The following is a 124,760-nucleotide window of genomic DNA, read 5'->3' as shown; positions in this document are numbered from 1 at the left end:
CTGCCAGGTAATCCTCAGCCAATTTTTCTGCCCTTTGGCCTGTTATAGCATAATGTTCCTGCACCCAAAATCTCACTTTGGTAGGCAGTACATGTAAAAGCTGTTCTAAAATTACTTCTACCACTTTTTATTTGTTTCTTTCATATGGCCTCAACCATTTCCTACCTGGTCTTCCAGTCTTGCCCACATTTCATGAACCACTTCATGTTTGTCATATGTGTACCTCCTAAACTGCTACCTACAAGTATAAGCAGTTATATCATACCTGTTTTGGATCATCTCTTTAACATAATAATCCATTATTTCCCTAGCTGGAAGACTGCTCTAAGCCCTTAGAACTTTTCCAGTCAGACTAGGGGGCACCTGGGCCACCCATTCACTCTCGGGCCATTTACAAGAGGTAGCAAACCTTTCAAACATAGTAAAATAGGCTTCTATATCTTCTTCCTCACTTAATTTAGGGATTTTGATATCTTTGGGATTGCTTCCCCTCTTTATATGTTCAGGAAACCCTAGAGGTGAATATATCCCTCCTGGAGACTGGACCCCTTAAGTAAGTCTATCAGCCCTTTAAACTGTTCCCTCCTTGCCTCTCTTTCACTCTTTCACTGGTACACAATTCCTTTCCTATACAAAGGAATAAATTTGTCAAAAGATTGGAAAAAACAGAAGAAAAAGAGAATGTCTGCAGTAGTGCAAACACCTCTGGGGAGCAAAATAATGGTTCCAGCAACAGTTAATAGGGTGACTGTCAGAGACCTGGTAGATACTGGAAGTAGAAGGATATTAGTACATCTTCACTTTTTTTTAAAAAAAAAAAAGTCAGTATATATGGCAAAAGAGCCTCTCACAAGTATGTTTGTGTCAAGACTGAGATGGTCCCATTGGTTATAGCCAGAATACAGGTAAAAGGAAATAAACAGATAATGGTGGTAGGGGTAATCCCTAAATTACCATGTAACCTAGTGATTGGAACAGATTTTCCAGTTGTGGAGGAATTCAAACAAAGGGCTTCAGGGAGGAGGCTAAGGTAACAGGAGTAACCACAAGAGCCCAGTCTAAGGCAGAAGCAAAGGAGCAGCAGAAGCAGGAAGGGAAGAAACCTGGGATCATTCCTAACCATACTGATTTAATAGGAGAAGTGGGATATCCTAGAAAGGAGAAAGCCTTATGAAAGGTTGCTAAAGCCAGAGGTGAACCCATAGGGATAGAGATTCCTAAATGGGAAATTGATTTAGGGCCTTTGCAAAAGAAGGATCCCACCTTAAAATACTGTTGGTTAGCAGCAGAACAGGAGGGAAACAGGGAAACAACACTCAGATTCCAAGAAAAATCAGGGTTTCTGTTTTGACTTAGGCTCCATCCCTATACAAAGGAACAAATAGTAGTTCCCCAGGGATATTGCAAGGCTATATTGGAATGAAAATCCATGGTCTGGACATATGGGTAGAGATCGTACAACATTTAGAATATTAGACAGACTTTATTGGCCAGTGATTAGTAAAGATGTGGCTTATTACTGTAGATCCTGCCCTGTTTGTCAATTAGCGAAACAAAGAAGGGAACAAGATAAAGTTCCATTGGACAGAGTGCCTTTAATTCCCATTCCCTTTTCTAAAATACCTATGGATACTGTAGGCCCTCTACCCCAACCCAGTAAAGGCAATGAATATAGTTGAATGTGACTATGGAACTTGCCATCCAGAAGCAGTTCCATTTAGGAAGGTGACAGCAAAAAAAAAAAAAAAAAAAGCAGAGGAACTGATCAAAATCTTTAGTAGGGTAGGCATACCAAAGGAGATCCTCACAGTTCGAGAATCTAATTTTCAATCAGCTCTGCTTAAATATCTTTACACTGATTTAGGGATAAAAGGGGCATGTACCAGCCCTTATCCACAGGCAGATGGTCTGACTGAAAGAATGAATCATACCCTGACAGCTATGCTTCTGAAATATGCAGCTCAAGACCCAAAACACTGGGTACACCTGGCTGCCATTTCTATTGTTCACATATAGGGAAATCCCACAGGCAACCATGGGATTTAGCCCCTTTGAGTTACTCTGTGGTAGGCAACCTTGAGTGGTTTTGGACATTATTAAGGAAGGCTGGTGTGAAAACTTAGAAGGTCCTAAGAATTTAACAGAATATATATTAATCCAAAGAAACAAGTTGAAGGACACATTGCCCAGAAACATTTAGAAACAGCCAGGGAAGAACAGAAGAGGCAATGTGATAAGGGTTTAAAATCAAAGCAATTTAATATAGGACACCAAGCATTATAGTCACTTTATGTGAGATGGGCGGCTATATAAATATGACAAATAATAAATAAATAAAATTTATTGATATTGCCTAGTAGAGAAAGAAAACTATGGGCTAAGTGGCAGGGTCCCTACATAGTAAGGAGAAAAACTGGGCCAGTGAATTATGAATTGGAAGAAGGAAAAAAGGAAATCTATCATGCTAACCTCTTTAAAAAATGGCATGGTAGAACTGAACTTGGGATAGCTTTACTTGTGCTAAAAGAAAGAAAACCAGAATTGTTGGACCAAGCTTGGGATGTGATACTGCAACTATCACATGGAAAAGTGCATATTAATTTTGACATCTGAAAGACATAAGAAAGACTTGGAAAAGACATTACAGGACTTTAAAGAGATGTTCACCATGCAACCAAGATTAACAGATCTAGTGGAACATAGGATAGAAAGAGGAGTAACTCGGCCCATTCAACAGCACCACTACAGGATTCTAGAACATCTAAAAGGAGTGTTACAAAGTTAAATAAACAAGATGCTCCAAATGGACATTATAGAATTGTCTGTAAGTGACTGGTGTTCCCCAATTGTATTAGTGCCAAAACCAAATGGAGGAATATGATTTTGTGTAGACTTCTGACAAATAAACCAAGTGGCAAAATTTGATGGCTATCCAATGCCCCAAGTTGATGACCTCTTGGATGACTTAGGTGGAGCCAAGTATTTATTGTCCTCGGACCTAACCAAAGGATATTGGCAAATTCCACTGGAACCCTATTCAAACAGCATTTACTATCCCACAGGGTCTCTTCCAGTCCAAGAATGCCTTTTGGACTACATGGGACACAGCTACCTTCTAGCATCTTATGAATAAGATCTTAGCTGGTCAAAGGCAATGGTGTACTATGTATCTAGACAATACCCTCATCTATAGCTAAATCTGGGAAGAATACCTCCAACACTTGAAGTTAGCAACAACAGCCTCAGAACAGCTGGTCTATCAATCCTGAGAAGTGCCATCTGGGAGATAAAGAAACCCAATACTTAGGGTTCCTGGTTGGAAAGGGGGAGTTAAAAACTGAACAAGGGAAGGTTGAAACCCTTAGACAAGTAGACACCCCCAAAACAAAGAATCTTTCTTAGGACTAGCACCAAAGATTTATTCCTCATTTTTCTACTTTGGGTCAACTCCTCACAGACTTAACAAGGAAAGCAGAACCCACAAAAGTGAAGTGGATTAAAAAATGCCAAAAAGCATTTGATAAAATCAAAAATACACTTTGTGGCAAACCTGTATTAAAAAGATCAAATTTTACCCAACCCTTGTCCTACAAATAGATTCCTGTAATGTAGACTTAGGAGTAGTGCTCATCCAAAACCATGAAGGGATGGACCACCCTGTGACCTATCTCTCAAAAAAATTCCTCCCAAGAGAACAGAGATACAGTACAATTGAAAAAGAGGCCTGCATGCTAAAATGGGCAACTGATGTTCTGCAGATATATCTATGGAGTCGGTAATTCTCTGGGATAACCGACCATCAACCACTCACTTGGCTGCAATAAATGAAGGATACCAATTCATGTCTGACCAGATAGTATCTGACACTACAACCATACTGTTTTAATATTGTATATAGAGCTGGGCAACAAAACTCCATTGCTGACTTCTTATCACAATATGGTAAAGACAATGAGATTGCACTAACATCATGAAAAAAAAGATTTTTTTTTTCCTAAAAAGGGTTGAGGTATGTGGAAGAGCAGGCTGCTTAACAACATTGCAGGCACCTGCGCTGCTTTCTTTCCTTCCCATTGGAGCCTTCTCCCCAGCATCAGCAGGCAGAGTTGCCAATAAAGCTGCAACCTTGACACAGGTGTGGGGGGAGATGGGAGGAGAAGTATGCATTTTGGAGCTAGGCAGCCACCAGCAGAGTACAGCTGCTGAACAAAAGGTGTTTTTCTTCAGAAGGAGTGGATGGTCCAAAAGGGAGAAAAAGGAGGATAGCAGCACAGCAAGACAAAGCACAACATAAAAAAGGTGCAAGAACTCTATGTGCTGGCCATTAACAGAAAAAGAAGAAGAAGAAATCTTAGAGAAGGGAACTTAAGTCAGAACAGGTTTAAGAAAGTTGATGCATAATAGTAATAGCATAACAGTAATAGCATAGAGCATAATATATAGGTAGTTGTAATAGATTAATAAGCAATAGAGCAACAGGTAACAGTATAAACATTTCATAGTATTAGTAATTGAAGAGTAATGGTATATCATAATAGTAATGATCATAGTAATAGAATAGAGATAGGAATAGAATAGAATAAGCACTCACATATCACTTTTATATGTTTGTTTTTACAAAACGGAACATCTCCCCAATCCTTATAGGGAGGTATAAAGAAATCACCTGTCTCTCTTGAGTCTGAGTCAATCCAATTGGGCATGGCTTAAAAAAAGAACCTGTGACACTAGCACACTCAGGATTGTGGAAAGGTGTGCTTTGTCACAGCCATTACCTGAAAATTGAGGGATGGAGGAATATTCCCAGTGAGTGAACTACTCTTCTAGCAGAAGTGCAGCCCTGTCCAAAATAGGATAGACTTCAATTCCAAAGTTCAGTTTTCTATATACCAATGCCCCATCTTGTCTGGGTTTAATTTTAATTTGTTCTCCTACATGTAATCTATTATAAAACTTAGGCAAGATTCAGTGCTAAGCACAATAAAGGTGGGTCTTATTAGCATACAGAAGGTATCCCTAGATATCTTTCAGACTACATTATTTGAAAATTCTAAGAAATCATTGCCCTTTTTCGTAATTATTAATGTCAGAGAAATTATGAAAGGTAAAATTATTATATGTTTGTGTACATGACCTTGTACCACTTTCTCTTCCATATTTTTTTCCCCACAATAAATACACCGTGAGGTAATTTAAGCTGAGATAATGGCCCAAAGTTATTCAACGAGCTTCCTCGCCTGAGCTGAACTTGAATTTTGATTCTGATCTTCCTCCCGCATCCTAGCAGCTGTATCAGTACCTGCTCAGCATCCGACCATTCCAGGTTCATACGCATAACTTCAGACCATACATTCAGTATTACTTTTCTCAGGAGTCGTTGGACTCTACTCTACATCTACCATCCTGGTACAAACCACAGTGTGATTCAAGCGGAAAGTAGAAATGCAAAACAAATAGACAATGGGCAAGGGTACCAAACTCCTATGTCATAGTTCCTCCATATGGATCTATTATTAAAAGGTTCATACATAGTTCTGAAGAAAAAGGATGGAATTCTTTCCTTTTTTTTTTCCTGTTGGAGTCTTCCTATGTTAGTTCCATGACTGAACAGGATACAGAGCAATTATGGCCTGTACCCTGTTCAGTCATGGAATTAATATAGGAAGACTCCAGCAGGAAGTAAATTGGAAGCTAAGGCTGATGTCTTAGCTGAATTACTGTACCTCATGGTCAAGGCCAGTATTATGTAATGACAAATTGTGCTTGCTTATGACTTACTGTTCATAAGTCCATAGTGTTCCTTCATCTTTCCTTAGTCCAAATCTTGATGGAGTGCTTAGGATGACTGTGACAACCATGGATCAAAGCCTTGCCCTTTTTCTACATGGGTCATGATGTAGAAATAGTGTATGTGATGCACATAAAAATAAGAGGTGGGGTTTTGCCCCACATTCAAAATCACCATCTTGATTTTTTTATCACCCCTCATTTCAATCTTGTGACATTTCATATCATGGTGATGAAACAACATACAAGTCAATAAATAAGGAATATCTTAAGACCTCGGTGGGGAGAGGGTACCATTGAATTCAAATTAATATTAAACTGTAATCCAGATACATTGTGTGATTAATATATCAAAATATTGCAGAAAGAGTTCATTCTTCCTAATTTTTGGTGTTCTTTGGTAAATCAAGGAAATTATAGCTCTCACAAACTGCAACAGTTGTCTTGGGATTATGATGGACAACTTGTAGTGTCACTTCAAGCTAAGAAGATAAAGGAGAGATTGGATAGATTAGTTTTCCTTCTCTTACACAAAGATGAGCTGCTGCTGCTGCTGCTGCTGGTGATGATGATGATGATGATGATGATGATGATGCTTCTCCATCCAAGCTTAAGCTCCTTTAGGCAAGATGATGGTGTCATAATGGATATTCTTTTGAGAAGAGTCAGCCACTGTTTGCAAAAAAGCCCCAATGATATCTTACTTTTTTTTCCCCGCTTACTAAACTCCTAAGAAAGTTTGAGTAAGAATCAGTCCTTTTCCGCTACCCACAAAGCTGTCTCACCACCTCACTCGCATGGATCATAACAAGGGCAATGTCGAAACCGGCGGGACGGAAAGAGGGGGATGAAGGAAAGGAAAGTGTCCAGTCAGCCTGACTGCTTAACGAGTAGCAGCCTTTTCCCGAAAAGGGTGCAGCTTGAAGCGATTCAGAAGGAAAGTTGGGAATTCTCCCGTTTCTTATTCAAATGACGTCTTCCAGGTTTTCCCTGCCCTCCTCTCTTCTTGCTTTCTTACCTCCGTGACCCACGGCCCCTCTCTTCTCCCCCACCCCCACCCCCACCCTCACCCCACCCCCTTCCGAAGGAAGTGTGGGAGGGGATGTTTCGAAGCTCTCCCTTTAAGAGGCAGCCTGCAATGACGAATTATTGAAATTGCCATTGCAGGATGGCATTCCGCTATAAATGCATTGTTCCACCTCCTCTCATCTTCACAGCGCTCGCCGGGTTCTTCTGGCTCGCATCGGCAGACTGGGGCTGACTGCCACCGTCACCCGTAACTCAGAGAAGAGGCTTGCCGCTTAACCTGGGACATCTCTCCACCCCCACCCCCCCACCGCCCCGCTCCATTACCGGCAAGCGAAGGCTTGTTTTCTGCCCGCCCGCTCCTGCGCTCGCTCGCTCGCTCGCTCCCCTTCCTTCCGCCAAACGACAGAAGGATAATAGCAAATATAAAAGAGGAGAAAGGAATCAAGGGGTTCCTCCTGTCGGACTGGCTGGAATTGCCGCTGGCTTTCTCAGTCGGATGACTCGTTGGCTGCGAGAGCGAAGTGTGAAGTCTTTCAAGTTCTCTCGTGCCTGCTGGCGGCGGGAAACGCGGCGTCTCTCTCCCCAAAGCCCGTGAGAAGAACCGAAGCAATTGCCGCCGCCGCCGCCGCCGCCGCCGCCGCCGCCGCCGCCTTTGCAAACGTTCGGTCCTCGCATCCGCTCCCCCGTCCCCTGCCCGACCGTCGAATCACCGGCCACGGAGCTCACCACCATGCAACTGAAGATTGTTTGCTCGCTGCTGCTGCCGCTGGCTGCAAGCTTACAAGCTGCCACCACCGCCAGAGTTTCCCCAGCAACTTCAGCACCTGCCTATGATAAAGCTTTGCAGCAATCCGAAGCGGCAGCGGCGGCAGCCGCGCCAGCCGCGCCAGCAGCGCCAGCACCAGGGACGACTGGGATTGTCCAACCCTTTCTCCGGGAGCAGCGACCCAGCGGGGTAGTGGAGAGCATAGATCAGACCTACTCTGGAGGAGGCAAGGTGGGCTACATCCTCTACCTGGAGGGGAAGCGCTTCCTTTTAGATCTGGAGAAGGACGCGCTGCTTGGAACCACGGAGCAGCTTCTCCAGGGCAAGGGACACTGCTACTATCGGGGCACAGTGGATGGGAGTGCCCAGTCTCTGGCAGTTTTCAATCTCTGTGGTGGCTTAGATGGCTATTTTGCGGTCAAGCATGCCCGCTACACAGTGAAGCCTTTGCTCCGGGGGAAAGCTGTGACCGAAGAGGAAGAGGCCTCCAGGGAGCAGATCTATGGGGATGTGTCTGCCCAGATACTCCATATCTTCTTCAGGGATCATTTCAGCTTTGAAACGTTGCCTTCCCGCCCCACCTGTGAGACTCACAGTTACTCCATGGCCCCACTTTTGGATCGAAAGAGACTGACTCAAGGGCAGGAGGGGAACCTGGAGATAGATCTGACCACCAGGATGGCACATTCCCCTGTCGCCCTTGTCCCTCCTGTGGACTACAGGAAGAGAAGGAAACGCTCTATCTCTAGAGCCAGGCAGGTGGAACTTCTCCTGGTGGCTGATGACTCCATGACCAAAAAGTATGGCAAAGGCCTCCATCACTACTTGCTGACCTTGGCTACCATTGCTTCCCGGCTCTATGGACATGCCAGCATTGAGAATCACATCCGCCTGGTGGTTGTGAAGGTGGTGGTGCTGGGGGACAAGGAGAAGGGCTTAGAGATCACCAAGAATGCAGCTACCACACTCAAAAACTTCTGCAAGTGGCAGCACCAGCACAATCAGTTGGATGATGATCATGAGGAGCACTATGATGCTGCTGTTCTTTTCACCCGTGAGGTAGGTTAGGGAAGAGGCCATAGGTGAGGGAGTCCATGAATGCTGACTTCCATTTTCAGTACCATTTCCCTATTTCATAGCAGGTGTGCCAGATGATTTTCCATGCGGCTCTCTCTTTAGCTTCATGAAGTCAGTGCTGGGTTGCTGCTGTATTTGAGATTTTTGTTTAACTTCTGTTTCTGTTCATGCTAGCACTTTACATATACTGCTCTAGTGGAATAATAATGAAAACCAAAATGAAATTTAAATGTCATTTAATCGCTGCTGGAAGATCCAGCAGTTATTCTTCCTATATGCTGGCAATTTGAAGGAGAGGGAAGGTGCTATCAACAGGTACCTTGTTTATGAGCTTCCTTGCCATCTGAGTGCAGAAGCATCAACAGGGGACTAGGAGGTTGGGCAAATGACCACAGCATCAGAACTGGTGCTGCAAGCCACATTTCTTTTGCATGTGTGTTGTGACAAAAGCTGTGCATTTGTGATGTGATGCTGCAGATGCCACTGTAGGAATCAGGAGACTGAACAGTGGCTTATGGATGCAGTCTCCAACTACATGTTTTCTGAGCAGGTATCCTTAACTTGCCTTTTTATAATCATCAGATAAATTAGTGTCCTGTTAGGTTTATTCAGAATCCACTAAGTAAGCTGGAAATTGATCTTTGACTCTGGCATAGAACAGCCATGCCTCATACCTGGAAATAATTACACAAAACCCTGTTCTCTATGTGCTGCACCTATCTTTCAGTGGGTTCACCTAGCATTTGTGTTTTTATTCCACCTGGAACCTGATAAGATATTCTACAGAACTATTCTCTGTTAGTGGAATCTTATTGTAAGTGGTTCTGCTGATTCAAGTTCTGGAAAAGTTCTGTAAGCCATAGAATGTTTTCCATTTTAAAGTTGGCACTCAAGAAAGATACACTAAGTTTCTCTTAAGGATCTAACTTAACCAGGTATATTGCCAGAAACCATTGCAGAAGGTTGTTGAAGTATTTTAAAAATGAGCCCAACGAAATAATAAGATATGAATAGAAAAATCAGTAATCCATCAAATTGCATTACTATTCTTTTTCCCCCCCTTAAGTGCTTTAAAGTTTATTGTATAAATGGGATATAAGCAAGCAAAAGGATTCTGAACTCTTTGGATCAGATCCAGATTTGTATCTGTTGATTAAGTGGGAACAAATTGTGCAGTATAGTCTTAGGAAGCTCACAACTTCCTTACTTAGCTGCTGGTGATTTAACATGGCATTTTCAGCATGGAGAAAAAGTAGCAATAAAATTGGTGAGGCACAACATGTGTGGCTCAGGAGAGGAGAACATAAATTCAAACCACATGTAAACACAGCCGCAGAGAAGTAGTGCATCAGGTTAGGTGAAGGGTGGGGTTGAAGTGCCTCATTATCCACAAGATAGAAACCGGTCTCCCAGCCTGCCAAGTCTTATCCCTGCCACTTTTGGGATGAGTTCTGAATGTTATTTTGGAAGGATTGGCTGAACCAGTTCAAGGGCAGGGCTCTGGTGGAGCATGTGGCACTGTCTGTGTAATAGAACCTCCTTATTTTTTTTAAAAAAAAGAGTCTGAGTTTTTGCTCCAAATATCTTGTTTGGAGTGTTCTTCCACTTTTCCTTTTTTGATTCAGAAAAACACATAACTTTCCATTAGTTCTCTTCCTCTGCTACATCACTGGAGAGTGCCAGAAAAATAAGGGCTTGGGATAGTTTGTGGAATGAGTTACTCTGGTTGAGGGAGTAAGGAAAAAATACCCAGGCTGTGTATTTTTTCTGTTACTCTAAATACTTGAAATATTATGATGTTCCAGTCGTGCTGCACTTGTGCTATATGTTCTCAAAGTAAATATTAAAAAAACCTTTTGAACAGAAAGTTTCAGGACAGGAAATTGCTCCCATGTTTTGCATGTTTAACTCCAGTTTAAAAACACAATTTCACGCACAGTTAAATTCCGTTGACAAAAATAATCTCTAAAATTAGGTAACAATTTTACCTACTTTGCTCTCTCGATTACCTGTTTCACATCTTGCACTAATCCATAATATGGTGGTTTGGTGTTTTTGTTTTGTTGCATTATGCGGCCTCAGCTAATTTTTCTACAAATCCTGGTTAAGTAAACATTATTTAGTAAGATGTATGGATTCAGCCATTTTCATGAACCAAGAAGGTGACAACTATCCATATGGCTACAACGAAAAGCAGCATAACTACTCTAAGGATGATCTTTTAAAAAGAAAAACAAAAATTGATGTGTACTTTGTGTTGAATGAAAGTAAATGTGGCAAACTGGTCCAGTAAAGAGTACATTTTCCTCCCGTACATCATATTGCACAATTGCACAATTACACGGGAGTGCAAGCGTATATTAGTTACCTCATACAACTTGTTTTACATTTCTTTAAGTCATTGAAGAAAGGGGGAAAAGAGGCTGCTCAGATGTGGAGAAGGAGGAGTACGTTTTTTATACATGTTACACTGATTTGCATTGTGGGTGGCCATGTTAGTCTTTTGCAGTAAAAACAATGAAGAGTCTTGTGGGACCTTAAAAAACTAATCCATTTATTAAAAAGGATGTGAAAATAAATTGGACACCATTATATTCTTCATTGTGCAACAAGTTATATGATTCATTCTATATGCATCCATCATGATACTTAGCTTCACTGAGTGTTAAGACCGAAGTTTGCCAAAGCATGCCTGTTCATACATATGAATGTTTGATCACTGCACCATGTAATTATAATAGAATTCATACCATGTACATTCTCTCTTCATGGTTATCTCCTTGTTCCATAGTTAATTAATATTAACAAGGGTCATAGGTTTGACAACAAGCGGGTGGTATAACATAGGTTAGGTTCATAGGTCAGATTTGTTTTAACCATAATTAGTTGAACAAATCCCAGTAGCTTGATTTACACATAAAACTGAGAAATCAATTATGATTTACAAATCATACTGTATGAATTACACCTCATGCTTAACCAACACTGCATAATGGCACAGCACAATGAAATGAGACTTCTGTAACATATGTTCATTTCAACTGAGATTCCTCAATTTGTTTAAGCTGAAAATTGTGCATTTTAAAGTCACTGGAGATTTGCCAGAATTTATTTGCTTCAATTGAAAAAATATGTTTGTTCTACTTAGAGAAAAATAAATAAATATGCCTGGAAATGAAGAAATATGTTTAGGTCCTCATCTAATGGCATTTGAAGGAGAATGAATCACTGCTCATGGTGCAGAATGTAAACACGACTAAGAGTTTAAAGGTAAAAATGTCAAAAGAAACAGCTCAAAGGGCACAGGTTTTTGTTTTTATTTCTGAAGCCTGCTTTAAAAAAAAAAATCAGATGTTTTTTCAGTGAGACAAGAAGCATCAGGATGAATGTTCAACTTTTACAACTCTCTTTTGAATGTATGAAGTAGGTTCCTTAGCAACTAGACGCTTAAGCACAGCTCCGTTTTTTTTTTTTAATGGGTCCAAATGCAGGCCTGTTGAGTTTCTGTTCACTGACATGCTTTCTTCTAAACAGTTTTTTAGTCGTGGATAAAATGTATGAAGTACATTTTCCATTCCTGTTCATTACAAAGTTAATATTTGCATATATTCAACGTAACACATTAAGGCTGAGGCATGCATCTTTGAGACAACAAAAGATACATATAAAATTTGAATTCTTCTTAAGATATACTGTAGTTCCCAGAACAGGACAGAGAATTGAAGGTGAGGTCTGACAAAGCAGAATAGAGTATAATAATTATGTCCTGTCATTTAGAAATTATGTCTGTTGATGCAGTCTAAAATTCCCCCCTCCTAATTAATTACACTGTATTCATCATGGAATATCCTTATGCTTAAACTGAGAGAATACATCTACAGCATAGTTGTAGCCTGTTTGGGAAGTTCACCTGATTTAAAAAGGAAGGAAGGAAGGAAAGAGAAAGAGAAAGAGAAAGATAGACAGACAGACAGACAGACAGACAGACAGATAGATAGATAGATAGATAGATAGATAGGACTGGTAAGACTTGCTTTTCATAAATTTGTGCTGACTTAAGGTACTTAGAGGTGATTTTGTGATCTGCTCTCAAGTTTTTCCAATTATCAGTATCAAATTGATTGGCCTGCAATTTGTCAAATCACTCTTTTCTATCTTTTTGTAGAGACTGTTTATCTACTCCAGACATCTTATTTTTCACCTGTTTCCTAGGATTTCTCAAAGATAATTAATAAACATTGTGCTAAACCATCAGCCACTTTCTTCGGAGCATTAGCATACAATTCATCAGGTCTGGAAGATTTGAATTCTTTCCAAGTCAGTAGGCATTCTCTATTTCTTTCAAGCTCAGACTAAAATATTACTTCTTTAACTTTCTCTTCTCAAATGCTCATGTTACATATCCTTATCTTAGAGGACAACCAAAATAGGAGTTAAGCATCTCTACTTTTTGTTTTATATGTTACCCTTCAGCCATCTTTACCAAGTGGCTGGTATATTATTTCATTTTCTGTTATATTGAATATATCTAAAATATTATTGTTCTTTTTAGCATCCTTCACTAACCTCAACTCATCCTGACCTCCTCCTTTTGACTTCATTCTTTAAATTGTTGTCAGAATTATTTGTGATTGTACTTTCAATATCTGTTTTTTTAGAAAATCATACCTTTCTTGAGCCACTTCCCCCACTATCTTCTCCTGAGGTGGAGTCTTATTATCAATGTTTTTAGTTTATTATAAGCTGTTTTTTGAAGTTCAAGGTGTTTCAGTAATCTCTCTCTCTCTCTCTCTCTCTCTCTCTCTCTCTCTCTCTCCCCCTCCCTCCCTTCCTCCCTCCCTCCCTCCCTCCCTCTCTCTCTCTCTCTGCCTTTGAGTCAGTGTTGACTCCTGGCAACTGCTCTCAAGCAATCATTTACTTTCCCTTAAAATCAGGAGCTCTGTCATTACGTGGACGCTTTCTCCCAAATTTCTGATTGTTTCACTTTGTTTTCACTCCTACCTTGAAGTGAACAAGAGCCAGGTTTTGGGCTTTTTTGCATGTTTTGGGAGGTGTTAAGGGGAAAAGCCTTGCGGATGCTTCTGATAGTCATTTCACCCCTCAACACCTTCCCAAATAAGTCTGATTTTTCTTGTTTTATGAAAAATCCTAAGGCTCCAATCTTCCATAACTGCCCCCAAAGGTATGAAAATACTGGATTTATCCATTCTTGTACCATCTTAATATTAATGGACATATTACCTGTCACCCTCTGAGATAATCTGTCATAAATAAAGTGTGGCCCCTGGCCAAAAGAAAGTCTCCACATTTGTTTTACCTAATAAGAACAGAGGCATCAACCTGTTCAGCAGTATTGATTAAGATGAGTGAAGAATTTATTATTTATTTGTATCTTCCTCCGTTCTCTGAAGCAGAAAGTTGCTATAAAGACAGGTCAGAGATCTTCTGGAAGGACAACACTTAGCAAAATTTGTCACCCAATTATGTTGGGTAATTACATTCTCAGAAAAGTACTAGTGTATACCTTTTGGGGAAAAAAATGACTGTGGAAAGCACCACCTACATCTTCTATTTGTTGGGTGGTTGGTAGGAGATGGCATTTTCCATTTAGTTTAATCATTTCTTTTTCTGTTCCTTTCATAAAAGTTTTATGGTGCAAATCACAATTTTCTCCATTTTACAGATAAAAAGCTCTCATGCTCTTTTTCTTGTCAAGACCTAACAGGAAGCTAGGATATTTTATGATAAATATGTATCATATGGTTAGGTTTATTCTAATTCATATTTATCACATGGTATATAGCTGAAATATGGAATTTCCTATCACAACTTGAAGACTGCCAACTCATACAATTTTAAAAGAAAATTATACAAATATTGGAGTATTAGACTATTAATAAGTTTTAATATCTCCAGTATCATAAGCAGTATAACTCTTAATATCAGTTGCTGAGTTGAAGCTGAAGAGTTTCTTTCATGCTTGTGAACCTCTCCTAGTCACTAGACTGGTTCACTAGACATTTAAGTTTTATCTGTTTCTTATGTGTAAAAAATAAAAATTTGGGGGGGGACCCTTTACTCATATCAGTATGATTTAAAGTCTTTATAATTGTATCTAAGCTACAGATTGATTTGTTATTTGATCTATTTACAGTATTTTTTCAGTAGTACTATTAGGATGATGCATTAAAAAAATGAAAAAAAATGTCACTCATGCCTTAGTCGTTAATTAGACTATTGTAATGTGCTCTACATTGGGTTGCCTCTTAAGAGCATTCAGAAGCTATAACTGGTCCAGAATGTAGTGGCTCAAGTAATTATGGGAGTACTTGAAGGAATCCATATAATAGTTCTACTTTGAGAATGGCACTGGTTGTCAGTGGTCATCTGGCTGCAATTCAAGGTGCTGCTTAACACCTGTAAAGAATTTGATGGCTCAGGGCCTGGATGTCTGTGGGATTGCCTTCCCCTGATAATATCTGCCTATCTTGCAAGACCTAATAGATTAGGCTCTTTATGTGTTCCCTCAGGCACAGATTACTATCTACAGGGTCCATAAAAACATGTGTTCTCAGTCCCCCTCCTCTGGAGTATGTATTTGGATGTCTCCCTCAATCCTGATTTTCAGAAAGTCTGTGGAGACATGGCTAATTCATTAAGCCTCAGTGGCAGGGCTGCTGTGACTGGTGAATAATTGCTTTTATTGTGTTTTTTTGTAAATTTTGATTCATGGTGTACATTACTGTTTTATAACATATTCTCTTGGGTTAATCTTTTATTATTATGTATTTATTTTAACCCATATTATGGACTCAGGGAGTAATATCTTGCTCAGAATCAATTGATTGGAGCAATCTATCAGCTCTGTAAAATAAATAAATGGATGGATGGATGGATGGATGGATGGATGGATGGATGGATGGATAGATAACAGATCAAAACCAAATATCAATGTATACAGAATGTACCTACTTATCACTGGAAAACTTTTATTTTTCAATGTTTATATATTATTACGGTATGATTCAGGGAGCAGTTAAAAGTTAGTTTCTTATGAATATTTTAAATATATACAATACATGTTACAGCCTTTGGGGACAATTTCATTTCTAAAATATGTGTATCTATATATTATTATAGTAGCCCAGGCATACTACCAAAGTTTCTACTTAGTGTGCAAGCAAATAAAAACTAAAGCCAGTATAACAGTATTAAAAAGAAAATGGTCTCAGTGCAAAAGAATGGTCTTAGGTACTTTCTGAAACATGACAAGGGTAAGGGGGATGTGTACCTGAAATACTGAATGTTTGCCCATAGAAGAGTATGCCTGGTATCCTTCAACTGAGGGGAAAAGCAATTGGGGGTATCAGACACACCTATTCCCAATAACCTTTCGCAGCCTTCAGAGCAATCTGATTCAGTATGGATAAATGATATATCATTTAGTTTGAACCTGCATATTAAAATGACACCCTTCCTGCTATCAAGAAGATACCCATTGAAAACAGGCAGGATGACATTTTGATTTTCAGCTTCAACCTAAGTGATATATCTATCATCCATCCAGTCTGCCCCCACTGCAGTACACATCTTTATTCCTCCATCTTTATTCTGCCTCCATTTATGTGATGGAATGTATCTACAAGGAGGAGAGTGATGAGGGAGACCAAGGCTATCAGGAAGGAAGGGCTGCATTCCGGGAGTGGGGAGGAGGCAAGAGGCAGCATAGTCCACAGGGGGAGTGTGAGAAGAGTAAGAGATTCAGGATAGCCACTCCCTAGAACCTTACAGGGTATATCCACTGGTTGCTGTAGTATAGATTTAGTTTGGCAAGATTCTGTCTATAAGGTGTAAGCAAATAAAGGAACTGTACTAGATTGGACTGTTTCATCGTTGTTCTTGGTCCTGACTATTTATTTATTTACAGCCATTACGTGTGATGTGTTGGTTGTAAATAAATCGATGTAAGAAACACTCCCAATTACACTTCTTTGAGAGTTAAGAGTAAAAGACTTAGAACACTTCTGCATAAGACATTGGCTGCAATCTGAAGAGCTTAAATCTGTGATATTCCACTGTTGGCTACATTTGAGAGATGAGCCCATTTATTTCAGGCCAACCTGTTTTCCCCTTTGGTAAGGTCTCTGCCCCACCATGCTTCCTGATTTCTAAGTTTGAGGTCTTCAGACTTCAAGGGAAAGACACCCTGATGGTTTTTCAACTCCTCACTGAAACTTCTGGGATTTTTCTGCATATGACCAGACAAATGTAAACAGCGTGAAGTAAGGACTTGGTTGGCAGCAGGAAGAGCAAACTATTTATTTATCGTTGGATGGAGTGGGCATGAGAGGTTGTTTGTTTGTTTGCTGTTGTAGTATCTGTGGAAGGTCAGCAATGCTTGCTCTTTAATTCTGGAGGTTGACAGAAGTGAAGATGATTGTGGATTATCTTCAAATTGCTTTTGAGGAATTCGGGAGAAGAACCAGCAGCAGTGTGAAAATGCCCATAATGAATTACAATAAATTCTCTGCTCTTGTCCCTAACCTATATTATTAGCTAATCTGGGTTCCAATCCCCATAGCAAGCTTTTGATTGTTACCATGATTTGATTCTATTCAGAATACTGTTCACAAGAAAAAAAATAATGAAATAAGCCTATTATAACAGTCCTCTCAAAGAAGCATTCACACTGGATACTACCATAGGCAACCATGTAAAGGTTAAAGAGACCATTGTTCTAGCAGAATCATGCTTGATTTATAAAGCAGACTTGGACACAACAAAGAGGGCACAACTTTTTTTTAATTTTAATTAAAATGGATTGTCCGATTTTCCTAATGAGGTCCAGATACTGACTGCTTCCTGAAGTCAGCAATATTCCAAATCTAGCAACTTTCTTGAAAAAAGTTCAACAATCAGCAGCTATAGAATAACAGTAGTTACAGAATGACATCCGAAAGGCTCTGTATAAATTTTGCAAAAACGTTTTGAGTAAGAGGTTACATATAGGTGGCTAAGCATTACTACAGGATATTAATAATATAGTTTGTTTGTGTATATAATTTTCATGGAAGTGGTAAATTAGTAAAAGGAATCTTTGAATGAAACAGGATAATCTAGGATTTGAAGAAATAAGGCATCCTGCTGATAGATTTCTTGGCTGGTTTCTTATAAAAACAACATTATTGAAAAGGCACTTACTTAATCACATATTCTATGAAGAATGGAATTGGCATGATTGGAATGATTCCTAGAGAGCATCTGAACTGTTTTCACAGGTGTTGCTTTTAATCAGAGTTTTGCCACATTTGGCCTCATAAGCCATTCTTGAACACACTGCATGTTGACTCTCAGACTTCCACAGTGAATAACCATGCATTCACCCATTCACTTTGGTGGCAAGAAATGCCTTGTACAGGCATATGACATACTTTTTTAGAAACACGAAGAATAAGTTCTGCTCACAAAAAAGCTCTGTGCTTGAAGTCCATAGTTCTAGACCGTACAGTATACACACACATACTGTACATATATACAGTGCATAAACATGCATGTGTACATGCATACCTACATACAGTGTGTATAGAATATACACTTACTGTAATCAATAGGACCACAGAATGGTAGGAGCACTGTCGAATTCAACATATGAGGAATGGTGAGCAGACTTTCAGCCATATGCTCCTCCGTTGTTGCCTTTGTAGGACTCTAGGATGACTCTCATCCACCCCATCCTGAAGATGTTTCCAGGCAGAGAGTACAACTTATATTTGTTGCACCCCCTAATCTGATAAGAACCCAAGTATATCCTCCCAGGCTACCAGTTTTGTGCCTCTGTGTGTGCTATTTGCCTTGTAGTTGAAGATTTTGATTCATTTACTTACTTGTATTTTGTATTATTGATTCTATTATAATTGTACTTTTATCCCAATACTTTTATGTTCTATATTTCATACTTATTCCTTGTCATATATCTTATATTTATACATACTACTTGGTAATTGATATATACAGTATGTATATTTATAGTCGCTTACTTTTTAGGTTTTATATTGCTGTTTTCTGGCTTTCTGGCTGAAATAAATTTGATTTGAGCAGCCCCTTCTTCTTCAAGTCACACTGGTGACATCACTGAAAGCTGTTCTTCAGGAGTACACCACAGATTTTTACCAGATCCTTATTTTGAGTAAGTCAGAAGAAGATAGCACTATGATATTGTTTGATAAGACTATTAGACAAATGCAGAATGGAAAAGTTTAAGGAATGCACAATTTTATTATTGCTTATCTTTAAAATGCAGTTAATTTTGCAGCTACTCAAAATACTTTTCTTTTAAAGTTTTCCTTTGCTCATTATTTTGCATAAGCACATTTTTGCATTGACATTTGGAATGTGTGGAGGCAGGAGAAAATTTCATATTGTCTAAATAATTGTATAGTACCAATTGTGCCAAAAAGGTCAGATCATTGTTCATCCCTGTTCTTAGTACCTAAGCTTTACCCATCTGCCATCTTTCCAGAGTGTTTTCCTTGGCCAAGAATATCAGATCAACAGGAACCATTTTTTTTTCCTGCCAGTCAAGAAAAGATACCCACAAGCCAACAAGTATGTTTCATTAGAAGATGCTCACTTTGAAGCAGCACAAATAAAATAAAAATAAACAGTTTTGCTAACACAGGTGCCCACGAAATGTAACTGCTTTAAAATATGTTTGGTAAAATAAATTCTCTCCCAGCCCTAACCAGACTTTTCATATCCCCAAGGGTACTAGGCAGCAAGAGGTACAGTATATCCCTATAGATTAGGATATTTTAACTACATTTCATATAAATTTATATGTTCAGTACAGTTAAACAATCCTGCATTATGATTTAACCATTCCCAAATAACTAGTCCTTACTTTTGTGGAACCCCCAAATAACACAATCAGGTATTGCATAAGGGCTCCTAACACTATTATAGTAACATTACATGTCCAGAATTGCCATTTGCTGTCCATTCATTGTATTTGTACTTATAATTGCTAAATTTCCTTATGGGAGTAAAAGACATGATGTAATATACAGTTAAAAGTACTGGCATATGATAGGATTACTATACTATCTATTACTATGCTTAAGTTTCTCTGTGAATATATACATCATTTATGCCTTGTCCACCAGAGAGAATTGTATTCTCCTTTTCCTCCTATTTTATTATCATATGGAAATTGAAAAGAGTCAGAATACTTGGATATGAGAGCCAGTTTTGTAGAGTGGTTAAGGTACCAAGCTAGAAACCAGGAGACTGTGAGTTTTAGTCCTGCTTTAGGCACAAAGCCAGCTGGGTGATTTGAGCCAGTAATTTTTCTCTCCAGCCTAGGAAGAAAACAACTGCAGGGACTCATCCAGGCAGTTACCAGGATTGAAGACTGACTCAAAAGCACATCCACGCTCTCTGACATACTTAAGTGATTTAGTTTAACTCATTAATTCCTTATCATGTAAGTTGACACTCAAGTGAGTTCAGTGATAGTATTCCAGTCATGTTCCTAAATCATACTGAACTTTGGCCTTCCAGCTGTAATAATCATTAAATAGAATGATGTCATTCATCTTCCCAGACCTAAAGTTAGCCAGTTAGAAGTTAGAAGAAAAGAAGGAGAATATCCCAACAGGAAGTTTTCCTTTACATTCTTCCATAACTTGGTGCTGTCTATAAATGCAGGACGCAAGGTTGGAGGCTATCTATAGGAAAGACTCAGAAAGGTTTAAAGCGTATAAGGTTGTTAATACTGACCTTCATCAATAATCATCAGTGCATCATAAATACATAGACCATTTTCTGATCTAGCATAATATACACAGAAATTAGTCTACATTTCAGTTTCAAGCGATACCCCAATGCCAGTGCTACAGTTTACTAGGAACACTGATTCCTTAAAATAATAATCTTACTGTATAAATGAAGGCAACTAATTCAAGAGCTGGCATAATTCTTTGCAATAAATGGACAGTTTCCATTTGATTTAGCAATCAACAATTAGGACTTTGTGGTCTTTGAAGGAAAAGCCCAAAGGTGGGTCTTCCAACCTAGTGCTGTCTAGACTACTGAAAGAGCAATTTCCTTGATTCCTAGCTAGGAATCTTAGGAATTGCAGTCGCAACACATTTGCAGGATGCCATCTTTTGAAAGGTTGCTCCAAAACGTAGCTATTGATGTCTATGTCCTTATCTTGGCTATAATCCTTATTTGGCCTTACTGTTGGCAATAAGGCTGCAACTCAAAGCTGTCAGGCCCTATGGGTACAAACTATGCTTCAAATGCTTTCTTTCCCTTCCCTTCCTTGTAGGATTTATGTGGGCATCATTCATGTGATACTCTGGGAATGGCTGACGTTGGAACCATATGCTCTCCTGAGCGCAGCTGTGCAGTGATTGAAGATGACGGCCTCCATGCGGCTTTTACAGTGGCTCACGAAATTGGTATGCAGCGCCTTTTTTTTTGTTCCCTTGCCAAATACAACACTTGTAACAGCTGCATTAGTAACCAAAATACCTTACAAGTAATTCCAGATTTTCCCCTGATTCAGATATTCAGTTGGGGATTAAAGCTGTGTACATATGCATGCACTTTGGGGTTAATTAATAGGGAACTGAAGTCAAGTAAAGTTACACAGAAGGATACCTTTCTGACAGTATCCCTTCTAAGAACTGGCTGCGGTGGCAATTGGAGAGCTCCTATATGTACAAGAACTTTTTAAAGAAGTGCCTGTCCTATCTATAAAAAACTTAAGCATACTTATCAGTAAACTGCTTACTAAGTAGATACTTGTATTCCTGCAGAACTTGGTTTACTTATGTTATACTATCTTATTTTTCTGTAGGCATTAAGAGTTAATCAGAAATCTTGATGAAAGGGAACACTTTTTATATAGGCATTTATTATTACAATAATATAATGTTTAGGACAAGCTGGGTAAAGGATATAATATAATTGAAATATTCGGGTTCATCTGGAATTCTAAATAATTACAAAATAGAAGGCCCAATCACTAGGAATGTTGAAAATATTATTTGACATAAAAAGAGCTTGGTTGATGTTAACTTTCTAAAGCTGAAGATTGACAAGCATTCACCATACCCTAGAGATAATTATACTTCCAAGAATCTACTTATGACATTTCTTGACTTGTAATTTCAGTCCTATCATTTATTTTTTTAAGGAAAAAGAAAAAATGATACAGTGCAATGATGGGTTGTTTGCACACATCCTTGGCTTAATTTGGAAGTGGCTCAAAAATAGTGGTTCTGACATGATATATTCATTTTTAAAAATTCCAAGAAATCAAAATTGTCCTATAATTTTTTTAACATACATAGTAGAATGTACACAGAGAACAAGTGTTTTGCTCTTTTGCATTTGTACGTGAAAATTGCTGCTTATGGCTAAAGACACAGCACAAAATCTAGCCTTGTACAAATTCATATCCTTGTTTTCTGTCATGGAGTACTGCATATGAAAATGCATTTTGTCACAGTATGCCTCTCCCAGTTGAAAGCAGAGGTTTGATATAAGGAAAATAAAGGCATTAGTCTCCCTGAAAATTCTGCGAAATGCCCTAACAAGACAAAATATAGGGTTGTAGAGCCTGTTGTATTCCCTTCTCACATCCTGTGGCAATTTCAAGTCACTTCAGGCAATCAGAGCTTAGTTTATTGTTTCCCACTACTACCACACACATATGCATACACACATGACAGAAGGATGGCATTGATACCACACTTAGCTGATGGTTCTTGGCTTCCTTCAGTGGCCAAACATTATTCAGGTAGGCCTATAAACAATCTATATAAGTTCAAGAATAGATAGACAGATGGAACAAATGAGCACAATGTTAGCTGTGTTGAATAAAATCTTCCATGTGGTACAGTAAAGGTGAATAAAATATCACAAAGAAACTGTTCAGAACTTCAACAGATATAGTTACATTTTATGTGATTCTTCACACAGAATTGCTTCCGGTCCCATTGGGATACCATGTTCTTGGATTGAGTTGTTAGTGAAATTTTAAACTGAGTAGCTGTTGTTTATCAAGAAAGATGTTCACGTGCCACCCCAAAATTGACTGATGACATAAACTGTTATGTGGCACATTTGCAGACTTCTCCTTTATGATGACAATTCAGGAGTCAAGATATTACTGTTTTTTAAATAGCCATTCAGTAGATTAGAATAAAGCAACAGCTATTCAGTATTAACAGCACCCAAATTCCAGGGACAGGCAACCTGATGTCCTCCAAATCTTTTAGATCAATCCCATGATGAATGGCAAGGGAATATGGGAATTGTACATAAAAACATCTGGAAGGCTCTGGATGGTGAACACTTTGTAGCCTATAAGACCTTCCTACTAGATCCAGACCCGCCCCCAAGAAAAACAGACTTTCACTAAGCTAGCACTCTGCCAAAAATATTTTAAAATATGTTGTGATTAATTTGAATGACATGATTTCCCAAAACCAGTGGCATCAGTACTGTTTGGAAAATGGAAACCCAATAAAACCAACGTGTAAACCCTAGAATAGGCTTAGTAAGTATGATGAAAAATAATATCCTTACATAGACCTCATCCCCAGTAATGGAAAAAATTAAAACCCCATAAATGTAAAATGATCTGACCACAATACAGGATTTTCCCCTAATTTCTGTTTTCACCCCCACCCCCCAATAATTATATAGCCTCTCAGTATTAAAGTGTTGTCTACAACTGATCTAGACCTCCCAGCAACATTGGTTGCATTACACTAACGTGAAATGGTGAATATACATGCCCAAGCTATAAGCTATTAAACAATTATAAAGAAAGAATATTGTGGTTTGACTGCTGAAAGTCTTTTGAAAGAAAAAAAGAACCATAGCTCAGTAGTAGAGTGAATGCATTACCTGCAGATAGTCCTTAGCTCAGCTTTGCATATTTACAGGTAAAATTTGGGAAAACTCGATTGTGCAGACAGTACCAAGTTAGATGGACCAAGAATTGTACATAAACAACTTTCCATGTTCCTAAAATGCAGGTTAATATCAATAGTGATCACATCAAACACAGCAGTTCCTTTTTTGAGTTCCCAAACAATTCACAACTATTCATGTACTGCAGTGTTTATTCACTATGAACAGCTGGGTATAAATTTAAATAACAGTCCCAATGCTACCCTAAGATGTTCAGCATTGAAAGAGGCAGGGCAAGAATGTTCTAAAATTAGCTTCCTTTAAACTGGGTGCTTCATATCAGCTTGACATTCTGTAGGGAAGACCCTGGGGAATTAATTGTCTGAAAGTACAGTTATCATTAGGCTTGGGGTCCCAGTTTGCCAAAAACAAAAACAAAAATGAGTAGTGTATTTTTCCAACTTAATTTATCTTGTGTGGTCACTAAATGTATTTTCCATGAAGATTCTTAGTTATGCAGGGTGAACACTAAATTAAAAAATGGAAAACTGTTTGTTTTTTCTTCTACATTCTTGGAAATAAAGAACAAAGATAAGAGAAATTTCAGCCAGCGCCAGTTACAGATTTTGCCTTGTTTCTCATGCCAAACCAAAGCAAAGTTTGCTTTGGGTGTACTGTTGTGCCAGTTCAATTTTCAGACTATGAGCAGGTAAGATGCTGAAGTTTTTTTAATCGTATCCTTCAAACTCTCCAAACCTGAAACTAGAGGTTTTATAAATAGCAATCATATAGCTGTTGCCATCAGACACACCTGAAAGAGAAAATGAGGCATCCTAGACTGGAAAACTTTGGACACATAATAAAATCAGTGTATCAGTGTATTATTAAGCATCAACCTTGTGGAAAGGTGTGTGTTGAGAATTTGCTTTGTATGTTGGTAGTCTGGTTTAATCTCTGACATCTTCAGTTAAAAAATAATTGGAAACATGTGATGGTAAAGACAATGCCTGAGATTCTAAGAGCCTTTGCTTATCAGAATAGATAGTACTTGGCTTGATAAAGATATAATTTGGCCAGGTCTGAACCAATTTCCTATAATTGTTTTCTCACAAAGTAATATCATTGCAGTTTTGACCAATAATTGTCTGAAATTAGAGTCACTGGGCACTCTGTCCTATGATTTCTATTTTAGAAGTTCAAGCAAGGAATATGCAGTGTGCATGTGGTCAGTGGAACTGTCTTCTAATTTGTTCACATTTATTTTCCAGAGCTGAGTTCAGACTTTGCAAATGATTCTAAAGAGCTCTGGCAGTAGCACAGCGTATAATGCTTACAATGCTCTCTTTATTATCTGAGGACAGTTTTGCAGCACAGCTGAAGGTAGACCTGCAAGAGAAGAATCAAAAAAGTATCATTCGTTTTTATAAATTATTAAGCATTATGATTAGTTAATCAGGATTGTGATCTAATCCTGGGTTCTTATGGTTATATCACAGAACTTGCACAGCAAGCTAGCCTTTCAGCAAAAATGTAAAACATGAAAATATGTCATTTATAAGTGGAACACAATTTAATGGGAACATCAGTTGGATTTAGGGCTTATTCTCACATGCTACCTCTTGTGGCCTAAAGGTATTTTATTAACCATTTTTAAGGACATATCTTAGTGATCTTCATCTTCATCTCATACCCAGCCCACTGCTGAGGCAACCTACAGCTATCTTCAGTTGTTCCAGTTTGAAAGTGGTGTTTTCCATCTTCTCCCAAGACAAAACTTCCCAAGCTGACAATCAAAGACACCTCAGGGATGAACTTGAGATGACACAGTCAGGGACAGTGATCTGCTTAGCCCCAGTTAGCCCTGAAATCTGCTGTGGAAATGCTCCCACCCAGGCTGGTTGCCAGATACTGGATGCTTCACCTGAGAGAGACCATATTCCATCTTTATGCTGGAATATCAAACTCCCAGAACAATAGATCTGTTACTTGCTATTTGTGTGTGTGCATGCGCATATGATATGTATGTATTGCTTGTGCTGGGGAGATCATAAAGTATGGAAAACACTTCACATACAAACACACACACACACACACACACACACACTTGGAATGTGCATGGGAAGGAAAAAAAGCTCTATCTCTGACCAAAATGTATTCACGTGGAAAATTGGATGGGAAAAAAAGGGGGAAAAAAGTTTCAGAGGCTCTGTCTCAGGTTTGAGTGCTTTATATTTCAAATTGCTCTTCTGATCACCCAGACATTTTTGAGTGGGGTTGTTTGACATGAGTGTATTTCTCTTTGATTTCTCTGAAAAAAATGTACTGATTCAAACATAGAGTAATCATTTCATAAATCAAGAGAACTCCTGAGAGATCAGCAGTCCTATCAGAAGAAGCACACAGTAAATAATAAAATTATTTATTATTTAAAATTATTGCCATCAAGTTGGTGTTGACTGTTAGCTACCACACAGACAGATTTTCTCCATGATAACCTGTCCCTGATCTGGTCCTTCAGGTCTTCCAATGGTGCACTCATCACCACTGTAACTGAGTCTATCCACCTTTCTGCTGTTCCTCCTCTTCTTCTCTTTCCTTCCACCTTTCCCAGCATTAAAGCCTTTTCCAGAGAGCTGGGTCTTCACATAAGGTGTCTGAAGTATGATAATTTGAGCCTGGTCATTTGTGCCTCAAGATGATGATGACGATGATGATGATGATGATGATGATATTTAAATATTATTTAATATTTAATATTATTTAAATATCATTGAATAATATTATTTAAAATTTATTTAAAAGTTAAGGATTGAACCCCCAGTCCTGCCCTATCACAGATTCAGGACAGCTTGGTTGTTGGTTTTCCTACCGGGTGAGAGAGGAAAGGACAGCAGGAATTCTCTGCTTGCTGAATTTACTCTGCCTTTAAACTGTGAAGGCAGCCCTGTTGAGGTGTGGTAAAGATAAGCTGTGGGGGCCCTGCAGTTTAGGTTGATATATTTTCCTCCCAATACAAGGATGGAGGAAAGAACATTAATAGGGCCATGAAAAAAGCCCTTCATTTCTTCTCTTGTTAGTCTTCTTCGTGTATTAAAAGAAATGTACAGAGGTCTAGGGGAAATATCTGCTATGGCTCCATTCCTACCCCCTCCAATTTTTTTGAATTTGTGGAAAAGATTTATAAGAAAAATGTACATGATTATAACTCTCCCCATGACCATAAATACTGATTGTGCAGGGTCTCTTCTCCTGTGAAGGTGCTATTGCATTTAATCATAGAAGATTGAACCCAACAGATTTTGGTCCCTTTTAAAAATCCCATCTGTTTTGTATGCTATCGTTTTTTAGAACCACTTTATACATTGCTCATAGAATTTGCTAGTTTTGATACATGAACCTGAAAACATATGACCAAGTGTTTGCAGAATTATTACTGTGTAAGCTCTTTTAAAAAATAATTTGAGTCTCAGAAACTTTTTTTTTTTTAATTGATTGATTTTATCACCCTGGCATTTTCCTTTGTTTCTTTTTTTGTTGTTTTTGGTATGTTTTGGTATGAAAAGAGCAAGTAGGGATGTAAATTAGTCAACCATCTGGTCAGCTTCACTGATTTTTAACAGTATACAACCGAACCCTTAAAATATTAGGACAGCTGAATATTTGTTTGGGGTTTTTTAACCGAAAGTGTGTCTTCTTCTGAGAAGCTATATAACAAATCAAAAGGTTATTTCATGCAGGACACAGAATTTGACTACTTGCTCCAGCAATTCATCTCTTCTTTCATGACCTACCATCAGTTGCTCAGTCAGAGAACAATTACAACAAATGATATATAATGCAAAAACATGCAAATTCAGTTATTTATTTCAAAAATATTTTATGATTCTAGAAACATCAATCTAGCAATTTTCAGTCATGAGCAAGGTGAACAACTTTCATTATCAGGCAATAGAATTTTAATTATGCTTGAAATAGAAAAGATAATATAATTTTTAATGTATAAATGGAATATTATTCTCAATGTAAGGGAATAATAACTTACTATATAGATCAATCAACTCAAACTTTTCTTCCTGAATGAAGCAAATGATTTATTACACTGTTTTATATACCATCCATTTCCATAGGAATCAAGGCAGTTTATAAAATAGAAAAGATGCAAACAATAAAAACATGAGCAAATAACAACTTTCTATCTAATTGAGGCTATACTCCATTAAATCTTGAACCCTGAATGAAACAGCTTGGTCTACAGCAATTTGTAAAAAGTGAGGAAGTTTGGGACGTTTTATTTTTTGGTATGCAAGATATCCCAGAGTATAGGAGCAGCTACAGAGAAGACATATTGTTAAACTTCATTTGGGCCAGTGATCATTAGTAACACCCCAGGAGCCAAGCCATGTAGGACCTTAAAGGTGACGGTCAGCACAATGAGTTGGTCTTGGAAGTTAATTGGCAGCCAGTAGAATAGGCATTACATAATGAAATCTGCTACCACTAGTTAGTATGTAATTGACTGCACTTTGGACTAACTGAAGTTTCAGACTTATCTTCAAAGGCAGTCCCATGTAATGTGTTGCAGTAATCTAACTTTGAGGTGACAAGAGTGTGAGTCATTGTAGATAAGGCTTCACAATCCAAAATAAGCATGCAATTGATACAGCAGCAGATCTGGGTGACCTCCATGCCACAGTTACTACCTACTGCTTCAGTATGAGCTCCAAGTCCACGTAGACCTGTAAATTGTGGACTTGTTCCTTGGGAGGAGAGGAGAAGAGTGTTATATTACATTGTCCTAATCTGTAAGGTTTGAGAAGAGCCATTGTACTTTGTTAAATTACATGATGCATTTAATATGTAGCATGCAGTGTTCCTTTTCATTTCTGTACTGTTACTGCAAAATTAATCCTTACAAGGCAGCCAATTGCATGTTCTGCATCTGCTTTTTATGTGGTTAGTTTTTCTGCATATGTGTTATGTAGAAGCAGTGGAGAAAAACCATATTGAAAAAGCAAATAGGAAGGCTTACATAGCTAAAGGAAAGCTTGGGCTTCAACAGTGACCAGATGGCAACATATGTTTTTTAAGACCAACCAACACCTGAAGCCCAATGCAGTTTTAAGTACAACCATACCTTAGGCTACAGGAAACATTGAGATGTGAGATGAGAATTACTGATGAAAATTAGCAACCCCTGAACTTCTGTAGGTAGTTTAAGGAAAGGTAATCTCAAAACCTTGCATGAGAAGAAAAGGTAAGACCAGGACAGACTGATGATGAATGAAATATGCTAAGGCGGGGACACTTATCTGAAAGCAAGTAGCAGAGGATATGAATTTTATCTTTGCGTAGACTTTGTGATTCACAGATCTAAAAAGTAAAGGGCACTGTCTGTGGCAGGACAGACATGTTTGGCTATGCTTGTTTTCATTCAGTATTAAGACTCCTCCTATAATCTCTTCAGAGCACAGATAATTTATTGTAAGTAGAAGTAGCATTCTTGCAGCATTTTCTTATGATAGTACAAGAAGAAAAGAAAACCTCCTTGGTTATTACTGCCTTTTAATTGGACCTTTTCTACTATTCACAAAATTATTAACCAGGGCTTTTGATGTTTAATCCTTTTTATTGCTATATCTGCAGAAATGCTTCACTGGCTTTTCCATTGCTGAGTGAAAAACTATACCGGCATGAGATGTACACTCCTTACTTATAATTCTTGTTCTGCCTCTGCTGCCTCTTTTTCAAGTCATCATAGTGACCAGACCTCCCTCCAAAACAACTGGGTGGCAAAACTGAAAATACTTTACATATCTTGAAGCTGTCCTTGAATGCTGCCAGAATAAGAAAAATGGTACTTAAGATCTACTTTAAATTTTCTTGTTACAATTAGTTTATCTTGAACTTCACTGCTAAGAAATGGCTACAAGAATTGTCCATGCATCTCTTGATTGTAGTTAAAATTCTGCCTTTTAAAAACCAGTTTTGATTGTATGTGTGTGTGTGTGAATGTGTGTGAAATGCTGTACTACTGGACAGTGTGATATGCCTAGAGTAATCTTAGGTATCTGTAGCAAACAGCCAAAGATTCCCAGGTTCAGAACTGTGGTCACTGAATTAATATTTCTGAAAACTTTAATCATGTAGGATGATTTACATCAAGGGAAATTTCATGGGAAAAAAACATTTATAGCCTCAGCCTCAAGTTACTTTTTTCTTCTAGCTTCAGAGAGCGCCTGTTCACTACAGACAAAAGAAGGAAATAACTGATGACATTTTTTCTGGTTTTTTAGCATTTTCTATTTTCCTTGATACAGTAACATTCACATAGCAAGGCCCAAAGAAAAGTGGCTCTGCTTACCAAAATGATTTGTGGTGTTTTATTTTTAGAATGCAGCTTAAAATGAATAACTCTGTAAGAAAAGCGCTGTAGTGTTTACCTTTTCACCCCTTGCATGTCATTCCAGCCATGCTTCTTTCCACTGCGAGAGAGAGGAGAAAGAGTAGCTGGTACTTAGAAATAACCCATGTGACAAGGCCAATCCTGACATTGGACAGAGCACTCATTGCTCAGGCTGTGGTCTGAAAAGGACACAACCTAGTCAGCTGCTTCATGCCTCTGTTGATTAGAAAGGGTATCAATACTTTCAGCTTCATCAGAGTTTCACAGCAGCATCTTTTAAACTCTTTTCCAGAATCAGAAAATGAGTGAAGTAAAAACCCTAAGCCATTTAGAGGATCATGGCTATAGAATATTAGGAATTATTGTTCATGAGTGAAATAGAGTACAAATAAAAGGATATGATTTCATGTATATGGTGTTAAGATATTGCACTTTTCTAGGCTCAGGAAAGTGAATGACAATGGATTTTACTGTAGAGTAGAAGCAGCAGAAACACTCAGGGCAGTTTCCACATTTAAGACAAATATATAATTTAAATTGGCTAGTATGTCATTTAGTGTTTCAGATGGCTCTCTTCTTCTTGCTGTCTTCTGCATTAACAGCTGCCATGTATACTGAGAATGATGTCGTAAGAGAGCTTTGCTGAAATAGCTACCAAATTATCGTCATTCCGATTCAAGGAAAAACCTATTAAAACAGACTCTAATACCTTATCAAACCAAACACACGTTCTACATTTTTTCAGTTGTCCAGCTGGTGTCCTAGAATATAGCCTGTAACTGTAAATTCTCATGGTCTGCAAATTTGTGAGAGTATCATCTTGGCAATTTCTAAAAATCTTTCTATTCATTACAATGAATGGGCAAGAAGGAAGTGTAAATACAGCATCCAATGTCATTGTGGATTCAATGTAGAAAGTTAGGAACAGTACAACAGAGTGTTTTATACAATTGCTGATTGTGAATATTAGTCCATGGGCAGATAAATTCATCCAGCTAAGTTTTAATGTATTGCCTAGGAATGTAATACAGCATGGAGGATGAGGTAAATGCCAATGGAAAATATAAATATAAATAAAGAAACAGCTCAGATTGTAAAGACTAAAAGTAGAAGCCATTTAAAATGTATTCTAAAATGTATTGCATAGGAATACAAATATAAAATGTATTGTATATGAATAGGAATCTCAGTTCTCTATGGGCTTGCCCTTTTTAGTGAAAAAGGGAATTGTGTGGGCTTAGGGAACCCAGAAGTTTGAAGCGTTAAAAAAAAAAGGGTGGTGGTCGTGGGGAATCCCTAATGTTACAAAGAATTGAAACAGCCCAATAAGCATTGAATATGGTCAAGGCCTATAAACTGCAAACTGGTGGCTGGGCAGAAAAGATAAAATGAAGCAGTAAAGGCAACGGAGGACTCTCCTGAACAGACGCGTTTTATATTCCAACAATTCATTGCAGGTCCTACTTCTTTATTATTCCATTGCTATAGTTTATTAGCTTCCTTCATAAAAAAAATAGTCTGTTTGGTAACAGGATTATTGAAATTTGCCCTGGATGTGTTGTGATTCATTTTTTTAATATAGAATGATAAGCTTAATACCAGTGTGCACTACTTAAAGTGTACCCAACTTTCTATATGCAATTTGATATTTGAGATGTGCAGGAGATCAGCATTATATATGGGGTGTTTTTTTGGGGTTTTTTTTTTTTTTGCTTGTTCTAAAATTCACAGTTGTGGCTGAACAGGGTGTCTTTTGAGTTGAAAGTTTGTCAAGTTATTGTAGATAAGAGCAAGCCCTAGGCCAGACAGGAGCATATCTTTTGAAGTCTCATGGGAAGAAGAAACTATTGTGAAGGATGTCTAGCTTTCATCTTAGCTTTCCCTGGGAGAGATAAAGTTTGGGCAAATATCCAGGTGTCTGAATGGGGCTCTGTGGCTTTTTTTAAAACATATACATACACAAACACAAAAAACTTGGAGACTATAATTAAACCACAGCTGTTCTGCTGACATTTGTGGGAAGAAACTATTTAATGCATTTGCATTGTTACTTCTTCGTGAAGTCCCCAACTTAACCTCTGATGTGAGCAAGGCATTTGTACTAAGCCCTCATAAACATGCCTGCTCTGGTAAAGGGAAAAGATGAAAGCTCAGCATTTCACTTGAGTGAGAGGTGAACAACAGGACAGGGACTTCAACCTTGACTTTAAACCATGGGCACTTATACAAAAAACAGCTAACTAATGCCAGTTCAGATTTTGACTACAAACCCTTTGTTTGCAATGTCAATCATTGTCCCACCTGCTGAATCTTTGATGGTTTAAAATTGTCTTTTTCAACAAGTTTTCATCAATCTACACTGGGACTATAACTCCTGGGGATTCTAGCAGCTGTAATCCCAAGCAACGTGGAGGTATTAGGTTGGGTAAGGCTGATCTTAAATATCCACCGTTTAACATGAAAGGTAGCCTATCCTATAACTGAAGAAATATACCCATTTCTTTCCTTTCCATACTGTTCAGCTGTTGGGGACTTTTAAGTGCTTCTGAAAAGCATCTGAAATGGAGACTGTGAAGTAGACCATGTAAAAATCAAGGAAACAATTTTGTTAAAGACCAGAGGAATGCCTCAAATCCAACAGTATCTCCACTTGAGTTTGGCTGTGGTTAGAGGTTTTATGCAGTTGTCCTGATCTCTCTGAATGTAGCTTCATGAACAATTATATCAAGAGAGACTACATTTTCAAGAGCTACATAGCAAAGTTGGAAAGTTTATGAGCCAATATGCAGAGTAGTATTGACTTCACTTTTGGCAACGTTGTTTTAAAAATCAAATCACATGGTGAACAGGTCTATCTGAAGTGTGCTCCACAAATTTAGCATCAGTTTCATCAGCCAATGCTATAGGAACGTGGGGGGCTAAAACATTTGCTTAGCGCTTTTCTAGATAGTCTTTTCTACCAGTAACAAGTAAGGGCAAAGCAGCATGATGCTGGGTAGCAATGAAATATCAGCATTCACATTTTGACATTTGTTTCTGAAATATATGTTCTCTTGTGGCAACATTCACCAGCAGTGGGAAAGAAGCATGTTAATCTGACAGGCATTATTATAACTGACTTGGGAAAGGAACTATTTAGGATCCTGCTGTGACTCTTTGTGTGGGTTTACATAAAGACATATTTTATCACTGATTTCCAGTTTGAGGGACCTCTCAGAAAAGTGCCCTCTTTCAGCCCCATTCTTACTCAGTAGGTCATGGAAGGCTCCCTGTGACTGATGGCTAGAAATAGCAGGACCCCGAACAGATATGGGGCCTGGATAGACTGTTTTCATTTCCCATCCACCCCAAGAAAAAGACAGCATTGGGTGAATGCTGTGAAATACAACAGCAGTTAGATCCTACTGGCAGTTGCTCCTTGAGTCCCAGACAATTAAAAAAAGTAACCAAAGAGGGGATCCAATAATACCAGTAACCAAAGAGGGGATCCAATAATACCAGTGACAAACCATGCCAGGCTTCTGCAAACCTGAAAGTTGTCCCAAAAATGCCAGATACCAATGTCAGCTCTGATTATCCTCAAGGTTATTATACTACTAGGTTGATGTGTGTTTGTGGTGGTAATCGAGCTTGCCCAGCTGGGGTTTCCTTATGTGCTAAAACTACAGCTTCCAGAATTCCTAGCCAACATACTGGTTGAAATTCTAAGAGTTATAGTCCCAGGACATCTGAAAAATGGACAGTTGATCCCATGATATATCTTGTAAAGAAGATGATTTTTTGGTGTGCGAGTTGGAAGGAGCAGTCCAAATGTATTTATCTTCAATTAAATCATAGCTGCATTCATAGCATTTGCATTTATTTATACATTTATTGTGCAGTTACTGCACAGATTGTAGCATTAGAAGGATTATATAACAAGTTTCTGACTCTTCTTATAGCCTCTATATTTACTGGAAAATTAGGCAAAAGAACTGGCTACACTAAAACGAAAAGAAACAAGCAAGTGCTTTATGAAAGTTGTGAGTTCCTGGGTAAAGATACTACTTGACATGCAGCATTCCTAGCATACAGTGCCACTCAGCAAGCTGTGCTCTAGTTTACATATTATGGATGATAGTTACAGTGGGGTAAAATCTAGAACATCTAGCTAATATTATTTTTCAAAGATTCTCATGTGATCCTAAGAAACTGTGTTGGTGTTTTAAGAAGTTGGAGATTGCAGCCCCTCATGCTCCAAAGCACCTTTCTGTTTTTGAATCCAAAGCATACACAGCCCTATGATAATATTTCTTGGATATTGCTATGCATTTTTATCACTGTACAAGTCTCATAAAGACATTAGATTACCCTACCTAGATCCACAGAAATTCAGCAGTTAAAGGCATTGAATTATGAATGGAGAGACCCAAGTTCTAGTCTTCACTTAGGCATGGAAGTGAGTTGGGCAACTTGGGTCAGTAATTCCTCTTAGATTTAAACTGGGAGTTGAAGATTATCCTAGAAGAAGGTACTGGAAAACCACTTCTAAAATGTTAGGAAGATAACTGCATGGACCAAGAGTCAAGTTGACTCAAAGGACCATAACAACAAGCTAGATGCAAGTAGGGTATGACAGAATATTGTGTTCCTCCATAGTCAAGTTGTATTAGATTCTGTGAATCCCATTATTTGGTACCTGAAGCAGAAAAATCTCAAAAGATAATCTTGGGACAGCCAGATCAGGATTATCATATAGGGAGTTCAGCCTTAGAATGCCTGGCTTTCTTGGATTCAGAATTTAAGGAGGGCTGGGCCTGGCTTCTATATGGATTGAAAACTACTGGGTTATATCAGGGCTAAAGGATACACTGGGAATTTGAACAGCATCCTGGAGGAAGGAAGTGATGACTTTTGTCAGGAAAACTGCAGGGATATATGCATGAAGTGGAGGGGTCAAACTCCACTCAAGGGAAATTTTATTTTTATAGGGAAGACAGGGTTTTTAAAATCATGTTCTGCTTAATCTTTGGACTCTGGGTAATTGGTAACAAGCAGAACATCACTATAACTTCTCTGTTGTGTTTTCCAAGTTCAGCTCAGCCAAGCATTATGTGTATCTTGAGTTCATACTCTTTTACTTTTCTCTTCACACACTGTATATGCTTCACTTTTATTAAAATGCAATTGAAACCTATGGGGAAAAAAATCTATAACAACATAGGATATTTGATACTACTACAGCAAAAGAGTATTTTATTATAATTTATTTCTCAGATTTATATACTGCCTTTCCTTCAAGAGCTGATGTTAACCCTTCAAGATAGTCCAGACAGGAAGCCAAAACCATGAGTACTAACACTAGCTTTACTGTAAGGCTACAGTAACAGAATCTTGCAAGTCTGAAAGCACTTTGTCCCTCCCTTGCCTGTACTTTCCAGAAAATTAAGGAGGGTCCCTTATGAAATGCTTTGTCCACCCCCATTCCTTGTGTGGGCTAAGATATCTCTTGTCTGATCATTGCCCTGGCTGTGGGTCTTCCTCCTGTCTCCCAAAGTTATTCTCACAGCCCATTACATCCCACATGGGAATCTCCATTTTATTTTCACAATTTAAGTTGTATTTGATTTGATATGCAGTATGGTCAAATTCATTGCCACATTTTAACTTATGCTGAACTGAACTGTTTGGCTTGATTCCTTTTCTCAAAAAATCAGCCAACAAGCTAGAAAAAAATTGATATGGGAAGGTACAATAATTTTTAAAAATATTTTTGGGCCCTGGAGGAATGGGGTCCATCATTTTTTATGGAATGCATCATGGTTTTACTCATAATGCCTTTGAAATGATCAGGGACATGCTTATAAAAAGATATGTTGATTGGGAGTTCCATCAGTGCACACTACTGATAGCCTGAATTGTTTCAGACAGAATACACACAACTTCTATCTTTTGGCAAATAAGATCTCATGCAAGGATAAATGTCATGTCTTTGTTACAGAGACCTTTCTTGCAAACTGGAAATAAGTCCACATATTTCCATATTCACTTGAAAACCAACACTACCAAATGTGTCTGGTGTCAAAACTCTGTAATGTTGCATGGGTTTAACACACTGGAAGTTCCAGTTCTAGTTCCTGAATATACAGTCACAGGGAGAATGATTCTCTATCCCATGAGTACATATACATGCTGTGCATGAATGCATGCAACAGTTTAAACTTTTAGGCAATATTAATTGTGACTGAATCTATCTATATGGTCACTAAGAATCGACACCAACTTGATGGCACATAATCCATCAGTCAATGACTGAATTAATTTTGCTGAAATGTAACTATTTTGGTAGATAGGGTAACAACAAAACGAATACAAGGTTAAACTCTATTCTTCTACTATTCACACTCTTCTTTTCCTTTTACTGGCAAAAATATAATTCCATCCATGTAGTTGTTTGCTGTTTAAATTTGTTTTGCCAGTGTATCATTGTGACTCACTCTGTAGAAGTGATGACAGAGATCCAATCCATCATCTGAGCATAACTCTATGATTATATCATTTTGCTTTTCTCTGTTGTTTAGTTCCATGTCAGCAACAGTGGCTCAAGAACTAATGCTGGAGATGGTTAATTATGGTGTGGTCAGCCATAGTGACCACATCCTTATGGCACTGGAGTCTCTCAAGCTTGTATCTGTACCAGAGAGAAACAGTTCTCAGGACAGTGAAAAGTGTTTGGATTGCAGTACATAATTTGCCAATTATCCAACTTGCAAATCATGGGTGTACTTCTTCAGCTCTCATCTGAGAGATCTAGTACATTTTTTTCAATACTTGTTACCTACTGAGTATGCATTTGGGGTGCTTCTCTGGGCTGTTCCTTTGCCTGACAATTATCATTGAACGAATAATGTATAGTACGTACAGCTACTATAGCTTGCTCTTTTCCATGTAACCACATGTTTTTTTAAGAAATAATATCCACATGTTTGTGTTTGCACTGTAGTGTTAAATGAAGAGAAGGAAGATACTGTATGTAGAGATCCTATTCTGAAATAATTTCTGTAAGATATCATCAGATTTGTCAGAGAAAACCCATTCACAGAGTCAGAGAATAATCTGTGATCATCAGAGCATATGATTTGGTGACATAGTAAGGAAAGCTGCAATCCAGCACACAAATGCATATGTTTTAGTCATTTGGATTTCAGAAGTCCCAAGTGTACCCAGGCCCTTCCAGAATGCATAGAAGGTATGCAGTGGTAAGACTGGTTACTTGTAATTTCAGGGAAATTTCAGGAATGAAGATGAAATGGGGTGATTTAACAGGAAAGTTTTTTTGCCAAGTTGTGTTTCAAAAATGCAAGACTCCCTTGAAATCAGGGATATAGTATAAAAGGCAGTAGATTAGGAACTGGGAATAAAGTGGTAAGGTGGTGATGACACATATTTGGGAATTCGCCATTTTATGCTTACCCTTGCTCTTCTCAAAGACAGTCTCTCATAAATCTGGCAGAGTTGCTTTTGAAGCTTAAGTGATGTACTATTTGTAAGCCAAAAGTTTAAAAGTTTAATAATAAACTTATTTGGGACAATATAATTCCTTAGGATGAGTTGTGGTAGAAAAATTAAGAATCCATTATTCAAGTTATGTTTCTAAAACTTTCTAAAGAAGCAGTACACAATTACTATTTTTTTGGCTGAGGGCCATACTGTATTTCTTCTTTGAGTTCTACCTGAGAAGAGGTGGGTCAGGAGAAATATAAATCTGATCAATTTAAATTTAATTATAGTTGATCTGATTATTTCCTATGAACTTCAAAGTTTTTCATTGCTGTGTGTTCATTTCTACTGATCATAATTTGCAACTCCTGCATACACTTTCACAATACAAAGTATGTACCTGACTTAAAGTAATAGGATACAATCCCATTTTGAAAGCTGTAAAATGTATATTCCAACAGTTACAATAAAAATATAAAGGGTCACAAAGCATTCACCATTTTTCATCATACAGTGCCAACCTACAGTATAAGAATCTTAAGTAAATGGCTAAATATTTTCATTTGCCAATTTCAGAATGAAAACACTGTCTTTGAATTTATATTTTCAGCAGTAAAACATTATAGTTGTTTATTTCCTTCCCCAAGGGCACCTCCTTGGACTTTCCCATGATGACTCCAAATTCTGTGAAGAGAACTTTGGTTCCATGGAAGATAAGAGGCTTATGTCTTCCATCTTAACAAGCATTGATGCTTCCAAACCATGGTCCAAATGTACTTCGGCAACAATAACAGAATTTCTGGATGATGGGCATGGTATGTATTGAAATTGGCCCTGGATAACATGCTGAATTCTGAAAACCTCCTGAGCTTTAAAAATTAAGTTTACAGTTTAGTTTTAAAGGATAATCTGATAATAAATAAATATTGTTAGATTCCTTCAGTGTAGTGTCTATGCTACTACAGAAATGACTGGTATCTGACTCCACTGAGTAGGCACAATTCTGTAGCACACTTAATACTCTTTTGTTGCTCTCTGAATTAACAGTAATAACAACAGTAAATCATAATCATAATTATAATAATGCCAGTGTAGTGATTAAGGCACCAGGCTAGAAATCGGGAAACTGTGAGTATTAGTTCCGCCTTAGGCACAAAGCCAGCTGGATGACCTTGGACAGTCACTCTTTCTCAGCCCTAAAAAGGAGGCAATGGCAAACTTCTGAAAAAATCTTGCCAAGAAAACTGCAGGGACTTGTCCAGGCAATTGCCAGGCATTCGCCAACACTGACTTCAAGGCACAACACACAAATAATAAAGGGCTACTAGATCTGAGATGCAAAATCCTGATGACAATGAGATGGCACAAAGAGATACAGAAAACTCTCTTTCCTAGAAGTTGTGTGGATTTATGCAACTCAGATCTAATAGCCCTAGATAATATATACATTAAAGGTATTAAACAAACGCAAAGAAATGGAAACAGCAACTAATTGTAAATATTGATAACAATAGATTAGAAATAAGGAATAGGAGGATAACTGAAGCAAAAAAAGTTACTCTACATATCTAGTTAAGCAGACATTAGAACCTAGCTTTCCTAGACTTTTAGATACATGCTTCATACCGCTTCAAGGAGCTCACAGCTTATTATTAGCATACAATATTATTCATCAACTTTTTAACAAAATGCTCTTGAAATTCTTCAGTGCACTCATAAAGCAGCTACAGTTCTTAACCATTTTAAATTCCAGAATGCTTAGATAAAAATGACCTAACTGAGAAATGGACCCAGTTGTTATGGCAACTAAAATACTTATAGATGAAAAACAGAGTTTACATGCAAAACTCTCGAAAGCAGCATTGTGTGGGAATATTTGCAGTACTGTATGCAATCAGATGTTTTATCCCATTATCATGTATTAATTTTTGTTTCTCACTGAGCAATGATTAAGCATCAACTCATCTCAGTCCACTTTCTATCTATGAATGAACACTTAAGTGCTATTTTTTCTAATTACACCTATGGGCAAGGATAGGATTGCTATGAAATCTCATACTATTCAATGGAGAAAATGTCCTTCTATATCATTTCCCTCCCCCCCCCCCATCAATTTAGTTTCATTTCTGAACTCCCCAGAAGACATAGAGGTACTTAATTTAACCTCCTAGTAGTTAAAAGCAAATACTTGCTAAGCTTTTCTTCAGGTGACTTTGAGTCAGTCAATGTCCCTCAGTTTCCATCACAGAAGGATTATGAGGGTTAGAAGAAAAATTGTGTTTCCTATCTTGAATTGATTAAAAACTGATAACAGGGACTCCAGCTACCTATTGGCCTATCTTTCCAAGGAATAAAACTCAAAACCTAAACTTGGTTTTCCTTTATAATTGCTTTCTTCAGAGATATTTAGACCTTACCTTCTGTGACCTTGGTATCAAAATGTACATAGTTCTAATAACTTCCATCTTCCTTTTGAATTATCTTTTTGCCTCCCACAGACTTCAACACACATGTGCTATATGTACTCAGAAGCATTATCTATACTAATATATTGATAGGAGGATTTCCCCCCTGAAGAGTTAGAATGAGTTCTACAAATTAACAAAAGATAGGATTCTGCTATTATTGTTTCTCTGGATGGCAAGTCAGAAAACAAAAACTGATAGGGTTGTAGTCAAAAGCCAGCCACTGAGAAATAATAGGTAAATATCAATATACTTAGAAAAATCCTGACTTCTCAGTATCAAAGCTAGATTTTTCACTTCTGGTCATGAAATGGTCTCAATAAAAGCAAATATGTGTAGCTCAGGGCTGAACCGTGGCATCCTTGGGGTTCTCTGAGCTTAGTTGTTTTCTTCCAAGCGTTTCATTACCCAGCTACGTAACCTAGAAGTTACCTGGCTGGATAATGAAACATTTACAAGAAAACAACCAAGCTCAGAGAACCCCAAGGACTCCACATGAAATGGTCTGAAAGGCAGGCCTTCTTGCCAACTGATAAGAGAACTTGTGTTTCTTTGTAACAGTGCCAAGGCAAGATAGAGGCTCATGATGGACTTAGAATTTTGGTGGCCTAATATATTTAAGAGGGTTGGTGGATGAATATTAGGACTGTGGAAAGTTTGGACTATTCTCTGTGCCACTGGAATTACTTTACAAACCTTATCTGTGGTAAGGATGGAGGCTGGAATGGTGGGAAAGTACCTACTGTCATCTGGGAGACTCTTGCAGCTTTCAGAGGTGCTGCTCCACAGATAGCCTGATGTCAGACTCCGTTTCTGAACTTAGGGAATAGATGAGATTGCTGCTACTGTACTGCCTTCCCTGCTGTGTAGCAGCTTTCCAGCCTGAACTGCTTGATGTTGTGGCTGGATTGGCATTGGATTTTTCCAGACTCATGGTTTTCGGAGAGTTTAATCTGCCTTCCCTGAGCTCAGAGTCTGAAGTGACTTGGATGTTCATAGCCACCATGGTGACTATGGACTTGACTCATGCTATCAAAGGCCCGATGCACAGTAAGGACCAAACTTTGTATCTATTTTTGTTTGTTTGTTTTTTGTTTGTTGGTAGTGGCAATGTGTTCTGGACTTAGGAGTGTCACTGTTTGTACCTTGTCAGGGACAGATGACTATTTGTTGGCCCTGAAGTTTTCTATACCCACTGCCCACAGTAGAAAGATAGGAGCCTTTTCCCTGGAACACTCCAGATGTCTGATAGCCTATTCAGTTTCAGAGGGTGCTTGTGGAACTGTAATGGTACGTGGGAATGATCTTCAAAGACAGGAGGAAGAGAAGGGATCCTCCCTAGTTTTCTGGAGAGTAAAAGGAAAGGAGGGGAGAAATACTTTCAGTCTTTATATGTATTTATTTATATATCAAATTTGTTACTGCCCATCTCATTGAAACGACTCTTGCAAGACTGATGTTAGCCCTTCAAGGTAGTCCAGACAAGCACAACAGTGAATATTATCTTTATTGTAAAGTTACATTAACAGAATCTTATAGACCAAGGCTGCTGCTGCTGCTGCTGCTGCTGTTGTTATTGTTATTGTTATTTAATAATAAGTAATGGCCACCCACTCCAAAAGACTCTAAGTGGCTTACAATATCCAGTAATATATTGAGTAACAATATTATCCCAGGTATGCTAAAGCAATTAAAAAAAAACATAACCATAACTTTCTCCAATAAGCTTGTCTTATCCTCATTTGCAAATATCCTTTTATATTCAGGCCTCATTACACCATTAGCTGCTTTTTTAAAATTACCATAATAATTCTGCAAATGTCAAGGTTTACCTTTGTATACTGATACTTACCACTTATTTTTCAGTGGCTGTGTTCTGATTACAATTCTATCAGCCTTCACTGTCTAACCTGCTAACAAAATAAAAACAAATTTTAACAAAAATAGCAATAACTGCAAAATTCTGCCTTTAATTGGTTATCTTCTTATTCAGGAAGAGGTTAGACCACTAAGCTCTGATTCATTTTCAAGTGATTTATGAGATCTAACGAAAACATAGATTGTAAATTTTATAAATAATGAAATAAATTAAAATAACAGAAGAACATGCATGTTATTTTAATGAACTGGCATTTGCAACTGTTCAAGTTTTTTTTTTTTCTGTGTGGTTACAAAGGGAGGGAGTAGAAGAAAGAATGATGTTTTTCTTCTTTTTGGGGGTAATGTGGCAACCCAAACATTCTAGCTAGACAGAAAGCAGAAGTGACTGCTTCTGCCCACCAAGAGAAAGGTTTCCTCCTTCTCCCCGGTTGGTAGATTGTAGAAGTAATGGATACCCTTCTATGTGGTATCTGTAATAAAGGAAAATGTTTTGGTGTACAATGTAACTAAACATAAATGCTTACTTAGATAGTAATAGGAATCTTTCACTACCTGCTCATGTAGTAGCACCATGTACTATAAGCTCAACATTCTATTTACAGTCACTGGAGTATTTCTCAAACACAGCCTGCAGGATTCCTTGTGGCCACCAGCTGTCTTCTGGGCAGTGACACTTGTCATTGGCCACTGTGGCATTTCTCTCTCCACATGCAGAACAAATGCCAACTTGCAAAGCAGCAGGCTTATTTTTCTGTTTATTGTTAGAATAAACAATGTGGTAAGTCAATATTGAGAGTCACATGCTAAGCTACCAAAAATACTGTTTTTAAACCATTAATTGGGTCTTAAAAACAATAAAGATGCTTATTTGTAGTTTCTAAATGTGTTTCTCCAAAAAAGAGAAGGAACAAGTTGTTTTTGGAAAAAAACGAACTCTGGTCCCAGTCTTAATCCTGTCTTGATAGGTACCCATTGTTAAGTTTTGGATCATGATGCCTCCTTTATCTTTTGTCCAGAGGTTGTATAATCACTTGCTAGAAAAGACAAAAAAGAGATAACATTTTCAAGAATTGGATCAAATTTTGAATATATGTCTCAGATCTTCTTTTTAAATACTCAAGTTCTAACAGGGATTTTGTGGGATAAAAACTTGAGTTTAGCAACCACAGCTGTTTTCTTTCCCTTTACCATCTCCCTCAAAGTAGCTCTGAATACTCAGAGGGCCTCAGAGGGCCTCATATAGACTTACAGGCCTTCTAAGCCAAAACAAGTTCCTTTTTCGGTGAAAACAAGTCTCTGAAAGCAAATCTGAAGGTGCTGTCAAAACATTTGGTTGTTGTGATGAACAAGGTCTGACAAAAGGGAAGGGGAACATCACCCTTTTGATATTCTATGATCTCACAGCAGCTTTTAATATAATTGAGTATAGTGTCTCATTGGATCAGTTCTTGAGGTTGGATCACACAGCAATACAGCAGTTTTGCGCATACATACACAGCTGATTTCAGAAGGTATGTGCAGGGTTAAACTCAAAGAAGACATCCCATAATAGGCTCGTCTCTTGTAAAAAAGATGGCCAAAGAATTTGGAGTGCTGATGACAGCCAGTACTATTTCTTTTTTTCACCTATATCCAGGTGCTAAAAGTGATATCTGGAGTTTATAAAGAGCTAGATAAAGGCTAGCAAGATTTGGAAAGTGGTTCTCATAGCTGACTAGTGAATATTTCATTTTTTATAGATACAGTTTCATCCTTATGGAAACAGCAGAAAAAGAGTTCTTTCACTTCATAAGTAGAAGACTTCTTTGTCTAGAATGCCTTTTACAAGTTTTGATTGGATCATTAGTTTTCACAATTCTTGGATAGGATTACTGGGGTAGAGTGGTTGATGCTGTAGTGCTGTATAACTCTGGGTGCCCAAATTCTTGCTTCTTTTCTCCTTTTCTATAAAACATCTTTATTAACTTTGATATATATGATGGAAAGGGAAGGGTAATGTGGTGGACAGCAACAGAAAACAAGGCTGTCAGGAAGGAGGGGGTGAATGCCAGGAAGGGGAAGGAGACAGAAGACAACACAGTCCACAGGGGGAGTGTGGGAAGCATAAGAGCTTCAGGACAGCTACTCCCTAGAATCTCCCAGGGTATATCCACTAGTTGCAGTAGTATACATTTAGTCTGGCAAGATTCTGTCTATATGGTGTAAACAAATAAAGGAACTTAACTCAACTGGACTGTTTCACCATTGTTCTTGGGCTGGGCCTGACAATATCCAAAGCTAGGTTTCACAAAAGTCCTAGGGACAGCAAAATAAATAAATAAATGGAATTAATTGATTAAATCTTCATTGGGTTAGGCTTTCAGTTTGGTCTAGTGATATTCTTTCCTACTAAGCTAGCAGCCATAAGTTATTCCTTATATGTACCACAGAGCAATCGACTCAGCTGTCTTATCTAAATGGAATTGTATGCCTCCCTTCCTTTGTGGTCTTTTTTGTATGTAAAAAAGTTTGTCTGAAGAATGATATTAACTGTGGATTTGTTCCACTGCCCCAAGGAAATTGCTTGAGTATATAGTTGCAGATGTCACTGGTTGTGAATTTTGTGTGGATATTCAGTAGAGTGCCATCACCATGGTGATATAGCTCTCACTGCAACATGATGGGTTCGTTCTTCAAGGAAATGTACAGTGATAAATTTATTGAAAAAGAAAGTTTTAAAGATAAGTTCTTACCTCTATCCTCATTATGTTTCTAAAGCATTTAACTGAGATTTATTATTTATATGCTTTCATCCATGATCAAATGGAAGGAAGAGAGTTTGTAATAAACTGTTTCAGCTGAAGAGAAATAAAGATTCACTAAATACCAGGCACCCTCATAAGAGTCTTGTAAGATATTTTCTCTTATAAGGACTATAAACAAATCAGAAAGTCATTCAGATTAGTCATACACCTCTGTAATGATATAAATACAAGTTATGGGGGGGACAGGCAGAAAGAATTCTTCTATTCATGATTGTTAGGCTGTAAATGCTGTTGCTTATTTGGTCCAAGTAGTATCATGCATAAGAAGAAAAACAAAAAAAACTATGCTTGGGGAACCATGAAGCACAAAACAACAACAATCAAAATTAGTTACAAAAACTAAAAAGTCTATCCCTCTCCAATAATCAAGTAAAAACAGCCCACTACTGACTAGCCATACTCCGTAGCTTCACAAAAAGAATGGGAAGATTGGAAAGACAATATTTGAACCCCAAATAACAGTATTATATTCTGCTCTATTCCATTCTGTTTATTACCTAGAACAGAATTCCCAAGACAAGTCTACAAGCTATTTTCAAGAAAGTGGCTGCAAAGTCAACGTCTGTCATCATAGATAACAACTTTTCCCATTTATTAAAGATGTGGATGTTTGCTGTTGGGTTTTGTGGTTCATTTGCTTTTTAGTATGCTTAATGAATTCCTGCCATCAATATTCCTTTTCCTCTGCCAATTTTGTTTGGGTTTTGAATAGAAGATTCCCACCCACTTCTTCTATTCTTAAATGATTTTGTTGGCTACAGTTCTATGTCATGCTTATTCTGGCTTTCCTTTAAAAGCTTTACCTTTTCAGAAGTGGTGTTGTCTCAACATTCTTAAATGGCAGTTTTTGTTATTTTTTAAATGTTTATAAATTCCACTGATTAATATGGAAGACCCCACTCCAAAAGTCACTTTCGGTAAATGGAAGCAAACACACATGAATAAGAAGATTCCATGTCCCATTCTGTAGTTCATACTATCAGTTATAAATTGAAATGCAACTCAAAGCAATGGTGTGTGTGTATGTGTGATCTATAGCATAAGTTTTTTTGTGGGACTATGCTAAAATAAATTAATCATGAATGGCAGCCTGTGAGATTAGCTACATTATAAAGGCAGAGATTATACAATATACAGACACAAATAGGATATAATTACAAGTTGCCAGAGTGGTAAATAGGCTTGGAAGAAAATCTTGATAATTTTATCAAGTTGGAAAGCTCAGAAGTATGGCAAGTATCTTAGAAAGGAAACAATTTATAAATGAGGTTGTTGTTTCAGGTAACTGTTTACTGGATCAACCACGAAAACATATCTTAGGTCCTGAGGAACTTCCAGGACAAACATATGACGCCATTCGTCAGTGCAAGCTGGCATTTGGGCCTGAATACACAGTGTGTCCTGGAATGGATGTGTGCTCTCGTCTGTGGTGTGCCGTTGTGCGCCAAGGTCAAATGGTGTGTTTGACCAAGAAGCTTCCTGCTGTGGAGGGGACACCATGTGGAAAAGGAAGGATCTGCCTTCAAGGGAAATGTGTTGATAAAACAAAGAAAAAATATTATTCGGTATGTTGCTACTTTAATTATTAAACTGCGAATTATTAAAATGCGAAGTTGAGCAATGTTTAATCACATTAATCACATTTAATCTAAGCACATTTAATTGAGGTTTCAAAAGGAATAACCCCTTAGCAGAATAAAATGTTAATCAAGGATTCCCACTTTCCTTTATTGGGGTGCGATTGATAGTCGAGCTTTCTTTTGCTCACTTTATTGAAACTTTCATCTTATCAAGACACAACATGTCTTCTGCTGGCCATATGGTGTACCATTCTAAATACTAGATCAGGGATTCCATCTTTAGTGCAACCAAATTTACTGAAAAGTTGAACAATTTCTGAGTGGACTAACATGATTTAATGTTAAATGACTGACTGAATGTTGTCCATGCATTAGTTTATTCTAGTCTCTCCCAATTTCTGCCTATCTGGAAAGTACCATGCTAGGCAAGTTTTATGACAAAATGGGAGAGCCTAGAACATTTGTTAAAGTCAGTGACTGACCCAGGATCAAGAACATTTCTTTTAAAGACTACATTGTTCTTGCCCTGAAGAACCTGTTTTTGGAATCTAAAGTAACTTGTACTTCTAATTTCATTTCCCTATTCATTAGAATGGCAACAATGTATTATGGACAGTGAAGAAATGGACAGAGTAGCAAATCCCCTATCTAGGCATCCTTTCCTTTCTTCCATTTTGAGGTGGATATTTTGTAAACTGTAAATTATAGCAGATCTCTGTAATGATTTTAATGAAGTAAGGTCAGCTGCATATGACATAAGATGTTTTGTCCTTCCATTATATATTATTGCTCATCTGACAATTTTCCCTTATGTTCCAGCTGGTAAAAAGGGTAGATGTCAAATACTTAAGGTGGCTAAGTGATCCAAGGAAATGAGCAGTAAACAGTATAGGAGACAAAGCAATTATATGAATATGAAAAACTTGAACAACATTTCTCAATAATTTTATTGAGTTTACATTCCTTGGTAATTGGTTCATTTTGTGTGAAAGCATATGAGAAAATGTTTTTAAAGGCAGCGTCATATGCAGAACATTTTAGTATGGCCTGGATGTCCATAGGATATGGATTAATGTCTGTTTCTTCTTGAATGAGAAACACCTTTCAAATTGGACACAAATTTCAAATCATCTAAAAGTATTCTCCTACTAATTAGTGACACCATTTCATTGATGATGCTGAGTACAAGAAATCTTTTAAACTATATGTCTGGTCCTAAAAGAAGAGCACAACTCCACCCAACACTAGTCTCATATCTCAGATCAGTTTTCCCCAACTGAGGATATCCCAGAGCTCTTTCCATGTACCTGTTAAAGGTTTCCACAGCTTTATAGCTGTATATTTAACATCATGGATATAGCATCCTATATGGCCTAATTTCTCAGATATTCATAAGTAATAGCAGAATGTTTATTTTTCTTCTATTCATCCCCTTTTTATCATGCTATAGACAAGTCAGATGAATTAAGAAGCTCAGTCCACTAGTGTGTATAGGACAAAAATTAAAGAATACGAGAAGCTTCTCTTTTAATTATAATATTTTTTGAGTAATTTTGCAATAGTGCACACTTCACAAGTTCTGTTGCAGCAAGAACATCCATATTCCAGTTTCACACATTCACATACTCATACACAGAGTATGAACTAGTTGTATTCTATTCTTATTTGTATCTGTATCCTTATCTGGGAGGGAGTGACAATTCTTGGTGTACTGCAAAGAGAAATAATATATTCTGCTTTAGATTGTGGAAGGCAGGCAGGCAGGCAGGCAGGCAGGCAGGCAGGCAGGCAGGCAGTCCAGGAATTAACCAACTGATTGTCAAGAGAGGGACTCAGAATTCTTTTCATAAATATTTAAAAGACAATAATAATCAAATCTATAACAATAGACTAAACAAACTTCTAAATACAGTATAAAGGAATTAAACCAGCTAAAATAATAGAGGTCATGCTACATTTGAGCATGACAATAAGCCAGAAACAATACTGGAATGATTAGGTATGCATATAAATAGCTTATCAAGTCAACTAATAATTCCAGAAAAGGGATGGATAGAATTATAAAATAGGAACACAAGTATAGGTGGCTGATATATGATTTTTTTTTCCAGCGATTATCAATGACATTTTATAATATACTGAAATTTATGTTTTAGGCTTCAAACCATGGCAATTGGGGATCCTGGGGACCATGGGGACATTGCTCCCGTACATGCGGTGGAGGTGTTCAGTTTGCCTATCGGCACTGCAATAATCCAGCTCCTAGAAACAATGGTCGATACTGTACAGGAAAACGGGCTATCTATCGGTCCTGTAACATCGTGCCCTGTTCTGCCAATGGTATGATTTCTATAAACCAAAAATAATAGCACATGCAATACAAATGCCAGGTTAGGTTACAGCAAAAGACTTGGGTAAAAGGCAGACTTTTTGCATATCTGTTGATCCATTTTTGCATATCTGAATTCCAAATGTTTAACAATAACAACAACAAAATTAATCTTTCCTCTTCCAATCTTAAACTATATGGCTAAAAAGAAAGAGAAAAAAGATAACAGAATTAATATATCAGATATTGGGTTTCTGGGGGAAAAGGGCTGTGAGCTAAGTTCATATGGACATTTAGAGAAAATCCTGGGCTTAGATGTAGATCTAAATTATTTGCACCAAAATCTACTTGGTGAATCTTCAGGCTTTAAGGGGAAAAAAAGTCCCACTCTACTTCTGTGTATGTAAATCCAGTCTATCCAGTTATCACACAGGATTTGTCAGGGTATAAGAAGCATAGTTGTGATGGTTAAAAAGAGACATAAAGATTGTCATTGCCAACACATTGGTAACCTCATCACAACTCAGATCTGTTAGCTACAGGCTGGAAAAGTAATTATCCTGTGCCATCCCTGTATCACAATTACACTTCCTATAGCCTGTGAAAGAGGACTGAAGTTGGTAGTAGAGGGAAGAAATTTTAGTGGCAGCAGTTTGGGCATCTGTACACCCTCTATAGAAGGTCTCTGAGGTCAAATGTGGCTTATTTGCTGCAGGTGGCTCACATTTACTATAATGTATGGCACACAAATCATCATAAAATTATCCTTTGGAACATCATTAGTGATTGACATGGTAGACAAATGGTTTTTGGTTAGATAACAGCCTTTGGCTTTTACTTGTTTTGCCTTGAAATAGATCCTGAGTCTTACAGAATTGAGGTGCTAGAACTAACACACACTTGATGTGTACACTAGCTTTGAGACACTATCTTCATAGGTATGAATAATAATGAATGAGTTGTTCTTCTCCAGCTAAAGCTTTTCGTCAGGAACAATGTGAAGCACGAAATGGTTACCAATCAGATGCAAAAGGTGTCAAAACCTTTGTAGAATGGGTCCCAAAATATGCAGGAGTGCTCCCAGGAGATGTTTGCAAGCTTACCTGCCGAGCTAAAGGAACTGGCTACTATGTAGTTTTTTCTCAAAAGGTAAAATAGCTGCCCTGCATGCTTACAAAATATTTACATTTCTGAAGTTTTGTGTATAGAATGTTCACTAATAATATCAATGTAAGTATACGGCTGTTCTTTCAGAGCTCAGCATGTAGTAGCCCTGGCTGGCTTTCTTTAAACAGTTGGACAGCCCAATATTGAGGAAAGCTGGTCTAATGTAAACTTAGATATTTTTTATTATTATATTATTATTAGATGTAAAATATTATTAGATGTATTGCCAGTGTTCTATATTTATCAGTCATGTTCATGTGTGTGTGTCTGTGTGTGTGACTAAAAATGAAAAAAAAATCTTACAACTTCAATTTTAAACATAGTTATGTTATTGAACAGGTGACTGATGGAACAGAATGTAGGCCATATAGTAATTCAGTGTGTGTCCGTGGAAAATGTGTACGAACTGGATGTGATGGCATTATTGGTTCAAAGCTCCAGTATGATAAGTGTGGAATTTGTGGTGGAGACAATTCCAGTTGCACAAAAATTATGGGAAACTTTAATAAAAAGAGGTAAGCAAGAAATAAACAATACAATCAGTCATATTCACTTGAATTTCTTATTGTTGTAAGAAATAGCATTCATGCAGAATTCAGGAACAAATGTGTATTATATACATAGCAAACATATGGTCAAGAATATTGTATCCTATATTATAATGGCCCCATACTTGCCTATGAAAGTTTAAAAAATATGTATGTAGGGTGCACTTAGATATGCAGTGGAACTCAACAAGGGAAAGATCTGTTGTCCAAGTAAGAACTTCAGAATTTAAGAAGATCTGTGCTGTATCAGGACAAAGACCCATTCTGTGACCTACAGTGGTCAACCAGGTAAATCTGAGAAGCTCACAATAGGATAGGAGAGTTAAAACTCTTGTCCATGTCTGCAGCTGCTATTTAAGGTATTCTGCCTATGATTCAAGAAACAGAAATCGAGACTTGTAGTCACATACGTATGTCCTTATGCTAAAAAAGGTAAATTGGCAGCTGTCCCATCTAATAAACTGCATGGACTATGGTATTAAGAAGTACATTACTTTAACAATCCTGAATCATTCCATATTTGGTTTTAGTGAATTTTAGTGATGATTTCTATGCTAGGCATACTTCTATCATGTCTCTTCTAAAAAGCCCAGATATGGTAGCCTTTCCTAGTAGAGAACTGATCTACCCCTTAATCATCTTGTTTGTCTTCCTTCTGGATCTCTTTAGCTCTACTTTTTTTTTTTTTTGAGATATGGTGACCAAACTACTGCAACTGCAGTCTCACTGTAAATTTATGGAAGGCAATGACTATATTGACAGATTGATAGTTTTATTTTTTTAAATCATTTTCTAATGATTCTTAGCATGAAATTCACCCATGTGTACCCACTGATGTATATGTAAGGGTATTATTATTATTATTATTATTATTATTATTATTATTCCACTTTCATTTATTGACACTGAACTATATGTATTTATCCTTTTGCAAGACTTTGTTTTTGAATTTACCATTCAGGTCAACAAATCTGGCCATCTTCCTATCGCATGTACCTCAAAGTCATTTATAAAAAAATTAAAAGGCAGAGCCTTTGGTAATGTCAGAACCAAACCCAAGATACTTCATTCTGCATGTTTCTCCAATGTAAAAATAATCAATTTATTTCTACTTTCTGTTCTATAACCAATTACCACTCCCAGGGACATTTGTCCTCTTATCTCATGGCTACCTGATCTGCATAGGTGTCTTAAGTGAGGAGTTTTATGGAAGGCTGTTTGAAAGTCCAAGAATACTATACCTGTTAAAGCAGCATACAGCCTTCTGATAGTGAAGGCCATATTTAAACATTTGGAAGGAGTCTGAGAATGAAGGCCTTTTGCATTTTGGAGAGCAAATGCCAGGTTTTTGTTTTTTAAAAGCTATGTTAAGCCTATTTTAGGGCTTATACTACAATTTTCATGTTTCCAGCTTCAAAATGGTAGAAAATCAAACCACCAACTCTTAGTATTCGTAATTAAAGAAGATTCTGGGGACCATAAAGGAAAAAGGGCCAGTTGCATGTGACCCTAAGGCTGCAACTTACATATCCCTAATCTGATAAGTCCTCCATATCTATGTTCATGAAAAAAGGGTTAGGGGACAAACTCTGAAGTCTGCATTCATGCTGCAGGATAAAACTATTAATTCTCTTGTTTTGCAGCATCCTGAGAGCAGCCTCAAAGCTATCCAATTATTTCAAATTCCTTTCGAACCCTGTAGCTGCTCCTGTGTCCAGACATAAGCTGATATCTCTGCCTTACTATTTAAGTTTGACCAGGAGTTCACTTAAAATCCAGGAAAATTATCTGTGACTTTCCCCCTTATATGCCTAGTTTTTGATGCCTAGCTTGCAGTTTACTACTCCTTGGCCTTTCAGTGTGCAGATTCATATTTCAAATATTAAATCACACTTACTGTTCTGAAACTGACACAACCAAATTTTTATTGACATATAGAAAATATTCTGATACTTTCTTCAGGTGTATGAAATACTAATTTTAAAAATAGTTGGGATACGTTGTAATAGTTTTGTCTAATCAAATAAAAGAGTTACATTTCCAGACTCCTCTTGAATTAGTATAGGTATTATCTGAGTTCTTTCTTTGAAAATCGTCTTGGATTATTGGAAATTTCTCACTTTCTTCCCTTCAAGCAATTTTATAAAATGGCTAGTGCTTTTAATTTGTATGATAATTGGTTGATACATTCTACTGTCAGTACAGTTTTAATATATGGATTTAATAGTTGGAATAATTACATTTAAGTGGAAGCTCATTTTTTTACCACCAGTTTAGATGGCAATCTACAACAGAGAATAATTATGGGGATTGTAAACTCATGTTTCATTTGAGGTATCACTATCAAAATGCTTTTCCAAACTTGTATTTTAAATTGTCATTTTCATGGGATTCTGAGATTACTTCTACTAAGTGCAAATAAACTGAAAAGTACTATATTTCCCATGCATTCTATTGGTTTAAATTAATTTCTTTTTAGTGGAGACAGATAGAAGATCGAAATTTGTTCAAATTATTGAAAGGATGTTAATTTATGCTTGACTAACTTATTCTTCCTTTGTTTCAGTAAGGGTTATACAGATATTGTTAAAATACCAGAAGGAGCAACACACATCAAAATACGACAGTTCAAAGCTAAAGACCAAAGTAGGTTCACTGCTTACTTGGCTTTGAAAAAGAAAAACGGTGAGTATCTTGTCAATGGAAAATACATGATCTCAACTTCAGAAACCATCATCGACCTCAATGGAACAGTTATGAACTACAGCGGCTGGAGTCACAAAGATGATTTCTTGCATGCCATGGGACATACAGGCACCAAGGAGATCCTGATAGTACAGATTCTTGCCACAGATCCAACTAAACCAGTGGATGTCCGCTATAGTTTCTATGTGCCAAAGAAGCAAACCCAAATGACAAATTCTGTCACTAGCAACAACAGTAGTAACAAAATTAGCCCATCACTTGCTCAACCCCAGTGGGTAACTGGACCATGGCTTTCTTGTTCTCGAACATGTGATACAGGTTGGCATACAAGAACTGTCCAGTGTAAAGATGGGAATGGGAAATTAGCTAAAGGTTGTCTTCTGTCTCAAAGACCTTCAGCATTCAAACAGTGTTTATTCAAAAAATGTTAACCTGTGGTTGCAGACTTCTTCAAAAGGAGTCTTCTTGAATCTTATTTGACATATTGACATAAGATCTACCCAGGAACAAAAGGAAGACAATGTTTCAATATTCTCTCATATTCTTGGCAGTTGTTCTTGGCAGAACATGCCTATTTGGACCAAAAGGAGATATGAGCTCGTCCTGTGAGGTGATCTTAATATGTCAAAAGCACTAAGTGTTAGCTGTTACGAGCCCTTTATATCTGCAAATAAGAGGATAAACCAGTGAAGAGGTGATCATGGGATATCCAGTTACAGAATCATCTCCCTTTTCTCACCTACCTCTAACACAGTATGTCTTTAGACAACTTGTCAAAATTACCCATGATTCTACAATAGCTTCTTTTATACTATTTGTAAATATCTTTGCTTTGGTATGTCACTTTATATCACTTGATTTTCTTACAAAGAACAGCAGCCTTTATGTTTAACACAAGTGATTGACCAAAGTACAGTAGGTCTGCAGCCACTGTGGACTCATATGCCGTTTTTTAAAAAGTGGCTGTGGGTATTTTACTGGAAAATGAAGAGCTTGCTGCTTTAAAGGAAAAAAAAAAGTAATATCTTTCTGACAACAGGAAATGCATTTCTATTCTAAAAATTTCCTGACAATAGAATTTATTCCATATTAATGCCTTTCTAAGGAGGAATTTTGTATAGGCACACTCTGCAGCAGTAGAAAAGAAAAAGAGCTGCCAATATGCTGCTTTAAAATTTGAAAAATAAATGTACTTTATTTTATCCGTTTAGAATACTGCACCTCAGAAATTATAAAAATGATGAAAGATGTGCCACAAATAGAGATAGAGGGAATTCATTGCCTGGGAACAGCACACATAACACAATGAAGAAACTTTATTTTCCTCTCAACCGCCACATGTCTGTACAGGTGACAGCCAGTGCAGGAGAGCACTAAATCCAGGGCGGGATGAAGCTAGAGTCCAAAGTTCTTGGGGCATTAGCTTTTTGCCATCTGCCTTTCTGCTACTCCCTTTTCATCTCTATTTGTACTACCTCTTTCCCTTTCTGCCACTCCTTTCCCTCTTCAGCTCCCTCTCCTTTTCCATCTAGCAGTTGCTGTGGGAGAGGCAGATGACTCTTGTTAGAGATCTGTACTAACTGTTGACAGAGAGGTTTGGAAAACAGTCTGAGATTACATGTGGCTTACTCATCCCCAATGTATGGGAAGGGGAAATTTTGGTGAGACACTGGGTCATGTCATAAGTGTCTTCCAGCACAGATTTATGAAATGTATTCACCTCTGTTTTCCCTGTTAGTTTTGAAGTGGTTTCTACTGGAAATCTAACAGCATGCCATGAATTTGGCCTGTAGGGAAGAATTTCACAGTGGTTAAAACAAAAACAAAAACATTGGTTTTCTTCATGTAGCAATGTTTTGTCCAGTTCTTCTAATATTTGGCTGCATGTTACTAAGCACCCCAATCCAGAGATTTGCATATGCTCAGATTGGGTATGTATCTTATGTGCACAAAGTGCCCCATAATTTCAAGAAGGATACATAACCTTTGGCACATGTATATCAGTTCCTTCAATGAAATGAATGGGGTGTTCATTCAGGAGCACTTCAAAACTCACCTATAATGCATGAATGGGGGGAATCCATGAAATACTTTTGTTTTCAAATCAAAGATGTATTTATTTTTTAAGTCATTACATTTTTTTTAGATTAAGGCTTTAGTTTCTACCTACTTTGGGGAGTAGAAAGTAGGTAGAAGTAAGCCTTATTGAATTCAGAAGGAATTACTTATAGACAAAAGTTTTAATTGTAAAGCTGAAATCCTAAATGTACTTACTGTATTAGGGAGTAATAAACAAAACAAGACTTTTCAGACTGAATATCTATAGGATTGTCTGGAAAGATCATAAGAAAATCAAGCCATATTTAGTTGTGGGAGCTGTAGCTTACTCTCATAGGATTATTTTCAGAGAGAAAACTCTATTTTTTACCAAACTGTAGGGAAATGAATTTTCCAGTTTAGAAAAGTAATATAAATACCTCATCTAAATCAAGAGAAATTAATTGACATTTAATATATAGCATTTGGCTGAAATATTAAAATATAGAAAACTGAGACTGTATCTTTGTTACCAGTGCCTTCCATAATATTTTAAGTACAGACAAATCAAGCTGCTTTAATTTCCAATGGAATTTCATTACAAATTTCACTGGAGCCACAACTATATCCTAAATATCCAATTTTTAAATTAACATTGCAATCTAAAACCTTTGCACTTATATACTTGCTTCTATTAGCAGCTTTTAATATTGCTGTGGATGGAATGCATCATTTAAGCATTTGTTTTCTGAGGCAATGATTTTTAGGGGGAAGAACTTTATTTGTTTAGCCTATCTAGTTATATAAGCCCTATTTACATGAGTGAATCCTACAGCTTTGAGATTTCCTGATTCAGCACAGACAGTTTAGATCAGTAATAGAATTGTCCCAGTTTATAAATAAATAAACTGACTGAATTAGAGGCAATTATCCATGATGTAAAGCAGTTGCATTTGACATCTTCAGGCCATCAAATGATACGAAATCGTGAATGTAGATGCACTTTCTTGGTGCACCATAGGGATAACCTAAAAGCAGTTGTTTTTATGTCAGGTTTCTAGAACAAATCTTTAATTCTTTAATCAAATTGTAAAGGTGCAATTCTATATGATTAGTTAGGAGACTGTCACCAGGAATGCACATTTCCAGGTATTTCAGAATAGAAATCCCATCAAAAGCAGTGCAATATAGATGAACAATATCTACATCATGTACATTTAGACGAGCAACTGCACATATGGTTTTTGAATCAGAGATCCACAAAGGCATAACATTTTATAGAGTAATCTTCTCTGGATTGTGCTATAAAACAATAATTTTTATCTATTGTTGGCTTGAAAGAAATATTATACATACTGTAAGACACATAATGCAGGTTTTCAAACTGAAAATGCACTTTTATATTGAGAAAATATGCAGCCTTTTCTTTAGAAAACAAAAACAAAGCTCTCAATCCAATTTTAAAAATTAACAGTTAAGAATAAATTTTATTTTGTACTATGTTCAGATTCTATTCTTATTTCAGCATTTCCTGAAATTACTTGTTCCTAGATCTTGGCATACTACATATAAATGGAATTGTAACAGTGAAGTGATTTTCTTCTGTGCTTGAGGTTTCCACATAAAAACAATCATCACATTGTCAGGCAGGAAAGAGAAATTAATGAAAGAATCTTTGAAATCAGTAGGATGCACTCAAATAGTCTAAGTTACATAGCATGTGTAAGATAGCTAGTTTCAAATAAAAGCATGAGAAAAAATTGGATTTTAATTCTTTCCTATATCATGGTTAGAATTATAACATGTGAGAGTCATTGTAAATTTTGGCAAGCAAAAAGAAAGTTGCAAAATTAAAGAGATCTGTATATTTCAGCTTTTTCCTACGGGCCTGCACTTTCCTATACTTCTGTTTTTGTTGCATCTTCACCTCCTTCATACTGCTTTGTTTGTTTGTAAATGTGAAGCTGGTGCAAATTATATTGCCTTATAGTTTCAGACTGATTTGGAAGCAGGCCAATTCCAAGGACTCGGATGTAGTTACTACTCAATTATTCACATTTTCTCTAAAAATCTTACTGGCTAAATTGGATCAAATAGAACGTTAAAGTCTCAGCTACTTACCAGATTTTGATCATTGGTAAGACCCTTCTCTGTGTTCCTGAACAATCATCTAAAGCCATACATTAAAATATGTATTTATGGTATCTAAAGGTAAATGCTAACATCCAAATCATGTGTTAGAATTTCATGGAACACATGGGAAATAGCGGCATGAATACTGCCAGCAAAACCTACTCAAATTGGTTGAATATGCAGTAATTTTCCCTTTAAGTAGTTGTGATAGGAAGGAATTGATGCAAGAATGTTGGCAACTGATGACAGATACAAATAAAAACACACAAAAAGAAAAAAAGCAACATAGCACTGAAAAAAAATAATTTATTGTGCTTTTTTACAAATTGGTATGTGAATGGATGTAATGAATTTATTTATATTATTTAACATGAAATGCCAATTGTAAAAATTCTTCTATATTTAAATTGTTTTCCAATCATTACTTTGTCTATTTTTCCTTTCTTTTTTTTATTTATGTCTTATATTTGAATGGAAAGCACGATGTGAATTTACCACACATAGCACTGGTTGCTTTTATATTGTATATAAAATATACAAGATATATTTTAAATAGAATGTGTGTAAGTGAATGTGGTGCATGCATGTGTGGGTATGTTAAATAGTATGAATAAAGATATTTAGGTGTATGAAAGTGTGGCTGTATCACATATATAAAGACACTGACTGCATAAATATATCAGACTGTCACATTTTTCAATGGGTTTTACTTCCTTAAGCTTCGACTTTGAAGCACACTGTTTTCAAAGCTTCACCCTGTACAATTGGGTAGAATCGGGAAAAAAAGATTTAAATCTTTTAAAAGCCTACTTATGTCACCTATGCATCCTGGACAATTGTTTATGTGAAGGAGTTCCCAGGTGGTTCATTCAAACAAATACCAATCCCTTCTTCCCCCAAAGAATGTTGAAAATGAAAGGCTTCAGCTTTACTCAGAATTGCTTTGTAATCAGAGAATTCCTTAATACAGATGACTTCCCATGTAAACATCCAGAGAGTCTCACTGGCATTTATATTAATAACATAATGCATAAAAATGGTTTCCCACACATAAGTAAGCAAGGAGCAAACTTTTGGCCAGGTATTATGGGAGCCGGGTTGTGTCACAGTTGGATACAGCAGGAAGTCTCAAAATCAGGAAGGCGAAGTAGGTTTCCTAACAAACAAAAAGACACTATTTGCACTAGATATATATGTACATCACTAGGGCAGTACCACTCTTTGGTCACCTACAAACAAGCAAGATGTCTGGCTCTCACAGACCTGTAACTACTTCTTTAAGAGGCTCCTCTGTCCTCCACTCGTTACCTGTAGTAATGGCACCTGTTTGACCTTGTTATCAGTATAAAAAACACCTGTCCACAACCTCAAACAGTCACACTCCAAATTCCACTATGGCCAAGACCAAAGAGCTGTTGAAGGACACCAGAAACAAAATTGTAGACCTGCACCAGGTTGGGAAGACTGAATCTGCAATAGGCAAGCAGCTTGGTGTGAAGAAATCAACTGTGGGAGCAATAATTAGAAAATGGAAGACATACAAGATCACTGATAATCTCCCTTGATCTGGGGCTCCATGCAAGATCTCACCCTGTGGGGTCAAAATGATCACAAGAATGGTGAGCAAAAATCCCAGAACCACACGGGGGGACCTAGTGAATGACCTGCAGAGAGCTGGGACCAAAGTAACAAAGGCTACCATCAGTAACACACTACGCCGCCAGGGACTCAAATCCTGCAGTGCCAGATGTGTCCCCCTGCTTAAGCCAGTACATGTCTGGGCCCGTCTGAAGTTTGCTAGAGAGCATTTGGATGATCCAGAAGAGGACTGGGAGAATGTCATATGGTCAGATGAAACCAAAGTAGAACATTTTGGTCTAAACTCAACTCGTCGTGTTTGGAGGAGAGAGAATGCTAAGTTGCATCCAAAGAACACCATACCTACTGTGAAGCATGGGGGTGGAAACATCATGCTTTGGGGCTGTTTTTCTGCAAAGGGACCAGGACGACTGATCCATGTAAAGGAAAGAATGAATGGGGCCATGTATCGTGAGATTTTGAGTGAACACCTCCTTCCATCAGCAAGGGCATTGAAGATGAAACGTGGCTGGGTCTTTCAGCATGACAATGATCCCAAACACACCGCCTGGGCAACAAAGGAGTGGCTTCGTAAGAAGCATTTCAAGGTCCTGGAGTCTCCAGATCTCAACCCCATGGAAAACCTTTGGAGGGAGTTGAAAGTCCGTGTTGCCCAGCGACAGCCCCAAAACATCACTGCTCTAGAGGAGATCTGCAAGGAGGAATGGGCCAAAATACCAGCAACAGTGTGTGAAAACCTTGTGAAGACTTACAGAAAACGTTTGACCTCTGTCATTGCCTACAAAGGGTATATAACAAAGTATTGAGATGAATTTTTGGTATTGACCAAATACTTATTTTCCACCATGATTTGCAAATAAATTCTTTAAAAATCAGACAATGTGATTTTCTGGATTTTTTCCCCCATTTTGTCTCTCATAGTTGAGGTATACCTATGATGAAAATTACAGGCCTCTCTCATCTTTTTAAGTGGGAGAACTTACACAATTGGTGGCTGACTAAATACTTTTTTGCCCCACTGTACATGAATCCAAGCATTGCACCTGTTTGCAACTCCTGCTGTTCATTTTTATATTTGTCCAATAATCTCTTCCTTTAATTCCAAGGTAATATTACCATCAGTAGGGCCAAAGGAAATTGTTTATCATTCAGTGATTTCAGTAGAGTTTAAATGGGCCTATAATCCAGTTCACAGTTATCCATAGAAAAATATACAGTTCATTTTGAGCTGAGGATGTGCCACCAAACAATAAACTGTTCATGATCCAGGGTAATCTGTAAGGTATAATAGCTGCTTCCTGGTACAAATAGTGAAATTAAAAATAAATAAATAAACGGGCAAAATGTCATGAGATCTCGCTTGTTTGGTAGCATTAATCTAGAGCTCAAAGAAAATGTGAAAATACTACTATCCCTATGCCAACTGAGTTGTACTCCTACATACCTTATAAGGATGTCCATTAAAGTCAGCAAGACAACATTACTAATGCACATCAAAAATAAAGTGATTAGTGACTTCAAATTCGTGATTTGAAATATTTTTGATTCAGACTTGACACTGCCATTCCTTCCACATCCATTCTTGGGTTATCTACAAAGAGATCATGGTCCTATACACATGCTTTCTACATAATACTGATGGATATGGATACTATCTCTCCTTGAGACATAGAAATGCCACTGTTGCTGTATTAATAACTGATGCATATTCTGTGAAATAGCTGAAACAACTGAATCATTAGAAGCAAACTCTACATTGCAAAACAAAATTTTCAATTCATGTCATATAAGCAATGCCAACTTTTTCTAAAAGCAAATGCCCTATATTTGTGAAGATCAAAAATCTCAGAATTTCAGAATAAGTTTGAATGTAGTGGAAATGGACAAGACTTGAGCCCTACTATGCAAATTTGCACAAATGACCAGGCAGGTAGGACAGCTAAACAATGTATATACTATATATGTATAATATCTATACATATCAATATATGTAAATATAAATATTGTGGCATATGAAAATACTTTAAATTGGTAAGCAAAATAATCTATGCAATGCTTGTGGGTACACTGTGTACATTTTTTTTAACTTCATCACTCTATAGATAGAATTACTTCACTTTACAAGAGTTGTCATCCGTGTAATTGTTTATAAAATTATAGCCATTATGCATCTATAACACATCTATTTTACACTTTAAATAAAACATGACTATGGTGCCTGGGTAAATGGAATCCATCACTTCAAGAATTTGAAACCAGACCACGTTCAGCTAGATTCCTGAGGGAAGGAGGATACAGAGGAGACTTCAGAGGTCCTAATGGTCACCAGCTGTAAACTAGAGTTTTGGGGGGGGAGGCTATGTCAGAGCAAAGCTCTGAGCCTTTGCCTAAGCCTATATTCCAACAGTCAGTGTGACTGTTCAAATAAAAATAAATTAAACTAAAGAAGGCTAAAAATTGTAACACAAGAATAATTTGTGGTGGTTAACTACTAAAAATCAAATAGCTAGTTTGACTAGCAGAATAACATCCCCAAATTAACTGAACTTGCAAACCTAAGCAAATTTCATTTTAACAAATATAAAGCCAAGCCTTAGAATATTCTGTAAGAGTAGTTGTTACAGATATTCTAAAGCAAACTAAGGGCCAGAAAGTAGTGGGATTCTTTTTTCCTGAGCAGCACATACCAGTTTTTATCGGAAAAAATACTATTAGTGGAAAATACTGTGGTGTCACCAATTAAGTGCCATTTGTTTTGCAATATTAAACACTAATGGCTAATGCTTAGTCCTCTAAAATATGACTAATATATACATGGCCTATTTCAGTCTTAACTGATTTTGTGCTGTATTCAATTCCAATCATAATCTGTGTCATAGCTTTATACAGTTCTCATAGTTTGTCTATTTTTCTTCATCTGGCGATCACAATGTGTGATGGGAGTCAGGGCTCAGAAACAAATTGGGACAAAATGTAGAGTGGAGGGAGAGGCTGCCTAAGAAAGAGTTCCAAAGGCTAGGGATGAATGCAGGGAAAAATCCCAGAAAAATTCCCCAGATGCATTTCCATGGAAGAGGCAATTGGGCAGTTGTTGACTGCTCCATTCTAAACTACCACCCTAGTTATGTGACCAAAGCAAACCATATGCAGCCCCTTAATGCTTCTCAGCAAATAAATATATATACACAGACAAAACATGTAAGGAAAACAAATACGTGCATATAAAGAAGTTAGTTCATTACTCAGAAGGCAATTGTCAACTGCTCCACTAGGTAAACCAGACCAGGAAATCAACTCCATACGAAGGCTAAAACTACTTTTATTGAGATTGGCTATAATAATAAAACCTTTCAAATCTGATTGTGCTGTACCTCCTCCCCCTTCTTATACTCCAGTGAATTAGGGAGCCATTTGCCTGATCAACTTCCAAATGTTATTTCATTACTCTGGACTTCAATGTTTCTGTCCCTTTTGCCTACATTACAATTCTTGCATATTTCCGTCAAAGTCATCTTCCTTACTCTCCACAGCAATTTAGATGCTCCTTGTAATCACTTCTTGTAAAGGGGTCTGAAAGAATTGCAGAAAACATGCTTTACATGCTTTTCCTATCCTGTACTGAGTATAAAAGGATTACACATACAGAGGCACTATTCTGGAAAGTTTTGCTTTCAGTACTTTTAGTCAAGGAGAAACCATAGGCAAAGGAAGGTTGAAGCCCTCTTTCTGGAAATAGGAAAATGTTTTACAGAAAATAATTCCAAAATCTAGGATTTTAGCTTTTTAGCACTTGTGACTGTGCACTGACATGTCTATAGTACAAAAAATGAAAGATTGGAATAAAAACAGAAAATCATGGTAATATATGCCATTTTATACTCTCCCTCCAATAATAACAAAGCAGCAAGGATGTATGTATGTATGTATGTATGTATGTATGTATGTATGTATGTATGTATGTAATGGATTAAGGACACTCAGGCATGCTGGCTAGCTGAAGTGTCTTAAGGACTCTATAAACACTGTGTCTGTTTCTGCAATGAGCAGCCAGCAGAAGAATATGGGGAAAAGAAATTTAGGAGTTTCTTTGTTCTTGGTCATTCTTGGCTTGAGGCCTTCAGGAAGCAAGGTCTTGGACAGAATTCAGGCCCAAACCTGAAAAGTCCCTGAAGAACTGGAACAAATAAGGTAAATTTGGCAAGGAAGGTTTAATCTGTTGCATGAGGCCCGTTTATTTAAGTGCTTGCCAAATTGTAGATAATTTTTAATCTGCTCCAATTCTCCATTTTTGTATCCTCAAATGTTCAGATTACTGAGTAAAAACTTTAGAATACAAACATCAGCATCATGTAGCTTGTTGCAGGTTAAACTATTTTCTTAAATCCTTACTTTATTGCTTTTTTAAAAAAATCCTTGATTACTCTGGTGTTGGGTTGTAATATAGGGCCATACATTCCAAAACCACTTCGACTAGTACATTATGGGAAAAAGGAAAAATTGTGCTCCATCCAAATAAGGAGAACATGTTTGTATTCAATAACAAGTTGTAGCAACATGCTTGAATGGAACTCTTCCACTTTGGGGAATAGATACAGCCTTGAATACAGAATTCAAGTAGAGGAAGTGAACAGTAGTGTTATTAGGGAAGGGTCTCACAAGCAAGTGTGGGTGTTCATGATAGATAACTCGCATTTCTCCTTCCTGCTACACTATTATTACTTGGCTACATTCAACTCCAGTCCATGACTTGCATAATTAGCAAATAATTTGCTTGAAATGAAAAATGGGATGCCAATATTTAAGGAATTTGACCCCCAGATATGAACTAGATTTGGGATCTGAGCAAGTCAACTTTAACCAACATGAATTAAAGGAAAGGCATTTTAGTTTAACTAAAATTATCATACTGGATCATATTAGTAACTGTTTGCATGTACTATTGGTTCCTTGCATCCTCAATTCCGTTTTTTGTCATACAAATCCAAATTTGGATATCTGGGTTCTGCTGCCACCTGAATTTTTGTTTGTTTGATTGTTTCATTAGTCTTAAAGTAACAGTAGAAATACTTTATGATATATAACACCTGACATTTCTTGTTCTGTACTTGAGCAACTCTTATTTGTAAAATGTCTACAGTATGGTTGAATAACTAATTGACAATGTAATTTCAAACATTAATTGGCTTGAATCTTTTCATGAATCTTAGGAAATTTCCTTTAAATCTGTATTAATAAATCCTAATACTAAATACTAAACAGTTAAAAATCTTTTGGTTGCTATTTACAAATAGTTGCCTTATCCGCTGGGGTGAATACATCCTTACTATTCAACCTACCTATAGAAGCACTGGCCATAGTACTTAGATCCAGTAATCAGATTAATGGGATAAATATGGGAGATAGGACTTATCTTTTAAATCTATTTGCAGATGATATGATATTGACTCTTTCAAATGCTTCTTATTCAGCTAGTTATATTAAAGAGGAGTAGAAGGATTTGCAGAGGTGTCAGGATTATCAGTTAATTTTCATAAATCATTTTGATGCTTTTTTCATACATCCTCAAAAACTCAAAATGAAATTTCCACAGTTCTGCAGATTCCAATATGTATATAAATCTTTAAAATATGTAGGCATAACTATTATTGAAATTATTAATAAAAAAATTACAAATAATTATGTACCAACATGGAGGAAATTGAACAAAGAAATAAAAAACTGGGCTTCAAAACATTTCAATTTTTTTAGGGTGAATTGCAGTGGTAAAAATGAAAATTCTTGCATGGCTTAACTTTTTATTTCAGTGCCTCCCAGTGGTACTTCCAGAAAAGGCTTTAAGACATTGGCAAAACAAAAATAGAAAGCTTCTGCTTTCATGCACAAAAGCTGCATAATAAAAGGATTTTATATAGACCTCAGAAACAAGGAGGCTGGGGTATGCCCAATTTGTTAATATATTATCAAGCAGCACAGTTAGGACATATGATTCTGTTTATTATGGAAGACTCTTCTAAACAATAGATTCAAATTGAAACAATGTTATAGCCAGATAAGTTTATAAATCAATGTTTTTTTCACTCAAAATATTTTTCCAGAATAAAACTGATTGAAAATGTTTTTACTTAAACAATGCTTCAAATTTGGAAGAATAAATATACAGCTTTGACAAAGGATACTTCCCCTTTAACTCCTCTGATAACATATATTGATCAGGATAAGTATTATAGTTTGGCTAAAATGAACTCGTTGAAAGAATATAATCTTTACAGACTAAAAGATTTTTATAGTAATAAGGAACTTTTCAGTGAAGATCAGATTGAGCAACAAATAGGCGATAAGCTACCATGGCTCTTTTGGTATCAACTCAAATTTCTTTTGGGTAATGGAAATATTAGAGCTTCAGCAACACGGCCATATACCAACTTCAAGAATTTAATACTTCATTATTTAGAACAACCAAAAGGAACAATTTCAAAAAAAAATTATAGGTTATTATTGCAATCAGAAATAGGAGATACACCATAGGGCTTAAAGAAAGCTTGGGATACTGATCTTGGTAATTCCATATAGAAGATAAATTGGCAGAAGGCATGGAAACTGGGTAGATTCACTTTAGCTTCAATTCAAGAACTGCAGTAGAAGATTAAACATTGTTAGCACTTGACTCCTTTTAGATTAGCACATTTATATCAAAAGTATTCTTCCAAAGGTTGGAGAGGTTGTCAAGAAAAAAAAAAAGGTCATTCTTTCATTTGACATTTCATTCATTGGTCATGCAATAAAGTTATAACTTTTGTGTAAAATCTTTGGGGAGATAAGTACTATCACTAATCAAAGAATTGAGTTAGGCTTACTGCATTTACATAACCAAACCATAAGCTCAAAAATTAAAAAAAAACCTTATTATTTATTTAACCTAAATAATAATTGCACAACATTGGAAAACTCTAGATAATATAACAATTAGTTGTGGATTAACAAGACCTCTTCAACTGCTACGTTAGAAAAACTCACAGACAATTAATGAAACATCAAAGGGAGGAACCACAATTCTATCAAATCTGGATGGATGTTATGGTTTATCTCAATAGCAATAGACTATAATCTGGTATACTTTATATATATGGCAAATTTTTATATGTACAGTACCTGTCTTTTTATTCTCACTGCAATAGATCTCTTCTGTATTTTCCATATTTTCCTTTTGTTGTTGTTGTTGTTTTTGTTTTGTCTATATGTATCTTGGATTTATGTTAATGTCGTTACCTGATATTGTTTGTTAAAACCTAATAAAAATACATCATACTGGGGAAGACTGCTAAAAAAAATTAGAAAAGTAAAAAAAAAAAATCATTTGTCTTCTATTAGTTGTCCTGATTTTGTGCTAATGCTAATTTCATTTTCTCCACCTCTTCATTCAAGTTATTAATAAAAATTCTAAAGAGTACAGGACCTAGGATGGAACATGTAGCTCTCAATATTTCAGTGCAGTATAATGTGAAAATATTGATAAGCACTTTTTAAGTACTATTTTCAAGCCAGGAGTGTATCCATTTAATTACCATGCAATTCAACCCACACTTAACTTGCTAACTAGAATATCATTGGGTACTTTGCCAAATATTTGACTAAAATTAAAAAATAGGTTTAGTTTGGCAAGACCTGTTCTTTAAAAATCCAAAACTTGACTACTTGCAGCTATTAACCATATTACATATTTTCTTTTCCTTTTATTTTGAAGAAATGTTTATTTTTAGCATCCTTCTCTAACCTCAGCTCATTCTAAGCTTCTCTTGTCCTAGTTCTATGCTACCTGTATATAGCTTTCTTAGTGTTCTGGCTCTCTTCCATATCCTACAGTGGTCCTTTTCTTTTTAGAACATCAAACTAGCCATATTTTTCCTTGATTTTTTTCTATATTGGAATTATAAGCAAATGTACATTTCGTATCTCCTTTTAAAGAACTCTTCCCTCTGAATTTATTAAAATCAGCTTTTTGAAGTCCAATACACTCAGATTTAGTTTCCTTAAATCAATTACACCTTAGAGCAAATAGCCTCCCAGATGTAAAACAGACATCAGAATAAAATTCTATAATCCAGGCACAGAACTATGCAACATTATTTTAAGAATGTTAATGTATACTTTGAACAATTGCATTGAACAATTTTGGGGATCCAACTCAGCTGTCCTTCTATTTCATAGTGACTCAAATCCATCAACAAAGATTCAGATCCTGTGACACAAAAGTGTTTCCCAACTCAATATTCCCTCTCCCACTGCTTTGTATTGTATTCTTAGCTGTACCATTTGTTTGAGGATTAACATCTGAGTAATGTTGAAGTTCTCTTTCTCATGTGAAGCTTTCTGTAGACTTAATACTTTGACTGGGGTACTGAATCAATGATTTACTCACATATAATAGTCATAAACAAACACCTACAAAAATAAAAAAAAATTGTAAAACTTATTCTGGTATTTTAATTTGCCATTCATTCAGCTGTTCAATATACTATACAGCAGAAATAACTTTAGATAGAGAATGGCGAGAGTGATTTCTTCAACTATTTACCACACTTGCCATGCCTTCACAATGCTGTTTTGCTATAGAAACAACTGTGCTACTGAATAAAAAAAAAATAGAACAATTAATAGAAACTTATACTAGGTAAAAAACTTCAGAAGCATCATCAAGATCTAGTATTCTCTTTTAAAACAATTACTGAAGCGAGTACTTGCTTTTAGTACTTGCTTTCCTAAATTTTCTAAACTGGGAAAATGATCCTACTGGCTTGAATCAGTAATTGCAATATCACATTTTCTATTCATGATTCACCATTATAATTCTATGTAACATTCTACATTAGAGAATCATTAGATAATATGAATGGTGACAAGTAATCTTTGAAAATATATAATTAATGGTGTTGTTATTAGGCTGATAGTAAATGACCCACAATGGCAGAAGCAGAATTGTTAAGGAGGAAAAGAAAATCAGATTGCAAATTCGAAAAGATAGGTCACTTCTGAACTTTTGGAAGTACAAATCCAATTGCATTGACTCTTCAGCACTTCATAAGTTAAGAATTTATATCCTTTGTCTATTACTGTACCTACTCATTAAGAGATTATTAATCTAAGGGCACTTCCTTCTGCTTTCCCAGAACACTTGCTTTTTTTTGCCTCTCTTCTGCTAGGATGTAGTTAGCTAGGCATTGGTTTAGGTTATCCCTAAAATGTCCTGTAAATAAACTCCTTCCTGTTACCATTATAGAAGTTGCTTGACTAATCCTTGGTCAGGTTAGATTCCCATTCTTAGAAATGCTCTCACACAGAGAGAGAATTCTTCAAACATCCCAACAGAATTAAGTACACTATGAAGAAGTTCCATAAAGCACAGAAAAAGCTGAGTCTTCTGAGCAGCTAAATAAAGATGAGAGACGCAAAAAGCTTTCAGAAATGCTACCAGGAAAGTTTCACCCCATGGAGAAGCTAGAAGGGCCAGAATTCTCCCACTCATAATTAAAAATGAAAATGCTCCTGAAGTCTCAAGGTATCATCTTTATGCTAGACAAGGAAAGACCCAAAGTCAAGGACAAAGGACAAGGACAAGGAGCCCAGGATGCAGCAAATGGCAGAGCAATTGGGATAATCTTTCTGGCAGAGTGTGACTCATTTATTGTGAATTCAAAGATTTTGATTAAGCCAAAGCTATTTGCAAAACCAGTTCAGATGTGATATGGGATACAGTTTCCAAAGTGCATGTTTTCAGAAAGCTACGCAACACGGGTCAGGAGGAAGGGGAGAATCTAAATCTGCATATAAATCAAATTAAAGATATTACAAGTGAGCTTGAAAGGCAAAAACATAATAAATAGTATTATGGCTACTTTCATTTTAAAGTTGTTGTCCATGAGTTAGCAAGCTGTGGCACAAAAAAATGAAAGAGAAAGCAGATATTTTGTAATTAATTCCTTGCAAGATTGAAAAACGTGGTTGTACTACTAGGGAAATTGATAGTGCTGTCCTGCAGATTATGTTTTTATGTTTTTTAATAGTTCTTATTGTTTTTAATGTTTTGATTTTTGTTGTTTTTTGTTATTTTTTGTGTTGTTTTTGTTTTTAAATTTATAAGTGAGATGGGTGGCCATATAAATTAAACAAACAAATAAATAAATCTGATATCTGAAAATGCAGTTCTCAGTCAAGAATCTGCTTGTGTGGCCAGGAGAAAAGAAAGGGAATGTTTCATTTATGTAGCTCAGGGTTGAACTGTGAAGTCCTTGGGATTCTCTGAGCTTGGTTGTTTTCTTGCAAACATTTCATTATCCATATAGGTAACATCTCCAGTGCTAGAATGGAGTGGGGTTTGCTCTCTGTTTATATACAGTGGCTTGCCCTGCCAGTGTTGGATTTTTTTTTTCTTGATAGTTCCTTGATTAGGTTATTGTTTACTGCTTCATTGTATGTCTGGTGATAATATTGATGTTAATCTCTGCTTATCTGGATGATGATTGCTGGTAAGGAGATATTCTGATCTTTTGTTTCCTTTTTATTGCCTGTTTTGAATAGTGTGTAGATGTGGTTTATCTCTATGTGTCTGTTGATGGCTGCCTTGTCTGAATACCAAGTTTCCAGGAATTCCCTTGCATTTTTGGATTTAGCTTGATCTAAGATGCTGAGTTTCCCAGTTGAAACTATGGTGAAGTTTGTCCATGTGTTGTGAGATTAAGAAGTTTTCATTTTTCTTATGACTGCTAGTTGGGGTTCATGGATAGGCTCTGCTAGCCTTCGGTCTGCCTGTCCTATATAGTGGTTTTTGCAGTCCTTACACTGTACGTTGTAGATGACTCATTTTTTCTTCTTGGGCTACTGGGTCTTTTGGTTTACTTAAGATGTTTTGGAGAGTTTAGTTGGTTTGTGTGCTACAGAGATGCCATGTGGTTGTAATAGTCTGTTGGTTGTTTCTGAGATGTTTCTGAAGTATGGCAGTGTTAACCTTTCCATAGCTTGTGTTGGTTGTGTTGTAGTAGGTTAAGTGGTCTGGCACTTTTTGATAAAGTTGCGTGCATATCCATTTTGTTGGAAGGTGTTGTATAGGTGCTGTTTCCTTTTTCTGCTGTTCTGGGTTGCTGCAGTGTGTTTGTGCTCATTTGAATAATATTCTTACACAACTCCTCTTGTGGGAGGTTGGGTTGTTTCTTTGGTAATGGAGTACTTGGTTAGTGTGGGTTATTTTCCAATAGACTTGGGTTTCTAATTTGTTGTCATTTCCTCTGCTGATGATATCCAGGAAGGGTAGCATGTTGTTGTTTTCTTCCTCTGGTGAATTTTATTCCTTTAAGATGTTGTTGATAGTTTTATGTATCTTCTCTAGTTGTTCCTTTTTTATTATAACAAAAGTGTCATCTACATACCTGATCCATATTTTTGGTTGTATGCATGGAAGTGCTATAGTTTCTAGGCATTGCATTACAATCTCTGCTGAATCCTGAGAGTGGTGATCCCATGGGTGTGCCTCTGATCTGTTGGTATATTTGTCCATCAAACTGAAAATACATAGTGAGGCAGAGGTTGATGAGGTCCATAATTCTGGGTATTTTGATCTTAGTATATTTGGTTAGGTCAGGTGTGTTGTGTAGTACTGCTGACCTTGATTCTTTCGCTAGTTCTAGGTTTATTTGCAATTAAATTGTTATATGAAAGGGAGACAAACTAGTTAGACTGCATTCCAAAGATGACAACTCACTTCAGCCTAGAATAAGAAAAGACCATGAAAAACCCAGAAGAACTGAACACTTCCTCTTAGCTCCTACTGATTTCCTAGAGGTTTCTAGGTTAGGGTTAGGCACAACTCTGAGCTGTGCAAAACTGTCAGAGCTTCCAGTCAGATCTACCAGTAACTTTCTCTGAAACAGACAGCTGGCTAACAGCCTACTGATTTAATAAGGAAGAAGCATTACGACAAATCAAACAACCAAAATCTATGCAATTAAGTAATTGTAAATTGGTTACAAATATGCATATATATTTTCATTGTATATATGTAAAGACCATTTGACAGACTCCAAATTTGATAATTATCTTGTATTAAATTACCATATTCTTATCTTCTCCATGTTGTAAATTATATATTGACCAGAGTCAGGAAAGCGGTGTAGTTTATTTCTGTATGACAACATGCTCTTCATGTGGCAGTGCTAATCATTAAAGCCTTCCTTATCATTAGGCAGAGCAATGTGGGAAACTTTGGCCATACATGTTGTAGGGCTGTCATGCTGTCCTAAGGTTTGTAAGGTTGATCTGTAAAGTGCCTTATAGCTTACCCTACATCATCAATGCTAACTTATTCAGCCATGAATACTGAAGTGGGATTTTATCAGTATAATTGGCTTTTATATATGAAATGGAGAGATGCTCCACTTATTTGCCACAGGAAGCAAAATGTTTGAGGCAAAGCTGAATAATCATATTTATGGGACTGAAATCATGTATGAGCCATAGCTCATGCATTTGGGCAGACAAGGCAGTAGAAGATCTAAGAGCCTGATAAAATATCAGTGTAAACTCCAGATGCCACCCAGAGCCTTGACAGAGATCTATAGATGCTCAGTGTGTAATAATCATAACATTAGTTATTCTGGATTGGAATATTGTCTATCAATTTCAAGCACTATTTCACAGACATTGGCAATGTTCTACTTTTATTTCTGACTTCATGCAACTCTAGTGAATGGAACATATTAAGTCTTCATTCTTGAAGTAGTAAACAACTATTATCATTCAATGAACAGTATCCTATCAGGGCAATCCAGATCTGTAAACCCAAGCAGCATATCAGTACAAAACTGGCAAACATTTACATTGCTGGTACATTCATATGAATGTTTTAAAACATTCTTGTTTCTTCATCACACTGATTGCTTTCCTGAAGTGAGTGAGCCATCTGGTGGTTTAAACCACTAACTTCACTTCTCATTTTTCTATTTTTTTCTTTTAATAAATTTTTCAATTCCTGATTTTAAGATATTCAGCACGTTTTGAAATATGTATGCAGCTTGAAAAGTGAGAATGCTACAATAAACACTTTTATCATTGTCTATGCATTTTTTCATGGTGGTTTGAGTTTCATCAACAGAATTAGAACTGGGTATACAATTCTAGAACTATACATATTTCCTAGCAACATAATTATTGCCTGGAAGAACATAGAGGATTCCAGTTGCATGCCAATTATTTCATAAACTTTTCTGTGTATTCCAGACATCCCTCAGGAACTTAAAGATATGGGGTTAATTTACAAAAACCACTTGATATGGGGGGGGGGGAATTATCCTTACTTCCTCCAAAACTCTTCTTCATGTGATGGCTTGACTGAACAATGGTTTCAAAAGTTTATTTTTTGATATTACAACTAAATGAACAACTAAAAGAAACTATGTACTAACGCTTCCATCTTGGATGTAACTGATTCAATCAGTACCTTTCTCACAGTCCAAACCATAGTGGGTTCAGAGTCTGCATTAATCAGTATGACTCCCTTAACTCTGGCTTAGCACAATGTTTGAACCCAATTATTATTTGTTAAACATGATTTATGGTGTAACATTTAGGTGAATCTTGTCACTATTTAAAAAAAAATAAGCTACATTGAATTACAACTCTAAGTACATTTACCTGGAAATGTATCCACTGGAATTCAACAGGATTGCTTTTGGGCAGTGACATAACAGGATTATATGTTATGTTAGTTGTCTATTATTCCTACCCAAATCAATTGTTTTTAAATCATGACTCAAATTTAATCTCACATATTTCAATGGGACTTAAGCATGGCTTCATTTCTAACTAGTTTAATTATGAGGAAGAAAGCACCATTAACAGCACAATTTCACTTTATTAGACAGCCAGGCCATAGGCTGGTTATCAGATTACATTTCAATAATCAAGTAAAGTTCTGTACTGCATATAATAATATACCTCATCTATATGAGGCAATTTATACTACAGTCCATGCCCATACACATACAAGTGCATACAGATTTCATTGGATCTTAATTTCATGTTTATATAACATTTAGTCTTTTAATACCTAAAACTGTATCAATCAAGGTAATTTCATTCACTTTATAAAAACTATTTCTCAGATAATATTCACATATTCACAAACATTTTTGTAGCAAAATACTGAGCATAAGTAAAATATTAAGGCTTCCAACAGAAGCTAAGTTCATACACTTGCAAAAATATTGGAAAACTGGTTTTTAATAGCAGAGTGCCACCTGGTGGAAAAACAGATTTTAATCTCAAAATAGTCTTAAGGTAGTATTTTTTTCAAAATATCAGGATTGTACTGAGGTTGTACAGGGTAAATGTGATCAACATCAAAAATAAACTATTTGATAAGTAGATAGGTTGCTGAATTTTCAACAGGGAGTGAGATAATTAGATTGAAACCAGTTATACTAGTGCCTCAGTTATACTAATGACTGATAATTTTAAGTTATAAATTATCTTTTTTTAAGAAAATCAATACACATTCTGTTCATTTTGTAGAATATTTACTAGGAGCTGGACACTAAGCTTGAAAACTTGTTTCCTATTAAGTATGCTTATGAAACCAGCTAAAACAATCTGTCTTCATTTTGGATGACAGAATTCAGACGCACTTACTTTAAAGCAACCGTGCAGGAGTAGGTTTCACCATTTTTCCAAATTAATAAATTAACACCGAAAATACTTGTTCTAACCCAAACTCACCAATTTATTGGTGGCTTCAGGAAAATAAAAATGAGATAACCATATTTCAAATAAAATTTCTATTTCCCTTTTTTTAGACTTTACACAGAATTTTTAATCTGTTTGCTAATACTCTATATTAACATTTTTGAAACTGAAAAATGCACTAGTATTCTAATTTTTTATGCTGATACAAATATACCTTATGAAATAATTCTAGTTTCTTCCATTAATATTGCTTGGCTCACTGGAGAAAAATTTAATAATCCTCTAGACCTTGTTTAAAATACATTATCCTTGCTCAACAATTATTAAGCAAAAATAACAGGTGAACAAAATTTTGTGATATTATATCTAATCAGATAAACACTGAAGGAAAGCTTGACAATTGAGATGCTTTAGTCAAAGGATTTTTAATACAGTGCAGATTTTCTGGGTGAAAGAAAAACACTATAAAAATGGTGGAAAAAGAACAAAAGATAAGGAAAGAATAAAAGATAAATGAATTATTATTTCATGAAAAAAGCCTGATTTATTAAAAAATACCCATGCAGGAAATACTAATTATACAACATGCCCAGATATATATTCAACTGTGATGCAAGAATAGCCGTGGCCTTTGGATTAGGGAGCAAATCCCTACAAGGCAGATGGCAACAGTGAAACGTGGTCTTTGTACAAAGGCCAAATGAAAAAGAAATCCTCTAAACATTACTCTCATGTACAGATGATGCAACAGAAAACTTTGGACTCAGAAGCATTACTTATCCAGACATGTGGGGGGAGGGGGAACAGTCTTCATCCTAAGTCTCTAGAAGAGGCCTATCTTAACTGGGTTGGGGGTAGAGAAAGCATGCAGGCAAAACAGAAATCCCAAGCACGATGCATATAAAGAATTAAGTGGATTGGCTGTACTGCTAGAGCTCATTTGGAAAGCTGTACCTACACAAATGTTTATCTAAAAAGAATATACACTTCCCAATTATATAGGTATGCAACAGACTATACATACAGCCTATAATAGTACTGTAGACACCCCCAGAGCTATAAAGGAAAATAATAACCTACAGATAACCTCTCTGCTTACAACTAATCAAGTTCTCTTGAGTAGAGCTCATTTGGAAAGCTATTTTCCAAGTTTCTTGGAACCAAATAAGGACTTTGATTATTTTTAGGTCCCAAACAGAAAGGTGTAACTATTGTGTCTTGCTTCCTCAGTGTTTCCTTCTTTGAAACATTTATCATCCAACGTTTCAATAAGTGAGATAAACACAACAGAAAGTTACTTCATTTGGAGGATACCTATGAATGCAAGACAGTGCCCTCAAATTCACCTGTTTTATCATTGATGGATCTTGAGCAATTGTGCTACTGTGGCCTTATTTTTAGAAATCTTTCCAGAAACTTACAATGTCTGTGTAACATGTAAAATATCTTGTACCCTTTCATTTGTGTTCTGCTGTCCTAAAAGCCTTGGCTCTCAGAAAGGCTTGGAATAGCCAGGGTAGTGGGAGGAAAAGGATCTGGCACAGAACTGGGTGGAAAGGATTCAAGGAAATCTCCCCTCCCCCTCCTGGAACAAGAAAAAAACCGCAGTAGGCGCCTCCTACGCGGAAAACCTGAGTTGCAGAGGAGACTGAGCTGTGCCGAGGGAGGGTGAAGGACGGTAGGCCGGATAGTTTTTTGGGAAGGGGAGCGCGAGGAGCAAGGCTGAGCAGGTATCTTCCCCCTCCTCAGACTATCTGCCGTTTCTCTTCGTGCAGGCTATAGCAAGTCGCCAGAGCCGGGCAGGCGTCCAACCAGCTGTTGCCATGACTGTACGCACATATGAGCTCAAGCCTTGTCTAGGAGGTTCCCGCCTCCCAGAAGGGGCAGAGGGGGGAGCTGAAAGTGACTACATATAAGTGCAAGCGCGCGCTGCCTTCGCTCCCATACTCAAGGCGAACAGCCGAGGTGATCTCCAAAGCCAGGCCTTGCTCCTCTCTAACTCTCCCTCAGGACGTTGCAAGTGAATTCAGCGCGCGGAAGAAGCCCTTACAGCGCTCGTGTTCGCCTGGGCCATTACAAGCATCCGCTCGGCTCTAAGCGGTTCGAAAGACATTCTCTGCCCGGTGGTGCTAAGCGCCATTTGCCATTTTCAAGTTTTTTTAAAAACTCACATCATCATCGTAATTACTATTAATTTCCTTTCTATAACCTCGCGCGCTGCGTGCATCATGAAGGGAGCTAAGGCATGTCTGGCGCTGAGCACGCTGTTGCTCTCGCTGGCCGCTCGAGGCAGCCCTTCGTCGCTACAAGAGGAGGAGTTGGTGGTGCCCGTGAAAGTGGATCCTGTCGGGCAGCAGCAAGCGGCCGACGAGCAGTTCTACCACCTGGACGCCTTCGGGGAGCACTTCAGTTTGGAGCTGAAGCCCGACAACAGCTTTTTAGCTCCGAGTCTGACGTTCCAGTATATTGGCAGCCGCCCCCAAGACCGGAGGGAAGAAGAGGAGCCCCACCAGTCGCTCGGCGCGAACTTAGCCCGCTGCTTCTATTCCGGCACAGTCAATAGAGATCCGGCCTCGGCCGCAGCCCTCAGCCTCTGCGGAGGAATCCGCGGCGCGTTCTACCTGCGCGGCTCAGAGTATCTCATTCAGCCAGCCAACGTCTCCCGCGGTCCAGCAGAGGAGCAGCTTCAGCTCCACGTCCTGAGCCGCCCTCGGCAGAGCCGGGGCCCCCGTGGCGGCGGTACTAAGTGCGAGGTGCCTGACTCCAATGAAACTTCGGCCTCAGAAGGGCGGCGGCGACGCCAAGAGGAAAAGCAACATGCGGAATACGCGACCCGTGCAGGTATTAATCTCTCTGCACCGCACCTCTCTTCGTCGCCCTTGTCCAAACAGGGAGCTTAGCTTTGGGAACGTCAGTGACGATGCTGTGGGGCACGCATGCGCTCTAGGCGCGCAGTTCAGAGTGGTCCAAAAACCACATTACGGCAGGCTGCCATTGGTCACTCTGAAGCTGAGGTCATAAGTGGAGGGATAAGAAGCAGCAGTACTAGTTGAAGTTGAATTTCAGTAGTTTGTGGCTTGTATCATGTTGGAAAGTGGAGAGATTAGAGTGAGAGACACTACTGAATCGGAATATCTAAATTAATTTAAAGGAGTTACCTTAACTCTCGGATCCCAGCTACTTGGTGGGAAAGTATTTTGATTGCAATAAACAGAATTTCCCAGTAGTTTCGGGTTACAGTCTTATGAATGGGAACAAATCTGGTTAAATATGTAGGATTAACTTTCATATAAACACATGTAGGGTACGTAAAATGGAGAAGTCTTGGGTGTGGAGCTGCCTTAGGCTAAGTAGTATTTGACAATACAGTGATTAACACATTTTGGTATAAAACATTTCAGGCATTACAGGTTACAGCTCATGAATCCCTCCTCCAGAGTGGTTCTTCTAAACTTGTATTCTGTGGGTTACACCTAATAAGTTAGTTTATAGTTGTCCATACTTAATGTGGTAAGGAAAATACAGCCACAAAACATCCTTGCAAGAATGCCCTAAATGAAAAATCTGTGTCTAAATTTGCATGACATGTTTTACCCATGGTTTACTGAATTTACCCAGTTTTCTGGATTCAAACAGTGCAGTGTATATACAATTCATATGGTCTAGGGATTCATATTAAGCTAAAATGTGATTACCTGATTTATGCTTCAGTTTCTCAAGTAAAACACAGATAGTGTGAATACTGTAGCATATAGCTATTTAAAGGTAACAAGTGAAACATCCTTGCAATCAAGAGGATATGTTGTCTGGCTGAACATACTTTAATGTCTGTTTGGAATTAAATTCCACTGAGTTAAATGCACCAAAAGAAAGAATACATAAGATTCTACTTCTACTATAACATTGTCAGGCCAAAGGTAAAATAGCAATACAGTTAAAACTTGGTTTGTGTTTCTTGGTTTACCAATGTCCTACTGACCTTCTGAGTAAATAGGATAAAATAAGAATTGCACACATTCTTAATGCAATGTTATTTTTTTTCCTTTAATTTAACATATTCATGTTAGTTTTGGAGTACATTCTGTAGAATTGCCTGGGACTTAACATTTTCAAGCAAGCTTCTTTAGGATTAAGTTGTCGCTTGTAAATAAAAATACATCAAATATATTAAGTATGCTATTTCTGGTCAGTTTTGTGGATCGTATCATTAAAATTTAGGCTTGTATCTTAACTGGGAAATAGTCCCAATAAGTATGGGGTTAATCTATTCTCTTGAGTTGCTTTCAGTTCCACTGGTGAGAATCAGTACCTAGAATCTAGGTCCTAGCTGAATGCCCCAAGGCAGTTACTTTTTCTACTATTTTACATAGTAATTTCCACTACATTCCACTATCTATCTGTTGAATAATATTCACTATAGCTGATCTCAAAAAGCTAAGCAAGGTTGGACCTAGTTAGTATATATAGGCCAGACCAAGTTAAAAAAAAAAAAATCCTAGAAGGCAATGACAAAGTACTTCCATATTTTTGGCAAGAAAACTACACAGATGTGTTCATGCAGTCATTAGGAGGCAAGTTCAACTCAAAGAGGACTTTAAAGCTTTAGGTTCTGTTCACATAAAAGTATCCTAAACTGTGGTATTTGTTATATGACAGTTTCCTCTAATCTGATGCTTTCTGTATGTATTGGATTCCAACTTCCAGAATCTATAGCCCTTGGCCCTTCTGTCTTGGAATTGTAATTAAAATATTTGGATCATACCAGCTTGAGGAATATTTGCAATTAGGGATGTGCAATATTTGCCAATCTGGGAACAGACCATTCTGAGTAGCTTCATGCTGAACCTCATCCAGACTGTGCTGTTCTGGGATGCTGACTGGTGCTGATTCAGGGATAGCCCACCCTTAGATCCCCTTGAAATAACCTGTTTATTATTGTACTTGGCTTTCCATGTATAACCCCACAAACATTAAAATGCAGTGTCTGTATATGATAACGAACTTGGTTTTAGTATGGGAAGGGAAAGGATATCTTTCAAGTAATTTCTTTTAAAAAGTGAAGTCTCCTTCAAGTTGAGCTGTGTTCCTGATAATTTCGTAAATGAATATACTTCATTTTATGTAGTAGTAGCTATATAGTAGTGGTCTGCCACTGCAGGTCTACCACTGCACCACTTCCAGGATTTTTTTTTTTTTTTTTAACTTCCCAATCAAATGATATTCCTTGAAGGGCTCCCATCTGACTTTTGGCCAGGCATAACCTTGCTGAGCTTGAGCCCAGACCTGAACAATTCAACCAGCTGCTGTTAGCTGCAAAACTAATATTATACTTTCATATGCACAATATACAATTGTTCACATGACAAATGAACTTTTAGTTTAAAAGTGGGTTAATAGTAATGTTTGCCTTCAGTTGATAAAGCTCACCTGGAAAACAACTATTTGTTCTCAAAGAAGACTAGTTTCTCGTGTAGGGATTTTTCTGATCTGTTCTGTTCTGTTCCATCCCATCCCATCCCACTGAAAGGAAGGCAGAGAATGGGACACCTACATAACTGCAGTACATTTAGCTGCAGAAAGTTGAAACTCTTCTCTATTTGATTACTGAAGAGGAACTAGGAACTGGCAAAAGAGAGTAGGAGTATTTCCCTTTCCATGCCCTTGGGAAGTTTTGGATCAGATCCAGGCAAAGTTTTCCATTTCAATAATTTTGATCTTTGAGGAGGATGGCTATGAAAATTTATTGGCAGCAGCAAAGATTTATGTTGCAAACCCTCAATGGAAATATTTCTTAATATGCAGTCAGAGGATTTAACCCTTTGTAGTAGATACTTCATTAACATTCCTTAGTTTTTTAAAGTTTTTTAAAATGGATCAAAAAGAATGGACTATTTAGGTCATCTTTGGGACTCCCATTCTGTCGTGGCAGTGGCTGATTATTATGATTACGATTTGCCAGTTGTATAAATACTGTTGAGAAATGTTGATAATATATAATACTTATATTTTACTTTTATTTTTTGAAATGCAGAGAATAGACATATAAGGAAGAAAAGATTTGTGTCGAGCCCCCGCTATGTGGAAACTTTGCTTGTAGCCGACCAATCTATGGCAGAGTTCCACGGAAATGGACTGAAGCACTACCTTCTCACACTCCTGTCTGTGGCTAGTAGAATATACAAGCATCCCAGTATCCGGAACCCTGTTAGTTTGGTGGTGGTGAAAATAATAGTCATCTATGATGAGCAGAAGGGCCCTGATGTGTCTTCAAATGCTGCTCTCACTTTAAGGAATTTTTGTAGCTGGCAAAAGCAGCATAATCCTCCCAGTGACCGGCATGCCGAACACTATGATACTGCAGTTCTCTTTACCAGACAGGTAAGGAGAAATACAAGAAAGAGTGGGAATTTATAGATTCCAGTTAATATAATCTGAACTTTCTTCAGTCGATGCATTCAAAAATACTTTTTTTTTCATTTGAAACATTTCAAAGAGTATGTCAAAAATGTCGTTACTTAGAGTGAGCTAATGCCAGAAATTTGTTACATTTTTAATAGTTTTCCCCATGGAGAAATGTACAAAAATATTTATTGAGTGTTTATTATTTATTTATTTATTTATTTATTGAATTTCTCTCCCGCCCATCTCCCCTACAATAGGGGACTCTGGGCAGTGTTTGATTAGGAAATGTTATTGTTACATGACCATGAACATCCAATTTCTTTTGAATCCTTTCAGAATATGTTCCCGGTCTCTTCATTGCCAAATACTTCTAAACATTGAGTAGAGACCATTATCATAGTTTAAAATGTGAGATGATCAAATGGTTTACTTAAAGAATTAATAGGAACAGCACATTACTGAGTAAAAATCTGTTGTAGCATGATTGTAATGGTGTTGCAAGTCATCTTGTTTTCTGCTAGCCCTGGTATATCTTCCAGACTGAATGACATTTTTATTTGTTGAAAGGCTGAGCGTAATGTTCTTTCCATAATGAAAAGGCACATTGCCAAAATAATATCATTTCTGTCAGGTTTAAACTCCTGACCTAATTAATAATGAAAGTACATATTTTCTTTTCATAGGATCTCTGTGGTGCCAAAACATGTGACACTCTTGGGATGGCTGATGTGGGAACTGCTTGTGATCCAAACCGCAGTTGCTCTGTCATAGAAGATGATGGCTTGCAAGCTGCTTTTACAACCGCTCATGAATTAGGTAATTGAGATTCAGGGTAAATTTGTGGCAAGCTTATTTGTTTTAAAAACATGAATTATGCATATTGGTCTGTATTTAAGGCTTTAAATCAGTATAGTTCTTTCAGTTACTCTGGTCTAGTTCTCACCATGGTGCCTAGGTTCTGCCACATTAGATAAAAGTGTTGGCTTCAGTCATTGTCCAATAAAAAATAATTTGTGTGTATGAAATCCATAACCTTTCTCCTGGACAGTTAGCTTCCTAGAGCAGTGTTTCTCAACCTCAACAACTTGAAGATGAATGGACTTCAACTCCCAGAGCTGGTTGGGGAATTATGGGAATTGAAGTCCACATATCTTAAAGTTGAAAAACACTGTCCTAGAGGCTGAGAGATTTCTTTTAATGCACGATCATGCGGGTATATTTCATTTGTAATATAAACCAATGGAAGTCCAGGTTTGCAAACATTGGGACAAAACTCTGAGCACAATTGTTTCTCAATATGTGAAAATAACTACTGAATATTGTAAACATTATCAATGATGAAAAGTAAATTCATTCAATTTTCTTAGAGGAAAGAAGTGGCTGAGAGTTTTAAAATACACTCACATAAAACTTGGGTGTTATCTGTGCATAGGATTTGTAAAAAGTTTGATTTCAGAAAAACATTTTTAAAAATCTTTAAATTATCATATACAGTAAAAGAGGAGATGAACATTGGCTTTCACTTTTGATATCAGTTCTTACATGCCATCATGAAAACTGAACACTTAAGATAAAATTAAATATACAACATAATACCATTAAAATGGGTCTTTAGGATTTCAATACTTATCTGATCCATCAGACTCCAAGAAATGTAGAATTAAAAGTTGCACAATAATACAATAAATTACATGGTATTTACTATCCAATTACATAGTATAACGATCAGCAATAGGACAAGAACACAAAACAAAACACAACATTTCTATTGTCATGTCACAATCAAACCAAGATCAGTATCCAACAGCTCTCCAGAAAAGCCACTCTTGACAAACTTGAAAGTAAGTTTGTCAAGAGTCATGATCAAAAGACCATGAAAGTAAGGGGTATTATAGACAAGCTATTCCATAGGAGGGAAACCTCCAAAAATAAGGTCTACTTCTGTTCTCTCCCCCATTATATCATCAGCATGATGAGTGGGGGCCTTCAGCAGGCATTCCTTGCTTACCCATTTTTGACAAGCGTAATCTATCTGTGATAGAAGTCATCAAAGGTAGCTAGGCCTCAAACCATATAAAGCTTTATAGGTGACAATCAATGCCTTGAACCGAACTCAGAACAAACCATTAGCCAGTGGTGGTATCACATAACAGTAATGAATCTAACCAGTAAGCACACACCATACTGCAAGTTTTGATGCATGATGAGTTCATCCCTTTTTTTTTCTTCTTAAAGGCCATGTGTTTAATATGCCGCATGATGATGCAAAGCAGTGTGCCAGTATTAATGGTATAAATAGCAATTCTCACATGATGGCATCTATGCTTTCCAACTTGGATCGAAGCCATCCTTGGTCTCCATGCAGTGCTTACATGATAACTACCTTTTTGGATAATGGTCATGGTAAGTTTTAAATATCCTGCTTATATTTCTAGCTGAATTCTCTTTGAGATAACAAATTGTAATATTAGAATTAGTTGCTTTCAAGTATTTTTTTAGGTATCAAATCAGCTAGAAGAACATTAAATTATAGCCAAACAAATAGGATATCATGGGCCCCTGTCTCAACAAATTGCTGTTAGTCCAGAAGATGAGAATCATAAGTTCAGGGGAAAGATTAATATAGCTGATATACCTAGCCATAACAAAAACTTAAATATAAATGGGTGCCCAAACTTACCAAATATCAGAAGGCTCTGATTTGATTTACCTAATATCCTAATGACCTGTTTCCTGGAAGCATTGGTCTAACAGAATGGAAATAAAATGTCTGGGTGATAGATCTTGTTACCTGCTTATGTTTAAACATAAGTTCCCATTTAATGTTTTGTAATGAACTATCAAAATCTTCCTGGTAAACATTAATAGGTTAAATGCCTACTAATATCAGTGTTTGTTTCTAGTAATTCTAAAGTGGCAAAGGACATAAGTTGCCAGGATCTTAGTGATAGAATACAAGCTGGGAATACCATGTCTTAACTCTGAAGAAATGCTCTCAGTAATAATACTCAGTACTGAAATATGTGGCCTACTGATCTTGCTTCATAAAACCTTCTTATATTTGTAAGCATTCTTAAGCTAACAGATGGAAATTTAAACCAGTAAAGTTGACAACAGACTGGAATTTCTCTTGTGAATTCATGGGTCAAACATTTGAACAGATATCTTCTAGTTTCTATTGTCTTTCAATGGATGATACTACAATATTTAAAGGAAAAATAGTCAAATGTCACAATATGGCTTTTCTTTGCTCTTCTCAGGCGAGTGTCTGCTGGACAAACCTCACAAGCCAATGCCATTCCCTTCTGATCTACCTGGCATAATGTATGATGCTAATAGACAGTGCCAGTTCACATTTGGGGAGGATTCCAAACATTGTCCTGATGCAGCTAGCACATGTTCAACTTTGTGGTGTTCCGGTACCTCTGGCGGACTGCTTTTGTGCCAAACCAAACATTTTCCTTGGGCAGATGGTACCACTTGTGAAGAGGGAAAATGGTGCATGAATGGCAAGTGTGTTAATAAAACAGACAAGATATATGATGTAAGTCATTATTTGCTTGTGGTTGAGTAGATGAAATTCTGAGTTACTCAGGTTTAATTTTTCATTTAAAGAATTTAATTTTTTAATTTTTCCTTTTTTCCTTTTAATAAATATTTAAAAACACAAATCAGAAAAAATAATTAATACAAAAATAAGATAGGAAAGAGATTTATAAGCTATATAAAATTGGATAAAAAATTTGAAGCACTATTTGTTTAGTGTTGCATATAAAAGTTATCAAAACCATGATTAAAATGAAGTTACTATTCAGTAATTAACAATAATTAATAAAAATAGCAAGTCAGAATAAACAATTATATATTTTAGCAATCAACACTGGAGTAATCTACGAAAGATAAAACATCTTGTACCTCAAATTTAGTTTATCAGAATACCCAGTGTAAGAGCATTCAGAACAAAATTCATTAGATTCAGTAGATGTTAGTTATAAGTAAATGTGCATAGGATTTATTTCCTTTCACCCATTTTAAATAGCTGATAAGGTGTTGCCTTACCTGTTTTTTTTAAAACAGTACAGTCATAATAATACACTATATAAATAATAGGATCATAACTTCAACTGTTTCTAAATTTTATGCTACCATCCTCTTATTTCTCCTAAAAGGAATGTTTTCAATACATTTAACATGCAAATTTGTTTCTGTGTTTCAAATTGTAGACCCCTGTTCATGGAGGCTGGGGCTCATGGGGATCCTGGGGAGAGTGTTCAAGAACATGTGGTGGAGGAGTGCAATATTCTGTGCGAGAGTGTGATAGCCCAGTTCCAAAGAATGGAGGAAAGTATTGTGAAGGCAAGCGTGTGCGGTATAGATCCTGTAATATTGAAGACTGTCCAGAGAATAGTAAGTTTCACAGTTATTTTATAAATGCAGTTATGAAATAAAACATGAGTTTCCCAAGCCTGATCAGTGTCTTTTCTATTTACAGGCAAAACTTTCAGGGAGGAACAGTGTGAGGCTCACAATGATATTTCCAAATCTTTTGGAACTGGCCTTATAGTGGAATGGACACCTAAGTTTGCTGGAGTCTCTCCCAAAGACAGATGCAAGCTTGTTTGCCTTGCAAAAGGCACCGGCTATTTTTTTGTTCTTCAACCAAAGGTGGGTACAAGTGCATATCATACATATCGGGAGCTTTATATGTGTTCATTAACTTTGACCACTGCTAAAACTGACGAATGACACATTCTCTAATAGGCAACTTAACATTTTACTGAAATTCCTATACTCTGCTATTCAAGATTTACCCAAATAATAATTACTTAGTAGTTTACCTGTTCTTATACCAAATGTATTACAAATGATATCTATGCTGCCCTAAGATCCATCAGTTCTCTTTGTCAATATCCTAAGGGTAAAGAGACCTTCAAATCAAGCTAGAGCTATGGTGACTTTGTTGAAACAACCATGCTGTTTTCTTGGCAATAGCACATAAGTGATTTGCCACTGATTTATTTTGATGTTTTTCAACTCCACAGTCTGTCTTGCTTCCTCCCATCCAAGTACATGGCCTAACCTTTCTTGCTTTTTAATCCAGACAAGGTTGGCCACCTGCTGCCATCTGCTAAAATCATACTTGATATCTTAGCAATATACAGTATAATTACTAAACATTTCACCTCTAAAAAACACTCAAATGCCTCAACAAAATTTACAGGCTTTTCAGGCCCTTTGGTTGACATTTTGAGACAAAAATCTACTGTACCTTTTAAATATCTCATTATTCTTTTTAATCCTTGCCAATCATGCTCAGTTGGTTTAGCTACTTTACGGCTCAAAACTCCAACAGCATAGGATAAATCAGGACGTGTCCATTGGGCTAGGTGAAGGATTGAACCTATCACAGAATGGTACACTTCAGGTTTTTCACACAACTTTTCACATGTCTTATGTTTTAAGAAATCACATGTCATTGGGGTCTTTACAGGTTTTGCATCTGACATCCCCATTTGTGCTAACAACTGTTCTATCTTTTTCTTCTGACTCAGATAGATTTCTCCATTTTCAGTTCTATGCACTTCAATACCAAGGTAGTATCTTAACATACCCAAATCCTTCATTTTAAAATATTTCTCCATTTGCTTTGCAAATTCTTTCACCAAGTTTAAAGAACCAGTGACAAGACAAAAATCATCAACATAAGTGATAAGGACTGTATAATTTTCTCCAGTTCCTCTGGTGTACACACATGAATCAGCTAATGATTTCTTGAAACCAATTTCTAACAAAGCTTTATCTAAACATTGATGCCAACACCTCTAAAAAACACTCAAATGCCTCTGATTTGGTTTCCATTATGAAGTTACTAAGAAAAAAGTATAATATAAAGCTTAAAGACCTGAAGAGAGATTATATTTTTCATAACAGAAAATCTTAGTTGGTTTTATAATCTCTGAAGTGGTGGTACAAAATGTTTTTAATTCAATTTGTTTTGAATATAAAAGTATCCTATTTCAAGTTCCAAATAGTTGTTTCATGACAGAGTGTTTCTAGCTTGAAGCACTTCTGAAATAATTGAGACAGTCCATTTTAGATGCTAGATGGGTTGTTTTTCTCTCAATATGCTATTTTGAATTTGAAATTGCGTATTTTCAATATTAAGATGATTTGGTTAAAAAAAAAAGTAAGCCACTATTCTTAAGGAATTAATTAAAAACAGGTTACTGCGGGGGGGGGGTATGGTTCAAGGTGTTCTGTTTTTAGTTCTTTTGTTTTTTATGCTTCTATCCAGTTTTAAGGAGTTGCTATTGCAAGTTAGGTGGCCAATCAATCAATCAATATATAAATGTAAGCTTTTGCTGACAGAAACGTTAAAAAATGAACGTCTTATTTTTGTCATTAGGGAATATAAATACATTTACTTATATTTTTTTCCCCAGCCTAGTACAATTCCCACCATTTCCCATCAGCCTGGGAAAGATTGATCTAGAGAGAGAGACAAAAAACAATTAACTGCCTTTTATACTCTTTTCATGCACATCTGTGCGCATCTAGCTGCTCAAAACAGGGATTTTTCTGCTTGTTCTGACAATACCTGCCCAACGATATGGAGAACTCTAACTTTAGAGTGAAAATTCTTCTTCCTCCTCACTCCCCAACAAGTTCACACAGATTATTTTTATTTCAGAATTGGATTGCTGAATTATGCATGCATCCTATTCCTACTCCAATGTCAGAAAAAGTTTTTCCATAACCAATCTTCTTTAGGGCTTGCATAAGTATTTACATATTGATAATATATCTGTCATGCTGGGTTTTTGTCTAATGCGTTTCAAAAGCATTTTTTTACTTGATGTCTCCTGGCACCTTATATGCTCACAAACTGCCATTTTGATTTTATTTACATTTCAGACACAAGATAATTGCAAAAAAAGATTGCAGTATTAGATTGTCAGAATGTAGTACAGTTGTACACTTTCTGTCTTTGTTCATACATTAAGCTAAACCATCGCTTTCTTGGTTATAATTTATTGATTAAACACTTGGTCATGTTCATACAAAATAATGGACTGTAAACCAGATTTATAAATCATAATGGCACTATATCATAACCCACATTCACATGATATATGAACCCCAGGGACAGTCTGATTTGAACTGAAACTTAAAAGTGATTGACTGGATTGTGCTCAGTACTTTAAAAGCTTAATGATAAACTTTGTAATACTAAGATAAACTTCTAATCAAGTCTTCCTTGTTTTAAAGGTGGTAGACGGAACTTTATGTAGTCCAGATTCCACTTCAGTCTGTGTCCAAGGACAATGTATAAAAGCAGGATGTGATCGCATCATAGGATCCAGTAAGAAGTTTGATAAATGTGGTATCTGTGGAGGCAATGGATCTACCTGCAAGAAAGTATCTGGAACGTTTTCTAATGCCAGGTGTGTTTTCAGACTTTGGGAGTTTGTCACCCTTCTCATTATCATGAAATACTTTTTTCATTTGAATTGTTTAACCAAATCAGTTTAAGAACTAATATTGTAGATCAACTACTTATAAATTTTATGTTAGTATATTCTTTTAGTTACAAGGTTATCAAGATAGATTATTTTCAGATTCAACCTAAGTTCTTGCATGTAATAGGAGTCCTTAATAATTAAGAAGTGCTGGTATTCAACTATAGCTCTTCTTCTTCCCTGTAGACCTGGTTACCATGATGTTGCTGTGATTCCTGCTGGGGCAACAAACATAGAAGTGAAGCAACGAAATAATAGGGGTACACGGCAAGATGGTAGCTTCCTTGCAATCAAAGCTGCTGATGGTATTTATATTCTCAATGGTGACTATACACTGTCAACAGTGGAGCAAGATATTACCTATAAAGGCAGTGTTTTGCGATATAGTGGTTCATCTGCCTCTCTGGAAAGAATTCGTAGCTTCAGTCCACTGAAGGAATCATTAACAATACAGGTCCTTACTGTGGGCAATTCATTTCGACCTAAAATCAAATATACCTATTTTATAAAGAAATCAATACAGTTGGGGTCTGAGGAGCCTTTCAGTAAGACTGAATCTTTCAATGCAATCAAGGAGACAATTTTATCGGAATGGATTATTGAAGAATGGGGAGAATGTTCTAAGTCATGTGGTACTGGCTGGCAGAGAAGATCTGTAGAATGCAGAGACCTTAGTGGACAACCTGCCTCAGACTGTGCGAAAGAACTCAAGCCAAGTGATGTACGACCATGTGCAGACACACCATGCCCACGATGGCAGCTGGGAGACTGGTCACCATGTTCTAAGACATGTGGGAAGGGTTTCAAAAAGAGATTATTAAAGTGCATTTCCTTTGATGGTACTATTTTGACATATGAAAGCTGTGACCTTTCAAAAAAGCCAAAACATTTAATAGACTTTTGTAATGATACACATTGCAGCTAAAGTATAACAGAAATCTAAAGATGTATGTATGTATATTGAGACCAAAGCACTGAAATTGAAGTGAGAGGTAGCAACTATAATTTGTATGTGGAAATTCACAGTAGATTCACTGAGATGGGACAGTGCAAATATTATTAGATGGTGTTAAATCACAGTGGAGTGGGAAGGAATCCTGTCAATGAACAGTAGATGAAAATGCCAGATTAGTTGCTAACAAACTCAGAAACACACATTTCCTCATATTAGTTTGTTACAAGTTAAACAGAACATAGGCAATGGCCAAAACAAACTTAAACACGTTTGCATTCTAGTGGGAATTGGCTTTTTTTTACTTCTGGAATTTATACTGTGGTACTGATAAAATTCCTTTCTTAAAGTGGGGAAGAAAAGCAAGTTCTTTAATTATTGGTCAGGTCTTGCCTACCTAACAAGCAACAAAACCACATTATTTATAGAGAGTTTTCAACTATATTGTTCACAGAGAGCAAAACAAGTAGTACTGGATGCTTGAAACTCCAAACATTAGAAAGTATTTAATTCTCTTAAGAGATATCTTGCAGTCAGTATGTTTATTCTGTAGAGTTACAGTGACAACACCTTCAAAGCCACATATCAGTTGGAATGGTTTAGATAGGGTTTTTGGGGGGGGGGGCGGTTGGTATCTGTATGTATGCCACATTTGCTCCAAAAGATTGGCAAAATCAAACAGAGCTTTGGAGCACATGCATAGTTTCTATATGAAAGCTGGCTTCTTCATGAAGAAGTAAATTCTGACAAGCTGCCATTTCACATACAGTTACCATGGTGGTCAGCAGTAACATGCTTACATATGACCTTTTGCAAACATATAAAATTCCACTATAAATGGAACATCTCTTATTACAGCTTTCCATAACCTGATGAATTCCAGATGTGCTTAGCCAGCATAGCCAAATACTGTGCTGGTTGGGAATTACAAGAGTTAACAGTCACAAAATATCTGGAAGGCCCTAAGTTGTCTCATTGCATACAACAACTTTACACTGCTCAAATCATTTGTAAAGCAGGGAAGATTAAGCTGCGGGATAGCAGGTCCATCCACAGCAGTTTGCCAATATCTGCATATTTAAAACTATGTGCTAGGCTATTGACTATGAGAGAATATGTCTCTTCATATGTATATAGTAAAATATATTACTAAAATTTATACATACTTTATAAGTATTTAAATTCTTTCCCTTCTGAGAAGGATTATAATTGATAACAAATGCATATACTGTAATGAATGTATTTATTTTTATATTTCTTGTCTAAAAAGATCTCTTAAGTTATCTTTAAAAAAAAGACATATAACGATAGAGTATTTATGCAATATAGTATGTAACTAGAGGTAATAAACTATGAATTTTTGAAATTGTTTGAGACTTTTTATTTTATGTTTTTTTTTTTATCACGTGTTCATAAGAATAGCTAGTCTTAAATTTATCAAAGGGCATATGTTAAGATATAATCTTTGTGCTTGCCAGTGCCATGCAACAGAATCAGCAGGGAATGAATTAAGATCTAGATATTCTCTTGTCCCGGTGGAATGTACGTTGTATACCAGCTGGCCCATTAATTGGAACAAATGCTATCATAATCCACTTTTCATGCTTATCTGGATTTAATATATATTCAAATTTAAGGTAATTGATCTAGTCCTAGTCACATTTACATTCCTTTGAATTTCGTGTTAAATCTGACTTGTACAAGGCAACCGTTTGAAATTTAATTGCATGGTAAGCCATTTAGTTAAGCCATTTTAGAATGCAAGTTCATCTGTTTACCCCTACACTGAAGTCTGAAAGTCTTGCCATGGAATTATGAAAATTATTAGAACCGTATGGTGAAATAGTTCATTTGATTGATGCTGTAAAAAGCGTCTCTGCAGCTGGATTTTAATCTTTATTACACTGCTGTTGAAAAATAAATCTGAAATAGAAGAGAATATATGTATTTCAGGGGTGAACTGTGGAGTCCTTGGTGCTCTCTGAACTTGGTTGTTTGCTTGCAGACATTTCATTACCTGAATACCTAGATGTCTGCAAGCAAACAACCAAGATCAGAGAGCACCAAGGACTCCACAATAAATCTGAAAATCAGATTATAAGATAGATGATTGTACAGAATCAAAAAAGAGTAGAACTAGAAACCAAATTCCCTTGAAATACAGTATAGAAGAATCCCTAGGTAAATATGAGAAAGAAAGAGAAAGCATGTTAAGGCTCACAAGGGATCATCTTTTTCCACTCCTGCTGGAAGACAGAGCATTGCTGTGATCATTCTCCTAAATGTAAATATTTGAAGTCTACTTCATATTCCATAGTATTAAGGAGAACACTCTGTAACTTCCCAAGGACATCCCTTTTTTTTTTTTTTCAAATTTACATTTCAGGCAAATTGGCAATGGAGGAAGTCCTTTGATTGCTCGTTTCTCCTGTCCTGAATCCTACCTTCTTTCACATTGTGGTTGAGTTCACACATCACATTAACCTATAATATGGCTTGTTTTAGCTTGGTGCATAGCACAAACCAAATTATTGATGTTTATAAACAATGATTTGTGGTGTTGCATGATGCATGAACCCAGGCATTATGCTTCATTCAGTAATTCAAGGTTAAATAAACCATATCTTAGTGTAATAAATAAACCTATCTATTTTAGACTATAAGCTTCTTGGAATAAAAAATCATCTGCTTGTAAAACTCTGCAAAGTACAATCATTGCTCAAGTGGCAGTTTTTGTCAGAGGATAACCAGATTCCATTTAAAGTCAGTGGTCACAGAAATAACCAGGCCCAAAGACATGAAGGGTTTTGTAGGTTAAAAGCAGGATCTTGCATAACACCAACAAACAATCCAGCATTTCTTGTATAATATGACAACATTGTATTCTTGTTAGCATGCAGGAAGTTGCACTTTGTGGCAGCTGCAGTTTCTGGGCAGTCATGCAGATAAATTAGAGTCATCCAAGGATGAGATGGTAAGACCATGAGTGTCCATTGTTAGTGCTTTCTGTTTCAGGAAAGGTCATAAGTGATGTTGGGAGCTTGTCAAAGGCTCTCTTGGCTACAGCTTCCACCTGCTATTTCAGCAGAAGCTGTGAGTCCATGAGGAGCCCAGCTCTTTCTGGAGAATAACAGCCCATCTACAGCTGTTGATACTGTCCTGGACTATTGGCTTCTGAATGTGAGCAATCAGTGCCCTTTTCAACCCATACCCAGGCATGAACCTTGATAGGAAGCTTATTTGAGAGTATTTTGTAACTGCTGCCCTGCCACCTTCTCAACTACTTTTCCTCAAAATGAAAGTCTGGAGACTAGATGATAGTTGTCCAATATAGTTGGGTCCAAGGCCAGTCGCTTAACACTGATGTCTCCTTTTCATAGGATGTGTTCAAGCAAAGGCTTATCTATCTGTCTTGGATGCTTTACTTGGGACTCCTGTAGTGACCAGGGACCTATGGCCTAAAGGGCCTACTGTATGATCAAATGATTCTATAAAACAGTTGCTAACCAGCAACCACAGAACACAGTATGGTGATACAGACAGATGGAACTAAGCCCTGAAACAGACATAGCTATCAGTTCTGCCCTTCTGTCTATTCTGTCAACATTGTTACAGGATCTCTGAGTGGATGCAAGTGATTTTATCTGCAAAGTATACATCACAGCAGCCCATTATTTGTTCTTCTGGCCCATCTTCATGAGTTGCCGTTATCTTAGCCTCCAATCTCATTTTCCAGGGGGGTTATGTACTGCTGTTCTTCTTGATCATGTAGCCAAGCATTTCCAGGATTACAGTGGCTATAGCATATACCAATTCATTGGTTTCAGTTATGGTGGTAGTAGGGATTGACTGGAGGGCTCTATTGGTATCTTCTAGCATACTATCTGATGATACTTTTCCACTGAACCTTGGTAACCAGTCTTGAGGGTTGACTGTAGCTAGTTTATCCATGATCTTATGCCTCATATCAGCTGCTGTGCTCTGTAATGGAGGGGGTAGCAGTGACATTCCAGCTTCAGGTGTTGGCTGCACATCCAGTTGTTCTTCCAGGTCTGCTTGAGTCCGGGTTGTAATGTGGAGTTGGTCTATCTCAAGTTGTGAGAGCAGCTTCCTCTTCACTTTGTTGAAGATCTGGGATAACTAGTTGTTTCTCAGTTAGTGTGGATATAGATCTTCTGTCTATCCATAGTTCCCTCATACATTTCATATATCCCCTCTCATTAGGTCTGCTGTTGTAATAGCATTCCATCAATTCCAAGTTCTCTTGTCTTGTCCATGTATGGTTTGTTCCAGTAGCCCACTTATCGTCAGATTGTCCTGGTTCCCCAACATCTGATGCGGACCTTGTTAATCTGGGCGATGGGGGAGCCATCATGACTCTCTTAGTTCATATCACTCTCATATATGAGTAGGCAGGTGAAGCATTAGGGGGTCTTTGCCCAAGGACCCCTACTGGTAAGGTAGGTACCAGCCAGGATTCGAACCCTGGTCTCCTGTATCAAAGGCAGTGTTCTAACCACTATGCTATCCAGCCGCTCTCTCTCTCTCTCTCTCTCTCTCTCTCTCTCTCTCTCTCTCTATATATATATATATATATATATATATATATCTCGTGTGTGTATGTATGTGTGTGTGTGTGTGTGTATGTATATATATATATATATATATATATATATATATATATATATATGCATCTCCAGTTAGCTCAAACTGAAACCTGTTGTTCTCTACTGATCATCATCTATCTTTCTGAAACTATCTCAAGTCTCATGAAGACTCATCACCAGGTGGGACATCACTTTTGTCAGATCTGAAAAAATGGTCAGGTAACCTCAGGGTAACCAATCCTGGCATAAATTTAACAGGAAATTCATAACAAGAATAAGAGAAATAGAATAAAGCTTCATTCTTCAGTTTATTCAACTCAGCTTTATACTTTTTCAAGGAACCCTGCCAAATGTTACAGGGAAAGTTCACAAGCAGGTCAGAATTGCAGTTTTCATCCAATGCTGTTAATTCCTAGCATCTGGAACACAGAATTGAAGAGAGCCAGCATCAGTGGGTCAGAAGCATGAAGTACCTACTAAGTGATACATTGCTGGCTGACAGAATTTTTATCCTATTACCCACTTACTACAGTATCTGTTATATGTATTTTCTGGTCAGTGACAGTGAAGAAAAATCATGAACACCTGTTTGCTTTTCTGTTGTGTGACAGTGGGATCTGGGTCTAGAGGGAAAAAGCACATAACTGGATTATGGTGGTGATGGAAAGGGGACTCTACTAAAGTTGCCTTTCCTACTTTCTTTCTCAACCTGACATCAGCATTGCCTGTTAATATAGACTTCTAGCCTTGATGGCAAATTATTTCTTGTAGATCATAGTACACCATGATAGTCCTCATCTATCACTGTAAACTGATCAAGATCTGGAGAAGGCATGTTTCTCTCCAATTTTGATAATCTATAGCTTGATGAAGTTCTGTCAGACACACCTGACATGGGTGGGCTTCTACATCTTAAGACTTGCACCAACAGGACTCAGGGACAAGGATTAGGAAAGATCTTATATTTGTAGAAACTTCATATGAGCCGCATCATATTTAAATGTTTTTACAGCAGCGTTGATCAAGTGTATTACTCTTTACATAGTGGCCTTCCTGCTAGAGTCCAAAGTAATACACAACACAATAAAACACAGCCCTACTGTTTATTAAATTAAAAAATGTCCATTAAAAAATTTTTTTAAGTTTTTCTAGACAAATATAGAAAAGTATAGCTCTCAAACCATATTATAGAGCTCGGGGGAAGATATATTTCTAGGTGTTGTCTATACCGTGATACTGAGGAGGTTAACCACATTTCCGCATAGGGAATTTCAGAACTGGGGTGCTAATGCCTAGGAGGCTCTAGGTTTAATGATCGCTGAATAGGCTGAATATGCAGGTAGAACCACAAGCAGGAACTTTTGGGAAACTACTGGGAGAGAATCTCTTACTTGGGCCTACATCATAAAGATTTTTGAAAATAAATCATAACTCCTTTACTTGGTGACTTATGGGCAGCAAATGCTTTGCTGTAGGACTGAGGTTACATGATAACAGCTGTGCACATAAAAACCTGGTATTTGTATTCTGCATCAGTTGCAGCTTCTGGACAAGTGATTAATGTTAGTTTCCTAAAGTAGCGCTGCAAAATCCAGTGAGGAGATTATTAGGACATGAATCAAAAGTTATCCTAGTTTAGAAACAGTTATGACAAGTGGATTAGCCAAATCTGGACATAGAATGAAACCTCATCAGACACTACAGCAATGAAAACCTATAATCAGAAGTACAGTAGCAGAAAGCCTACAGGTCTAACAGTCATAAAATCCTACAGACAGAAAGGCTGCAATCAGAGTGTAATGATTGTCCACCAGCAGACTTTGACTCAGTTCCACACTGGTTACAGGAGACATTTTTTTGTCTGGGAAATGGGACAAGTGTGTTCCTGGGTGTATGGCACTCCTATACTAATAGAGCAGGGATACCCAGGTTCAGTCAGTCCTTCAAGACAGGCCAGTTCAGAAAACAGACCCCACAAGACATACTGGAACTCAATTTTATTGATACAAGCTATAGTAACAGAATCTTGAAAGCTTGACCACACTTTCCCTTTCCTTCCTTTTATTCCAAAGAGAGTCAAGGTGGAGTCACTTTAAGTTTCTTTCTTCTTCCTTTCCCAGACTTAATTCATGTTTTACTAACTGCCACAATCCTTCTCCAAGGTCATCTCTGTGGTTCTCTATAGATTCTTTGGCTGGTGAGTAACATTTGAAATTTTGAGAGCATGACATGGGCACTATCACAAAATGGCTACCATTGCTAGCATGGACAGTCTCAAAACATCCATTTAGCAGAAGGCAAATTATGGTTGCTTCCCGAAAGAACTCTGTTTAACCCCAACCTAGCCCTTCTGAGTGCTTTCTATCACCTCAACTTGCCTTTGTCTTTTTTCTGGGCAAGTGAAGAGATGGATTGCTGCCTGCTATTTTTGTAAAAAACTTATTGTGTCCTATGTGGGGACTGACATATTCTTATTAATAAAGATGATGTCTGAGGCTGGTGTTTTGTTTTCCAGTTATTAAGGGAGGCATCTGCTGAGGCTTGGATAGTAGAGGGTTTTCAACAACCCTACGGTGTCAGAATTGAAATCAGTCCCACTACACTGAAATTAAAAGATGGGGAAAATATTTTCAGTTCTGATTACATATGGGAAAAATTGGAGGACATCACAGTGTTGTCTTATTTTCTCTCATCTGGAAGTAATAAAATGGTTCTATATTGATTTTTGTCCCTTTGCCTTCTAATAGTTTATATAAAAAAATAAAACTTTCCTAAAACTGATGTGATGGATTCAGTCTAGTGAAGTCATAAATACTACACCCACTCCTTTCTTTCATAGAATTTATGATGGAAAGGGTGATGAAACTTAAATAAGAAGCACTAGTTCAGTCAAACAGCATTGCATTTTAAGAGGGCGTCAGTATTTTTTCCTGAGGATAATAAACTGTTCCATGCTATTTCAGACAACATTAAGTTTTTGGGAAACAAATGTGCAGGAAATTCTTCTCTTGCAGAAAATAAGTTATTGACTTTTCTTCTCCTTTATTTTAAGCAACGTCACACAGTCTTTTTTTTTAATAGCAGCTGGTATCTGCATTTTTTAGAATGCAACAATTTCAAAGCCAAAAAATAAAAATAAAACACCCCACTGGGGCTGTATGAAATAAACAATAAAAGCAACACTGTTTTCTAATAATTGTTCAGGCTGCTGCAGTTTTATATGTTACATACAGTTCTTTAGTGGACAGAGAAAGATGACTGCATTTCAACTGGGTTATTGTATGTACATCTAATTTTTCAATCCTTGCGAAAAGTTATTTTCTTTATTATGATATTTATTTTGTCCTTCTTCTAGAAAGTTTAGATCTATTCTTATTTTGGAAATTAAAGCTGGAACATACTTATCTTCTAATATCAATGCATTTATGTTGTTAAAAAAATCCAAGACATGAAAAATTGTATTTTGTTAGTTGATGTAAAAAGTGGCTGATAGCAATGTGAAAAGTAAAATGCATAGTTCAGGCAAGCCTATAAGCCTGACCTGATCAAAAGTCATCAATTTATCTCTCCTGACAACATATTGTCTATAATTTCCACTGCTCCTTCTATCAAATATTCACCAATCTTCAAAGACAACATGACTTTAAAATATTTTCCCCCAAATTATGTCTTTAGAGTTGTGGCACCACCTCCTGTTGATGGGAGGTGATAGAATTTATAGCTCATTATCTTTGAAGATCACCACAATCAGGTGACCTCTAAATCAATTATTATTATTATTATTATTATTATTATTATTATTATTATTATTATTATTATTTTATTTACTGTTCTTAAACACAGAGATCCTTTTCTTAACATGTTGCACCTCTTATGAATTGGCTGAATATGGCATTTTATTAATAAGGCAATTTCCATTCTCCTACCACCATCCAAGATTAATTTGTTAAATTGGTAGTTTCAAAGAGCAACCCAAAGCAAAAACAGAATACCTGTACAGACATTTTTCCTGTATCAAACTAGCTAGAAAGTCACAAAAAGTATTTATTTGCTTGATGATTATATTCTACCTTTTTCAAACAGAAATCTTAAGGACAGTTTATATAATACAGACCTTAATTCACCAAATTATGTACTGTAAATTTACAATGCACAAATTTTTTTTTTACCGCAAGCGCAGATGGCAATTAAGACTTGTTCTCATAACCTGTCCATTTAGATGAATCAGAAACCCCTGGTTTTGCTGCTAAACATCATCGAAAGCCTTGGAGTACAAAGGAAATGAGGACTGTGGATGAATAGCACACAAGCCTAGGCTCTTTCTGATGCCGTTCATGTAATGCTGTTTTCTCTATACACCCTTTCCTCATTTAGCAACTGCATTCTGTTCCAACAACTTGATCATTAAGATTAATGGTCAGTAAGTGAACACGTGACTGAGAGAGAGAAGCTGTGAAGATCACTGGTTGTCCTGTGCCTGAGCTGTCCCCCCCCTTTTTTTTTTGCCCCCTCATAGGGCATAGAGAAAGCTTAAATATGATATCTCTTCCTGAGCTGCTTTTCTCCACAGCGCAATGTGTCCCTAAAAAGTGCTAACCGCAAGTTAACAAGCTCAGCAATGTGAACTTATTAGTTAAAAACCCTCCAGCTGGCTTGCACTGCTGTCGGAAACTGACCAGACCTTAATCAGTTTCACATTGAAGGCTTTTGTCTTCAGGCACAGGAAATTGGTAGCAAATGCATAAATTGATTAGAAAATGATTTTGTTCACTACTGTTTATTACCATTGTATTTGCAAATGGTCACTAACTGAGGTAGTCGCTATATGAGTAGTGACTGTACTATTTTATCAGTTATACTTATCCATTGCCATTGTCAATTAGCAAATAGATAACTTTTAGCATTTCTTAAAGAACCATTTTTAAAACAGTAGGTGTTTCATAGCTTTACACATTTCATTTATTCTGTTATTTTAAATGGCCACTCCCTAGTTTTTAAAACTTGTCTTCTTTCTTTTCTTTGAAGTCTATGGCATATTGCTTCTGATACAAAAAAAAATAGCACATTATTTATATTGGTTCTCAATACTGCCTCTATTTTAGAATAAAAAATCATTCTTACAGTTAATACCATCAGTCCAAACTAATTTATCACTGAAAATCTAATTGACAATTGACAATGGGTTGATAATTTTGTTCGATTAAACCTGCATTCTTCTAAATCATTGGTGGTCATCTAGATGTTGCTGAACTATAGCTTTCAATATCCCTCATTTTTTACTCTTATCAAGCCCCACATAAACCAAGGAAGCAAGAACTACATAAATTTCAGGAAGGTATCCTTAATGCTAGCCTCAAATAAATAAATAAATAAATAAATCAGAATCCTGAAAACCAAAGTTATAGTGAGGTAATTATGGTGGAGTTTCTTTGAAACATTTTATTCCCACACCTCTCATAAAAAGTCTCCTCACATAAACTGAACTCTTCTTCCCTGACTCTATCTCTGCACAGTCTTTCACACCTATAACTTCTGGAAGTGTATGGTTCTCCAGTTGTTTTCTATATACATGTAGTGGTAGTACTCCAACCTTAAGAGAAAAGGCTTGAGAATTCATCCCTTTGTTCCAGAAGTTCTCTGGGGCTACATGCCCTAGCTCTGGTTTCTACCTTGGTATGCACTTTGGTAGTTAATGCTAACATCACCTCCTATCTTCCAGGGAAGTGCCCTTACATGGTGTTCTCACCCCTAGCTCTTGTGTGTGAGAGACAGAGGAGTCCTACAGCTTGTGTTCCTTACTGGCAAGAAAAAACAATAAAAATAAATAAATCCTATAATGCACTTCCTGACTCTGTAGTGTTAATACATTTTCCCACTCCTCTGTAGGGAAATCGACCTATCTCACAAGAGATAAATAGAATCAAACATTACTTTTTAAAACAAACTACAATTACAACCTTTCCCTAAAACAGCATAATCTAGAAGACTTGGACTGCAGCTTTCAAGATAATCTGACAGTAATCTGGAAGGAACCAGGATGGGAAAATCTGCTTTAGGTCCAGTCAGTATATTTTTCTTTAAAATAATTATATTGTTGATATCTAGGGACACAAGAGCTGAAAGTTAATACATAAGTATACACTTTGCTGTCTCAGTTTTCCTGTTAATATCTGCTGATTACTAACTTTACAGAATGAGGATAAGAGAAATGCAATATAAAAGGAAGAGAAAACAGTGGGGGTCAACACTTCATTGTCATTTGAACTAGGAATTAATTCTATCATGTTTTCAATATATTTATTAGTAAGAAAAATAAGTACTTCCAGTAAGATTCTTCCTATGACAAATTATTGTACTTTTGACCCAAAAAATTATATATACATGAAATAAAAGCGTATTCATTCTGTCTCCTTTAGTTTCTTTTTAAAGTCTACACACAGTTTCCTGTTTTTCTCTCTATTGTTCCACTGTTTGCATACAAAGAGCTTAGCAATCTTGGCCTTATGTCTTCTAAATCATTTCAAGTTGTCTGAGGAAGTTAAAAAAAAAAAAAGAATGCTTTGCTGAAAGGAAAATAGATTAAACAACAAGCAAGGATGAGGCAGCTTCATGTGTTATATTTTTTCTATCCAGACAAAATGAGCATGCTTCTCCATTTGTGTCATGAACTTGTGTAGGAAGATCACTCTTCCCAGGCTTATGTAATTATGGTATTTGCTCATTCATTTCTTTTCATTTGTATCAATACCCACAAGACCTTTAAGTTGACTTTCAGTTGACTTTACTTTCAAACTACTCTTCAGTTCAATATCTCAAATGCCAGAAGAGAAAAAAGAAAAGCAAAACAAAAATAGTTTTTAATTCATCTTCAAATTCATCCAGAAAGAAGGAAGAGGAGAAAGAGGCAATCCAAGGAAGTAAAGAAATGATTAGGAAACAGATGTTTATTCTACATAGGACCAGTTTAAATTTCCAGGACCAGATCAATTACATCTGAGAATCTGGAAGAAAAATCTGTAGGACATCCTGGTGTTCTTTTTGTGATTTTTAAGAAATTATGGAAGATAAGTGTAGTGCCAGAAGATAGGAGAAGGACAAATGGTGTTCCCATTTTCAAAAATTGGGAAAATATGACCTGGTTAACTACGGACTGGTCAGCTTGACTTCAGTATGGGACAAAATTCTGGAACAGATTATAAAATAGTTTATAAACATTTAGAAAAGAATGTATTGTTTGGCAGAACATTGCATGGGTTTATCAAGAATAAAACATGCCAAACCAAACTGATCTCCTTTTTTGATAGAATAATCAGTTTACTTAACCACAAAAATGCAGTGAACATGGTGTACCTTGAATTCAAGAAAGATTTATCAAAGCTTCCCATGACATTCTGTTAGAGAAAATGCAAGATGTGGGCTGGACTATGCTATCATTAGATGGAGACAAAACTGTTTGAACAAATATAATCAGTGAATATATGTCAATGACTCTAAATCAAGTGAAACAAGTTTCCAGTGACATAAAACATTTAGGTAGACAAAAATTAAGACATGAATGTAGGATGGCAGGGACCATATTGAGCAGCAATATATGTGAAAAGGATCTGGATTTCTTGGTAGTTCACAAGCTGAATATGAACTAACAGTGTGAATGCAATGCTAGGCAGCATTGTCAGGACACTAGGTAGACCAGTCCTATCTCCAAGGAAGGCTAAAATTACTTTTAACTACAATAACAGACTTTTGCAAGTCTGATTGTGCTGTACCACCTCCTTCTCCTCCTCCTCTTCATATTTCAGTGAATTAGGGAGGCATCTGCCTGAACACTTGAAAGTTATCTGGTTCTGCACTTAAAAAATGCTTCAGCCCCTTTCACCTAAATAATGGTTCCTGCATCTCTCTATCAAGGTCAACTTCCATACTTTCCTTCAAGTATCCCCAGAAGTATAGTGTCAAGATCAAGAGAAATATTTTCTCTCTATTCTGTGTAGATCAAACTGTACCTAGAATATTATGTATATTTCAGTCATTTCACTTTAGGAATGACATTGACAAACTGGAGTGTGCCCAGAAAGGATGGGAAGAATATGATAAGATGTCTGAAAATATATATAGGGAAATGTTGGAAGTGTTAGGTACATTTAGATATGGATTTGGAGAAGAAAGGACTGTAGGGAGACATGATAACTGGCTTCAAGTATCTGAGGAGTTGTTATGTAGAAGACAACATTTGCAAATTGTAACAAGGTGTTATATGGGACATATGGTTTATTTTTAAACTTAACCTTATGAGAGCTAGAAGCATACTTCTCTAGTAAACACAAAGTGGGATCACAGTCCAAACAATAACCACAATCAAAAGCCAGCATCAAAGAACACACAGTGCTTTGAGAACTTAACATACACTACATGCACTTATAACCTTCACAAAGTGCAAGATAATCCATTTTTTCCTTTAGCTGAAATTCCATCCTGTACATTCCTTCCCACAAGCTATTGAACCTGAGTAATCTTTTAGCAAACATTACTCATTATTTTGTGGAACCCCAATCTATTTTTAGATTCCAATTTCATATTTCTATAGCTATTTTCGGAGAAGGGTCAATGGTAGTACAGGAGTTGGTCTGATAAATTATAAAAAGAACCCACATTTGTAATAACAATTTGATAATACTGATAGTGATGCTATCCCATACTGTATTAATGATTGGTATATCAGTAAAATTAGAATAAAGAAAAAGAAACACATTTGTAAAATTCAAACAACATTTCCTGTGATGTAATTTCATAGGAAGCCATCAACACTTAGAAATCATTCTAGCTTGTCTGTTTCATAGTATCTAGGCTTCCTGGCAAATCCAAGAGAATTCCTCCCATCCTGTCAATTCAGAGAACAAAGATGGGATATGGTGTTCCTGATTTCTTCTTTTCCCCTCCTTTGTACTGTCTAGATAGTTTATTGGCCCTTCTCCATCATATTTGTGCTCTCAGAACCTCTTCCTAGGCTGTCACCTGAAAAATTCCAAAATATGGAACATAATTAGAGACTGCAGGAAAAAGGCATATTATCTCCATTGTCAACATAATACAATTGATTGGTTAATTTAAACTGGTTTATATTCTACTCCAATAATTATTGACTTTAAGCATCTTACATACCCTGTTTCCATAAATAAGATTAAAAGTTATATATTGCCTACATAATATACCTTAAAATCGGGAGGTTTTTTTTTTTTTTGGTAGCCATAGTACATTTCACAAATAAGCTTATCCAAGCAGAACCATTTCTAGAAGTAAGAGCTAGCTGATAAGCCTAGATGCACCACTTTTCTTGCATCCATTGCATACAGCCCACAACCAAGGTGTTTCAAACTTTTTTGAGCTTAAAATTAGACATGCGATTTGATAGCCATAATTTAACACCATAATCCATAAGGTATAGGTACAGGCTTCAAATTGCCATTCACGGAATTCCTCTCAGCCTACATATCATGGCCCTACTACCTTGACTGCTAGTTCTTGCTATCATCACCTATCTTCCATGAAGGACCTTAACTGGCATCTTGCTGTTTATGCCAGTCTGTGAGAGGGATAGGGCTCCCACAGTTTCCATAATGTAACCTCCTGGCCTTGTGGCATAAAGGCATGTGGCTAGAGGTTTTAGCCCTTCCTTCTCCCTTTAGAAACAAACTGATCTTGCAAAAAAAGATATGACATGCAAAGATATAGCAGATATGATTTAAAAAGCCAGCTTTAGAAAAAAAATACATGCAGTGCTTTCGGCAGATGGCTTTCAAGTTCGATATAATCTCCCAGAAATTAATAATAAGAACAGTAAATGTTGAACTGAGCCTGAAATTACACAGAATGTTCTATTTGTGCAGAGAAAAAAGAAAACGATAGAATAAGGCTTCTACTATATACAGAAAAAATGGATTAATACCTAACACAATGTCTGACTAAAATTGTTAGTGATAACCTGAATCTTGAAATAAAGTCTTCTGCTTCTTTGTTCTTGTTTTTTACCCAGCTGTTCATCAAAGATGTTGGGAGATAATACTACTCTTGTTTTCCAGCTGAGACACAGAAATGTTTCTCAGTTTTCCGAGACTTCTGCATTTCTCCTTTAAAAGAATGACATTTTTTCCTCTATCTAAGAGGAAAAGGGTTGAAAGAATCTGCCTTTTGCACAGATGATAGAAACAGCCTCTCTCCAAATGTTGATTAAAACACAGCTGTGTGGCATTTAGACTGGCAGGATGGTGACAGGATTGTGAATTATGAAGTAATTGACAATACCAAATAATATGGAATTTAAAAGATTATTAAACTGCTTAGTAGCAACATGAACATATCAGAAGCCACACTGCAAAAACAGAATGGGGGTAGGACAAAGAAGTGGATCTAAAATAAATTCAGATGAGAGTTAAAATTAAATGAACTGAGTGCAGTTATTTTGGCTATGCTGCAATAATTATAATTTCCCCATCATTCAAATTAAACATTGTAATTCTGCAACAACTTTCGGAATGGCTCTCAGCCTACAAGAATTCCACTCATAATTTTTCAAGGGGACACTGAAATTGGCTTATTGTTTAACTAGTAGATGAAAAATGCTCTTATGGCAGTAAAATGCAGTATAGTCAGTCAATATTCAAATGTAAACTTGCTTTAGGTTTACCTTAACTGTTTTTATTATTAGTAACCTTCCTAATACATATATGTATACATAATATATATACAGAGTAATTTAATTGTGAGATGCACAGCTATATGAATATGACAAACAAATAAATAATTCATTCATTTTGGACTTAGAGAATCTTATTCCTTGATTTAAGCAATTTCCTTGTCATAGGAATTTAATTTTAGTTGCATAGCCTGAATTCTGTATCATAAACTGAAGAAATAGTGTCCCCTTTTTAATATTTCTTAAGGATATCAAAAGTTACAACTGCAAACATCTGCATCAGGGCAATTGCATAGTTTCCTCCATGCAAGAAGTTGAAATCATTTTCATCACATTCGGTATTCTCTGATATACCAGTGCATTCAGTTTAAATTAAGTTATGTTCCTTATCAGCATATTAAACGAATTCTTAGAATCAGAAGAAAGAAAAGGAATGTCAGGGTGCTTATATCTGTTTAAATATTTTACTCACTGAAAATCATGTATGTTTTGATTCAAAACCAAGGTAGAGTATTGTAGAAGACCCTTCATGAATCTCCACAAATGGTGGTGGGTTTTGTGTTTCACTGAAGAAAGCTGTGAATTGATTAGAAGGATGCTATTATAAACAACTTTCCTGTATCTACCCCAAATGGCTTCTTCAGCCGTATGCTCCAAAGCATACTATGTAACAGACATCATAATTCCCTTCTTGAATGCATGAAGAGTATCTGACAAGAAAAATCCATTAAATCTCAGACTCAGAAAGTAATAACAATCATTGTCCTTATCTACTGCCCTTTCACCTCTTCTTTCCTGAAACTTAAGGGTTCCCCCCCCCCTCCCCAATTCTGCTAGGGAACATTCAAACTTCCCTGAAGTATGTTTTGGTATGAAGACAGAGATGTCACATAAAATTTATAGGAACTTGGTTAGGATTTCTAAATATAAACAACCAGTTCAACTAGGAACTAAAATAATTTGATCAGCAGTCAGTTTTAGAGACAAATAGTGTGAAGTGCCCCTACTCAAACCAGTAGTACAAAGTGTTTACTACTATTATTCTTCAGGATAGATAGTATAAAACCAAGTATAAATCTTATACATGAAGGCAAATACATACATATATGCATGCATACATACATACATACATACATACATATATAATTGTTTAATTCACATGAAAATTATCATACTGGATTAATAAGCACATTTGAACCAAATTTAGACTGAGCCACCTCCCTAAATTAGACAATATAGCTTGGTTATTTGGAAAGTTGCTTTTTATTTTTCTAATTTCTTTGTTTTAGATCCTTAATAAAATATCCTAAATCAGAATCTGGAATTATTAAGCATTTATCTTAGTAGCACCATTCATAAGCAATTCCTTTACCAAATGCTAATGAGGTATTCAAAACAAGAAATGTGAGAAGGATGTAAAATCTGTCTCTTCCCCACTGTCAGGGAAAAAACCTCATTAAACATGGGAGACAGACACACCAGAACATAAGTCACTTCAAAGTTCTAAAAGCTTTATTAAAAGTTAGTTCAATAAGCAAATAAAATTCAACCAATAGCATACAAGGTACTCACTTAGATTCACATTGCAATGAGGACCATCATGATCAAGCGGTCAGGTAAGACAGCTTAGCCGTGTGGCACCGACCCCTTAGTTGCAATCCCTTTTATCCTCAAAGGCCACAAACCACAGACATGACTCCCAGGATTTGCAACTGAATCATAACTTCCTTGGTGCTAATTTTACCATACTTTACCATACTTCCCTTGTCACGTCTTTTCCCATCAGCAGTTTGCTTAGTCTTGCAAGTTTACTAATTTCCTGTTATTGCCCTACAGGCCACATTTTAGCTAACTTGGCTTTATTAAATGCAATCAAAATTAACATTAAAACATATAAAAGGCTACTAAAATTTTCTTCTCATACCACATTCAAACTAAAGTATTCAAACAGGAAGGATAATGCTATTCAAGAATATGTATTATGAAGAATGACTCTCATATTTTTTCCTTCCTACTTTCTTACAAGAATGGTATAAATGACTTATCCATTGCAGAAAGATGAAAACAGAGTTAAACTTTCCTATAGGGGTTCTTTAAAAAAAAAAAAAAAAGTCAAAATATCCTTCTCAGCTGTTTTCCCAACTGCAGGAGAAATTATATGAGCACAGAAAGTCCAATCAAGGAACTTGCTGAACTAATAGTGAAGAGATCAGTTTTGTTTCCCTTTGTATTGCCTGTTATGTTGGTGTGTAGTCACATGTCTAATATGTTAGTCTATAGTCATGTAATGTTTCCCATTATTAAATTTGACTGAACATTGCTTCCATTATCCATGTGAAAAGTATTCAGTATCCATGAAACAAATTCATCAGGAAAGAATTCTTATGACATCAGTGCACCAGAAGCAGGAAGCCCAAGAGATGTCAGAGAACATTCCCAAATAGTAATAGGACAAAGATCAAAATTGATAAGGCAAGTCTTTCCTTGTGTTAAACAAGAAATTAACCTTCCTTCCTTCCTTCCTTCCTTCCTTCCTTCCTTCCTTCCTTCCTTCCTTCCTTCCTTCCTTCCTTCCTTCCTTCCTTCCTTCCTTCCTCTAGTTCTGTGTGCATTACCTGCCAGCACCACTACTCTAGAATTTTCAGATAACAATGATTTTGCTTTACAAAATCCTTGTGCCATTCCATCTTCATCATAATGCCATACCCATCATTAGCAATGGATCTTTCAAGACAATGCCAGAGCGTGTAGACCAGACGTAACAATCTGTCAGTTGGCCGGTGCAGAGGCAGTTGGTCTGACTCTGCCTCGCTAAACATTGCTTCCAAACCTCTGTATTGCTCCGGAATTAAACAGGTCTCTTTGAAATTACTCAGTCCAGAATTCTCCACACTCACAGCTGCCATCGCTGCCCCCGGCATCACAACACCGGTCCCCTTTTGTACTGTGTGAGCCCCATCACCAAACGTTAGGCTGCCACCAACCCAGTCCACCTTGGGATTCCACCGCTTCAACCAGGTAAGTCCCAAAATTAATTGATAGTTAGCCATCGGAGTCACGAGGAACCTTACAGTCTCTCGGTGAGTCCCAATCCTCATTTCGAGTGTTTTGGTACAAAATTCTACGAGGCCACCTCCTGCCAGCACCTGTCCAATTGGGTGAAAACAATTGGGCTCTTTAGTCTCCTCGCCCTCATCCCAACTCTTCGATGACATCATCCGCCATCCTGTTGCTCAGTTCAACTCCTGCCAACACAATCCGATGAACTTTCCTCGTCGAGCTTTCGCTCTGGGTAAAATCCAACAGGAAAGTCTTAGCAAAATGTAACAATCTGTCACTCTCGAATCCCAATACCAGAAACTCTCCATGAAACCAATATGGGTTAAAAGAAAAGTTCATTTATTGAGAAGTAGGGTACAGGTCCAAAGCATTGCTAAGACTAAGCCTGCATGTGCCAAATGGGTAAAAGTTACTTTTACCCATTTCTGTTGCACGCCCCCTTGCCAACTTTCCCAGTCCTCTTGTCCATCGCCCATTGATATGACCTTGAGCATTCTTGAGAATCCAATAACAGCCCATCTGCTTCTAATGGCACCCCCCCCCCCCTCATCTACAATGGCAGAAAGGAAGCAAGCAAGCTAGCAAGTTAGTTAATTGATTGCGAGGATTCTGACACCAGAGCCAAACAATATTTAACTGATACTTCTTAGACAGATTGGCAGATTGAGCTTTAATAACCCTGAGAAACTATCTACCTAGTGTTAAAGCAATATTTAGGACAATAATTACTTTCTTTTGTAAATACTCTGCGATTCTTGCATGACATTCTCAATTCTGTGCTCTTGAAGTATGTGCTTACCATTCTTTCTTGCTAGGAAGTATCATCATTATGGACTGAAGGAATTCTGTGATGTTAACTTCATACCGTACTGCATTTCTTTTGGGCAAAGGCCCCGTTTTTGAGAAGCTCTGAGAAAGCTATCTTCAGTGTCCTATCCTCCATTACCTACTGCTGCTTGGGCTCTCTGATAGTGGTGCCTACTAGAGCCATCATCCTTCGCTTCCCCTGACACATAATTATTATTTATGTGCTTATTACACAGTTTAACTCATTATGTGTGGTAAAAAGAATGGATAACTTACCCCTCATTCTCACCAGATAGTTTATTCAGTAGCATCAGCGGAAACTCTGAAGAGGATAAAAAATAAAACACATAAAATGGAATTGGAACATCAAAAACGTTGGAAATTCTAAATATATTATTTGGAAAATTTTGGTCCCTTGTTAAGGAAGATCTTTTGAACTTCCACACATGAATTCAAATCTGTTTTTCCTCTCTCCACTCTATCCTGACTCCGTGTTCTTCACAGAATAAAAGAAGACATTTTAAAACAGAACTGGTGCCCTGGAAACAAAACCATAAACAAAATTCTTGATGGAAACAAAACCATGGGCAAAAGCCAAATGGAAATTATTCATCAAGGAACAAGAATATTCTGGACAGTACTTCTTACTCATCAGTTCTCTGGCTGAAACCCTACAAGCTTTGGGTTGCATCCCATTATTCAGGGATAATACTGTACTTAACTAGAATAGAAGCATGCAACTAGCACAAATATTAGAACTACTAATCCTAAATTAAAGTCATACCAAATGCCTTTGAGATATGGAAAATAACTTTCAAAGCTATTATGCTGTTCCAGATCTTAGTGACCAGAGTTGGACTATCTTTGGAGCCTGAACTTTCCTTCTAAAAAAAAAAAAAAAAAAGGCAAGGAGAACAGTTCACAGTTCTGCTTCTGACCTTCCCATTACTGTGGTAGCAAAAAAAAAAAAAAAAAGTTAAAGTAGTTACAGTCCAAGTACACTTCTGTGAATCTCAGTAATGGTATTGCAAAATAAGTGGTTTAAGGCTTATAGTTTTCTCCAGAGTCCATTTGCTGCAGGGAAATACTACTGATATTATTGGAATCAATAGATTATGATTTTTAATCTTCTCTTTTTATGATGGTAATTCTTAGCAACAGTAACCAACAGCAAAATAATGTAATTTGAACTGAAGACATGACAAATGAAAGAATATATTTCTAATTAAGTTTTGTTTAAAAATCTGTTACATATTGTATTTCGTTTTCTGTAGGACTCAAATAAAGCATACTGAGGAACTTAACTTAAATCAGTGATGTAACTTATAGATTTAAGATGCATTTCAGATGATCTCATAAAAAAGCTATTGAAAATAAACTGAAAAAAATGTATGCTACTCAAGATATAAATTGCAAAAATGCATACAAAACCACAAATATAATTTTCACCATCTTTTGGTGACATATACAAAGGAAACAATTGATCTAGCTCATCTACAACTATTTATAGAGTTTGTGGTATTATAAAACAATAAATAACCGAGGCTTTAATTTTTTAAAAAATGGCCTGTAAGTTATGGTAATTTAGGCACAATGAGTAACTTTGTGATGTAATTGTAATATGGCAGATTAGGTAGTTAATGTTCCACCCTAACCATATTGTAGATATCATTTTTACTTCCTTATGATTGCTGTATATTTTTATTATGTCTGTTGCATATCTTAAATGAAAACATACTGAAGTTATATTTGGTTGGCTGGAATAAAGTTTTTAACTAAAAATTAGAAGACCAGAACAATTGCTGATCAATGGAAAATTGTTGCTTTTTTAATGGAGGAAAAGGGGAATTCCTATTTGACAAATCAGGGTATTTTAACCTTAACTATCATCAAAATAAGGGATATACATTACAATCTCTTGATCTATACTATTAACATTATTACTGAATTTATTGCTAAGGAAAGGTCTGCAGAAAACGCTAATAATTGCCAAACCCATAGAATCTACACTATGGCAATCGAAGTTCCTAGGTAGCAAACTACAGTTGTATTGGGATTCTGAACAGGCTTTCTTCACTCTAATCTCCAAAATATTTTTCTCTAAAAGCCATTGCTGATCACAAATCTAGATCCATCATTTGACATTAGAGCAGTCTAGAATAAGGGTGCAAAATGTATCATTTTATATATTGCATATCTGCTTTAACACAGAAAGTTGCACAATCCTGCCCTCCCAACAAGTTCTGTGAGTATGGTTAAGAAAGCAGCATTTGGCATTTGTTTAACATTTTTATCTTTTATTCTTAATTGATCAAACTGGTATGCTTAGCCAAGTTAGGTCATAAAGGAAGTATGCTCAATGGCAACTGAAGTTAATTCCTGCAAATCCATGGCAGATTTAAGGTTTTATTAATCAACAGTGTCCCCTAAAGCAAAGGAGAAGAGCAGAAACAGAAGATGAATTATAATGTGCCAATAGTAGACTTGTTTGATTGCTTAGCTAGTCAAATGAAGTTGGTATAGGTCAAAGGAAGCTTAAGAACTCTGAAAGTGTAAAACTATTATCCTTTTGTCGTTCATTCTGGGCCAATTTTTTTTTTTCATTCCATTTCCAAATAATCTCTAAGCAATGTGAAGAATAAAACAGGGTAAAATCCATATTGTTATAACACCACTAAAACAGAACTGTTAGAAATAAAATATTATTAGAATGGTATGATGATCTTATTATCAATATAATGAATACATACGGGGTCCCATTTGATGCTACTTGAAGCTCTCAGGTAAAGCTAATAGAAGCTAATATAAAGTTTCAAAATAAAAGGGATATAGAGGACCTTGAAAAATTCCAAAAGAACCTTTCAGGTACAAACTCTCTCCTTCCAGAAAAGGTATAGGCAGAGGTCATTTACCCAGGGAGATAAAGCCAAATGAAATCTCTGTATAAATTAACAAGAACTGCAAGCTTGGAGAATTGGAAGTATTGTTGGAGACTCATCCTGACTCAGAGGTTAGTGGCCCTGAGTAGTAATAATACTAGTTGGGCTTCCCAAAAGGAAGCAGTCTGGAACAGTGGAAGCAATCTTCCACTTTCATATAAGAAATGAAGACCCAAAGCCATGAGTGGGATGTAAGCAACCTTTCTTAATCTGTGGTTTTCCTCTTTTTGGTATCTCTTCCTAAACCCTGCCCTTTTGTAAGTGATAAATACTAATCTAATTTGGCCCAAACAATTCTACACACAGGTACATTTGTATACTACATATTTCACTTCCATTTTTTTCTTAGCAGTTCTCTACTTCTGCACTAAAATGTATCATAACTTGATTGCTGTCTGAATAATTATGAATGTAATTCAAAACAGATTTAACAGATTTTATTACAATCAGTTAATGGGTCTATATGATACTCTTCTCAAGTTGATTGCTTAAAATGTTCCAAATCTGGTTAAAATTAGAACTTCAGGGACTGCACGTTTCAAACACTGCTTTTCTGAATATGGAACTTGCCAACATACGCTCAGCACATGGAGTTGTAAAGTAGGCTATTAAAAATGGTAGAATCTCCCATGGTTCATAGAAAGTAATTGAACATTAGATTCCATTTAAAAATTGAACTGGTAGTTTTGGATGCAGAAGATGCTTATACTTTCTGCTAAAATGAGGTATTAAATTCTGATGTGGGAATGTTCTCTTCCAAGGTTCGACTGAGTTCAGTTTTTCAAAGTTTGGAAGCCTATAATATTTTCCAGACTATGTGTACAGCATAAATGATAACTCAGACACTTTCTCAGTATTTCATGGATATGGCCAAGCCAGAAATTTCACACAAAAAAAGAAAAAGTCTTCCTCCTTTGCTCCCTGTATTTTGATATATCTGTTTATTTATTTATTTATTTTAAATAGAATCAGGAAGTGAGGAAGCACAGTAACATTAACTTAGAAACACACATACACAGTTTATAAGGCTTAGCTGATTTATGAAAACAGATTAATTGTACCTGGAACATTAAAAAAAAAAACAGTTATGTAGAGAGTTTGCATGAAATACTCTCCTATGCTAAACTCTCTTTGTATCCTAACCTAAGATTTAGTGGATCACTGCTATGTTTAGAAAAGGATGGAGACAGCAATTTATAGCAAAGGAAATGATGGCAAATTAGAAACACAAGCCTATCAAAAAAACAACCCACACTAACCAAATGCTCTATTACCAAAGTAACAACCCAACCTCCCACAAGAGGAGCTGTGTAAGAACATTATTCAAACGAGCACAAACACACTGCAGTAACCCAGAACACCAGAAAAAGGAAACAGATTACCTATACAACATCTTCCAACAAAAAGGATACCCACGCAACTTTATCAAAAACTGCCTCAACACTCAGCCCACTACAGCGCAACCAGCACAAACTATGAAAAGGGTAACACTGCCATACATCAGAAACATCTCAGAAACAACCAATAGACTATTACAACCACACAGCATCACCGTAGCACACAAACCAACCAAAGCCCTCAAAAACATCTTAAGTAAACCAAAAGTCCCTGTAGCCCAAGAAGAAAAAACAGGAGTCATCTACAACATACAGTGTAAGGACTGTAACAGCCACTATGTAGGACAAACAGGCAGATGCATCCATGAACACCAACTAGTCAGAAGACACGATGAAAACTTCTTATCTCACAACACATGGACAGACTCAACCATAGTTTCAACAGGGAAACTGTGAGCATCCTAGACCAAGCTAAATCCAGAAATGCTAGGGAATTCCTGGAAGCTCACCACTTAGACACATCAGCCATCAAGAGACACATAGAGATAAATCACATTTACACACCACTTAAAAGAGACAATTAGAAAGCTAAAAAAGAAACAAAAAGACTAGAACACATCTCTCCAGCAGCTTACACCCAGATAAGTGGGGATTAACACCAGACAAACAATCAAGTAAAAAACAATACTGTAATCAATGAACCTCCACGGAGACAAATAATCAAGCAAACAAACGGTCAAGCAGAAAACAATACCTTAATTAAGGAACTACCAAGGAGAAAACCATGTCCCCACCAACACTGGCAGAACAAGCTATAAACAGGGAACAAACCTCACACTCACAAACACTGATTATGTTATCTAGTTGGGTAATGAAACATCTGCAATCAAACGACCAAGTTCAGAGAGCACCAAGGACTACACAGAAATTTGCGCTAGATTCTTGATTTCTGTTTCAGTGTAATGTTAAAGTCTCATTGTCTCTAACTTTCTATCAGTTGGTGTATTGTGATTGATAGCAGCTTTCACACTTCAAGTTATTTGTATGAAAATATATTTTTCTTTACAAATTCCTTGTGATCTGAAATTTAATCTGGAAGCCTGCCAGTATCTCCTCTGAAACATTAAAAGGGTCATGCTATTTGTAGCAGACCAGCACCATCTTGTGACTTACCCAGAGCACATTATTTTCTTTTGTAATTTTATTTAAGTTGCTGTTTTCCCATGATCTGGAAGCTCTTTATTGAGCCTTGAGTGCATTTTAACACTTAAAGTTAAAATATGTTTATATTTTATCTGTTTTTTAATTAAAATTTGATACTGATTATCTCTTGTGAGATTGGAAAGGTTCCTCTCCCCTAGGAGTGGAGGAACAGCTACAATATATGGCCAGAAAGTGGTATATAGAATTTCCCCTTTTGTATTTTGACTGATTAATCACCGCAAACATAGCACATATTGTGAGAGATGTATCTATGTAAAGATGTATCTGTGAAATGATGATTGGTGATAACAGCTGGAATTACTAACTACTACACCAAAGGAGAAGGTGGGGCCAGGATGTGAAGACCTGGCAGGCTTCTGGGAGGAGAGGAAGGGAACCCCAATCTTCCATCCTCGGCCTCAGTTATCTGTTACAGCATTTTATAAATTTATTTTATAATACACATCTTGCTTTATAAACACAACACATAATCAGAAATAAATGTAAAGTACTGTAGGGGCCAACAAAATCCATACCTCCCCATTACCTCTAAACAAACAGATAATGTTGAATGAAACCAAGGTAATAAATTAGTATGCAAACCAGCTATCAGGCCCAGCCCAAGAATGATGAAACAGTCCAATCTAGTACAGTTTCTTTATTTGCTTACACCCCAAAGACAGAATCTTGGCAAACTAAATCTGTACTACAGCAACTAGTGGGTATACCCTGTGAGATTCTAGGGAGTGGCTATCCTGAATCTCTTTCTCTTCTCACACTTCCCCTGCAGACTGTGTTGCCTCTTGCCTCCTCCCCACTCCCAGAATGCACCCCTTCCTTCCTGATAGCCTTGATCTCCCACATCACTCTCCTCCTCATAGATACATTCCCTCACACCAGATTATTCTGAGAGGGGGAACTGACTAGGCAGCGTTTTAACAGATCATATAGGGAACAAAACACCTTTCAATGTCCAAAAATGTAAAATTGATCTATATAAATCAAAACCACACATTAAATCAGTAAGAAATGGATTATTGTGCTATGCATGCTTATATGTACAGTAACCATCCCAATTCAGGGAGATAGATTCATCAATCATGATTTAATAAACTTTTTTCTTTGCTGGACTCAAGCTACTCATTGGGTGTAGAATTCTTATTCCACAACAGTACAATTCAGAAACAGCTTTGGTCAAAGTTTATATCCATATCACTGACTGCTGAACTATGCAATACTTTAAATATAAATACCTGAACAGCACTAAAATAATGCACTTTCAAGAGACAATCTAAACACAACACTGTATGCAGGATTAATTTCTGAATCAAAAACAGTAAGATGTGAATTGGCCATCATGGGATAAAAATGACATTATCATGATTTTACAATCAATGTTAGAAAAAAGAATTACAAGTTTTCCATATTTTTCCTTATGCAAGTTGGTAATAAGTGGCAATAATTAACATGAGTATGTTAATACTAAAATGGCAAATTATAGTTGGCATTTGTCTATTAAATCAGCAATCAGTCTGAGTGCAGAGATATCTGGAATCTCACAGCTGTAGTCTTTCCAAGCATTGAATCATAGATGAGGACTGCCAGGTGAAACTGAAGAATATAATCTTTGGGTATAAACTATCTTCAGGGTTAACTATCAGCATTTAGAGCTTTAGCAGAACAATTCCTGTGTTGTATGCTATAAAAATAACCCTGTTGTATTCTGATTATAATCTGCATGTATAGCTTCCACTCATAAATAGCTTCTTTTATACTCAACATCGGTAGGAAAAGTTTTTCCAAGGCTGGCCTCATACTTGCTAAATAAAACTCAGAGGAAATTGCCCAAGTTGTTTTGAACACATTGTGAGAGAGGTCAGGGCTGAGGAATCACTTTTGATCCAGCAACTTTGACTTCATAACTAAACTCTTTGAATTCTAAAGATATAAGGAGGCTAAAAGGTGATCTGGCAGGGTCTTGTTGCTATCAATAATTCAACAAGCTATTTCTGGAAACCATTATCATCTAAAGGTCTAGGAAGTATGTAAGAAAGTCAAGAAGATTGCATTTCAAAATGCTTTGCTTTCATCAAGGCCCTAAGTAATAACATGTTAAGACAAGTAGTGGATGTTACAAAAATAACATTTAGAGTTCATTTCAGGGCCTATATGTAACATATTAGATTAAACAAATGCAGCATAGCCAGCCGGTCTCAACAGTTGTCCTTGAGCATGCAAGTACCTCTGCCTCACTTCCTTATCTGTAAAATCCAGAATAGCAGTTACCTCAAAGGATGGGTGTGGAGTTTGATGACAGGATGAACTGTCCTAGCATAAGAAAGAGAATGAACTTTAAAATTCTTAATAATTATCACAGTGAATGTCCCCTTGATCTTTCGATACAAGAATAATTCCTTTATTTTTAAGAGGATATTGTAACACCCATTTCCTCTTCATGCATGAATCTCTTTCAGCTTTTCCACACACTCAGGCGTATTATCCTGTTACCAATAATAGATTCTGATTGTAGTTTTAAAGCCTATATGAGCCTAACTCTGGGATGTATCCAACTGTGCCTGTCAGTAGAACATAAACTACTGGCCAGAACAGATTCCTATGTTTCTCTGGACATCCTGTATATAGATGGTATATTTCTTATAAGATACTATGGCATCATAATACACTTCATTTTATACTATGCAAAATAAATAAAAAAATAAAAAAATAAAAAAATAAAGTAGAAAACTAGATCTCTAATTTTAGTCTATTCTAAGTAACAATATTTTTCTGGATGTGAATGTACATTTGGACCCTGATGTTTAGAAAATCAAAAACAATCAAAAGAAGCTAACAGAAGACAAGGATGCTAGACAGAATCACTAATGACACAAGAATAAGCTTATTTTATAGTCTGTTTTTTATTGTACACTGCCCGGAGTCAAGTTTTGTGAGATGGAAGGCTCTATAAATATGATGAAATAAACTCACAGACAATCCTGGCATATGATGTTCATTGGATCACAATCAGAAGCAACTGAATAACCAAACAACAATAACCATGGCACCTATACATTCAATAAAATAGTAATAATCAATGGGCAACTAATATATCCCTACTCCTGTTCAAATGTATGGTAAACATGAATGAAGAGAAAAACAAAATTGCAGAAACATAACTGTCCAGATTGTTCAATCAATCATTCATGGAAATAGTACTTAACTACAAATGACAGAAATGTTACAGTTGTATGCCCTGATCATCATCATCATAATTGATTGCATTACATAGCGTACATTCAAATCTGCAAAGCCCCAATCTGACTGTTCATCATATATTAGAGGTTCTGTAAACACTACATTTCATTAGCCAGATAATTACCACAAGGTATTTTCCAGTAATTATCTATAATCTAAACATAATTTGCTGAAAAGTTATTGAAAATCATTATGAAGAAAAATGAGCCTATGAAAATAATAGCTTACGTATCAAGAAGAAACTTTTCACCATAAATTGAGAGACACAAGATGAGTTCTGGGAATACCAAAGAGAATTTTACCAGACCTGACCAAGATCACTGATATTATTTTAAAGGACATTGCTTGCTAATGTTTGGCTAGTAGACAGCAATAATCTTGTGCAGTCTATAACCTTACTCTGAGATTTTAGAATTCAGTGCTTTCTGAATCTCAAGGCACTTCCACATGGCACTATTTCCATTCTCCAGTCCCTGCGGAACAATTAAAAACCTTGCCAGCCTTGGAGTATATAGATTATAAATAAGCGTAATATAAATAAGAAATAAATATACAGGTAGTCCTCATTCACCGACTGCCTCATTCAGCAACCATTCAAACTTACAACAGTGCTGAAAAAGTAGGTTTATAACTGGTCCTCAAACTTGCGGCTGTCGCATATCCCACAATCGTGATTGAAATTTGAAAATTTTACAGCCAGCTTCCAAGAAGCAAAGTCAGTGAGGAAGCTGGCAGGAAGTCTCAAGTAACGGTCACATGATGTTGCACTTAATGACCCAAGGTGATTCGCTTAACGACCACAATGGAACTGACATCATAAGTCTGGCGTGGTCACATGATGTTTCACTTAACAACTGTATCACTTAGCGATGGAGCTGTTGGTCCCAATTGTGGTCCATAAGTGAGGACTACCTGTAGTATTTATAAATAAATGTAATATAAATACAGAAAATATTATACTATTATAAACACTGCTCTCCCACTTGCTAAGCAATAGAAATGTGTAAAACAACCCCATAAATCAGATGGTGCCCTTCCCAAACTACTGTCAGTTCTAGAAGACTAAAAACTGCCTTCTCATCCATCTCCAACAAAAATAAATTGCTAGACACCCTTCTTTTGCATCCATGTTTCAGTATACATTGTGTGTATTTCTGTGGTTATTAGCAAAGAAAAATCTAACAACAATTAAAAAGCCTTGGAAACACATTTTTTCTGCAATGTCCCCATGACGTTCCATTCATTCCCAGTCCATAAGTGAGATAGTCATAAATTATAATTACAACTCTGTAAGCTGACAGCATTCAATGGCAGCTACAGAGCATCTAAAACTACCAATGACTCAAAGGTAAAGTCAGCTGACCAGTACAGAATGGGATCAGAAAGGTACTTATTGGCCATTTCTGACTGAAATGGGCTTGCCCCTCCCAACCAGCCCCTAGTTATTCTCTTTTGCCATCATTCTGCAGCAGTTTCTCTAAAGAGTGAGATACAGCAGGGCTATGCTCAGAGCTATCAACAACAGCTTTGAGGGACAGGGCTTTGATTCATAGATGTGCAGACTATTTTGGCCCCATAGGCAGACAGGCAGTACCCCTGGTTGAATTGTGCAATATGGTTAGACTGCTTAGCCAGAAGTACTGCAGATGCTTTAAGTTCTGGTTTAGCATCAGGACAAAATAATGAAATAATGGAATGGTATGAAAGGGAATCTGAGTAATGAAGTAGCACAACTACAAAAAATATAGTATAAAGCCCTGCCCTTGCCTTCCTAGAGCAGAAGGAATGTATTAAGGTCAGATGAATCAACCTGTTGCTTTCATTATCACATGCTTCATTAAGCCTCCATTAATGCTATAATGCTGTTCCTATGAACAGCTGAGAGCCACCTATTGTTGCAAATAAAGAAAGAAAGAAATCTAAGCAGCAGGCTTAAGCTAGAGGTGCCAGTGATTAAATATGGAACATTTTGAGAGACAATAAGTGTACCCTATCACTGATCTATGGTCCATTCCAGTTTAATGGTCACAAAAGGTGAGTGATGCTTCTCACTTAATGTCTTTGTAGTAACTGTATCCATAACAATATCAGATGATCCCTGTGATATGTTGAGGAATGATAGTTCTATTATTGCAGTTGGCACTTTTGATGATCAATTGTTCTAAGTTTATTCGGGTGTTATGTGAAGACTTGGGATTTGCAGTAAACCATAACAAGGTATGCTATGATGGTCAATTCTGTTGTTAAAAATGTTTTATGCCACAATTATTTTGGCACTGGCATAGCAGTATCTCTGTTACTTCATGCTAAATACTTCCTCTTGGGCACACATAGCGGACAGGACTTATGTGGCTGAAAAACTGTCCTTGCTAGTCACCAGGGAAGTAAGATTTCTAAAGAGGTGGCTAGCCACTTAATAATATTTATTTGTCTGTTAAATTTATATTCTGCTTTTTATTCAGGAGCTGAAGCAACACATGTAGCAACACCCTAACCCTAACCCTAACCCTAACCCTGCTCCTGTTTTTCCCCATAGCAAAAATTCTGGGAGATGAGTTGTGTTGCAAGACAGTGATTGACCCAAAGACATCCAGTGAGCTTTTGTGGCTAAAGGTAGACTAGAATCTGGGAGTGTCTCTTGGACCAAAACATAACATAACATAACATAACATAACATAACATAACATAACACATAACATAACACATAACATAACACATAACATAACAACATAACAACATAACAACATAAACATTGTGTTGTCAAAGCAGCAATAGGTTCCAATACTTTTTGTTTAATATTCAGAGATAAGGCATACACAACTAGGGCAAGTGCTACAAAGGTTTAGTGAGATTTAAAATCAAATCTAGCATAAGTGCAATCTTACATCCTTGCTACTAGTCATGAATCCTCAGATATGAGCTGAGCAGATGGATCTCTGGAGCTAGCATATGTGTAGCACCTTCCCAAGACTTTGGTCTATGGTGAAGTTCATTTTCCAGAAGTGATTTAGAGCACTCTCTATATTTATGTATGTATATTGCCTTCAAGTCAGACATGACTCCTGGTGACTGCCTGGACAAGTCCATACAGTATTCATGGCAACATTTTCAAGAGTGGTTTGCCCCTGCTTTCTTCCTAGGGCCTATTCACCTGGCAGGCTTCACAAGGCTCATGGTCTCCCGGTTTCTAGCCTGAAACCTTTAACCACCAAACTGGCTCTCAGAGACTTATACATCCTTATTATTAATCATGCTTGCTGATATCATAGTTGCTAATTACTGAAATATACTAAGGTCGAATACTAACTGCCTCATCAAAACAAAAATGGCAGTAATATTTTAACCTATATTTTTCCAGTGATTAGCCAAGGACATTTTAAACTTAAAATAAAATTATCTTAAAGACCAGCCAAAGAACATCTTAGACTAAAAGACGATTTTAATTTAATAATAAATTATTTGTAAATAAAGAAGATAGAAAAAAGAGAAATACTATGTTTTAATGTATAACTAAGGAAGCATATTCATTATGCTGTCTTGCTTTTTCTTTCACAGTGCCACTACACTACCTTCTACACTACACTTAAAAAGGAAAAGATGAGGATCAAATGAGTTCTTTAAAAAATGCAATTTGATAAAAAGAAAATGTGGTTTCAGAAGTTGCTGAGTATTCTGTTTATTTTGGCTCCTTCTAACATCATGTACATCAAACTTTCTGCTTAAGAAAAGAGGCTAAGCCTTTACCCTTTAAAAAAATCCTACAAGATTGCAAGCAATCTCCACCTGTTCCCATTTCTCATTCTGCTCGAGGATTGTACCAGCATATCCAATATTGCTTGCCTTCTTAAAACAGGTGACTGGACTTTTTTTTCCCTTTAGGCCAGTCATTTATTGATGCTCCAGAATGGCAGACATCCTAGGAATTTTATTTTGGAAAAAGACCCACTTTTCAATTGTACTGTTTTAGGTGGTTCAGCTTTGACAATAACCATTGCCTCAATATCTCATGGTTTATTAAAGAGCTAGATGGCAGTCAAAGCTGCACCTGGCATTTACAAAGTAATGACTCCCTCCTTTTCCTTTTGTGATGTTTGCTCTCAAGGCATTCACACTGTTTCTTCTAACATTCCCAATCTTAAATGACCAATGAGGCTACAATACAATCAGGAAAGAAGGCCAATTTCTGTCATGAGGAAAAGGTCAAATCAAGGCTTTTGAGCTTTTGAGATTATTATTTCATTGCACAGTGGGATCAAAAAGAACCAGCAAGGGAAGATTTTTCTGTCATGCATAACATTTGTGATGCTTTGTTGAGATAGAGGAGTCTGGGAATGAAGCGGTTTTACCAGCTTTCAAAGAAGGGATCTGAATGTCTGTATTTCTCTCATGAGCCAAGCTTGTTTTGAAAAATCTAAATTCAACAATATAATAATTATGATCATCTCAAAGCTGTTTGTAAGAAAAGGCAGATTTTATAGGCAGATCTTCACAAAGGTTAGCTGACATATTTACCTGGAGAAGATGGTGGAAGTGATGGTCTGGTTCAGAAAATATGCACTTCAAATGAAAGAATGTTGAGCCCTGGATAGTGATAGATCAGTAGGTCACACTTAACATTCACCAGAGGGTGTTCCAGAGCATGCATACCGAATAAAGCACAACTTACATCATACAGTTTGACTGTTGTTCAAACTGGATAATTAGGCTTATGATAGCATGACAACCAACAAGGTTCTTTTGTTTAATTTAACACTAATAGGATATAAGATTCTCACCCAAACATTCAGTTCAGCTGTATTTGCCAAGTAGCCCTTTCACCAAGGATATATGACCAACAAAACTTAATTTACATAATAACCCTAATTCTGGCAATTCTTGTATGATAAATTGCTTCCTTCATTGGCTCCTCAAGGTGCTACTAAGATGAATAATCAGGCCTTCTGGAGATATACTCAAAATCTGAAGGCAAGTTACTTGTGCCTCTTTTCAAATTCATAAGTCTTAGGGTGGGGTGTTATGAAACATTCTTTTAAAACATATATCAACCACATATTTTGCATAAAATATAAAAATAGGATAGTAATAAGAAAGCTGGTGGTTGGAACTAATGGATGTTAAAGTTCAAACGTCTGGAAGGCATCAAATTGCTTAGCTCTGAGGTAAATTGTATATGGCATACACATATACACAACCACCATATAATATACAAATTTATTTTACTATATCAGATCAGTGATCTGTCTTATCTTTGCTGGAATAGACTTCCATTTTTTTTAATGACAGTTACAGAAACAGAACAGATAATCCATTTTCAATTCCACTGTTTGCTGAAATGAATGCACTATACAGATATTTGAGTTTGTAAATGAACTTTTAAAAATGATTGCTTGCCTTGTTTCTGATGAATGTATATAATTCCATTTGTACAATGTATATGCAATATTGATGTCTAAATGTTAAAGGCATCTTAGAAAAAGAGCAAAGATAAACAGTAACAGAGATATATGTATAAAACCATCAGGTACACAATGAAAGAAGCTAGATAATTAAAAATACCTGTCGAGCCCAATGATTCAGCATCTGATAAAGGACTTTAATTCATTGTCTAGAGTATCGAAATGCTTGTAGATCCATTAGAAATTATGTATTTTTTATCTGATTCCTTATTTGTCAAAGAACATTATTTTATACATCTACTTAAAGTAAGAAACGGCTGCTACATTAATGTCTCATCTCCACTCCAAAAAGTGGAATGGATTATATCAGTGGAGGCTTTCAACATCAGGACAAAAGAAAATTAGACCATGGCCATTTGGCCTGAAAATTCAGTGGAATGGATCGTTTTAGGTTTTTTAAAATGGTATGGGAAAATGGCTCAGTTCAATAAGGCTGAAAAATATTTGAATGAGCCCACATGTATCTGAACAGTGGATTATAACTATTATCCTTTGCTCATTGTGTGTGTGTGTGTGTGTGTGTATAAAATGAGTAAGGCAGATGCTCAACACCCATTATATTATAAATGCTAAACTGTTGTATTTTATTGTCTAGTTTAATCACTAGAACAGTGTTTCTCAACCTTGGCAACTTTAAGATGGGTGGACTTTGGCTCCCAGAATTCCCCAGCCAACATGGGGACTGGATGGCTGGGGAATTCTGGGAGTTGAAGTCCACTCATCTTAAAGTTGCCAGGGTTGAGAAACACTGTACTACAATGTACAAGTAAAAGGATTTTCTAAAGCAATAAGCAGAATTAAATCATATAGAAGTAGGTAGTATTTCTTTTAAATATTTCATCTCCTTTCTCTCTCTGCCTGAAATATATCTTTTGTTTCCCAGAGAAACCAGAGACATAATAACATTGATTACAAAACTATGAAGTATTGGGAATAACATAACAAAAGATTATTTCAAGACTCAGTAGAAATTGAATATTTGAAATCCAGATTAAGAAGCTATAAAAAGTAATATATTATGTCATGAAGTAACATGTTATTTATTATTATTGTATTAATAATTTATATTACGTTCCATTATGAAATGAGAAAGAAGCAACTTCTATATTATGAAATGTTCTTGAATTACTTAAAGCTGCACTGCCCAACATATCCAGTAGGTGGCAGTCTATCCTCAGGCTCCTGTCACTAATCATTGTCATTTGCTAACAATGATTAATAATAACATCTTTAAGGCATAGGAGAGTAGCACATTAAATGAATGGTGCATTGAATTTTAAAGCAAACCCTGTCTGAGGTTTCATTTGTCAAGAAGGAGTCACATTTCACATGTTACTACAATTCAAAATATGGGTGCATTGCCAAGGTAAAGAGAAGGCTGCTCATCAACAAGAGACCACTTCCCACGGGGTTGGCACATACAGCATCAGCTGCCCTTTGTGCCTACCTGCAGGTCCCTCTGTCTACTCATCTTAAGAGAATCACTAGGAACCCTGGTGTATATTATTAGCTTCCCAAAGCCAGAGTAACTATCACACAAACTCTCAAGTATTCCTAGTGTAATATGCTAGAGTTGTGCTAGTAGAAAGAAAAAACTTGAACTCATCCACGGGACCTTCGGTTTTTAGGAATCTCTCCCAACTATTTCACCTCAGCAAAAGTTGCTTGTTAGACTTGAAGTACTCTGGAAATACATGGAAGTTGTGCATGGAGGCTGAAGTAAATAAAAAGAGGATATTCCACTAGCTCCAGCATCCGTTTCTCAGTGCCAGAATATAACTGCTACAATTGAGTGGAAGATGGGTTATGAATATAATGAAAACATAAATGTAGGCTTCAAATATAGTTCTAATTACAGACATGGAATTCTATAGTATCCTTTTTTAGTTGGCCTTAAGATGTCATTTGGACAAAGCTATAGCTTCCCTTTCTTCACTGTTTCATGACAATGAAAGAAAGGAGGATCATAACAAAACTTTAAAAATATAAGGAAATTTAGTCCTCAAAAATTGTGGCATTGACAACCTGATTATGTTCTGGTTCTGGGGTAAATGAGAGCATTGCTCTTACAGAAGCATCTGTATCCAGCTATCAACTGGATACTTCCTTACCCTCTGCTCCCCAGCTGTAACTCAGAATTATCCTGCTGCCCAATCTCCCCAGAGAGCTTATTATCATCCCTACTTCCTTTGGAAAGAAATATTGGAAAGCTGAGAGGGTATAATTCTCTTATTTTAAGGCAGGCTCTGCTATCCAAGCCTATCCAGGTTCAAGACAAAGAAATGAAGAGGGCAGAAGAGTAGCAAGAAAGGAGCATCTAACAATTATCTTCTGGACAGCTCAGTGGAGACCAGTCATAGTCTCTTTAAATATGTTTTGCTGTTTAAATTAAGGTAATTATTTCTAAATTTGTGCCCATATGCACAAGCAAGGTATAGGAGGATAGTGCTGGGTACCCAATCCGACTTGCATCTCTTAAGATAGCCTGCTTTCTTAGATACAGCAGGAGACATAGGAATTGTACCCAGAATACTTTTTATCTCCAACAGTGAACTAATTTGGATTAGCCAGGGATAAAATCTCAGATGTTATTGTCTACAAGATCACCCCTAAGTATGATGTTTTTCCTAGCTTTATTCATTCAGTTATTCCACTGAAAGATGTTCATGCCTTATTCACGTACAAAATGATGAATCAATTTCCACTTAAAGGTAAAAGTATTCAAAATTGAATGAATCCCTGGACTTAAAAAGATATTTGTTAGTCTGTTAGTAATCAATAGAGCATTAAGTATCACCAGTAGGTTTCAAATAACTACTGAGATTATAGGGCACTCTGGGAAATAATCTAAGACATATTATGCAATAATCTATTTGTAATTTTTAAAAATATGCAATAACTACAGAATGAGACTGCAGTCATAAAGGCAGGAATGTTATATAGTCTTTTACATTTTATAATTAAATCTGCATGATTCACATTCCTGACAGAAAGTATATAAAATGTATTTTATATCTAAGAGCGACAGAGGGGGAGGGAGGGAGGGAGAGAGAGAGAGAAGTTCATTAGTCAATTTTGGTTTCA

General features: G+C 36.7%; 2 protein-coding genes and 1 long non-coding RNA gene across 3 annotated transcripts; 2 read left to right on the top strand and 1 right to left on the bottom strand.

Moving 5' to 3' along the window:
- Positions 1 to 6,859: 6,859 nt before the first annotated feature.
- ADAMTS5 (ADAM metallopeptidase with thrombospondin type 1 motif 5) lies at positions 6,860 to 57,449 on the top strand. Its single transcript, XM_007430164.3, has 8 exons — positions 6,860 to 8,641; positions 20,991 to 21,123; positions 38,120 to 38,287; positions 45,904 to 46,187; positions 48,359 to 48,542; positions 49,505 to 49,680; positions 50,038 to 50,213; positions 52,813 to 57,449. The coding sequence occupies exons 1-8, from the start codon at positions 7,547 to 7,549 to the stop codon at positions 53,381 to 53,383; spliced, it is 2,787 nt and encodes a 928-aa protein (XP_007430226.2). The 5' UTR covers positions 6,860 to 7,546; the 3' UTR covers positions 53,384 to 57,449.
- A 17,636-nt stretch (positions 57,450 to 75,085) lies between these two features.
- ADAMTS1 (ADAM metallopeptidase with thrombospondin type 1 motif 1) lies at positions 75,086 to 89,688 on the top strand. Its single transcript, XM_007430165.3, has 9 exons — positions 75,086 to 76,289; positions 79,480 to 79,826; positions 80,534 to 80,666; positions 82,086 to 82,253; positions 83,111 to 83,394; positions 84,074 to 84,257; positions 84,343 to 84,515; positions 87,120 to 87,295; positions 87,557 to 89,688. The coding sequence occupies exons 1-9, from the start codon at positions 75,677 to 75,679 to the stop codon at positions 88,293 to 88,295; spliced, it is 2,817 nt and encodes a 938-aa protein (XP_007430227.1). The 5' UTR covers positions 75,086 to 75,676; the 3' UTR covers positions 88,296 to 89,688.
- Positions 89,689 to 101,127: 11,439 nt separating this feature from the next.
- Positions 101,128 to 105,313, bottom strand: LOC148215125 (uncharacterized). The gene is made up of 3 exons (XR_015796723.1): positions 105,192 to 105,313; positions 104,092 to 104,195; positions 101,128 to 101,941 (listed from the first exon to the last, which is right to left on the bottom strand). It is a non-coding gene; the product is annotated as an uncharacterized LOC148215125 (long non-coding RNA).
- Between the last annotated feature and the right edge of the window lie 19,447 nt (positions 105,314 to 124,760).

This window comes from Python bivittatus, unplaced genomic scaffold, assembly GCF_059951505.1.
Source record: "Python bivittatus isolate LINGU-HERP-01145 unplaced genomic scaffold, Pbiv_v1 ctg000350_np1212, whole genome shotgun sequence".
Taxonomy (NCBI): domain Eukaryota; kingdom Metazoa; phylum Chordata; class Lepidosauria; order Squamata; family Pythonidae; genus Python; species Python bivittatus.
The sequence above is the reverse complement of the archived record's forward strand: the minus strand, read 5'-3'. Positions and strand labels throughout refer to the sequence as shown.

Bases quoted from the DNA above. Each gene is read 5' to 3' on its own strand.
- ADAMTS1 (XM_007430165.3), top strand. From the start codon at position 75,677: ATGAAGGGAGCTAAGGCATGTCTGGCGCTGAGCACGCTGTTGCTCTCG. The intron at 82,254-83,110 runs GTAAGTTTTAAA...TGCTCTTCTCAG, and splicing joins CTTTTTGGATAATGGTCATG to GCGAGTGTCTGCTGGACAAA. The intron at 87,296-87,556 runs GTGTGTTTTCAG...TCTTCCCTGTAG, and splicing joins GGAACGTTTTCTAATGCCAG to ACCTGGTTACCATGATGTTG.
- ADAMTS5 (XM_007430164.3), top strand. From the start codon at position 7,547: ATGCAACTGAAGATTGTTTGCTCGCTGCTGCTGCCGCTGGCTGCAAGC. The intron at 38,288-45,903 runs GTATGTATTGAA...TTGTTGTTTCAG, and splicing joins ATTTCTGGATGATGGGCATG to GTAACTGTTTACTGGATCAA. The intron at 49,681-50,037 runs GTAAAATAGCTG...GTTATTGAACAG, and splicing joins ATGTAGTTTTTTCTCAAAAG to GTGACTGATGGAACAGAATG.